Below are 144,179 nucleotides of genomic sequence, written 5' to 3' on the forward strand. Positions count from 1 at the left end.
AACTTAGAAGGACTTCAATCTTATATACATGCCTGGTAAGGATCTCACCATTGCCGATGCGGTGTCTCGCTCAGGTTCACCCAAGTGAACCACTAGTGATGATCCGACAAATTGAAGCCCAGGTACAAATGTACGCAGCCAACCTTCCTGCAACGGACGAAAAGATAATTCTCATCAGAGCAGAGACGGGCGCAGATTCATAGAACATAGAACATGGAACATGGAACATTACAGCGCAGTACAGGCCCTTCGGCCCTCGATGTTGCACCGACCTGTGAAACCACTCTAAAGCCCATCTACACTATTCCCTTATCGTCCATATGTCTATCCAATGACCATTTGAATGCCCTTAGTGTTGGCGAGTCCACTACTGATGCAGGCAGGGCATTCCACGCCCTTACTACTCTTTGAGTAAAGAACCTACCTCTGACATCTGTCTTATATCTATCTCCCCTCAATTTAAAGCTACGGCCCCTCATGCTAGACATCACCATCCGAGGAAAAAGGCTCTCACAGTCCACCCTATCCAATCCTCTGATCATCTTGTATGCCTCGATTAAGTCAACTCTTAACCTTCTTCTCTCTAACGAAAACAGCCTCAAGTCCCTCAGCCTTTCCTCATAAGATCTTTCCTCCATACCAGGCAACATTCTGGTAAATCTCCTCTGCACCCTTTCCAATGCTTCCACATCCTTCCTATAATGCGGCGACCAGAATTGCACGCAATACTCCAAATGCGGCCGCACCAGAGTTTTGTACAGCTGCAACATGACCTCATGGCTCCAAAACTCAATCCCTCTACCAATAAAAACTAACACACCGTACGCCTTCTGAACAACCCTCTCAACCTGGGTGGCAACTTTCAGGGATCTATGTACATAGACACCGAGATCTCTCTGCTCATCCACACTCCCAAGAATCTTCCCATTAACCAGTAGTCTGTCCTCCTGTTATTCCTTCCAAAATGAATCACCTCACACTTTTCTGCATTAAAAACTCCATTTGCCACCTCTCAGCCCAGCGCTGCAGCTTATCTATGTTCCTCTGTAACTTGTAACATCCTTCTGCACTGTCCACAACTCCACCGACTTTAGTGTCACCTGCAAATTTACTCACCCATCCTTCTACGCCCTGCTCCAGGTCATTTATAACAATGACAAACAGCAGTGGCCCCAAAACAGATCCTTGTGGTACACCACTAGTAACTGGACTCCAATCTGAACATTTCCCATCAACCACCACCCTTTGTCTTCTTCCAGCTAGCCAATTTCTGATCCAAACTGCTAAATCACCCTGAATCCCATGCCTCTGTATTTTCTGTAGTAGCCTACCGTGGGGAAACTTATCAAACGCTTTACTGAAATCCATATACACTACATCAACTGCTTTACCCTCATCCACCTGTTTGGTCACCTTCTCAATGAACTCAATAAGGTTTGTGAGGCACGCCCTACCCTTCAGAAAACCGTGTTGACTGTCTCTAATCAAATTATTCCTCTCCAGATGATTATACATCCTATCTCTTAGAAACCTTTCCAAGATTTTTCCCACAACAGAAGTAAGGCTCACTGGTCTATAGTTACCGGGGTTGTCTCTACTCCCCTTCTTGAACAAGGGGACAACATTTGCTATCCTCCAGTCTTCTGGCACTATTCCTGTAGACAAAGCTGACTTAAAGATCAAAGCCAAAGGCTCAGCAATCTCTTCCCTAGCTTCCCAGAGAATCCTAGGATAAATCCCATCCGGCCCAGGATTGAATTGGATTGGATTGGATTTGTTTATTGTCACGTGTACCGAGGTACAGTGAAAAGTATTTTTCTGTGAGCGGCTCAACAGATCATTAAGTACATGAGAAGAAAAGGGAATAAAAGAAAATACATAATAGGGCAACACAACATATACAATGTAACTACATAAGCACTGGCAACGGATGAAGCATACAGGGTGTAGTGTTAATGAAGTCAGTCCATAAGAGGGTCATTTAGGAGTCTGGTGACAGTGGGGAAGAAGCTGTTTTTGAGTCTGTTCGTGCGTGTTCTCAGACTTCTGTATCTCCTGCCCGATGGAAGAAGTTGGAAGACTGAGTAAGCCGGGTGGAAGGGATCTTTGATTATACTGCCCGCTTTCCCCAGGCAGCGGGAGGTGTAGATGGAGTCAATGGATGGGAGGCAGGTTCGTGTGATGGACTGGGCGGTGTTCACGACTCTCTGAAGTTTCTTGCGGTCCTGGGCCGAGCAGTTGCCATACCAGGCTGTGATGCAGCCTGATAGGATGCTTTCTATGGTGCATCTGTAAAAGTTGGTAAGAGTCAATGTGGACATGCCGAATTTCCTTAGTTTCCGAAGGAAGTATAGGCGCTGTTGTGCTTTCTTGGTGGTAGCGTCGACGTGGGTGGACCAGGACAGATTTGTGGAGATGTGCACCCCTAGGAATTTGAAACTGCTAACCATCTCCACCTCGGCCCCGTTGATGCTGACAGGGGTGTGTACAGTACTTTGCTTCCTGAAGTCAATTACCAGCTCTTTAATTTTGCTGGCATTGAGGGAGAGATTGTTGTCGCTACACCACTCCACTAGGTTCTCTATCTCGCTCCTGTAAGAAAGCTTTAGGGTTATCCTTGATCCTACCTGCCAAAGACTTCTCATGTCCCCTCCTGGCTCTTCTTAGCTCTCTCTTTAGGTCCATCCTAGCTAACTTGTAACTCTCGAGCGCCCTAACTGAACCTTCATGTCTCATCTTTACATAAGCCTCCTTCTTCCTCTTGACAAGTGTTTCGACTGCTTTAGTAAACCACAGTTCCCTCGTTCGACCACTTCCTCCCTGCCTGACAGGTACATACTTATCAAGGACACGCAGTCGCTGTTCCTTGAACAAGCTCCACATTTCCATTGTGCCCATCCCCTGCAGTTTTCCTCTCCATCCAATGCATCCTAAGTCTTGCCTCATCGCATCATAATTGCCTTTCCCCCAGATATAACTCTTGCCCTGCGGTATTTACCTATCCCTTTCCATCACTAAAGTAAACGTAATCGAATTGTGGTTACTATCATCCAAAGTGCTCACCTACCTCCAAATCTAACACCTGTCCTAGTTCATTACGCAGTACCAAATCCAATATGGCCTCGCCTCTCGTTGGCCTATCTACATACTGTGTCAGGAAACCCTCCTGCACACATTGGACAAAAACGGACCCATCTAAAGTACTCAAACTATAGCACAACAATTACCCTGTTGCTTTCGCTCCTATCCAGAATCATCTTTGCAATCCTTTCCTCTACATCTCTGGGACTTTTCGGAGGCCTATAGAAAACCCCTAACAGGGTGACCTCTACTTTCCTATTTCTAACCTCAGCCCATACTACCTCAGTAGACGAGTCCTCATCAAACGTCCTTTCTGCCACCGTAATACTGTCCTTGACTAACAATGCCACCCCTCCCCCTCTTTTACCACCTTCCCTGAGCTTACTGAAGTATCTAAACCCCGGAACCTGCAACAACCATTCCTGTCCCTGCTCTATCCATGTCTCCGAAATGGCCACAACATCGAAGTCCCAGGTACCAACCCATGCCGCAAGCTCACTCACCTTATTCCGGATGCTCCTGGCATTGAAGAAGACACACTTTAAACCACCATCCTGCCTGCCGGTACACTCCTGCAACTTTGAAACCTTACTCATGACCTCACTACTCTCAACCTCCTGTATACTGGAGCTACAATTCAGTTTCCCAAGCCCCTGCTGAACTAGTTTAAACCCTCCCGAAGAGCATTAGCAAATTTCCCCCCAGGATTTTGGTACCCCTCTGGTCCAGGTGTAGACCATCCCGTTTGTAGAGGTCCCACCAACCCCAGAATGAGTCCCAATTATCCAGAAATCTGAAACCCTCCCTCCTGCACCATCCCTGCAGCCATGTGTTCAACTCCTCTCTCCCCCTATTCCTCATCTCGCTATCACGTGGCACGGGTAACAACCCAGAGATAATAACTCTGTTTGTCCTAGATCTAAGTTTCCACCCTGGCTCCCTAAATTCCTGCCTTACATCCCCATCCCTTTTCCTACCTATGTCGTTGGTACCTATGTGGACCACGACTTGGGGCTGCTCCCCCTCCCCCTTAAGGATCCCGAAAACACGATCCGAGACATCACGCACCCCGGCACCTGGGAGGCAACACACCAACCGCGAGTCTCTCTCGTTCCCACAGAATCTCCTATCTATCCCCCTAAGTATGGAGTCTCCAATGACTAATGCTCTACTCCTCTCCCCCCTTCCCTTCTGAGAAACAGGGGCCAGAGACCTGTACCCCATGGCTTACCCCTGGTAAGTCACCCCCCCCCCCAACAGTATCCAAAGTGGTATACATGTTACTAAGGGGAACGACCACAGGGGGTCCCTGTACTGACTGCTTCCTCCCAGCCCCTCTCACCGTCACCCATCTATCTTTATTCTTCGGAGTAACTACATCCCTGTAGCTTCCATCTATGACCACCTCTGCCTCCCGAATGATCCGAAGTTCATCCAACTCCAGCTCCAGTTCCCTAACGCGGTTTCTGAGGAGCTGGAGATGGGTGCACTTCTCACAGATGAAATCAGCAGGGACACTGACGGCGTCCCTCACCTCAAACATTCTGCAGGAGGAACATAGCACTACCTTCCCTGCCATCCCCTCTAGATAAAAGAAAAGAATGAAAGAGCTTACCTGTTATTCACTACCCTTCTCAGCAAGCACTCACTCAGCAACCTCTGCGCCCCGCACGATAACACCTGAGGGAAAATAAAATAAAAACTACTTACCAGTCACCAGCCAATCCCTCACCTGCAGGCTGTGACGTCACGGTTCAACTTCTTTCTACTTCTACCTGCCCTCGAGCCTTCCTCTTGATCTTTACAGCGGTTGTTTTTTTGGGGGGTTAGAGGAGGGCGTAGGGAGGGAAACACTGAAGAAGTGTTTTGGGATTTGAAACCACCTTCAAGTTAGGGTGAGCACACGGACGTATGCAAATTTCCCCCGCAACAGCCAATCAGCAGCTCTGCACTACTGCCCTCTGCTGGATGCTTGTCTTCACTTGAACAGCTAGGGTCTCTTGTTCAGGTACACCTTCAAGTTAGGGTGAGCACACGTACGTATGCAAATTTCCCCCGCAACAGCCAATCAGCAGCTCTGCTCTACTGCCCTCTGCTGGATGCTTGTCTTCACTTGAACAGCTAGGGTCTCTTGCTCAGGTACACCTTCAAGTTAGGGTGAGCACACGGACGTATGCAAATTTTCCCCGCAACAGCCAATCAGCAAATTATCTCTACTGCCCTCTGCTGCAACGAATAATTCACAACCTAAACAATGGGTGGCCGAAAGGGCAATGCCCGCAATTCTACAACATCAAAGACGACCTGACAATGATCAACGGTATACTGCTGAGAATGGACCGAATAGTGATTCCGCTGTGTCTCAGGCCCATGGTACTTCGTTAGATCCACGAGGGCCACCTGAGCATCGGAAAATGCTGACGAAGGGCTCGACAAGCCATCTACTGGCCTGGCATCAATCAGGACATCACGGATATGGTCTTGAGCTGTGAGACTTGCCAGAAGTTCCAACCAGCGCAGTGTAAGGAGACTCTGCAACCTCACAACATGGAAACCTCTCCGCGGTCCAAGTAGGCATTGACCTCTTCCACTCCAATGGTCGTGACTACATACTACTTGTAAACTACTACTCGAACATCCCTGAAGTACTGAAGCTGTCTGACCTCACCTCACAAACCGTGACCAAAGCGTGCAAAGAGACCTTCTCTCGTCATGGCATCCCAAACACGGTCATGACTGACAATGAACCATGCTTTCACAGTCGAGAATGGACCGTGTTTGCAAAGCGCTACAATTTCAAGCACGTCACCTCTAGTCCTCACTACCTGCAGTCCAACGGCAAAGTGGAAAAGGGGGTGCACATAGTCAAACAGCTCATCAACAAAGCCTTGGATTCTGCATCCGACATTCATCTAGCACTACTCTCGTATTGTGCTGCTCCCTTAGCATCTGGCATGTCACCGCTCAACTGCTGGTGAACAGGGATCTGCAAACAACGCTTCCAGCCCTACAACTACCTAATCCAGATCTCCTACCGGTGATACACAAGATGCGATGGCTTTGTGATGGTCAGAAGCATCACTATGACAAACATGCAACTGATCTGGATGCGCAATCTCCATCAGACACCGTCAGAATCAGAATACCTGATAGTGGCTGGTCTGCTCCAGCTGTAGTTTAAAAAAAAACCATTTTATTAAAGGTTTTCATAAAATATCAATAACAAAATGAGAAAGAAAAAGGAACCAACAGGGTTAAGTACAAAACACAATCTAAAAAAGCAACCCCCCAAACCCCTCCCCCCCTGTACCTAAATAATGAATTAACATTAACACCCCGATTTAACACAACAGGTATATACACCCCCTCAGACCCTCCAGTGTAAATAACAGAAACAAAAATAAAGTTAAACCCCCCCCCCCACCCGCAATGCTGCCATTGACCAATGTCTATCGTTCTGCCAGAAAGTCTAAGAACGGTTGCCACCGCCTAAAGAACCCTTGTACCGACCCTCTCAAGGCGAATTTCACCCTCTCCAATTTAATGAACCCCGCCATATCGCCGATCCAGGATTCCACGCTTGGGGGCCTCGCATCTTTCCACTGAAGGAGAATCCTTCGCCGGGCTACCAGGGACGCAAAGGCCAGAATTCCGCCCTCTTTCGCCTCCTGCACTCCCGGCTCCTCTGCCACCCCAAATATTGCGAGCCCCTCGCGCCCACACAAACCCCATTATACTCCTGTTAACCCGCCTGAAAAAAGCCTTCGGGATAAACACGGGGAGGCACTGGAACAGGAACAAAAACTTTGGGTGCACCGTCATTTTGATTGACTGCACCCTACCCGCCAAGGACAGCGGCAACACGTCCCACCTCTTGAACTCCTCCTCCATTTGCTCCACCAGCCTTGTAAAGTTAAGCCTATGCAGGGCCCCCCAGCTCCTGGCCACCTGGACCCCCAAATATCTGAAGCTCCTCTCCGCCCTTTTTAGTGGGAGCTCGCCAATCCCCCTCTCCTGATCCCCTAGCTGAACTACGAACAGCTCGCTCTTCCCCATATTGAGCTTGTACCCCGAAAAGTCCCCGAATTCCCTAAGGATCCTCATTACCTCTGGCATTTCTCCCACCGGGTCCGCCACATACAGCAGCAGGTCGTCCACATAAAGTGACACCCTATGTTCCTCCCCACCCCGCACCAACCTCATCCAGTTCCTCGACTCTCTCAGTGCCATAGCCAGGGGTTCAATCGCCAGTGCGAAGAGCAGGGGGGACAGGGGACACGCCGTCTCGTCCCTTGGTGCAACCAAAAGTACTCGGACCTCCTCCTATTTGTGGCCACACTCGCCATCGGGACCTCATACAACAGCCTAACCCACCTGACAAACCCCTCGCCAAACCCGAACCTCTTCAGCACCTCCCACAGGTACCCCCACTCTACCCTATCGAAGGCTTTCTCAGCGTCCATCGCCACCACTATCTCCGCCTCCTCCTCCCTCGCCTGCATCATGATAACGTTCAGAAGCCTCCCCACATTCCCCTTCACAAACCCCGTCTGGTCTTCATGGATGATCTGCGGCACACAATCCTCGATCCTCGTGGCTAAGACCTTCGCCAGAACCTTGGCATCTACATTTAGCAAGGAAATCGGTCTGTAAGACCCACATTGCAGGGGATCCTTGTTCCGCTTCAGGATCAAGGAGATCAGTGCCCGGGACATCGTCGGGGGTAAAGCCCCCCCCCTCCCTTGCCTCATTAAAGGTCCTAACTAACAGCGGGCCCAACAGGTCCATATATTTTTTATAGAACTCGACCGGGAAACCGTCCGGCCCCGGTGCCTTCCCCACCTGCATGCTTCCTATCCCTTCGATCAGCTCCTCCAGCCCAATCGGGGCCCCCAATCCCGCCACCAGTCCCTCTTGCACGTTTGGAAACCTCAATTGGTCCAGGAAACGGCCCATCCCTCCCTCCTCCCGTGGGGGCTCGGATCGGTACAATTCCTCGTAGAAGTCCCTGAAGACCCCATTGATGCCAATCCCACTCCGCACCACGCTCCCTCCCCTGTCCTTAACTCCCCCGATCTCCCTAGCTGCGTCCCGCTTCCGAAGCTGATGCGCCAGCATCCGGCTTGCCTTTTCCCCATACTCGTAGACCACCCCCTGGGCCTTCCTCCACTGCACCTCCGCCTTCCTGGTGGTCACCAGGTCGAATTCGGCCTGGAGGCTGCGCCTCTTCCTCAACAATCGTTCCTCAGGCTCTTCCTCATACCTCCTGTCTACCCTCACCATCTCCCCCACCAGCCTCTCACTCTCCTCCCGCTCCCTCCGCTCCTTGTGGGCCCTAATGGAGATCAGCTCTCCCCTCACCGCCGCCTTCAGTGCCTCCCATACCATCCCCACTCAGACCTCCCCGTTGTCGTTGGTCTCCAAGTACCTCTCTATACTTCCTCGGACCCGCTCGCTCACCTCCTCGTCCGCCAACAACCCCACCTCCAAGCGCCACAGCGGGCGCTGGTCCCTCTCCTCCCCCATCTCCAAGTCCACCCAATGCGGGGCGTGGGCCGAAATGGCTATTGCCGAATACTTGGTATCCTCTACTCTCGCTATCAGCGCCCTACTCAAAATGAAAACGTCGTTTCGAGAATAAGCCTTGTGGACCTGTGACAAGAATGAAATTCCCTAGCCCCCGGCCTTGCAAATCTCCAAGGGTCCACCCCTCCCATTTGGTCCATAAATCCCCTCAACACTCTAGCCGCCGCCGGCTTCCTACCCGTCCTAGACCTGGAGCGATCCAGTGCCGGATCCAGCACCGTTAAAGTCTCCCCCCATTATCAGGCCCCCCACTTCCAAGTCTGGGATCCGACCCAACATACGCCGCATAAAACCCACATCGTCCCAGTTCGGAGCATACACATTGACCAGTACCACCCTCTCTCCCTGCAACTTACCACTTACCATTCTGTACCTACCGCCATTATCTGTCACAATGCTCGACGCCTCGAATGACACCTTCTTTCCCACCAAGATCGCCACCCCTCGATTTTTGGCATCTAGCCCCGAGTGAAACACCTGACCTACCCACCCTTTCCTCAGTCTTACCTGGTCTGCCACCTTCAGGTGTGTCTCCTGGAGCATAACCACATCCGCCTTGAGCCCCTTCAGGCGCGCGAACACGCGGGCCCGCTTAACCGGCCCATTCAGTCCCCTTACATTCCAGGTTATCAGCCGGATCAGGGGGCTACCCGCCCCCTCCCTCGCAGAATAGCCATGACCCCTCCTCGGCCAGCCACGCGCCCGCACCCCACACCCGGCCCGTTCCCCACAGCGGCATACCCCCGTCTCGACCCCCCCCCTCCCACTCGCTCCAGCTCCTCCTTGACCTTAGCAGCAGCAACTCGATTCCCCCCCCCCCAACCTCCTCCCACCCCCCCGGCTAGGACCCATCCTAGCTGGTTTACTCCCCCCATTGCACTTCCGCAAGTCAGCTGACTCCTGCTGACCCCGGCCACTCCCGCCTCCCCTTCGACTCCTCCCATTGTGTGGCACACCCTCCTCTCCCGCTCCCCATCCACAGGCTCTCCCCCTCCCCCCCTCCGTTCTAAGCGCAGGAAACAATCCTCGATTCGCCGTCCCATCCACCCTCCCCAACTCAAAAGAGAAAAACACAGAGAAAAATAAACTCAAAACAAAACAACACCCCGAACAAAAAATAAGCATAACATATCCACCGCAGTCCCCAATCGCCCATCCTGACCCTCAGTCTGTGTCCAGCTTCTCGGCCTGAACAAAGGCCCACGCCTCCTCCGGAGACTCAAAATAATGGTGCCGGTCCTTGCAGGTAACCCACAGTCGCGCCGGCTGCAACATGCCAAACTTCACCCCCTTCCTGTGCAGCACCGCCTTCACTCGATTGTACCCAGCCCTCCTCTTCACCACCTCCGCACTCCAGTCCTGGTATATTCGAACCTCTGCGTTCTCCCACCTGCTGCTCCTCTCCTTCTTGGCCCACCTGAGCACACACTCCCGATCGACGAACCGATGGAACCGCACCAGCACCGCCCGCGGAGGCTCGTTAGCCTTGGGCCTTCTTGCCAACACTCTATGGGCCCCTTCCAGCTCCAGGGGCCCCTGGAAGGACCCCGCTCCCATCAGCGAGTTCAACATGGTGACCACATAGGCCCCCATGTCCGGCCCCTCCAGCTCCTCCGGGAGGCCCAGAATCCGCAGATTCTTCCGCCTCGACCAATTCTCCATCTCCTCGAACCGCTCCTGCAATTTCTTGTGGAGCACCTCGTGCACCTCCACCTTTGCCGCCAGGCCTAAGATCTCGTCCTCATTGTCAGAGATCTTTTGTCGAGTCTCTCGGATCGCCACCCCCTGGGCCGTCTGTGTCTCCAGCAGCTTATCATTAGAAGCCTTCATCGGCTCTAGCAGGTCCGTTTTAATCTCTCTGAGGCAGCGCTGGATACCCTCCTGTTGCTCCTCCGCCCACTGCCTCCAAGCTGCCTGGTCTCCGCCCGCCGCCATTTTGTCCTTCCCTCCCTTCTTCGGGTCCACCACCACCTTCTTTGTCGCCCTGCTCCTAGTTAAAGCCATATACTGACGGGGAGCTGTTATTAACTCCTTCCCACACCGGTAAACGTCGTTGGGGGCCCTGTAAAGAGCCCAAAAGTCCGTTCCAAGCGGGAGCTGCCGAACATGCGACTTAGCTCTGCATAGTCGCACCCGGACGTCTGCTCCAGCTGTTGTTATTCGACAAGCTGCACCCAGATCCTACGTGATACAAACGGCTGATGGTACCATCGTCCATAGAAATCGAAGGGCACTTCAGAAAATACGGCTACCACTGATCGTTGCTGTTTGTTGAGGCAATCCATCAAGACATCCTGACCGAACATTTCCACTGGTCGTGAGACACACACAACGAACAAGCCAACGACATCTCCGCCGCCACCTCTCAGGAGGTCATCAAGGACGAAGCGGAAGCCTCAAAGACTGAACCTGTGAACATTTTCTCTTCCCTGTTTGCACTGTATATAAAAATTATATATCATTATATCTAGCTTTGTCACACAATTTCCCTAGTACCACACCTGTAATGTAAAAAAAAAGGGAGCGATGTAATGATATGTAGACTGACATGTAACTAAGGGGTTAATCAGAACACCTGGCTGTGGCATGACCACTAGAGGGCACTACACAACTCATTATAAAACCAGACACACACTGGACCCTCCCTCTCACTCCTGGCAGGGACTGTAGGATTAGCACCAGAATAGTTTAGATCTCAGGCTGGGTCACCACATGTGGCTTAGATCCCAGTTGTACAGTTAGTCATTTTCACTGAGTTACTAGAGGTAGATCAGCAGAGTGTCGAACTCATTTATCGAGTTCTTGTTACTGAATAAATCCTTTCAACTTACTTCAAAGACTGGTATGTCTTTCAACGTCGTCTATGGTCAGTAGAAACTTATGTTAATCAAACAGCATAACATAACAGGTGCCATGTGACTGCAGTGCTAACCACTGCACCCCTGTACTGCCCAAGTCAATAACAACTTAAGACAATAACAACTCATGTTTGATTGGTCCTCCAGGTGGACCCTGGCAGTTCCTCACCTCTATGGTGTCCGCCAGCCTCCACGTTGGTGATCGCACAGTCCTCGGCAGTCCACCAGTCACCTCCAGGGCCCGCTCCTCGAAGGAGGGGAGGATTCGTATGTCCGGAACCCCACAATCAGTCTGGGCCCTCTCCCAGCGAATGTGGGGGAGCGCTTACTGAGGAAATACAGAGAGGGCATTGTTAGCCACATGGGTGGTTCACAGTGGTGGTGAGGGGGAGGGGGTTGAAGGAAGGGTAGGTGGAGGGAGGATTGGGGGTCACATGAAGAGTTGGGGGTGAATGCTCACGTGAGGGTGGAAAGCCACAGTGTGGGGGGGTTGTTGATGTCTATTCACTCGTGCTGCCGGGTGTATGGCATTGACCTTTTTCCGGCACCCAATGGCCTCAGTCCTTCTGGTCACACTTCCGGCGTGACAGCTGCTGCCACCTCGTCCCAGGCAGCACTGGCTGCCCTGTGACTGACCCTCCGGGACGTTCGGGGGAACAGAACATCCCTCCTGGCCTCCACTGCATCTAGGAGCCTGGCCAGATCTGCATCCCTGAATCTTATGCTGGCCTCCTCAGCGCCATTGTTGCGAGCTGACTGTGGTTGGTTGAGCACGTGCTGCTTCAGTTAAGTGCTGCTCGACCTTGTTAGTGGGGGCTGGCGAACACGGTGCAGCTAATCGGCTGGCGAGCCTATATTTACGCCGAGCAGTCCATGGGGCCTTGTTAAGTGGAATTAACGTCGGGTAGTGCTGCCGGCCTTGCTGGACCGAGTGCCGGGAAGCTCACAGCAGTTCCCACTTAGAAATCTTTCTTGAGTGAATTGGGCATGCTAAATTTCTTTAAAAAAAAGAAATCTTTCTGGAGCATCCCACCCATAATTTTTTTCATCACTAGGGAGCTGAACTCAGAGATCGGGCCACCATTTTGAAAGGGTGCCCCGCTCTCTAAGTGAGCTTGTGGATTCCCCCCACCCCCCCTTCTATGGGCAATGTCAACCCCCACACACATGGGTATGACCCCACACCTCCCTCTCCCAAGTGAGGACACCCCGCTATGGGGTCCCTGAGGACAGCCCTCCCACAGCCCCTTACAGGCTCTCCTTCCAGGACCCTCACCCCTCATCCCCCCTCCTTCCACCCTCCTCTCATGGGCATGGCCCCCTCAGGCCCTGGCCCTTGGCAGTGCCACCCTGGCACCTGGGCACCCTTGCACTGCCACCCTGGCAGTGCCACCTAGGCACCTTGGTAGTGCCAGGGTGGCAATGCCAGGGTGGCAGTGCCAAGGTGCCCGTGTTCGAGGAGAGGGGCCGGGGGCCTCCCTTACACTATCCCTGGCCACCCAATGGCCTCAGTTGACCTGGGAGACCCCATGGGTTCAGTTCCGCCTGGTCCATGTTTGTGTGGATCAGTACTGAACAGCGCTGGGCTGCAGCCTTCCTGGGGAGGCTGGTAGATCCAGGGAGACCAGTAGATACCGGGTGAGTAGGCCTTAAGTAGGTTTAAGGCCTATTTACGTGAGCGTGTCTTGGTCCGCCCATTGTGGGTGGGTTCCAGGTCTGGATGCCTCATGGGACTTGGGTAGATTCTGCCAGGCATCGTGGCTCTCAGGAAACCCACGGGAGGCTTCACCCGGCATCTACCGGACATGTCACACTCCTATTGAGGCACGAAGTGTCCGGTAGATTGCGCCCATTGCTTCAGCCAGAGTGCGGTGGAAATCTGGGACTCACTGCCTGGGAGGGTGGTAGAGAGGATACCTCACAACTTTTAAAAAGTACGTGGATGATCACTTGAAATATCATAACGTTCAAGGCTATGGGCCAAGTGCTGGAAAGTGGGATTAGTGTAGATTTAGTGTAATTTTGTCGGTGCAGATTTGATAGGCCAAAGAACATAATAACATAAGAACTAGGAGCAGGAGTAGCCATCTGGCCCCTCGCGCCTGCTCCGCCATTTAATGAGATCATGGCTGATCTTTTGTGGACTCAGCTCCACTTTCCGGCCTGAACACCATAACCCTTAATCCCTTTATTCTTCAAAAAACTATCTATCTTTATCTTAAAAACATTTAAAGGACCTCTCCTGTACTGTATGATTCTACAACAGACTTAACAGCCAAATTGATGTCCATGGAATGAAAGGAACATTGACAGCATGGATGTGGAGTTGGCTGAGCGATAGGAAACAGAATAATGGTGAACAGTTTTTCAGACAGAGGAGATATGTAGTTCAGGTCCCCAAGGGTCAGCGTTAGGACTACTGCTTCTTGATCTATATTCAGCACATTATGTCTGTGCCAGGTCTTTGCAGCTGCAACCTGCCACTTCCCACTCCCCTTCTTTTCCACTGCAATTTTTTACTCTTCAGATAATTATCCAATTCTCTTTATTCAATTTAATTTGCCTTCACCAAACTCTGAGGTACTGCATTCCAAATCCCAACCACTCATTGTGTAAAAGATGTTTATGGTGAGTTCTCCCAGTGAGCCAGAGAAGACACAGCCAGAGTGAGACAACAAAGAGTGAGTTTGGGAATTTGAAGCGAGGTGGGGAAGAGGTGCTTTTTATCCCTGGTAAGTGACTGGTAAGTAGTTTTTCTTTTCATTGTCTAATTTATTTATTTATTTTTTCTTTCGTTTTTTGGAATTGTAGTTGTATAAGTTAACCTAAGGTTTAAGACAGGGCAGGAGATCCCAGACCCGTGTCATGCTCCTCGTGTGCGATGTGGGAGCTCAGGGACACGTCCACTGTCCCTGGCTCCTTCACGTGCAAGAAGTGCGTCCGGCTGCAGCTCCTGTTAGACTGCTCGACGGCTCTGGAGCTGCGGATGGACTCACTTTGGAGCATGCGCGATGCTGAGGATGTCGTGGATAGCACGTTTAGCGAGTTGGTCACACCGCAGGTGAAAGGTACTGAGGGAGATAGAAAATGAGTGACCAAAAGACAGAGCAAGAGTAGGAAGGCAGTGCAGGTGTCCCCTGCGGTCATCTCCCTGCAAAACAGATAAACCGCTTTGGATACTGTTGGGGGAGATGGCTTACCAGGGGAAGGCAGCAGCAGCCAGGTTCATGGCACCATGGCTGGCTCTGCTGCGCAGCAGGGCAGGAAGAAGAATGGCAGGACTATAGTGATATGGGACTCGATCGTAAGGGGAATAGACAGGCGGTTCTGCGGACGCAATCGAGACTCCAGGATGGTATGTTGCCTTCCTGGTGCAAGGGTCAAGGATGTCTCAGAGTGGCTGTAGGACATTCTGGGGGGGGGGGGGGGGGGGGGGGGTGAACAGCCAGCTGTCATGGTGCACATAGGCACCAACGATATAGGTAAAAAACGGGAAGAGGTCCTTCAAGCTGAATTCAGGGAGTTAGGAGTTAAACTAAAAAGTAGGACCTCAAAGGTAGTAATCTCAGGATTTCTACCAGTGCCACGAGCTAGTCAGAGTAGGAATGTCAGGATAGATAGGATGAATGTGTGGCTCGAGAGATCGTGCAAAAAGGAGGGATTCTAATTCCTGGGGCTTTGGAACCGGTTCTGGGGGAGGTGGAACCAGTACAAACCAGACGGTCTGCACCTCGGCAGGACTGGTACCGATGTCCTAGGAGGGGTGTTTGCTAGAGCTGTTGGGGAGGGTTTAAACTAATGTGGCAGGGAGATGCAGGAAGTCGGAAGGTAGTAAAACAGGGACAGAAACAAAAGGCAGTAAGGGGGAAAGTGTAAGGCAAAGAAGCCATAGTCAAAAATCAAAAAGGGCAACAGTACAAGGTACAGTGACTGAGGGGAGCTCAGTGAATAGGCCCAGTAATACTAAAAGGAATAAAACGGGAAGTAAAAACATAAATGATAAGCGACGCGGCAGGTTGTTACATGAAGATATGGGTTCAACAACAAGGAAAATTAGGAGAAAAGTTAAGAGGAAATATAACTTAGGAGAGGTTACTGATCGAGGTGTTAAGATTCAAAACAGAGGTATAAAAGCCAGCATAAGTGTACTTTACCTGAATGCTCGTAGTATTCGGAATAAGGTAAATGAGTTGATGGCGCAAATCATCGTGAATGACTATGATTTAGTGGCCATTACTGAAACATGGTTGAAGGATGGTCACGACTGGGAGTTAAATATCCAAGGGTATCAAACTATTCGGAAGGACAGTGTGGATGGTAAGGGAGGTGGTGTAGCTCTGTTATTTAAGGATGACATCCGGACAATAGTAAGGGATGACATCGGTGCTATGGAGGATAAGGTTGAATCCATTTGGGTGGAAATCAGGAATGGTAAGGCGAAAAAGTCACTGATAGGAGTAGTCTATAGGCCAGCAAATAGTAACATTATGGTGGGGCAGGCAATGAACAAAGAAATAACTGATGCATATAGAAATGGTACAGCAGTTATCATGGGGGATTTTAATCTACATTTCAATTGGTTTAACCAGGTCGGTCAAGGCAGCTTTGGCGAGGAGTTTATAGAATGTATCCGCGATAGTTTCCTAGAACAGTATGTAATGGAACCTACAAGGGAACAAGTGGTCCTAGATCTGGTCCTGTGTAATGAGACAGGATTGATTAATGATCTCATCGTTAGGGATCCTCTCGGAAGGAGCGATCACAATATGGTGGAATTTAAAATACAGATGGAGGGTGAGAAGGTAAAATCAAGCACTAGTGTTTTGTGTTTAAACAAAGGCGATTACAATGGAATGAGAGAAGAACTAGCTAACGTAGACTGGGAGCAAAGACTTTCGGGTGAAACAGTTGAGGAACAGTGGAGAACCTTCCAAACGATTTTTCACAGTGCTCAGCAAAGGTTTATACCAACAAAAAGGAAGGATGGTAGAAAGAGGGAAAATCGACCGTGGATATCTAAGGAAATAAGGGAGAGTATCAAATTGAAGGAAAAAGCATACAAAGTGGCAAAAATTAGTGAGAGACTAGAGGACTGGGAAATCTTTAGGGGGCAACAGAAAGCTACTAAAAAAGCTATAAAGAAGAGTAAGATAGATTATGAGAGTAAACTTGCTCAGAATATAAAAACAGATAGTAAAAGTTTCTACAAATATATAAAACAAAAAAGAGTGGCTAAGGTAAATATTGGTCCTTTAGAGGATGAGAAGGGAGATTTAATAATGGAAGATGAGGAAATGGCTGAGGAACTGAACAGGTTTTTTGGGTCGGTCTTCACAGTGGAAGACACAAATAACATGCCAGTGACTGATAGAAATGAGGCTATGATAGGTGAGGACCTTGAGATGATTGTTATCACTAAGGAGGTAGTGATGGGCAAGCTAATGGGGCTAAAGGTAGACAAGTCTCTTGGCCCTGATGGAATGCATCCCCGAGTGCTAAAAGAGATGGCTAGGGAAATTGAAAATGCACTAGTGATAATTTACCAAAATTCACTAGACTCTGGGGTGGTCCCGGCGGATTGGAAATTAGCAAAGTGACACCACTCTTTAAAAAAGGAGGTAGGCAGAAAGCGGGTAATTATAGGCCAGTGAGCTTAACTTTGGTAGTAGGGAAGATGCTGGAATCTATCATCAAGGAAGAAATAGTGAGGCATCTGGATGGAAATTGTCCCATTGGGCAGACGCAGCATGGGTTCATAAAGGGCAGGTCGTGCCTAACTAATTTAGTGGAATTTTTTGAGGGCATTACCAGTGCTGTAGATAACGGGGAGCCAATGGATGTGGTATATTTGGATTTCCAGAAAGCCTTTGACAAGGTGCCACACAAAAGGTTGCTGCATAAGATAAAGATGCATGGCATTAAGAGGAAAGTAGTAGCATGGACAGAGGATTGGTTAATTAATAGAAAGCAAAGAGTGGGGATTAATGGGTGTTTCTCTGGTTGGCAATCAATAGCTAGTGGTGTCCCTCAGGCACCAGTGTTGGACCCACAATTGTTCACAATTTACATCGATGATTTGGAGTTGGAGACCAAGGGCAATGTGTCCAAGTTTGCAGACGACACTAAGATAAGGTAAAGCAAACAGTGCAGAGGATACTGGAAGTCTGCAGAGGGATTTGGATAGGCTAAGTGAATGGGCTAGGGTCTGGCAAATGGAATACAATGTTGACAAATGTGAGGTTATCCATTCTGGTAGGAATAACAGCAAAAGGGATTATTATTTAAATGATAAAATATTAAAACATGCTGCTGTGCAGAGAGACCTGGGTGTGCTCGTGCATGAGTCGCAAAAAGTTGGTTTACAGGTGCAACAGGTGATAAAGAAGACAAATGGAGTTTTGTTCTTCGTTGCTAGAGGGATGGAGTTTAAGACTAGGGAGGTTATGCTGCAATTGTATAAGTTGTTAGTGAGGCCACACCTGGAGTATTGTGTTCAGTTTTGGTCTCCTTACCTGAGAAAGGACATACTGGCGCTGGAGGGTGTGCAGAGGAGATTCACTAGGTTAATCCCAGACCTGAAGGGGTTGGATTACGAGGAGAGGTTGCGTAGACTGGGACCGTACTCGTTGGAATTTAGAAGGATGAGGGGGGAATCTTATAGAAACATATAAAATTATGAAGGGAATAGATAGGATAGATGCGGGCAGGTTGTTTCCACTGGCAGGTGAAAGTAGATAGGGGGCATAGCCTCAAAATAAGGGGAAGTAGATTTAGGACTGAGTTTAGGAGGAACTTCTTCACCCAAAGGGTTGTGAATCTATGCAATTCCTTGCCCAGTGAAGCAGTTGAGGCTCTTTCATTAAATGTTTTTAAGATAAAGATAGATAGTTTTTTGAAGAATAAAGGGATTAAAGGTTATGGTGTTCGGGCCGGAAAGTAGAGCTGAGTCTACAAAAGATCAGCCATGGTCTCATTGAATGGCGGAGCAGGCTCGAGAGGCCAGATGGCCTACTCCTGCTCCTAGTTCTTATGTTCTTATGGTTCCTTTGCCAGTCAACTTAAATTGATGACCGTTATTTCTCAAACTCCCTATCGTCTTTGTCCAGACTGCTTATGATTTTGAACACTTCTATCACGGTGGGGCGGCATGATGGCACAGTGGTTAGCACTGCTGACTCACAGCTCCAGGCACCCAAGTTCAATTAAGGGTGACTGTCTGTGTGGAGTTTGCACTTTCTCCCTGTGTCTGCTTGGTTGTGCTCTGGTTTCTCCCTGAGTGCTCTGGTTTCCTCCCACAGTCCAAAGATGTGCAGGTTAGGTGGATTGGCCATGATAAATTGCCCCTTAGTTAGGTCAGGTTACTGGGGTAACGGGGACCTGGGCTTAAGTGGGGTGCTCTTTCCCAGGGCCGGTGCAGACTCGATGGGCCGAATGACCGCCTTCTGCATTATAATGGTTCTATGGTTCTATCACACCTCCTGTTGAATGTCTCCAATTCCAAGAACAGCCCAGCTTCTCCAATCTATTCACATAGCTGAATTCCTCAGCCGTCAAATCTTGTGAATTTCTTTTGCACCCACTACAACACTTTTACATCCTTCCGAAAGTCTGGTGCCCAGCACTGGACATAATTCTCCAGTTGAGACCGAACCAGTGCTTTACTCCATGCCTCTATTTATAAAGTCCAGAATCCCATAAATTTTTTATCAACCACTTTCTTAACCAACTCTGCCACCTTCAATGATTTGTACACATTTACCCCTAGATTCCTCTGCTCCTGAACCCTGTTTAAAATTTTGCTCTTTAGTTTATGCTGCCTCTGCTCATGCTACCAAAATAAACACTTCACACATTACATTCCTTCAGTCACCTGTCTGCCCATTCCATCTGCCTGTCCATGTCACTTTATCCTCCCCACATTTCAAAATACTTCTACATTCTGTGTCACACCCACACCGTTGGAAATTGTGCCCTGCAAACCCAAGTTGAGGTCATTAATATATTTATCAACAAAAGCAGCAGCCCTAACACTGACCCTTGAGGAACCCCACTTTATAGTTTTATCACAGAATCACAGAAAAATAGTGAAGAAAAGGCCCTTCGGCCCATTGAGTCTGCACTGCCACATGAAAGGCACCCGATCTGCCCATCCTAATCCCATTAGCCAGCACTTGGCCCATAGCCTCGAATGTTAAGACGTGCCAAGTGCTCATCCAGGTACTTTTTAAAGGATGTAAGGAAACCCGCCTCTACCACCCTCCCTGGCAGTGCGTTCCACATCGTCATCACCCTCTGGGTAAAAAGGCTTTTCTTCAAATCCCCCCGAACCTCCCGCTCCTCACCTTGAACCTGTGTCCCCTCGTAACCGACCCTTCAACTAAGGGGAACAGCTGTTCCCTATCCACCCTGTCCATGCCCCTCATAATCTTGTACACCTTGACAAGGTTGCCTCTCAGTCTTCTCTGCTCCAGCAAAAACAACCCAAGCCTTTCCAACCTCTCTTAACAACTAAATTGTTCCATCTCAGGCAACATCCTGGTGAAACACCTCTGCACCCGCTCTAGTGCATTCACATCCTTCCTATAATATGGCGACCAGAACTGCTCACAGTATCCCAGCTGTGGCCTCACCAATGTTCTATATAACTCCAACATAACTTCCTTGCTTTTGTAATCTATGCCATGATTGATACCTGATTGATACCTGATCACCTGAGGAAGGAGCAGCGCTCCAAAAGCTAGTGACATCGAAACAAACCTGTTGGACTTTAACCTGGTGTTGTAAGACTTCGTACTATGATTGATAAAGGCAAGTGTACCATATGCCTTTTTCACCACCCTATTAACCTGCTCTTCTGCCTTCAGTGATCTATTTACAAACATGTCAAGGTCTCTTTGTTCCTCAGGACTTCCCAGTGTGGTGCCATTCATTGAATATTTCCTCGTCAAATTGCGCCTTCCAAAGTGTAACACCTCATACTTTTCAGGATTAAATTCCATCTGCCACTTCTGCCCATTTGACCTTCCCGTCTATATCTTCCATCTGTCATGTGTGTTTATAAATGGGTGTGTATATAAATATCTGTAGTGAGAGTACCTTTAAGAAATGGGTGTTTACTACTGCAGTGATGTCAGAGAGTGGGTGGAGCTGGGCTGTCTGTCAGCCTTTTACTTTCGTTTTTGAGCAGACTGCAAGGTGTGTTTTAGTTTCATTTTCAGTGTTGGAGCTGCAGTCACAGCCAGAAGGAATCTCTCTCTGTAATCTAAAGACTGTAAATCGATCCTGGTGATTTAAAACTAATAACAGTAGTGACTTTAACCTGATATACTTCTGGTAAAAGGTGTTTTAAGTCGTATGGATGTTAAAAGGAAAGCTTAAAGGATTACTTTGTGTTGTATTCTTTGGGGGTTGTATTTGAATTGATGGTTGCTAAGATGTTCACTGTATGTTTTAAAAAGGTTAACTTGAGTTCATAGAATAAACATTGTTTTAATTTAAAAGTACTGTAAAGCTCTGTTTGCACCACACCTGGAGAGTGGGCCATGTGCTCCCCATACCACAATCTATTAAAAGTTGTGGGTCAGGTGAACTCTATGATACACTTTGGGGTTCTCTAATCCCTGGCCCATAACAAATAACCCAAAACTTTCAGCCTGAGTGTCAACCACTTGTCCAATCATCCCAATTCTACCCCCCACATAGTCATCTAAGTCATTTATATAAATGAAGAATAATAGGGGACCCAGCACAGATCCCAATGTCTTCTCCAGTTTGAAAAATAATCTTCGCCACTGTCAAACAGCCAATTGTGTATCCATGTCCCTATTGCCACTTTAATTCCAACATTTGGTTCAAACATGGACAAAAGAGTTGAATTCCAGAGATGAGGTGAGAGTGACTGCCCTTGACATCAGGGTCATGTTTGACTGAGTATGGCATCAAGGAACCCTATAGCAAAACGGGAGTCAATGGGAATCAGGGGGAAAACTGTCCACAGGTTGGAGTCATACCTAAAGCAAAGGAAGATGGTTGTCGTTGTTGCAGATCAATCATCTCAGCTCCAAAGCATCACTGCAGGAGTTCCTCAGGGTTGTGTCCTCAGCCCAACCATCTTCAGCTGCTACATCAATGGCCTTCCTTCCATCATAAATCATAGAATCATAGAATTTACAGTGCAGAAGGCCATTCGGCCCATCGAGTCTGCACCGGCCCTTGGAAAGAGCACCCTACCCAAGCCCACACCTCCACCCTATCCCCTTACCCAACATTTTTTTTTGGACACAAAGGGCAATTTAGCATGGTCAGAAGTGGGGATGTTTGCTGGTGATTGCACAATGCCCAGCACCATTTGCGACTCCTCAGATACTGAAGCAGCCCATATACAAATACAGCTAGACCCAGACAATATCCAGGCCCGGGCTGATAAATGGCAAGTAACATTCGCATCACACAAGTTGGAGCTGGCTATGGCACAAGAGAAAATATAACCATTGTCTCTTGACATTCATTGGCATTACCATTGCTGAATCGGCTACTATCACATCCTGCGGGTTACCATTATCCAGAAAATGAACTGGACTAGCCAATCAAATACTATGGTTACAAGAGCAGGTCAGAGGCTCAGAATCCTGCAGCGAATAACCCACCTTCTGACTCCAGAATGTCTGCCCACCATCTACAAGTCATCAACTTATCCAGATGAGTGCAGCTCCAACAAGACTCAAGAAGCTTGACACCATCCAGGACAAACCAGCCCGCTTGATTGGCAGCCCTTTCACAAATATTCACTCCTTCCACCACCAACAAACAGGAGCAGCAGTGTGTACCATCTACAAGATGTGCTACATGAAATCCCGAAGGCTCCTTACGGAGCACATTCCAAACACACAACTGCTACCATCTAGGAGGACACATGGGAACACCACCACCTGGAAGTTCCCCTCCAAGTCACTCACTATCATGACTTGGAAATATTAGCACTTCCTTCACGGTCGCTGGGTCAAAATCCTGGAGCTCCCTCCCGAACAGCACTGCGGGCATAACTATGCCACAGGGACTGCCGTGGTTTAATAAGGTAGGTCTCCACCATCTTGGACAGCATGGTAGCACAGTGGTTAGCGCAGTTGCTTCACAGCTCCAGGGTCCCAGGTTTGATTCCCGGTATGGGTCACTGTGTGTCCGGAGTCTACACCTTCCCGTGTCTGCGTGGGTTTCCTCCAGATGCTCTGGTTTCATCCCATAGTCCAAAGATGTGCAGATTAGGCAGATTGACCATGATAAATTGCTCTTATTGTCCAAAAAAGGTTAGATGGGGTTACGGGAACAGGGTGGAGATGTGGGCTTAGGTCGGGTGCTCTTTACAAGGGCCGGTGCAGACCCGATGGGCCGAATGGCCTCCTTCTGCACTGTAAATTCTATGACTCCTATGATTAATCTTCCCGAGCAATTTGGGATGGCCCAAGTGCTGGCCTAGCCAGTGATGCCCCACCTTCTGTAAAATAAATATTGTTTTAAAGTTCCAATATTCGGACTTCCGGGTGCGGCGATGACCAGCTAAGTCGCACGTTTCGGCAGCTCCCGGTGGAACGGACTTTTGGGCTCTTGACAGGAGCCCCAACGGCAATTTTAACGGCAAAAAACATCGTGCGGTAAACCAGAAGGGAATTCCCCCTGGACACGGATGGAAAAAGGAGAGGAAAGTGGCCGGATTGCAGCGGATCCTTTGGAACAGCGGCAAGGAAGGCAAGCTAAAACCAAGATGGCGTCGGAAGGTGGCAGTTTCATATGGGGCCCTGAACAACAAGAGTTCTTGAAATGCTGTGTGGAGGAGATAAAAAAGGAAATGAAGAAAGAACTGTTGGCCCCGATACTACAGGCGATCGAAGGGCTAAAGGAGGAACAAAAGACCCAGGAGCAGGAGCTTCGGGTCGTGAAGGCGAAGGCAGCCGAGAATGAGGACGATATACAGGGCCTGGTGGTGAAGACGGAGATACAGGAGGCACATCAGAAACGATGTGTGGAGAGGTTGGAGGCACTGGAAAACAACGCAAGGAGGAACAACCTGAGGATTCTTGGTCTTCCTGAAGGTGTGGAGGGGGCGGACGTCGGGGCATATGTGAGCACGATGAAGCACTCGTTAATGGGAGCGGAGGCCCCGACGGGTCCGTTGGAGGTGGAGGGAGCGTACCGGGTTATGGCGCGAGGATCGAGAGCAGGAGAAACTCCCAGAGCCATAGTGGTGAGATTCCTCCGTTTCAAGGATAGAGAAATGGTCCTTAGATGGGCGAAGAAAACTCGGTGCAGTGAATGGGAGAACGCGGTGATCCACGTTTATCAAGACTGGAGTGCGGAGGTGGCGAGAAGGAGGGCGAGCTTTAATCGGGCCAAGGCGGTGCTTCATAAAAGGAAGATAAAATTTGGAATGCTGCAACCGGCAAGACTGTGGGTCACATATCGAGAGAAGCACCACTACTTTGAGACGGTGGATGAAGCGTGGACTTTTATTGTAGAAGAAAAACTGGAATGAGTGGATTATTAAAAAGAACGTTTGGACAAAGTGGTGGGGCGAATGTGGGGGGCGAAGAGGGATTTTATGTTCTAATCCTGCGGTATGGTAACTTTTCTCTCTCCCACAGGTGGTGATGGGGGGAGGTGGGGAGGGAGGGGAGATGGGGCGTTGGCCATGGGGGGCGGGGCCAAGGGAGAAGCGCGGGCTTGGTTCCCGCGCTATGATAATTATGGCGGGAATAGAGAAGCAGGAAGGAGGGGGCGTCGCACGGTGCGAGCCGTGGTCACGGGGGGAAGCCGAGGTCAGCCAGAGTTTGCTGACTTCTGGGAGCAACATGGGGGGAGTAATTACGCTAGCGGGGGGTCTAGCGGGGGGGGGGTGGGAGGGGGGAATAACTGCGTTGCTGCTGCTGGGGAAAGGGGGGAGTGGGTACGGGAGAGGATGGGCGGGGGGGCACCGCCTGGGGGAGATACAGCTGCGTGGGAACTGGGTGAGAAGCTGGAAAAAGACGATGGCTAATCGGCAAGGGGGGGCGGTGGGAAGCCCCCCAACTCGGCTGATCACGTGGAACGTGAGAGGGCTCAACGGGCCGATAAAGAGGGCACGGGTACTCGCACACCTTAAGAAACTTAAAGCAGATGTGGTTATGTTACAGGAAACGCACCTGAAACTGATAGACCAGGTTAGGCTGCGCAAAGGATGGGTGGGGCAGGTGTTCCATTCGGGGCTGGATGCGAAAAACAGGGGGGTGGCTATATTAGTGGGGAAGCGGGTAATGTTCGAGGCAAAGACTATAGTGGCGGATAACGGGGGCAGATACGTGATGGTGAGTGGCAAACTACAGGGAGAGATGGTGGTTTTGGTAAACGTGTATGCCCCGAACTGGGATGATGCCAATTTTATGAGGCGAATGCTAGGACGCATTCCGGACCGAGAGACGGGAAAGCTGATAATGGGGGGAGACTTTAACACGGTGTTGGAACCAGGGCTGGATAGGTCGAAGTCTAGGACTGGTAGGAGGCCGGCAGCAGCCAAGGTGCTTAAAGATTTTATGGAGCAGATGGGAGGGGTGGACCCGTGGAGATTCAGTAGACCTAGGAGTAAGGAGTTCTCGTTTTTCTCCTATGTCCATAAAGTCTATTCGCGCATAGACTTTTTTGTGCTGGGTAGGGCATTGATCCCGAAGGTGAGGGGAACGGAATATACGGCTATAGTCATTTCGGATCATGCCCCACACTGGGTGGACTTGGAGATAGGGGAGGAAGCAGGAGGGCGCCCACCCTGGAGAATGGACATGGGACTAATGGCGGATGAGGGGGTGTGTCTAAGGGTGAGGGGATGTATTGAAAAGTATTTGGAACTCAATGACAATGGGGAGGTCCAGGTGGGAGTGGTCTGGGAGGCGTTGAAGGCGGTGGTTAGGGGGGAGCTGATATCAATAAGGGCACATAAAGGGAAGCAGGAGAGTAAGGAACGGGAGCGGTTGCTGCAAGAACTTTTGAGGGTGGACAGACAATATGCGGAAGCACCGGAGGAGGGATTGTACAGGGAAAGGCAAAGGCTGCATGTGGAATTTGACTTGCTGACTACAGGCACTGCAGAGGCACAATGGAGGAAGGCGCAGGGTGTACAGTATGAATATGGGGAGAAGGCGAGCAGATTGCTGGCACACCAATTGAGGAAAAGGGGAGCAGCGAGGGAAATAGGGGGAGTGAGGGACGAGGAAGGAGAGATGGAGCGGGGAGCGGAGAGAGTGAATGAAGTGTTCAAGAAATTTTATAAAAAATTATATGAAGCTCAACCCCCGGATGGGAGGGAGAGAATGATGGACTTTTTGGATCGGCTGGAAATTCCCAAGGTAAAAGAGCAGGAAAGGGTGGGACTGGGAGCACAGATCGAGGTAGAAGAAGTGGTGAAAGGAATTAGGAATATGCAGACGGGAAAGGCCCCGGGACCGGACGGATTCCCAGTTGAATTCCACAGAAAATATTTGGACTTGCTCGCCCCGGTACTGACGAGGACCTTTAACGAGGCAAAGGAAAGGGGACAACTGCCCCCGACTATGTCTGAAGCAACGATATCGCTTCTCTTAAAGAAGGAAAAGGACCCGCTACAATGCGGGTCCTACAGACCAATTTCCCTCCTAAATGTGGATGCCAAGGTCCTGGCCAAGGTAATGGCAATGAGAATAGAGGAATGTGTCCCGGGGGTGGTTCACGAGGACCAAACTGGGTTTGTGAAGGGGAGACAGCTGAACACGAATATACGGAGGCTGTTAGGGGTAATGATGATGGCCCCACCAGAGGGTGAAACGGAGATAGTAGTGGCGATGGATGCCGAGAAAGCATTCGATAGAGTGGAATGGGATTATTTGTGGGAGGTGTTGAGGAGATTTGGTTTTGGAGAGGGGTATGTAAGATGGGTGCAGCTATTGTATAGGGCCCCAGTGGCGAGTGTGGTCACGAATGGACGGGGATCGGCATATTTTCGGCTCCATAGAGGGACAAGGCAGGGATGTCCCCTGTCCCCATTACTGTTTGCACTGGCGATTGAGCCCCTGGCGATAGCGCTGAGGGGTTCCAAGAGATGGAGGGGAGTACTCAGGGGAGGAGAGGAACACCGGGTATCTTTGTATGCGGATGATTTGCTACTATATGTGGCGGATCCGGCGGAGGGGATGCCAGAAATAATGCGGATACTTGGGGAGTTTGGGGATTTCTCAGGGTATAAATTGAACATGGGGAAGAGTGAGCTGTTTGTGGTGCATCCAGGGGAGCAGAGTAGAGAAATAGAGGACCTACCGTTGAGGAAGGTAACAAGAGACTTTCGTTACCTGGGGATCCAGATAGCTAAGAATTGGGGCACATTGCACAGGCTAAATTTAACGCGGTTGGTGGAACAGATGGAGGATGATTTCAAGAGATGGGATATGGTAGCCCTGTCAATGGCAGGGAGGGTGCAGGCGGTTAAGATGGTGGTCCTCCCGAGATTCCTCTTTGTGTTTCAGTGCCTCCCGGTGGTGATCACGAAGGCTTTTTTTAAAAGGATAGAAAAGAGCATCATGGGTTTTGTTTGGGCCGGGAAGACTCCGAGACTGAGGAAGGGATTCTTACAGCGCAGTAGGGATAGGGGGGGGCTGGCACTACCGAGCCTAAGTGAGTACTATTGGGCCGCTAATATTTCAATGGTGAGTAAGTGGATGGGAGAGGAGGAGGGAGCGGCGTGGAAGAGATTAGAGAGGGCGTCCTGTAGGGGGACTAGCCTGCAGGCTATGGTGACAGCCCCATTGCCGTTCTCACCGAGGAACTACACCACAAGCCCGGTGGTGGTAGCTACACTGAAGATTTGGGGACAGTGGAGACGACATAGGGGAAAGACTGGAGCATTGGGGGGGTCCCCGATAAGAAACAACCATAGGTTTGCCCCGGGGGGAATGGATGGGGGATATGGAATGTGGCAAAGAGCAGGAATAACGCAACTGAAAGATCTATTTGTGGATGGGAAGTTCGCGAGTCTGGGAGCGCTGACCGAGAAATACGGGTTGCCCCAAGGGAATGCATTCAGGTATATGCAATTGAGGGCTTTTGCGAGGCAACAGGTGAGGGAATTTCCGCAGCTCCCGACACAAGAGGTGCAGGACAGAGTGATCTCAAAGAAATGGGTGGGGGATGGTAAGGTGTCAGATATATATAGGGAAATGGGGGACGAAGGGGAGACTATGGTGGATGAACTAAAAGGGAAATGGGAAGAAGAGCTAGGGGAGGAGATCGAGGAGGGGCTGTGGGCAGATGCCCTAAGCAGGGTAAACTCGTCGTCCTCGTGTGCCAGGCTAAGCCTAATTCAGTTTAAGGTATTACACAGGGCACATATGACTGGAACACGGATCAGTAAATTTTTTGGGGTGGAGGATAGGTGTGCGAGGTGCTCGAGAAGCCCAGCGAATCATACCCATATGTTTTGGTCATGCCCGGCACTACAGGGGTTTTGGATGGGGGTGACAAAGGCGCTTTCAAAAGTAGTAGGAGTCCGGGTCGAACCAAGCTGGGGGTTGGCTATATTTGGGGTTGCACAAGAGCCAGGAGTGCAGGAGGCGAGAGAGGCCGATGTTTTGGCCTTTGCGTCCCTAGTAGCCCGGCGCAGGATATTGTTAATGTGGAAAGAAGCCAAGCCCCCGGGGGTGGAGACCTGGATAAATGACATGGCGGGGTTCATAAAGCTAGAGCGGATTAAGTTCGTCCTAAGGGGGTCGGCTCAAGGGTTTACCAGGCGGTGGCAACCGTTCGTCGAATATCTTGCGGATAGATAGATGGGGGGAAAAAAAGAAGGCAGCAGCAGCGGCCCAGGATTTGGGGGGGGGGGGGGGGGGGGGAGGGGGTGGGTGGGCGGGGGGGGTGTAGCTCGTGACAAGGCAGTTGCCAATTAGGGCTAGTTTTCATTTTTGTTATTTAATATTTATTTTTTGTTTTTTGTTTATATAAAATAGGTCATTGTTATAATGTTGTGTAAAGGATGCACAATGTACTGTGTTGGTTGACCAAAAATTTTCAATAAAATATTTATTAAAAAAAAAGTTCCAATATTCCTCAGATCCTGTTATGAGGCACATTATCAAATGCCTTTTGACAGTCCGTATGCAGCACATCAACGGCGTTATGCTCATCCACTCTGTTTCCTCATTCAAAAATTCAAGCAAATTAATTAAATACAATTTGCCCTCAACAAATCCATGCTGACTTCCTTCAATTAATCTGCATTTGCCCAGCTGACTGTTAATTTTGGCCCAAATGATCATTTCTAAGATTGAGGAAATTAGCAGAAAAGAAGAGGAAGATAAAGTCAAGTCTAGTCATTAATTTTAATTGAATTGTGAACATCAATTTTGAAGCGAGTGAACAGAAAGGAGGAACTTCAGTGCTGTTTGTTTGTGGCATAGTACTTGCTTCCATCTGTTGAAATGAGCACAGTCTGCATATCCAAAAGAAAGATTAAGAATGATAAGAACAGAAGTAGGTTATTCAGCCCCACAAACCATTCTGCCATTCAAATGGGCTACGGCTGATCTGTACCTCAACTCTATTTACACATGTCTCATACAAATCCCTTCATACCTTAAAGAACAAAAATCTGTCCTTGGTGTCGTGTTAAGTACACTGGTCTAACACTGGCTGCAACTGGATGCAGCTTAGATAAGAAAGATACTCCAGACCTTGAAGTTAGTTCAATCAGGTTTATTGAACCTGTCACACAGTTAGCACAGTTCTCTGTGAGTTCGACTCTCTGCTAACTTAAGTGTGGTTACTCTGTCTGACTGAACCAGACTAGCTCTTAGCCACGTGGTGGAGGTGTGAGATTGTAACACCCTTGACTGACTCTCTAGATGTTCATCAGTGGAAAGAGGCGGAGTGTGAGTGCCCCCTGTCTTTTATAGTCAGATCCCACCCCTGAGTGTCCTGCCTGCTTATTGGTCATGTCCTGTTCTCTGTGTCCATTAGCTGCTTGTCTGTATATCATTATGTGTGTGTCTGCATATCATCCCATCTCCCCTTTTTTATGTTTGGATGACATATGTGAATGTATTTACAAGAATAGGCCAATTTTAACATATATACATGCAGTGGATGTGAACATATGTACATGTGAAAACAGCTGTCTAATGCGAGAACACAGAACATAGCAAACAGAACAAATGTTCATAAGTCCAGTCTCTGTGGCTTGCGTCTGATCCTGGTCGACCGCCGGAGAGGTGGTGGTGGGGACGACAGCGCCTTGATGGGCGGGATTGAAGCCTGACTGGTGGCCTCGTGAGTCGAGGTATCAGGAGGTGGCAAAACAACAGAAGGAAACGGAGAAGAATGTGGTTGCGGGCAGGCAACTTTGCGCAGTGCCCGTTTGTTTTGTCGCACAACAGAACCATCAGCCAGACGCACAACATACAAGCGGGGGTCGAACAACGATAGCTGGAGCTGACCAGCCTCCATCAGGGATCTTCACCCGAACAGTGTCTGACGGGGATAACACGGGAAAATCGGTTGCATGAGCATCATAGCCCTGTTTTTGCCGGTCTTGGAGTTGCTGCATCTTCTGCAGCACTGGGAGGTGATCCAGGTTGGGCACGTGTATGGCTGAAAGTGTCGTTCGCAGGTCCCTGTTCATCAGGAGTTGAGCTGGCGACATGCCAGTGGACAGTGGGGTCGCCCTGTACGCAAGCAGCGCAAGGTGAATGTCAGACGCAGAATCCGCGGCATTGCAGATGAACTGCTTCATTATGTGCACCCCTTACTCAACTTTTCCGTTTGACTGCGGATAGTGTGGGCTGGAAGTGACGTGTTTGAACTGATACGACTGGGCAAACAGAGACCATTCATGGCTGCTGAAGCACGGGCCATTGTCACTCATGACAGTGAGTGGGATACCATGCCTGGAGAACGTCTCCTTACAGGCCTTGACGACGGTCCGAGATGTGAGGTCTGAGAGCTTCACAACTTCAGGGTAATTGGAAAAGTAATCAATGAGTAACACGTAATCACGACCATTTGCATGAAAGAGGTCGATGCCAACCTTGGACCACGGAGGTTTTGATTTCATGCTGCTGAAGTGTCTCCTTACTCTGCGCTGGCTGGAAGCGTTGACAGGTCGCACAGTTAAGGACCATGTTCGCGATGTCCTGGCTAATACCGGGCCAGTAGACAGCCTGCCTGGCTCTGCGTCTGCACTTCTCGAAGCCCAGGTGTCCCTCATGGATTTGACGGAGCACCAAGATCTGGAGACTGTGTGGAATTACAATCCGGTCCAGTTTGAGGAGGATACCATCAATCACCGTCAGGTCGTCCTTTACATTGAAAAATTGAGGGCACTGCCCTTTTTGCCAGCCATTGGCTAGGTGTTGCATAACACGCTGCAAGAGGGAGTCTTTGGCTGTCTCCTCACGGATACAAATCAACTTCTCATCAGATGCCGGGAGGGTGCTAGCACACAGCTGCACCTGTGACTCAACCTGTGACTCAAATTGCCGGATGACGTTCAGTGGTTCACTCGGCACGGTGATGGAGCGGGACAGTGTATCGGCAACGATGAGCTCCTTGCCAGGCGTGTAGACCAGGTCAAAGTCATACCTTCTGAGTTTGAGGAGGATGCGCTTTAACCGAGGCGCCATGTCATTAAGGTCCTTGTGGATAATGTGGACCAGAGGCCTGTGATCCGACTCGACTTTGAATGTCGGCAGGCCGTAGACATAGTCGTGAAACTTGAGAGTACCAGTGAAAAGACCCAGGCATTCCTTCTCGATTTGTGCATACCTTTGTTTGGTGTGCGTCATTGCCCTTGATGCGTAGGGAACCGGTGCCCAGGATGAAGTGTCATCGCATTGCAGCAGGACCGCACCGATGCCATCCTGGCTCGCATCTGTCGAGATTTTTGTTTCCCTGTCTGGGTCGAAAAATGCCAATACGGGTACAGTGGTGAGCTTGGCTGTCAGCTCCAACCACTCTGCCTGATGGGCCACCTTCCACTCGAAGGCAGTGGACTTCTTCACTAGGTTTCGTAGGGCCGTGGTGTGTGAGGCCAAGTTTGGGATGAACTTGCCCAGAAAATTGACCATGCCCAGGAAGCGCAACACCGCCTTCTTGTCTTCCGGGACCTTCATGGCTGCGATGGCCTTGACGTTGTCTCTGTCGGGGCACACGCCCTGCTGAGAGATCTGGTCTCCTAGGAACTTGAGTGTCGACATGCCAAAGCAACATTTGGCCCTGTTCAGCTTCAGGCCATTGGCGTGGACACGGTGGAATACCTGGAGACGGGAAACATGCTCCTCAGGGGTCGTGGACCATATGATGACGTCGTCCACGTACACACAAACCCCTTCGATGCCCTCCATCATCTGCTCCATGATGCCGAGACGATGTTGAACGGCATACGGTTATAGCAGTACCTGCCAAACGGTGTGTTCTGCTGGACTCATCCAGCTGGATTTGCCAGAATCCGTGACGCATCTAACTTTGTGAAAAAACGTGCGTGTGCCATCTCACTGGTGAGTTCCTCCCGCTTCGGGATGGGGTAGTGTTCACGCATTATATTCTGGTTGAGATCCTTGGGATCAATGCAGATGGCACACCATGACGGACGGCAGGACACAGTCTCCCTCCAGGACCTGGCACCCGCTGGTTCCCCATCCACCATCACCACCACCCCCGACCTGGTAACGTCCCCTGCCCCTCCGGTTACCACCCCCGCCCCTGCACCGTTCACCCCCCCACCAGCGACTATCACCACAACCCCCACCCCGGCAGTCCCCGTCCCCCCACAGGATCCACGACTGGGTGAAGGAGAGGACAACACACTCCCGGAGTCGCAGGTTCCCACATTGGCGCCCACACCACAACCGGGACTGAGGCGATCGCGGCGGAGGGTCAAAGTCCCTGACAGACTAGACCTGTAACGTCGCTTCACCCCCGCTGGACTCTTTTTTTCAACAGGGGGTGAATGTGGTAAACACCACTGATCATATACTGCGTGTATTACGGTACTGCCATGTACTCCAATCATTACAGTAAATCCCGTATAATCTGTATAAAAGTGTATGCTCTCCTGCGCTGCCCCCATTCTGGTTCCAGCTGCAGAAGGCTTAACATCTAGCACAATAAAGCCTCAATTGTTCACCATTCATCTCGAAGTCATTGATGGTACATCACTGTGAGAGGAGGTTAGCAGAAGCACCTGTGTCCAGCTTCAACTGGATGAGCAGCGGTTGACCTGCATCACCGCACGCCATTCGTCCTCCGAATCCACAGCGAGGATGGACTGAATGAGAGATGAGTTAGGTGTGGCATGTTCACTTGGAACTATGATGTTGCCATTACAGAGACCTGGTTGAGGGAAGGGCAGGATTGGCAGCTAAACGTCCCAGGATTTAGATGTTTCAGGAGGGATAGAGGGGGATGTAAAAGGGGTGGCGGAGTTGCGCTACTGGTTAGGGAGAATATCACAGCTGTACTGCGGGAGGACACCTCAGAGGGCAGTGAGGCTATATGGGTAGAGATCAGGAATAAGAAGGGTGCAGTCACAATGTTGGGGGTTTACTACAGGCCTCCCAACAGCCAGCGGGAGATAGAGGAGCAGATAGGTAGACAGATTTTGGAAAAGAGTAAAAACAACAGGGTTGTGGTGATGGGAGACTTCAACTTCCCCAATATTGACTGGGACTCACTTAGTGCCAGGGGCTGAGACGGGGCGGAGTTTGTAAGGAGCATCCAGGAGGGCTTCTTAAAACAATATGTGGACAGTCCAACTAGGGAAGGGGCGGTACTGGACCTGGTATTGGGGAATGAGCCCGGCCAGGTGGTAGATGGTTCAGTAGGGGAGCATTTCGGCAACAGTGACCACAATTCAGTAAGTTTTAAAGTGCTGGTGGACAAGGATAAGAGTGGTCCTAGGATGAATGTGCTAAATTGGGGGAAGGCTAATTATAACAATATTAGGCGGGAACTGAAGAACCTAGATTGGGGGCGGATGTTTGAGGGCAAATCAACATCTGACATGTGGGAGGCTTTCAAGTGTCAGTTGAAAGGAATTCAGGACAGGCATGTTCCTGTGAGGAAGGATAAATACGGCAATTTTCGGAAACCTTGGATAACGAGAGATATTGTAGGCCTCGTCAAAAAGAAAAAGGAGGCATTTGTCAGGGCTAAAAGGCTGGGAACAGACGAAGCCTGTGTGGAATATAAGGAAACTAGGAAGGAATTTAAGCAAGGAGACAGGAGGGCTAGAAGGGGTCACGAAAAGTCATTGGCAAATAGGGTTAAGGAAAATCCCAAGGCTTTTTACACGTACATAAAAAGCACGAGGGTAGCCAGGGAAAGGGTTGGCCCACTGAAGGATAGGCAAGGGAATCTATGTGTGGAGCCAGAGGAAATGGGCGAGGTACTAAATGAATACTTTGCATCAGTATTCACCAAAGAGAAGAAATTGGTAAATGTTGAGTCTGGAGAAGGGTGTGTAGATAGCCTGGGTCACATTGAGATCCAAAAAGACGAGGTGTTGGGTGTCTTAAAAAATATTAAGGTAGATAAGTCCCCAGGGCCTGATGGGATCTACCCCAGAATACTGAAGGAGGCTGGAGAGGAAGTTGCTGAGGCCTTGACAGAAATCTTTGGATCCTCACTGTCTTCAGGGGATGTCCCGGAGGACTGGAGAATAGCCAATGTTGTTCCTCTGTTTAAGAAGGGTAGCAAGGATAATCCAGGGAACTACAGGCCGGTGAGCCTTACTTCAGTGGTAGGGAAATTACTGGAGAGAATTCTTCGAGACAGGATCTACTCCCATTTGGAAAAAAATGGACGTATTAGTGAGAGGCAGCATGGTTTTGTGAAGGGGAGGTCGTGTCTCACTAACTTGATAGAGTTTTTCGAGGCGGTAACGAAAATGATTGATGCAGGTAGGGCAGTGGATGTTGTCTATATGGACTTCAGTAAGGCCTTTGACAAGGTCCCTCATGGTAGACTAGTACAAAAGGTGAAGTCACACGGGATCAGGGGTGAGCTGGCAAGGTGGATACAGAACTGGCTAGGTCATAGAAGGCAGAGAGTAGCAATGGAAGGATGCTTTTCTAATTGGAGGGCTGTGACCAGTGATGTTGCACAGGGATCAGTGCTGGGACCGTTGCTGTTTGTAGTATATATAAATGATTTGGAGGAAAATGTAACTGGTCTGATTAGTAAGTTTGCAGACGACACAAAGGTTGGTGGAATTGCGGATAGCGATGAGGACTGTCAGAGGATACAGCAGGATTTAGATTGTTTGGAGACTTGGGCGGAGAGATGGCAAATGGAGTTTAATCCGGACAAATGTGAGGTAATGCATTTTGGAAGGTCTAATGCAGGTAGGGAACATACAGTAGAACCCTCAAGAGTATTGAAAGTCAAAGAGATCTAGGAGTACAGGTCCACAGGTCACTGAAAGGGGCAACACAGGTGGAGAAGGTAGTCAAGAATGCATACGGCATGCTTGCCTTCATTGGCCGGGGCATTGAGTATAAGAATTGGCAAGTCATGTTGCAGCTGTATAGAACCTTAGTTAGGCCACACTTGGAGTATAGTGTTCAATTCTGCTCGCCACACTACCAGAAGGATGTGGAGGCTTTAGAGAGGGTGCAGAAGAGATTTACCAGAATATTGCCTGGTATGGAGGGCATTAGCTATGAGGAGCAGTTGAATAAACTCGGTTTGTTCTCACTGGAACGAAGGAGATTGAGGGGCGACCTGATAGAGGTCCACAAAATTATGAGGGGCATAGACAGAGTGGATAGTCAGAGGCGTTTCCCCGGGGTAGAGGGGTCAATTACTAGGGGGCATAGGTTTAAGGTGAGAGGGGTAAGGTTTAGAGTAGATGTACGAGGCAAGTTTTTTACGCAGAGGGTAGTGGGTGCCTGGAACTCGCTACCGGAGGAGGTGGTGGAAGCAGGGACGATAGTGACATTTAAGGGGCATCTTGACAAATGCATGAATAGGATGGGAATAGAGGGATACGGACCCAGCAAGTGTAGAAGATTTTAGTTTAGTCGGGCAGCATGGTCGGCAAGGGCTTGGAGGGCCGAAGGGCCTGTTCCTGTGCTGTACATTTCTTTGTTCTTTGTGTGGTAATGATGCCCACTCGGTAGGCGGACTCAAGGCACTGGTCCTCTGGATCCGTTGTACTGCCAGGATCAGAATCCTGTCATCGTCGTTGCACATTCTGGACGCGCCGTCGGCGGAATTGGGAGCGCTGGCCTCTGACTGGTGGTGCAGACCTGTACAAGGCTGCATAGTGTCCAGGCTTCCCGCAGTTTAAACATCACCTGCGTCTTGCTGGGCAGTGTACCTTTAAGCGGGCGTTGCCACGGTTCAGGCACGTCATGACGTCGATGTCGTGACACGGTGTACGTCGTCGCACATGCGCAGTGCGGTCAGCAGACGTCTGCACCTGCGCAGTGTGCGTGTCAGGCACTTCGTTATCCCGTTCGCATCGCGCATGCATGGGGCTCCGGGAAAAGCGCGCAAGATGGCCGCTTTCTTCAATGCTGAGGCGCTGCATCCGAAGATTGCCTGCACACTCACTGCCTCGTGGGAGGCAAGTTTCTCATTTTCAGCCTATTTGTATTGGGAATACTGATTTTTTGCGTGCTCATGCATTGTACATGTTTTAATCGTGGCTGACAGGGTCATATGCTTGATTTTTAAGAGCTGCTCTCTCAGAGGATCAGAGTGAACTCCAAAAACGATTTGGTCTCTGATCATGGAGTCAGCAATATCACCAAAGTTGCAGGACAGCGCTAGCAGGCGGAGGCTAGTTAAGAAGGCATTGAAAGATTCATCTTTACCTTGAAGACGTTGTTTGAATATGTAGCACTCGAAGATTTCATTGGTGTACACTTCACAGTGACTATCGAACGTGTCCAGGATGGTCTGAAACTTTGTCTTGTCCTGGCCTTCGGTAAAGTTAAACGAGTATGATGGCTTGATAACCCACTGTTGAGAGGAGAAACGCGATCTTTCTTGCATTTGACGCACCCTCGAGGCCTGAGGCTGCGGTGTACAGCAGAAACTTTTGCTTGAATTTCCGCCAGTTGGCACTGAGATTGCCGGAGGTCCTGAGCTGGTGAGGAGCCTGAATCTTCTCCATGGTGCCGGGATATATTTGCTGGTCATCACGGAACGGACTGAGGTAAGCCACCTTCATAGATTATCATAGAATTTACAGTGCAGAAGGAGGCCATTCGGGCCATCGAGTCTGCACCGGCTCTTGGAAAGAGCACCCTACCCAAGGTCAACACCTTCACCCTATCCCCATAACCCAGTAACCCCACCCAACACTAAGGGCAATTTTGGACACTACAGGCAATTTATCATGGCCAATTCACCTAACCTGCACATCTTTGGACTGTGGGAGGAAACCGGAGCACCCGGAGGAAACCCACGCACACACGGGGAGGATGTGCAGACTCCGCACAGTGACTAAAGCCGGAATCGAACCTGGGACCCTGCAGCTGTCAAGCAATTGTGCTATCCACAGTGCTGCCGTGCTGCCCCTGATCGAACCTTAAATTAGTAGTCTCCTGGTATCATGTCGTGTTAGGTACACTGGTCTAACACTGGCTGCAACTGGATGCAGCTTAGATCAGAAAGATACTCCAGACCTTGAAGTTAGTTCAATCAGGTTTATTGAAGTAATAGCAGTTAGCACAGTTCTTTGTGAGTTCAACTCTCTGCTAACTTAAGTGTGGTTACTCTGTCTGACTGAACCAGACTAGCTCTTAGCCACGTGGTGGAAGTGTGAGATTGTAACAACATCCTTGACTGACTCTCTAGATGTTCATCAGTGGAAAGAGGCGGCGTGTGAGTGCCTCATGTCTTTTATAGTCAGATCCCACCCCTGAGTGTCCTGCCTGCGTATTGGTCATGTCCTGTTCTCTGTGTCCATTAGCTGCTTGTCTGTATATCATTATGTGTGTGTCTGCATATCGTGACACTTGGCAGCCTTGAAGTTTTAATTGTCCCAGCAATACAGCGTTTGGGGCCAGAATTACAGCTTTCCACACCCCTTTCGGCAGCAATGTGGGATTGAGGTTACAATCAGATCAGCCATGATCTCAGTGAATGGTGGATCAGGCTTGAGTGGCTGAGTGGCCTACTCCGTTCCTGTTCCTAATGCGTATGAAAACGTGCACCTAGTTTCATTCCCAAGTGGCCCAATTTTCTTGCACACCTTGCACTGAATCATAGAATCCCTGCCATGCAGGCCATTCGGCCCATCAAGTCTGCACCGACCCTCTGAAAGAGCACCCTACATAAACCCACTCCCCTGCCCCATCTCCGTAACCTCATCTAACCGTTGGGACACTAAGGGACAATTTAACATGGCCAGTCCACCTAACCTACACATCTTTGGACTGTGGGAGGAAACCGGAGCACCCGGAGGAAACCCACGCAGACACGGGTAGAAAGTACAAATTCCACAGTTACCCGAGTTCAGAATCAAACCCGGCTCCCTGGCGCCATGGGTCAGCAGAATCGGGAAGAAAAACGTGGGGATTGGAATGGGGTCACTGAGGAACAGGATGACTAGAGGTTGCCAAAATATTAAAGAATGACTTTGCTGTTGCTACCGGTGTGTCTCACCACATCTAGCAAATCCTCCAACCCTTGTGCACTCAATCCAGTGTCCCATTCACTATAAGCATATACTTGGCTCAAAATTGGACTGGTTTGTAACGTGCACAGCAGACCACTGGTTTAAAGAAAACCTCATTTCCGCCTCTCAGTACAGCCAATTTCAGGTGGCGCGCGATTTCTTGTTGAGGAAATAGACATTTCTCCCGCCCTCAGTTCTGATTGGTTACAGTATCAAATTCCTGAATGTTTCCGGCCCGGGGGATCTCTCTCTCTCTATCTGCTGGCTGATGGATGGAGTTTCTGCCAGCCCGGCTCAGCTCAGCACAGTCACCCCCAGCAGCATGAGGACTCTACAGGAGATTCATGCAACTTTGCAGGTCGCCAAACTGGACCCAGCCGAGTTGCAACCGGTGGCTCAGTGCCTGTCGTTCAGTGAGAGTTTCAGCTCGGAGGATTACTGCCTCTTGGAAGTAGATGACACTCTTTGTAAATACATCGAATCAGGGCAGAGGTAAGGTTCCTGCTGTCACACAGTCCCAGCTTGTAGTACAAAATTGCTCTCTTGCCTTCCTCACCAGGAGGCTGAAGCAGGCAAGTCCCAAGTTATTATTTTTTGTCACCAAGGGATAAATGCGTGTAATGCCACCTCTCCGGACCTGGTATGTAAAGTTAATATACATATCTCCCAACTCCGGAAAAGAACGAGGATTGTTAAGAAAGGGGAGGGGCATTGACGGTTGAGTTTTATTTCATCCAACACGTGAAATAACATTTCAACTTACCGTCCCGGAAAAGATATTCTGCTGAAGGTCAAGAACAAATTAAACGCAAAGAGACGTTACGGACCAATAATGGGATAAGGGAAAATTGAGAGTAAAGAAAGGTGTGTACATGCAGTACATCTCTTCCCTTGGGTAGTCCCACAGGGTCGAGGATGATTTGCTTCCACACCAACAATGAGTACTCAGGTGACTGAGTGCAATGCATGACCTTCATCAGTGTTTTTCAAAAAAAAATTCTGGCGACCTATTTTTGCTGACCTCTCAGCCAGCCAACCTTCGCCACCCACGCTGGCTGACCTGGCGTTCCCCGACGGCCGCCAAGACACGGTCTCCCTTCCCTCTCTCAATTTGGAGACCTACAGATACCCCCAGCGGCATGATCCTACCCATTTTGTTTCTCAATTCTAATCAAATGGATTTTGTCTTTGCCTCTCTTTCTAACATTATAATGTCCTCCCTAATCAGTACTGCTCTCCAATTTCTTTTTATTCCCCTTCCCCATCTTTTCTGAACACTTTATATCCTTGAATATTAACTGCTCAGTCCTCAGCATTTTGGAGCCATGTTTCTGTTATTGCAACTACATTGTATACCCACACGATTATTTGTTTTTAAATTAAATTTAGAGTACCCAATTCTTTTGTTTTCCAATTAAGGGGCAATTTAGCATGGTCAATTCACCTACCCTGAACATCTTTTTAGGTTGTGCGGGTGAGACCCACGCAGACACTGGGAGAATGTGCAAACTCCACACGGACAGTGACCCAGAGCCAGGATCAAATCCGGGTCCTCGGCACGGTGAGGCAGCAGTGCTAACGCCACACGATTATTTGTGCTGGCAGCTCACCAACCTTATTCACCATATTGCATATGCATACATGCATTCTAAACCTGTCTTTATATTGCTTGTAGTTCTGCTTCGTCCACTCCTATCTAATATGGTACTACTCTCTCTTCTATTACTTTCTGACACTCTTACTTTATGCACCCTATTCCTCTTTTCTGCTCCAGTATGCTGATGTCCATCCCCCTGCTAATTTAGTTTAAACCCTCCCCAATCACACAAGTAACCTTCCCACGAGGACACTGGTCCCAGTCCTGTTGGGCCGCACCATGTAGGACTTATGATGACATGTTCCCCATATACACGTGAAGTTCTGAAATTCCCACATGTTGAAGGAATTGCAAGTTTCAGCTGCCCATGATCTAAAAAAAATCTCTATTCCTCCTTTTCCAATTTAATTAGTACCTTGTTTAAAGTATTAATCTTAATTAACGCCTCTGGACCTGTTCAATAATTCACTTACTGTTATCCTTCCCTTAATTGATGTTTTTAATAATGTCGCTCCTAATTTGAACCAAAACCCTTGTTCAGAGGGAGAGAAAAAGAAATACTCACCAGTCAATCATGTAGCTGCTTTCCTGTGACTGCACCTTTTGATTTCGGCTCTGGATCCAGAAGCTCTTGTATTGTTCTGCTGGTCTCATTATGTTCCTGCTGTCGGTGGTGTTGTCACTGCTCTTTATACCCCGCCCCCCCCCCCCCCCCCCCCCCCAGTCCTCCTCATGGTGGCTAACACCGCTACCTCAGAGCACCAGAGACCCGGGTTTGATTCCAACCTCGGCCGACTGTATGGAGTTTGCACATTCTTCCCGTGTCTGCGTGGGTTTCCTCCGGTTCCTCCCACAATCTAAACATGTGCAAATTGGGTGGATTGGATATGCTAAAATTGTCCCTAGGTGGGGTTACAGGGATAGGGTGAAGGATTGGACCTGGGTTGAGGTGCTCTTTCAGTGGGACGTGCATACTCGATGGGCCGAATGGCCTCATTCTGCACTGCAGGGATTCTATGATTCTCAATGTCGCTGTGTTCTCACTCTGTGCTACTGCCACCCCTCTGTTATGCGCCCACTTGTCCCATTGCGCTCTCAGTGCTGCTACTACTGCTCTTTTATCTTTCCCCCAGCCTTGCTGTGCCCTTGCTAATGCAGTAGGTTAGGAGTTCCGAAGCCCCTATTGCTTTGGAGAGTTGAATGGTATGCACTATTTTGATGTTTTGGCATTTCCAAAACCAGGGACTATCTTATTTTATTCTTGCTTGAAATGCATTCAGTGTTTAGATTTTTTTTTGCTTTCAGCCTGACTATCCGAGGAGACCTCGATGAACATGCTGTATTGTGTAGTGAAGATAAAACTTTCGATCTGAAGATGGCTGATACATCAAACATGTTGCTCATCGTACCTGATTGCAGAACCCCAAATCAGCTTGCATCTGATTCCAGCACAGACCAATTGATACACTGTCAGGTGAAGTCTTTATGTAAACAAGGATTTCTTGAAGGAGTAATTTTTTTTGTGGAAATATTTTATTGAGGCATTTATGATTTTAACAATTTTAAACAAGAAATTTCAACAAAAATAGAAACTGAACAATATAACCAACAACCCCCCCCCCCCCCCCCCCGAGAACAAATCCCAGCCAACATGGCTTACACAAACAGTGCCACCTTCCCCAGCCCACCCTCTGTTGGTTCCCCTGCCCTTACTCATCTCTCCATGCCTCCCTTTCCCCCCAACCCCCTGACAGCTTAATTTTTCACGAAGAAGTCGATGAACGGCTGCCACTGACAAAATACAAATTTCTTTACCCGTCAGTCTGGCCTCAATAAAAGTCAAGATGGATTTGCAGGTACAGCATTAGTTATTTTATTTGGCTTGCAAGCCTGATTCATTTCACAGAGGCATAAGACACATCCCGTCTCCTACACCCCGGAAAGCGAATGAACAAAGAGACAAAGGGATTTCTGTAAATCAATTCAAATGGTATCAAGTTTCACATACACGATTCCCATAGGTCATCCTATACCCCTCCTGACCTGGTCATACATTCTGATTGGCTCACTTCCAATCCCTTCCTCTGGCCCCTATTACCCAGCATCCTTTTCTCCTCCTTTGGTGGACACACCTCCTCCTTGCTTTGCCATGCGGTCTGAAATCCTTTGTCTGTGAACTCACCAGAATGAGACTGGCCTATCTCTACATTACAGTAACTAATATCTCTAAAGTAACTATTTTATATCACATTTGTCACCACCTCTGAGCATACCCCTGCAACGAACCCCTCAAGGTGAATTTAATTTTTTTGAGCCTGAGAAACCCTGTTATGTCACTAACCCACTGGACTTCGGGGGCTGCGAGTCTCTCCATCCTAGTAGGATCCGTCTCCAGGCTACCAGGGAGGCAAAAACCAGAACATCAGTCTCTCTCACTTCCTGAGCTCCCGGGTCTTCCAACACACCAAAGATCATCACCTCTGGACCACACCGATGCCCCCTCCAACCCCATGTGCTTCCTCCACTGTCCCCCACACCCTCAGGGCTGCCACTAATACTGGGCTTGTGGAGTACCTGGCCCGTGAGGACGGCAGACCCTCACTTTTAAGGCCTCTGACGTGACGTCAGCAAACACTTGCCAGAAACCCCTCTGCCTCCGACATGGCCAAAACATATCGACATGGTTCACAGGATCCCCGCACAGCTCCCACACCTATCCTCCACCCCTCAAAGAACTTGCTCATCCGGGCCACAAGTCATGTGTGCCCTGTGGGCCACCTTAAGCTGTATCAGGCTGAGCCTGCCGCATGATGAGGATGCATTGACTCGCCTCAGGGCCTCTTCCCATAATCCAGTCTCCAACTCCCCACCCAGCTCTTCTGCCCACTTTCTCTTCACCTCCCCTATCGGGGCTCTCTCCCACTCCATCAGTTCCTTGTAGATCTCTGAGATCTTCTCCTCTCCTACTCCAGTTCTCGACAACACCTTCTCCTGCAATCGCTGGTGAGGGAGGTGCGGGAAGGTCGAAACCTGCCTCCGCACAAAATCCCTCGCCTGCAGATACGGGTACCCATTCCCCCCCGGCAACTCAAACTCCTCCAAGATCAGGAAACCCTCCTCAATAAACAGATCTCCAATTCTCTCAATCCCCGCCCGCTGCCACCTCGGGGAAACCCCCATCCAGTCCCCCCTGGTGAACTGGTGATTATCACATATTGGCGCCCACACCAACTCCCCCCTCCAGTCTCATGTGCTGCTTCCACTGTCCCCACACCCTTAGGGCTGCCACTACTACCGGGCTTGTGGAGTATCTGGCCGGCGAGAATGGCAGAGGTGCCATTATCAGTGCCCCTAAACACGTGTCCTTGCATGAGGCTGCCTCTATCCATCCCAAACCGAACCCTCCCCACTGCTCATTTCCTGACCATCGCAATATTCGCCGCCCAGTAGTAATTAAGAAAGTTCAGAAGAGCCCCCCCCCCGCTCCAGCAGCACCCCGCTGAAACATTAGTTTAAACAAACAAAAACAACCCCACCCCAAACTCAAACAAAGAGACCAACCCCACCATCTTTCAACAGAGAACAAAAAGCAAATCTGAAGCCGAAAAAGAATTGCCCCCAAATGCAAATTAACAGCAGCACATCAAAGTATCTCCACCAAAGTTCACCTCCTGCCAGTCCATTGTCTCTGACAAATTCTCCCGCCTCCACCGCCAACCCAAAGTACAGCTCCTGGCCTTTGTAGGTCACCCACAGACATGCCGGGTACAGTAGTTCAAACTTTACCCCATTCCGGAGGGCCACCTTGACCTTGTTGAAACTCGCTCTCCTGCCCAGCTCTGCACCCAGGTCCTGGTGCACTCGGATTTCACTACCCTCCCAGGTACAGTGCCTGTCTGCCTGGCCCACCTCATAATTTGCTCCTTGTCCAGGATACGGTGCAACCGCACCACAATTGCCCTGTGCGCTCGATTCACCTCCAAAGAACGTGCAAATGCACCCTTTCCTAGCAGCTTCTCCAGCATTCTCCCCACTTGCGTGCCAGCATCGGCCCCTTCACTCCCCTCTGGCAGGCCCATGATCCTTGTGTTCTGCCTGCGTGACTGGTTCTCCAGGTCTTCAACTTTCTCTTGGACTGGCCTCTGCTGGTCCCGCATCAGCCCTATCTTCGCTGCCATCGAGGCAAGCTGCTCCTCTTGTTCCCACATCACCTCCATCTTCTGGATCGCCTGACCCTAGGACACCAGCTTCGCCTCGACGCGATCGACCACCGCCCTGATCGAATCCACCGCCCGGGCCAGGCCCTCTAGACTCTCCTTACGTTGTTGTGTGAATTTCTCGTTCAGGATGCTCACAGCTGAGCCGTCGACCACTGAGCCGGCAGGGCTGCCCGGCCCCTCCACCATCTCCACGTGCATCACAGGTGCTGCACCAACTCTAACCAACTGATTCCCTCTTTTGTGATCGCTTCTGGCCCTCAGCTCCATACACCAGTGGGTCAATCTCTTCCATTCACTCTCTTGCACCTATTTGCCTCCCCACATCCACCTAGTTGATGTGGTGTATATGGACTTCAGTAAAGCAGAGGCAGAAAATACAGAAGCATGGGATTCAGGGTGATTTAGCAGTTTGGATCAGAAATTGGCTAGCTGGAAGAAGGCAAAGGGTGGTGGTTGATGGGAAATGTTCAGACTGGAGTCCAGTTGCTAGTGGTGTACCACAAGGATCTGTTTTGGGGCCTCTGCTGTTTGCCATTTTTATAAATGACCTGGAGGAGGGTGTAGAAGGATGGGTGAGTAAATTTGCAGATGACACTAAAGTCGGTGGAGTTGTGGACAGTGCAGAAGGATGTTACAAATTACAGAGGGACATAGATAAGCTGCAGCGCTGGGCTGAGAGGTGGAAAATGGAGTTTAATGCAGAAAAGTGTGAGGTGATTCATTTTGGAAGGAATAGCAGGAAGACAGAGTACTGGGCTAATGTTAAGATTCTTGGCAGTGTGGATGAGCAGAGAGATCTTGGTGTCCGTGTACATAGATCCCTGAAAGTTGCCACCCAGGTTGAGAGGGTTGTTAAGAAGGCGTACGGTGTGTTAGCTTTTATTGGTAGAGGGATTGAGTTTCGGAGCCATGAGGTCATGTTGCAGCTGTACAAAACTCTGGTGCGGCCGCATTTGGAGTATTGCGTGCAATTCTGGTCGCCGCATTATAGGAAGGATGTGGAAGCATTGGAAAGGGTGCAGAGGAGATTTACCAGAATGTTGCCTGGTATGGAGGGAAGATCTTATGAGGAAAGACTGAGGGACTTGAGGCTCTTTTCGTTAGAGAGAAGAAGGTTAAGACGTGACTTAATTGAAGCATACAAGATGATCAGAGGATTGGATAGGGTGGACAGTGAGAGCCTTTTTCCTCGGATGGTGATGTCTAGCACGAGGGGACATAGCTTTGAATTGAGGGGAGATAGATGTAGGACAGATGTCAGTGGTAGGTTCTTTACTCAGAGAGTCGTTAGGGTGTGGAATGCCCTGTCTGCAACAGTAGTGGACTCGCCAACACTAAGGGCATTCAAATGGTCATTGGATAGTCATGGATGATAAGGAAATAGTGTAGATGGGCTTTAGAGTGGTTTCACAGGTCGGCACAACATCGAGGGCCGAAGGGCCTGTACTGCGCTGTAATGTTCTATGTTCTATTAACCGGGGAAAAGGTCCGAAGAAACCGCGGGAGCCACCAGGTGTGCGACCACTCACTCCATGTCGCCACCAAAAGTCTCTTTTTGAAGGAATAATTAACTGTGCACATGCATGTGTGCATTGAGATACAAATGGGTTTGAAAAAAAGCCATTCTCCAATTGTTAACTTTGCCTACATGGCCGTAATTTATTCCCTATTCCTAGTTGTCATGGGAAAGTGGTGGTGGACCATCTTCTTGAAGTAATTCGGCAGAATTGGGATGGCCTCCAGGGCCTAGCTGAGGGCAGCTAAGAGCCAACCATGTTGATAAGGGACTGGAGTCTCACATAAGTCAGGCCTGGTTAAGACAGCACCTTTCTTTCCCTGAAGCGTTTCAGCGTAACGTTTGAGGTTTATGTGGTGTTGGGTGCTCTGAGGTACAGATGAACCAACGCGGTTGCGATTGGTACAACGCAGTTTTATTCCAACTAGTAATTTACAGATCTGTCTTGGTACTCAGCACGTGGTGACTGTGTGAGTGTCTTGCTAATGAGGTCCTGGCCTTGTCCTGTCTCCAGATGGACTGGCCAGCAGGTGTTACTGTGTCTGCCCTTGTCTGTGATTGGCTGTCGTGTTATGTGGCTGGTCTGTCTATCATGATGTGTGTGTTGTGATGTGTGTTTGAATATCATGACATCCCCCCTTTTTTTACAAGATTATGTGCCTATGTGGTTATAAATATGAATGTGTCCTGAGTGCAGCTAAAGGTGTGTGTGCGTGATATTTACAGCATGTACATGTGGCGTAACTATATACAAGGGGCGATGTCAGGTGTGCCATGCTAACGAGGTTGTACCATAACAAAAGAAGAAGAACTTTGAAATTTGGTCCGATCAAACGAGACCTGGAACGCTAAAACCGTGACATGTTACAATACAGTGGTTGCTAAAACTTGACGTGTGAACAGTCTCATAAGTCCAGTCTAGTAGGTGGGCGACGAATTCGGGTTGACCGCCTCAAGTGTGGGTCGAGAACCACCGGGTGAGGTGCGGGCCTGGCCACGGGCGGCGACAGAAGGGGCATGGTATATGGCACCTCCACGAAGTCGCTATCAGGAACCAGTGGAGGACACGGCGTCTGTGTATGGTTACGTTGCGAGTGTGGAAGTAGGCGAAGGGCACGCCGATTGCGCCTACGGATGGATTCATCCGGCATGCGTACCAGGAACGAGCGGGGAGCCACGCGTTGGAGAACTTCGGCAGGTGCTGACCAGCCACCATCTGGTAGATGAATGCGGACGTTGTCTCCAGGGGCCAGGGAGGGAAGATCAGTGGCCCTTGTGTCGTACGATCTCTTCTGGCGATCGCGCTGCAGTTGCATCCTGTGCAGTACCGGAGCATGGTCTATTGTTGGTGCCAGGATGGAAGGCACAGTGGTTCTGAGGGCGTGACCCATCAGCAGCTGTGCTGGCGAGAGACCCGTGGCTAGTGGGGCCGAGCGATAGGCCAGCAGGGCGAGGTGAAAGTCCGATCCGGCAGCAGCAGCCTTGCAGAGGAGCCGCTTGGCAATGTGAACGCCCTTCTCCGCCTTTCCATTGGACCGGGGATGCAGAGGGCTGGACGTCACGTGTGTGAAGCCATACGAGGCTGCAAAGGACGACCATTCATGGCTGGCAAAACAGGGCCCATTGTCCGACATGACAGTCATCGGAATGCCGTGGCGAGCAAAGGTGTCTTTGCAGGCCTTGATGACCGCAGACGACGTCAGATCGTGTAGGGGTATGACTTCTGGGTAATTGGAGAAGTAGTCCATGATGATAACATAGTCCATGCCAAGCGCGTGAAATAGGTCGACACCTACCTTCGCCCAGGGGGACGTCACCAGCTCATGGGGCAGAAGAGTCTCAGGAGGTTGCGCCGGCTGAAACCTTTGGCAGGTTGTACAGTTGATCACCATGTTGGCAATATCGTCACTGATGTCCGGCCAGTATACCGCCTCTCGGGCCCTCCGTCTGCACTTCTCGACCCCCAAGTGACCTTCGTGTAGTTGGTCGAGAACCAGCTGGCGCATACTGTACGGAATCACAATCCGGTCCAGCTTCAGAAGGATCCCATCAATGATGGCTAGGTCGTCTCGTACATTATAGAACTGCGGGCACTGCCCTTTTAGCCATCCTCCCGTCATCAGGCGCATCACTCGCTGTAAAAGGGGGTCGGCCGCTGTCTCTCGGCGTATGCAGACCATACTGGAGTTGTCAGCCGGCAGATTTGCCGCTGTCCAGGCCACCTGTGCCTCGACCTGACATACGAACCCCTCCGCATCTGGCGGCGTGCTCACTGCTCTGGATAGGGCATCTGCCACAATGAGGTCCTTCCCTGGAGTGTAGACCAGTTGGAAGTCGTACCTCCTGAGTTTAAGTAGGATGCGCTGGAGGCGAGGGGTCATCTCGTTCAGGTCCTTGTTTATTATGCTGACCAGGGGGCGGTGGTCAGTTTCGACCGTGAACCGTGGAAGGCCATAGACATAATCGTGGAACTTGTCTAAACCGGTTAGCAAGCCCAGGCATTCTTTTTCGATTTGCGCGTAGCGCTGCTCTGTGGGGGTCATAACCTGCGATGCATAGGCAACCGGGGCCCATGACGACGTGTCATCCCTCTGCAGGAGCACTGCTCCAATGCCGGATTGGCTGGCATCAGTTGAGATTTTGGTGGGACGAGACGTGTCGAAGAACGCCAACACTGGTGCCGTGGTGAGTTTGCGTTTGAGCTCCTCCCATTCCAGCTGGTGTGTGTGTGTTGCCACTGGAACTCTGTAGATTTGTCGCAGAGTCGTTGTGTGGGAGGCAAGGTTGGGAATGAATTTCCCTAGGAAGTTGACCATGCCAAGGAATCGTAGGACAGCCTTCTTGTCGGCCGGCTGCGGCATGGCTGTGATGGCGCTCACCTTGTCTGCATCCGGACGGACCCCTGACCGGGAGATGTGGTCCTCCAGGAACTTCAATTCGGTCTGGCCAAAGGCGCACTTGGCTCGGTTGAGGCGCAGGCCGTTTTCCCGTATGCGGGCAAAGACGCGTTGGAGACTATGTATGTGCTCCTGCGGTGTGGTGGACCAGATGGTGACATCGTCCACATATACGCCTTTGATGCCTTCCATCATCTGCTCCAGGATTCGGTGGAAGACCTTGGATGCCGAGATGATGCCAAATGCCATCCGGTTGTAGCAGAATCTGCCGAAAGGGGTGTTGAAGGTACATAGCTTTCGGCTGGACGGGTCCAGTTGGATTTGCCAAAATCCTTTAGAAGCATCCAGTTTCGTGAATATCTTCGCTTGGGCCATTTCACTGGTGATCTCCTCCCGTTTGGGTATGGGATAATGTTCCCGCATAATATTGTTATTGAGGTCTTTGGGGTCTATACAGATGCGGAGCTCGCCAGAGGGCTTCTTGACACACACCATGGAGCTGACCCATGGCGTGGGCTCCGTGACCCTGGATAGGACCCCTTGGTCCTGGAGATCCTGCAGCTGCAGCTTGAGGCGGTCTTTAAGTGGCGCAGGAACCCTGCGAGGTGCGTGAACGACCGGGATGGCGTCCGGTTTGAGGCGAATTCAGTATGTGTATGGCAGTGTTCCCATGCCTTCGAATGCCTCCTGGTTGTGGGCGAGGAGCGATTGGAGCTGTGCGTTGAACTCAGCATCCGGGAAGTCAGATGTGTCGTCTGGAGAGAGAGACTGAATTTGTTGTACAAGGTGGAGAGCCTTACATGCCTGTGCGCCCAGCAAGGAGTCCTTCGATGAGCCAACTATTTCGAACGAGAGTGTGGCCGTGTGTGTTCTGTGTGTCACCTGGAGCTGGCAGGATCCCATGGCCGGGATAACGTTCCCGTTGTAGTCGACCATCTTGCACCGGGATGGCTGGATTGGTGGTCTGACCTTCATGGCATAGAATGCTGACCATGCTATGAGGTTGGCGGATGCGCCAGTGTCCAGGCGGAAAGTGATCGGCGATCGGTTGACCGTCAGGGTGGCACTCCATTCATCGGCCGGATTGATGGTGTTGACCCGGTTCACATCAATGACCGCAACCCGGAAGGCGTCTTGGTCATCTGTGTCGTCGGTTTGGATGTCCTGATGTGGAGGCTGGATGGTCCGCACGTGTCTGCGAGGTTGTCTGAGATGTGGAAGATCCACAGGTTGAGCCGCTCGACAGTAGGCAGCGTAGTGGCCCATCTTGCCACAGCGTAGGCATTGTCGGGTTTTTACAGGACATTGCCCTTTTAAATGTGCAGCTCCACAGTTGCCGCACGTCATGACGTCATGGCGTTCGTTACGCCACTGTGTATGCGCAGTTCGGTCTTGCATCGGGCGCGCCTGCGCAGTGCGTCCCTCAATGTTGCCGTTGGTTTTGGCGCGCACAAGCGTGGGAGGCCTCAAAAAGCGCGCAAAACGGCCGCCCTCATGCGGGCCGGGAGAAACTCGATTGCCTGGATGCGTTCGGCCTCGTGGGCGGCCTGGCTTGCCGACTCGATCGCTGGGGACCCCCACAGTGCCGATTCGGTCGCCTGAAATTGGGCATAGCGGCTGGTCGCATTTTCATGCAGGACACAGGCTTCCACTGCAGATGCTAAGGTCAGGCCTTTTATTTTTAGAAGGTGCTGGCGTAGGCCACTGGAGGCAACGCCAAAATCGATCTGGTCCCGGATCATGGACTCTGAGGTGGTGCCGTAACCGCAGGACTGCGCGAGTATGTGGAGGTGCGTCAGGAAGGACTGAAAGAGCTCATCCTTGCCTTGTAGGCGCTGCTGGAAGATATACCTCGCAAAGCTTTCATTGACCTCCACGTTGAAGTGTTGGTCGAGCTTGAGGAGGACCGTGTCATATTTAGATTTGTTCTCGTCTTCCGCGAACACCAAGGAGTTGTATACATCGATGGCGTGCTGACCTGCGGTAGTGAGGAGCATGGCAATCTTCCTTTCGTCTGAGGCGCCCTGTTTTTCGTTGGCTCGCATGAACAGTTCGAATCGCTGCTTGAAGAGCTTCCAGTTGGTGCCCAGGTTCCCAGCGACTTGCAACGGCTGCGGTTTGTTGTGGGTGTCCATGGCTCAGGATGGCAGATTTGCCGGTAAGTATCGATCCACTCACTGGTATCATGTGGTGTTGGGTGCTCTGGTACAGATGAACCAACACGGTTGCGATTGGTACAACGCAGTTTTATTCCAACTAGTTATTTACACATCTGTCTTGGTACTCAGCACCTGGTGACTGTGTGAGTGTCTTGCTAATGAGGTCCTGGCCTTGTCCTGTCTCCAGATGGACTGGCCAGCAGGTGTCGTGTTTCTTGTCTTATACTGTGTTTGCCTTGTCTGTGATTGGCTGTCGTGTTTATGTGTCTGTCTATCATGATGTGTGTGTTGTGATGTGTGTTTGAATATCATGACAGTTTAATGACCATCTGTTATCATTGTCTCCTTCTCCCATCATTGGCTGAGTGGGTTGCATGTCTAAGCCATATGGGTTAACTCCGTGATCTATGCCAAGATAGCAAGGGGAACACTTTGGATAGGAAATTTCAGGATTGGTATCCTAACAGCTATCCATCTTTGAGATCTTCCCCAGAATCTATTTCTTTGGACAAATCTTTAGCCACTTAATATCCCTTTCAGTGTTGTCTTACTATATTGTGTAAATCATGTGGCTATTTGTTTCTGCATTAAGTTGTTTTATAAATACAAGCTGTGTGCTGAGATGATCCATAATATTGTTACTCGTCCTCAGTAGTAGAGGATGAAGGGCTTGGAGATCGTGGTGCAGTAAACCCCATGGGTTTTGCAAATACATCCCGCAAATTGCATTTTTAAAAACTGTGGCATCACTGTGCCAGTGGTTTACATGGGAGTTCAGTGGTGCAGAGGGATTACATGGGAGTTCAGTGGTGCAGAGGGATTACATGGGAGTTCAGTGGTGCAGAGGGATTACATGGGAGTTCAGTGGTGCAGGGGGTTTACATGGGAGTTCAGTGGTGCAGGGGGATTGACATAGAATTTACAGTGCAGAAGGAGGCCATTCGGCCCATCGGGTCTGCACCGGTTCTTGGAAAGAGCACCCTACCCAAGGTCAACACCTCCACCCTATCCCCACAACCCAGCAACCCCACCCAACACTAAGGGCAATTTTGGACACTAAGGGCAATTTATCACGGCCAATCCACCTAACCTGCACATCTTTGGACTGTGGGAGGAAACCGGAGCACCCAGAGGAAACCCACGCACACACTGGGAGGATGTGCAGACTCCGCACAGACAGTGACCCAAGCCGGAATTGAACCTGGGACCCTGGAGCTGTGAAGCAATTGTGCTATCCACAAGGCTACCGTGCTGCCTTGATTACATGGGAGTTCAGTGGTGCAGAGGGATTACATGGGAGTTCAGTGGTGCAGAGGGTTTACATGGGAGTTCAGTGGTGCAGGGGGTTTACATGGGAGCTCAGTGGTGCAGAGGGATTACATGGGAGTTCAGTGGTGCAGAGGGATTACATGGGAGTTCAGTGGTGCAGAGGGATTACATGGGAGTTCAGTGGTGCAGGGGGTTTACATGGAAGCTCAGTGGTGCAGAGGGATTACATGGGAGTTCAGTGGTGCAGAGGGATTACATGGGAGTTCAGTGGTGCAGAGGGATTACATGGGAGTTCAGTGGTGCAGAGGGATTACATGGGAGTTCAGTGGTGCAGGGGGTTTACATGGAAGCTCAGTGGTGCAGAGGGATTACATGGGAGTTCAGTGGTGCAGAGGGATTACATGGGAGTTCAGTGGTGCAGAGGGATTACATGGGAGTTCAGTGGTGCAGAGGGATTACATGGGAGTTCAGTGGTGCAGAGGGATTACATGGGAGTTCAGTGATGCAGGGGGATTACATGGGAGTTCAGTGGTGCAGAGGGTTTACATGGGAGTTCAGTGGTGCAGAGGGTTTACATGGGAGTTCAGTGATGCAGGGGGATTACATGGGAGTTCAGTGGTGCAGGGGGTTTACATGGGAGTTCAGTGGTGCAGGGGGTTTACATGGGAGTTCAGTGGTGCAGGGGGTTTACATGGGAGTTCAGTGGAGCAGAGGGATTACATGGGAGTTCAGTGGTGCAGGAGGTTTACATGGGAGTTCAGTGGTGCAGGGGGTTTACATGGGAGTTCAGTGATGCAGAGGGTTTACATGGGAGTTCAGTGATGCAGGGGGTTTACATGGGAGTTCAGTGGTGCAGGGGGTTTACATGGGAGTTCAGTGGTGCAGGGGGTTTACATGGGAGTTCAGTGGTGCAGAGGGATTACATGGGAGTTCAGTGGTGCAGGGGGTTTACATGGGAGTTCAGTGGTGCAGGGGGTTTACATGGGAGTTCAGTGGTGCAGAGGGTTTACATGGGAGTTCAGTGGTGCAGAGGGTTTACATGGGAGTTCAGTGGCTGGATCGCTTATGTCTTGGATGTTTTTTTGAGTTTTGCGACAACCTTTCCAAGTGAGTAGTGCACACTTGAGCTTCATTGATGATGGAATGCCTTCCAGGTATTCCAGGTATAATTGAAAACAGCACCTCAAATGGCAACGCCATAAAGAAAATTAATGGGATACACTGCAAAAAGTATAGAATAAATAATTCCCGATGTATGGGAAATCTATAAGTCCTTACTAAGACCAAGCTTGGAGTTCCGTGTGCATTTCTAGGCTCCATGTTGTAGGAAGGATGAGGGGGTAGTTAAGACGGTACTGCTTAGATTCACTTGGTTAGTGCTTGGAATGTTGAAATACCAATACAATGACCGACTTGAGCAATTGAGATCTTCGGGTGATTTAAAAGAGATGTTTAAAATTGTAAAGGGACAGGACAGATTAAGTGGGAAAAAAACAATACTGCAGATGCTGGAAACCTGAAGTAAAAACAAAGAATGTCAAAATACTCAACGAGTCAAGTAGTACCTATGGAGAGAGAAGCAGTTCGCATTTAGGTCACATGCATTTCGCGGGACTGGAAAATATTACATACAAACAGGTTTTAAACCGGTAAAGGGACAGGGAAGAAACAAAAGTTTGTGATATGGCAGAGGTGATGAAGTAACAAAAGTGATTGCAGTGCAAGATTTAAATGAGGGAAGTATAGAAACAAAGGATTGGTCCAGCAGAATACAGGAGGGTGAAAGAAGCGTGGCAAATCTGACAGGGGAGAAGGTTTTTGGGACCCAGGAATATGCCAGAAGAATGTTAGACCCCCAGAGGTCCAGCCCACCCTGCCAAAATACTTGGTTGTGGAGGCATTTTTTGAGTAAATAAAACAGTAAAAAGCAGACCGGATGCATACAAAATAAAATCGAAATTGTTTGAGATTTTATTCCAAGTGTCAGTGGTTCCTTGTTATTGAATTCAAACAAGTTGCAGAAATGTTACAAATTGCCTTCAACCCCAGACTGGGATTGCCTATCTTCATATTCATCTTCAACCAGCCATTATTTTATATTTCCATTGCCGTAGTGGTGTTTGTGTTACTTAAATATCCTTTGACTTTTGCAGATTTATGGCTTTGCAAAAAGCTACTGGGAGTTGAAAATATCTCGGCCCAAACTGAAGAAGTTAAAGAAACTTCTCATGGAAAACCAATATGAGGGGCCTTCTAGTGCGAAAGAAAGAAATTCAACTTATCCAAAGGTATTTTTCATGTCTGGTTATTACTTATTGGACCCCGATATTAACTGAATAGAATATATTTTAACTCTGGATTTTAAACTATAATTTCTTGTTGATTTTGTGCATCTCTCAAACCAGCGATGCTGAGAGCAACAGCTAACTCAATACAGACCGTGCTTTAATTGTGAGATTCTCCTGTTCTTCTGGTCCAGCTACACCGAGGGTTTCCTCCCACAGTCCAAAGATGTGCAGGTTAGATGGATTGGGCATGCTAAATTGCCCTTAGTGTCCAAAAGGATTAGGAGGGGTTGTTGGGTTCAGGGGATAGGGTTGAAGTGAGGGCTTAAGTGGGTCGGTGCAGACTCGATGGGCCGAATGGCCTCCTTCTGCATTGTATGTTCCATGTTCCCGCTGGCTGGAGGGGTGAACACCACTTGCAATCCGAGAATGCTCATCAAAACTGCTGCCTGCTGGCGGGCCTTCCAATCTTGCACGCATCAGCGTGAAGTTACATTGGTCTAAATCCCAATCAATAATGAGTAGGGTGCACAAGGTGATCTTCAATTCGCAAAAGACTTCAAGGTGAGTGCAACAAAGTCTTTCTACCATTGTGCTTTTCTTGATGCGCTGCATACTGTCAGGAAAACAAAGATAGTTTTATGGGATATATATTTGTATTGATACAAATGACCTGGACCGTCAAAATAGTGTCCGCATCAGCTGCTCGCCGGCCCCGGACCGCCTGCGCACGTAGCCCCCAGTCCCGAATGAGGCCCCCCCCCTGCCCTTTGATCGACCCTCCCCCGACTGTGGCTGCCATGGACTGAGTCCGCAGCCGCTTCGCGAGGTTCCCAAATGGCAGGACCATGTTAGAACCACGCCGTCGGAATTCGGCCGGTCAGGGACGGAAAATCGTGGTACGGGCCTCCGAGGCGGTGGATACGAGTACGCCGATTTTTGGGGGGGCGGAGAATAGGGAAACCGGCGCCGGTCCCGATTTTGTGTGTGAAACGGATTCTCTGCCCTGTCGCCGAACGCGATTTTGGTGTTGGAGGCGGAGAATCCAGCCCATGGTCTTTCGAGTCAGCGTTCCATTCTGGGATCTTCCCGTCCATTTATAATATCAACTGGGATTGTAACAATACCATCTCCATGTTGAGCTGGTCTTCATGGACAGGCATCGTGCTGGGCAGCACTGTTCTGCGGGCACATGCAGCCACTGCAACAAAGGTCTGAAGTTCGACTGGGGGTGGAGTGTACGGTCTGATGAAGACATGGGGGAAAATGTGCAAGGAGGGAGTGCAAGGATGGGGACTCACAATGGCAGGCGGAGAGGAAAAGATGTGCATGAAGAAGATGAACGATGGAAGGCAAAGGGAAGACCAAGGGGAGGAAAGCTGGACACTGCCAAGGCTGCATGAAAAGCTCACAAACAAGGGGGCCAGAGGGATTCCACGTAGTTTACTTGATGGGAATACATGAAGACTCAAGATACGGTGGGTAGAGGTCCAAGTAGGGCATGGGCGCTTCACAGGTGTTTTGGGGGTGGGGGGGCGGAGGGGGGATAGTGGTTGAATTGCCCTCTGGGCTGCTGACATCCTGCATGGTCTGGTGAAAACCAATGTGCTGGATAGAGTGATGTGAGTGTACTGGACAGGTGCTTTGCCGCTGGGACGTTTGAACCCTTCAGCTGGTGATGGTTGGACGCATCAGCTGCCCGCCTATCAGGCGATTTGGAGGGCAACTCGCCTGTGGATAATTGATTAAGTTCCAAGCACACAATGTTGTGCAGTATCCCGCCATTCTGGCCAGTGGGGAAGGTGCCGCCGGAGTCTCAAAATGGGAGAATTGCATCCCTTGAGTACAAACATTTTGCCTGCCAGTCCCTATGCAGCACTGAGGGAGTACTATACTGCCAGAGGTGCTGTCTTTTGCACAAAACATTAAACTGAGGCACTGGCTCTTCCCCTGTGAATTATTCCATGGTCTTATTTAAAAGGTTTGGTGCCCTGGTAGCCTGGCCAATATTCATCCCTCAATCAACTTAACTAAAGCAGATGATCTGGCCATTATCACATTGCTGTTTGAGACCTTGCTGGATGCAAATTAACTGCCACAGTTCCTACATTACAACAACTATTGGACATCTAAAAGATTGAGTTGGTTGGGCTTTGACATCTCCTGAGAGGCATTTTCTAAATGCATTGGCTTTCTTTCAATCCCGTGTGCAAAGCTCCATTATTTGAAGAACTCCAGGAAGACAAAAGATATCTGCAACATGGAAAATAATAATTGCGTTAATAGGTTTTTACAATAAAGTTACTATGAAAGCGGGCCCTTGTGAGAGGAGAATCTTATTGGCGGTGTCAATCTTCATTCCAAACATCTTCCCCCCCCCCCCCCCACCCCCCAAACAATATGCATCGGACGATCACCATTGATTTCCTGGGTGGGCAGGTAATTCTTAAGATTTGTTAATGATACTTGAGGTGGCAACTGAGTGGACAGTGAAAGTAAACTGGGATAATTCTGTCTTTGATTGTTAAGCCACACTCGGTGCCACTTCACAGCATCATTCCAACCACTGAGGTAATTAAAACTACATCCTCCCATCCTGTGGAACCATGCATTGTGATTTGATCATGCCCTCCCCTCAATATTTTGTTTCACCATGATTTAGTACATTTATTATCTGCTACATTTGTCTTTTGATTGGTATTGCTTTTTTTCCTTTTCACTTCAGTATACAAAGGAGGATTTAATGGAAACCATTCAAGCCAGTGAACAGGAAATAATGCAGCAGTTACAGCTGATACATGCATGCAGGATTGAAGGTAAATTGGTGCATAATGCATTTGGGGTGAATTTCCACAAAGGTCTCTGGTTCATCTGACATAACTTCACAACATCAAAAACATCGAAATGCCGTTTTTGCTGTTCTTTTTCCTGCTTTAACACATTTTGTATCAAGATTATGTAGGATGAGTGGAAGAAATATCTAGAAATTCAATCTTTGTATCTCTAACTCACCACTTTAAAGACAGTATACCACACCCCCTTCACAGCTAATGGATTAACAAGGTATATAACTCCGATTTGAATACCAGAAGGTCGCAGATTCCCACAGTCATAGCTTCAATTTATTTCAGTCTAAGAAACATTAAGCAGTGGCTGAGTCGGCTGGACACAGCAAAGGCTGTGGGCCTTGAGTGATGAATATAGAAATTGTTTTTCATATTTTAAATTCTGTTGCTGTAATGTTATTAAAATCCTGGTTTAAAATACATACAAGTAGTGTGTCTTCTAAAGCTGTAATTAAAGAGTCATAAAAGGTGAGGTAATCATTCATTCCAACCATTTACTTGGTTACAGATAAAGGGTGTTTTGATTGCTGGAGATTCCCTAATTTATGAGGGATTTATTTAGTTCTAGCAGAGCAGGGCATGGAACTTAGTGGGATACTGATGATGTAATTAATGGGAGAAGCCAGGTCTGTCTGTAGTTTTGCAGTCTGTTATAGGTTTTTAAGCTGAACAGCAGTTTTGCCAAATGTTGTTAGATTGAGCAGAAGTGTACTGGATTTGCTCTTGAAAGGATCTCTCTCCAAGGGGCTACACAGCTAAGCAAGTAACCTGTTTTGTTAACATTATTTCGAAGTGGCATTTGAACTTTATTGGCTTGCTTAATTGGAATTAGTGGCAGGTGTAGGTCGTACGTTCAAGTTCACTTTATTTAAGAACTGTTTAACTGATAATTGCAAAACTATTTCTTTGGTGTTAGTTCTGAGTTCAAATTAAAGTTTGATTTAGCATAAAATATACCTACTTATCGGTCAGAGTCATTACTCCTGGGGTGAACTATCCTTTCCTCGCAGTTTTGCAAATTGAAAAATTATTTGTGGTTCTTGTCCGGTGTCCTAATGAAAGTTGGGATCTGGTCCGGTATCCTAACACTTGACACCATACTTCTTCTGCTCACCGTCCGTTGATTGCTGCTAGAAAATGCATTGTTTGGATGAAAACCAGAATGTTATTGACTGTTGTCCATATTCTTCAGAGTAGAATAACCAGATCATGTTCGCTAGAAAATGCCCAAATGGGTGAGTGGCTGGAAAGTTGTTCTTTTTATTTATGGATCTGTGCCCAAGTATGAGTTGTTAACTTTTCGATGGGACTGATTGAGGTGACAAAACTGGGAAACAAATAGCTCAATGGAATGCGTCTCGAAGATCAAATTGTGTTGTTAAACTGAGCTTTGTAATCGTGGTTTGAGGTCAGTTGACTCTCCATGTGTATTCAGTGATGATGCCTAAATCCTGCCTAACAGAAGCATTAACCTTAAGTTGTTTGGACACAGTATGTGACATTAATTAATAATTTAACACAGAATAATGTGTGAACAACTCCTGGTTACGTGCTTCTGTCAGTCAAGTAACAATACTGATCATATTGGCAAAGATTGTTATAATGTTCCTGCATACCAAGGACCCAGAAGCTACTTGTTGGCTACAATACGTTGTGTAAGGTGATGACTGATTTCTTCTTTAAATGAATATATTTGATGTGAGATTCTTTGCATAATTTTAAGGGACCGTAATCAGAAAAATTAGGTAAGTTTTATTAACTGCTTGAACTTTGCTCTTTTTGTTTATGACACCTGAGCTATTAGGTTTATGGACAAATGTTCATCACTATTGGAGTAGTTCCAGGGATTGGTGACTTATTTTTTCCTGAAAAGCTGTACGCCTGCTGATGTGCCTCATATCCTCCAAAAGAGGTAGCTTGCACTGACTGGAATGGTGTCTGCTACTGCTAGCAAGCCAAAATATTAACCACAGCGGTTTAATTAAAATAGGGGGGGAGGTCTTGTGGCACAGTGGGTAGCTCCCCTTACCTCTGGACCAGAAGCCTTTGAGTCCACACCAGGACTTGTTGGTCACAGAAGAAGCATTAAATATGGTTGAATGGGCTGATAATCAGCTCGGGAATCCGAGAAAATTAAAACAGCAAGCTGTACATTTTTGCCTTCAGTGAGGAATCATCTGTTTTTACAATACCCCTCCATTTCTTCCATTAACTAGGCTACTGGAGAATTCTGGAATTTGATTATGAAATGAAGCTCCTAAACCATGTGACCCAGTTGGCTGACTCCGAGTCTTGGTCTTTCAGTAAAATTCCTCTAACTATTTGTCTACAAGAACTGGAGCTTCTTGAACCAAGGTGAGTGAGACGGTGCAAATATCCCATTGGTAATGGCTGACACCATCGAGTGGGGGAAGACAAATTTTCCAAAGCTGAGAGGTGAGCTGGCGAGAGTAGCCTGGAAACAACCATTAGAAGGAAAAACTGTTAAATCAGCGGGAGGCATACAAAGGTGAGACATGTCCCTACAAAGAGGAAAGGGTGGTACCACCAAATCTAGAGTCCCCTCTTTACCCAGAAGCATAGAGGCCAAGATAAAGCAGAAAAAGAAAGCTTATGACAGTCACAAAAGACTGAATACTGTGGAAAGCCTGGAGGAGTACAGAAAGTACAGGGGCAATGTAAAAATGGAAGTTAGGAAAGCCAAGAGAGAAAACGAAAAAATATTGTAGCTGAAATTAAAAAAAAAAAAAAAAAATTTTTTTAAAATCCTACCAATAAATTAAGAGCAAGAGAATAAGAATAACTAAGAACGGTAGAGCCTATCAGAAATTTATATGGTAACTGTTGTGTTCTATGGCTCCCCTGATCATGAAGAAGAGTGTATGGTTGTAACAAGTATTTATTCTTAACACATCGGGAGGTAACCAACAAACCCATGTACAGACACTTGTGGGTTGGTGCAGAAAGGTGGGGGCAGGGTTCTCAATGAGTACTTGTCCCGATCTTCACTAAGTAGAGAGCAGATGCAGACATTCTAGTTAAAGAGGAGGAGTGTGAAATATTAGGTACAATAAGCATATTGAGAGAGGAAGTACTGGAGAGGACTGACATCCTTGAAGTTGGATAAATCACCAGGGCCGAATGGATTGTATCCCAGGATGTTAAAGGAAGCCAGGGAGGAAATAGCAGATGCTCTGAGGATCAGTTTCCAATCCTGTTATAACCTGCCTGCTTACCATTGGCTGGGGACTAATGACAATCCCACAATCCTGTGTGAGTATGAGCTTCCCCAATGAGGGGGGCGGAGAAACCATTAGTAAACTCCAAGTATAAATAAAGCTGGCCAGTTTGGAACCAGCAGGAAGGAGTGTGCAGCAAGGGAAGTTGTTGGATACAGGTTGGAAGTTGTTTTCTATTATACCATGCCTCTGTATGGACGTTTGGATGTTTTTGATGCTGCGCTGGAAAGCTGGAACCAGTATGCACAACGGATGCGTTACTATTTCCGGGCAAACCATATCACCGAAAACTAGCGCCAGGTGGTCATATTGCTCACCGCCTGCGGCCCGCATACGCCCTTAGTGTTGGGTGGAGGTGTTGACTTTGGGTAGGGTGCTCTTTCCAAGAGCCGGTGCAGACTCAATGGGCCAAATGGCCTCCTTCTGCACTGTAAATGCAATGATAATCTATGATTAATCTAGGACAAATGTTCGGCACAACATCGTGGGCCGAAGGGCCTGTTCTGTGCTGTATTTTTCTATCTTCTATGTTCTATGCATTTACCTAAACACTTCTCCCTGCTCTAGCCCATATTTCGCTTCCAGCTCCCTCAATCCTGCAAACCAACCCCGAAGAAACAAATCTTTTAGCGTCTTAATCCCCTTCTCGTCCCATTTCCGAAAACTTCCATCCCACCTCCCTGTCTCAAATCTGTGGTTCCCCCGAATCGGCATTTCCCTTGACCCTAAACCCAACCCGAAGCGTTGGCGAAACTGCCTCCAGATTTTCAATGAAGCTGTTATTACCGGACTCTCTGAATATTTCCCCGGAGCTATCGGGAGCGGCGCTGTTGCTAGTGCCTTCAGCCCCGACCCCCTGCACAAACTCTCCTCCATTCTGACCCACTGAGAATCAACCCCTCTGACCCAGCTCCGCACTTTCTCCACATTCGCCGCCCAGTAGTAGTACAACAGGTTCGGGAGACCCAAACCCCCTGCCTGCCTTCTCCTCTGTAGCAGCACCTTTCTCACTCTGGCCACCTTCCCTCCCCATATGGATGAGGTAATCCTTCCCTCAATCTCTCTGAAAAAAGACTTTGGCAGGAAAATCGTTAGGCATTGAAAAATAAACCGGAATCGCGGCAACACATTCATTTTAACAGCCTGTACCCGACCCGCCAGTGACAGAGGAAGGCCATCCCACCTTGCCAGATCGGCTTTCACTCTCCCCACCAAACTAGTGATGTTGTACCTGCGAAGCCTCCCCCACCCCCGGGCAACCTGCACCCCCAGATATCTAAAATGAGTCCCAGCTCTACGGAATGGCAGCCCCCCTACCCCTGCCCCCACCCCCGGCCGAGACACCACAAAGTACTCCCTCTTGTCCAGGTTCAACTTGTACCCCGAGAAAGACCCAAATACCCGCAGTAGCTCCAATATTCCTCCTATCGACGCACTCGGCTCCGACAAATACAGCAGCAAGTCATCGGTGTATAAGGACACCCTATGCTCTATCCCGCCCCCCGCACTATTCCTTTCCATGCTCCCGAACTTCTCAATGCGATGGCCAACGGCTCAATCGCGAGTGCAAACAGCAGGGGGGACATAGGACATCCCTGTCTCGTCCCACGGTGGAGAGAAAAGTATCTCGAACTGATATTATTTGTGCGGACACTCGCCTTCGGTTCCTTATATAATAGCTTTACCCAGTTCACAGATCTTGGTCCAATCAGGTACCCCCATTCTACCCGATCAAACGCCTTCTCGGCGTCCAATGCCACAACTACCTCTGTTTCCTTTCTTTCCGCCGGTGCCATAACAACGTTCAAAACTCTCCTAATGTTCGAAAACAGCTGCCTCCCTTTCACGAACCCCGTTTGATCCTCCCCTATCACCTTCGGAAGGCACTCCTCCAGCCTACCCGCCAGTACCTTCGCCAACACTTTTACGTCCACATTCAGAAGTGATATGGGCCGATACGACCCACACTCCGTCGGATCCTTATCTTTTTTTAGTAACGGGGAAATCGATGCCTGCCCCAAGGTTTGCGGCAACACGCCCTTCCCTATCGCCTCCTCAAACATCCCCACCATCAGGGGTGCCAACCTATCCTTAAATTTTTTATAATATTCCACCGGAAACCCATCCGGCCCTGCCACCTTCCCCGACTGCATCCTCCCAATCGCATCCTTTATCTCCTGCTCCACTATTGCTCCTTTTAATGTAGCCCTGTCCCCCTCCCCTAGCCTCGGGTACTCCAACCCATCTAGAAATTCCTGCATCTCACGGTCTCCCCCAAGTGGCTCTGACTTGTACAACCTCTCATAAAATTCCTCAAAAACCTTATTAATCAGCACGGGGACCACCACCAACTTCCCTGCCCTATCCTTCACCTGAAGAATTTCCCTTGCCGCTGCCTCCCTCCGGAGCTGACCTGCTAACATATCTCCATGTTCATAAACTGCACCCCTTGCTCGTCTCAGTTGCGCACCGCCTTCCTGGTGGACAGTCGGTCGAAGCTCGCCTGTAGTTCGTTCCTATTTTCCAGCTTCGCCGGGTCCCCATCCTCTGCATACCTCCTATCTACCACCAACATCTCATCTATTACCCTCTGCCGCTCCAACCTCTCTTTATCCACCCTGGCCTTAAACGAAATTACCTCACCTCTTACCACCGCCTTTATAGCCTCCCAGACGACTGCCTTCAACACCTCACCCGTACAATTGAAACCTACATATTCCTTAATTACCTTTTCAATTTTCTCACCGAATACCTGGTTCCCCAAAAGCCCCACATCCAGTTTCCACCCGTCTCTGCGCTGCCCCCTTCTCTAGCACCATATCCACCCAATGTGGAGCATGATCTGACACTGCAATTGCAGAGTATTCCAACCCTTGACTCCAGCCAGCAAAGCCTTCCCCACCACAAAAAGGTCGATCCGCGAGTATACCTTATGGACCGCTGAGAAAAACGAATACTCCCGTTCCCTTGGGTGCAGGAACCTCCAAGGGTCCACCCCTCCCATTTCCACCATTAGCCCAGCCAGCGCCTTCGCCCCCCCTGATGGGACCAACGGGTGCGGCCGTGATCTGTCCAACCTTGGCTCCTGCACCAAGTTCCAGTGCCCCCCCACAATCAGCTCATGCGTGTCCAAGTCGGGAATAGCCCCAAACACCTTCCTTGCGAATCCCACATCGTCCCAATTGGGACCGTATACCCTATACACTTAACAGCGCCACTAATCTCCCCTCCAGTGCCCCTGTCACAATCACATATCTGCCCCCCGATCTGTCACCACCTTCTCCATCTGGAAGCGTACCCTTTTGCTGACCAGCACCGCTACCCCTCGAGCCCTTCCATCAAATCCGGAGTGAAACACTTGGCTAGCCCAGCCCTTTTTAAGTCTCACCTGGTCCTTCACCCTCAAGTGAGTCTCCTGCAGCATTGCTACATTGGCTTTCAAACTTTTAAGATGTGCAGGACTCTGACCGGACCTCCTAGCCCTCTCACATTCCACGTGATTATCCTTACTGGGGGTCTCTCACCACCACCACCACCACCCCCCCACCACCACCTTTCTTATTCACCATACCACCGGGCCCTGCCCCATAAGCCTGACCCGCCCCTGTTCATTGTTAACATCGAACCCCTTCCCGCCCCCCCCCCTCCCAAGAACCCCCCCCCCCTACAAAAACATCCCCCAACATCCATCCCTCCACCCCCTCTTGCTCGCCTCGTAGGCCCATTGAAGCCTGCTATCCAGGCTCCAACATCCGCAGTCCTCCTCTCACCTCACCCCCGTTCACTAATTGACTTTAGTTAGCTAGCGCGGGTGGCTCCCCCCCGCCAAGACCTCTCGCCCCCTTCCGCCCAGTCCCAGAGAAAGAAACACCAAAACAAACCCAACAATCCAACCCCTACAATTCACTAACATAACATTTAACCGTCGCAACACAGAACGCCATTAACTTGAACTCTGTAACAATGCAAAGAGAAGTAAATTTCAATACAAATCAGTAAAAAGAAAGTTGTAACATTTGTACATTTTCCAGCCGCTCAAACAGTCCACAGTCTCTCTTCCAGTTCCGCTTTTCACGTCTGTCCCAAGCCTTCTGCCCACACGAACGCCTCAGCTGCCTCCCCGTCTCAAAATAAAAGTCTTTGGCGTTATATGTTACTCTCAACTTCGCCGGGTACACCACACCAAATCGCACCCCCTTCTTGTACAAAGCCGCCTGCACTCGCCCAAACGCCGCTCGTCTTTTTGCCAACTCCACCGTCCAGTCCTGGTAGATCCGAACCGCAGTACCATCCCACAGCACCTCACGCTCCTGCTTTGCCCAGCTTAATACTTTCTCCTTCATGCAAAACTTATGGAAGCAGATAATTACTGCCCTTGGCGGCTCGTTCACTTTGGGCTTCGGCCTTAATGACCAATGAGCTCGGTCTAGCTCGTACAGGGTGGGGCTCTCGCCCTCCCCCATCAGCTCCGCCAACTTCTTAGCGAAGTATTGCGTTGGCCTTGGGCCCTCTGTCCCTTCAGGCAAAGGCAAGCCCACAATTCTCAAATTGTGCCGCCTTGAGCGGTTTTCCAAGTCTTCCAGCTTTGCTCGGAGTCGTCTGTTAACCTCCACCACCCTCCGCAGCTCGTCCCCCATCGAGGTGACCTGGTCGCTGTGTCGTGTCCACCTCCTCCTCCTCCTCCTTCATCTTCTCGCCCTGCTCTCTCACCTCGGCCAATGCCTTTGCCACCTCCACCCTGCCGATTGCCTCCTCCAACAATGACCTCAACACGACCGCCATCTCTTTCCTCAGGACCTCCATGTGCCTCACCCAACGTTTTTCCAGCTCCACCACCATCACCTCGGTCATCTTCTCCACCGTAAGTAGTGCGGCCCCGCCTTGCAGTTCGGCTTCCGCCATCCTGTCAACACTTTTGCTTTTGCTCGTCTTCTCCTTCGGCGGCGAACCCGCGTTTCCTCCTTTCTTCGCTGCTTTTCACATCCTTTAGCGGCTTATTGTTTTTTATCTTCTTTTCTTTTTCCTCTCTCCTTCAGCCTCCTGCCCTTCATCAATCTGACATTCTTTTTTTTTTAAAAAAAAACTTTCACCAAACTTCCTTAAATCTTCTTTCTTTCTCCTCTACATTCACCTGGGAACAGGCTTCAACCTTCTTTCTTCTTCCTAGGTGGGAGCCATCTGACATGGAGCACCCTCCCTACATGGTGCCCTGGCCTCGGGCCTGCCGCCTCGGCCTCCTCGTAGCTCCGCCCCCGCTGCTCTGACCTGCCGGGCCCGGCGCCTCAGCCCCCGCCGCCCGACACCCGCGCGGGGTTCTTCACCGGTTTTTAAACCGGCCCCGCTGGCTGCTTGTGGCGGCCCCAAAGGCCGACGATAGTCGGGGAGTGCGTGAGGACTCGGGGATTTCCCCGAAATCGCCGCGAATCGCGGCTACCGGCGGGAGCTTTGTTATTGCAGCCGCCCTGCTCGCCCACGCCACCGGACGACCTGACTTGGAGATAGCTTTAACATGTTTATTAAACTATTAACAATTCTCCTACTTGGATTCGACGCTACTGTTCATCTTTCTATAGCTACTCAGACTGACAAACCAGTCTGCTACAATCCATGTGGTGGGAGTAATGTTCAATCAACTCTGTGTCTGTACTCACTGAGAGTCTCCACTGGATTGAGACTGAGCATGTGTGATGTGTCCTTTTATATGGGTTGGTGCAATGCCCCCCTGTGGTAGTGTCACCTCTGTGTATCGTGAATGCCCATTGGTCGTCTCCGATCTTACTGACCTATTGGTTGACGGTCTGTGTGTCATGTCTCTGGTGCTCCCTCTAGTGTCGAGCTAGGTGTAGTGTATGTACATTAACCCTTTGTGTACTTAGTGATTTAAAAAAAAATATATATATATATTTATTAAAGTTTTTTAACACAATTTTTCTCCCCACCCCCGTAACAAAAAAAAGAGAAATCGCGCAGAGCAAGATATATACATGGCAAAATGATATATTTACACAGCTTTGTACACTGGCCCTCACCCGTACGTGCCAGTTTCCCCAACCCTTCATGTTATCTCTTGCTCATCCACCCTCCCAGGCAGTCCCCCCTTTTCCCCCCCCCCTCCCAGGATGTCCCCTCCACCCCCTCCTGAAGGTTGCTGCTGCTGCTGACCGACCTTCCTCTAACGCTCCGCGAGATAGTCTAGGAACGGTTGCCACCGCCTGTAGAACCCCTGCGCAGACCCTCTCAAGGCGAACTTAATCCTCTCCAACTTTATGAACCCAGCCATATCATTTATCCAGGCCTCCAGGCTGGGGGGCTTCGCCTCCTTCCACATTAGCAAGATCCTTCGCCGGGCTACTAGGGACGCAAAGGCCAGAATGCCGGCCTCTTTCGCCTCCTGCACTCCCGGCTCGTCCACTACTCCAAATATTGCTAGCCCCCAGCTTGGCTTGACCTGGACTTTCACCACCTGAGATATTGCTCCCGCCACTCCTCTCCAGAACCCCTCCAGTGCCAGGCATGACCAAAACATATGGACATGGTTCGCCGGGATCCCTGAGCACCTTCCACATCTGTCCTCTACCCCAAAGAACCTACTCAACCTCGCCCCCGTCAAGTGCGCTCTGTGGACCACCTTAAGTTGTATCAGGCTGAGCCTGGCACACGAGGAGGAGGAATTAACCCTACCTAGGGCATCAGCACACAGACCTTCCTCGATCTCCTCCCCCAGCTCCTCCCATTTACCCTTCACCTCTTCTACCAGCGATTTCCCCCTCTTCTTTCAACTCCTGGTGTATTTCCGACACCTTGCCCTCCCCGACCCATACACCCGAGATCACCCTATATCGAACTTCTTGTGCCGGTGTACTTACAGTGATGTATATCACCACGGCAATGACTTTAAGTTTAGATTTGTCACATGTACCGAGGTACAGTGAAAAGTATTGTTCTGTGTACAGTGCAAGCAGATTGTTCCGTACATGAAAAACATAGGACATACATAAATACAGAATGCAAATACATAGACATCGGGTGAAGCATATGGAGTACAGTGCTACAACAGTAGAGAAGATGCATAGAGAGCTCAGTCTATAAGAGGGGCAATCAGGAGTCTAGTAACAGCAGGGAAGAAGCTGTTTTTGAACTTGTTGGTGCGTGTTCTCAGACTGATGTATGGAAGAGGGAATAACCTGGGTGGGAGGGGTCATTAATTATGTTGCCCGCTTTCCCAAGACAGTGGGAGGTGTAGACAGAATCACTGGATGGGAGGCAGTTTTGTGTGATGGCTGTGGTCATGATTCTGTAGTTTCTTACGGCCTTGGGCCGAGCAGTTGCCATATCCAGCTGTGATGCAGCCAGATAGGATGCTTTTTAAGGTGCATCTGTAAAAATTGGTGCATCTGCAAAAATTGGTAAGAGTCTATGTGGAAATGCCGAATATCCTTTGTTTCCTGAGCAAGTATAGACGCTGTTGTGCTTTTTGGTCATAGTGCATGGGTGGACCAGCACAGATTGTTGATGATGTGCTCACCTAGGAATTTGAAGCTGTCGACCATCTCCACCTCGGCGCCGTTGATACGGACAAAGTTGATCCTTGAACAAGCCCCACTTATCCAGTGTGCCCAACACTTGCAGCCTACTTCTCCACCTTATCCCCCCCAAGTCACGTCTAATGGCATCATAATTGCCCTTCCCCCAGCTATAACTCTTGCCCTGCGGTGTATACTTATCCCTTTCCATCATTAACGTAAACGTCACCGAATTGTGGTCACTGTCCCCAAAGTGCTCTCCTACCTCCAAATCCAACAACTGGCCTGGTTCATTACCCAAAACCAAATCCAACGTGGCCTCGCCTCTTGTTGGCCTGTCAACATATTGTTTCAGGAAACCCTCCTGCACACACTGTACAAAAAACGACCCATCTATTGTACTCGAACTATATCTTTTCCAGTCAATATTTGGAAAGTTAAAGTCTCCCATAATAACTACCCTGTTACTTTCGCTCATATCCAGAATCATCTTCGCCATCCTTTCCTCTACATCCCTAGAACTATTAGGAGGCCTATAAAAAAACTCCCAACAGGGTGACCTCTCCTTTCCTGTTTCTAACTTCAGCCCATACTACCTCGGAAGAAGAGTCTAGCATCCTCTCCGCCACCGTAATACTGCTCTTGACTAGCAGCGCCACACCTCCCCCTCTTTTGCCTCCTTCTCTGAGCTTACTAAAACACCTAAACCCCAGAACCTGCAACATCCATTCCTGTCCCTGCTCTATCCATGTCTCCGAAATGGCCACAACTTCGAAGTCTCAGGTACCAACCCATGCTGCCAGTTCCCCTACCTTGTTTCGTATACTCCTGGCATTGAAGTAGACACACTTCAAACCACCTACCTGAACACTGGCCCCCTCCTGCGACGTCAAATCTGTGCTCCTGACCTCTATACTCTCATTCTCCCTTACCCTAAAACTACAATCCAGGTTCCCATGCCCCTGCTGCATTAGTTTAAACCCCCCCAAAGAGCAGTAACAAATCTCCCCCCCAGGATATTTGTGCCCCTCAGGTTCAGATGTAGACCATCCTGTCTGTAGAGGTCCCACCTTCCCCAGAAAGAGCCCCAGTTATCCAGAAATCTGAATCCCTCCCGCCTGCACCATCCCTGTAGCCACGTGTTTAAATGCTCTCTCTCCCTATTCCTCATCTCACTATCACGTGGCACGGGCAACAACCCAGAGATAACAACTCTGTTTGTTCTAGTTCTGAGCTTCCATCCTAGCTCCCTGAAAGCCTGCCTGACATCCTTGGCCCCTTTCCTACCTATGTCGTTAGTGCCAATGTGGACCACGACTTGGGGCTGCTCCCCCTCCCCCCTAAGGACCCGAAAACACGATCCGAGACATCACGTACCCTTGCACCTGGGAGGCAACATACCAAACGTGAGTCTCTCACGCTCCCACAAAATCTCCTATCTGTGCCCCTGACTATAGAGTCCCCAATTACTAATGCTCTGCTCCTCTCCCCCCTTCCCTTCTGAGCAACAGGGACAGACTCCGTGCCAGAGGCCCGTACCCCATGGCTTACCCCTGGTAAGTCCCCCCCCCCCCCCCCCGTCCCCCCCACAAGTATCCAAAGCGGTATACTTGTTTCTCAGGGGAACGACCGCAGGGGATCCCTGCACTGACTGCTTTTTCCCAGTCCCTCTTACAGTTACCCACCTATCTCCAATCTTTGGTGTAACTAATTCCCTGAAGCTGCTATCTATGACCCCTTCTGCCTCCCGAATGATCCAAAGTTCTTCCAGCTCCAGCTCCAGTTCCCTAACTCGGTCTTGGAGGAGCTGGAGATGGCCGCACTTCCTGCAGGTAAAATCAGCAGGGACACTAACTGCATCCCTCACCTCAAACATCCTGCAGGAGGAACATTGCACACCCTTCCCTGCCATTCCTCTAACTTTCTACCAAGATCTGGCTAATAACTAAATTAAATTTTTATAAAAAATAATAATAATATAATAAAATATGGTACTTACCTCAGACCAATGGGTTTTATTATTAGGTTAGAGGAGGAGGGCGGGTGGGAGACACTACACGTGTAGTGTCTCGGGTTTCCTCTCCACCAGAATTTATTGGTGAGGGTCTTCCCAGACGTCCGCGGGTCGACTTCCTGTTCCCGCCTAAAAAACTAATTTAAAAAAAAAAAGAAAAATTCTCAGCTCCTGCTGAAATTGACTAACCAGCCAGCTCCACTCCCGCCGAAATCGACTGGCCTGCCCCTGCAAAGACAAGTGCTTTTAAAGGACAGACTTACCTCCCAGCAGCCACTTCCGCAATGCTCCCGCTGAAACTGACTCACCAGCTGTTCTCACGCCGAAATCGACTGGCCTGCCCCTGCAAAGAGAAGTGCTTTTAAAGGTTGACTTACCTCCCAGCAGCCACTTCCGCAATGCTCCCGCTGAAACTGACTCACCAGCTGTTCTCACGCCGAAATCGACTCTGTAGTGAAAGTAGTGGGAAGTCAGAAGATTGGGAAGGCTACAAAAACAAACAGAGGATAGCAAAGAGACAAATAAGGAAAGAGAGGATCAACTATGAAGGTAGGCTAGCCAGTAACATTAGGAATGATAGTAAAAGTTTCTTTAAATGCATTAAAACAAATCGGAGGCAAAAGTAGACATTGGGCCGCTCCAAAATGACGCTGGTAATCTAGTGATGGGAGACAAGGAAATAGCTGAGGAACTAAATAAGCACTTTGCGTCAGTCTTCACAGTAGATGACATGAGTAATATCCCAACAATTCAGGAGAGTCAGGGGGCAGAGTTGAATATGGTAGCCATCACAAAGGAGAAAGTGCTAGAGAAACTAAGAGGTCTAAAAATTGATAAATCTCCGGGCCCAGATGGGCTACATCCTAGAGTTCTAAAGGAGATAGCTGAAGAAATAGTGGAGGCGTTAGTTATGATCTTTCAAAAGTCCCTGGAGTCAGGGAAAGTCCCAGAGGATTGGAAAATCGATGTTGTAACCCCCCTGTTCAAGAAGGGAACAAGGAAAAAGATGGAAAATTATAGGCCAATTAGCCTAACCTCGGTTGTTGGCAAGATTCTCGAATCCATTGTTTAGGATGAGATTTCTAAATTCTTGGAAGTGCAGGGTCGGATTAGGACAAGTCAGCATGGATTTAGTAAGGGGAGGTCGTGCCTGACAAACCTGTTAGAGTTCTTTTGAAGAGATAACAAATAGGTTAGACCAAGGAGAGCCAATGGATGTTATCTATCTTGACTTCCAAAAGGCCTTTGACAAGGTGCCTCACGGGAGACTGGTACTAACATGGATTGACGATTGGCTGTCAGGCAGAAGGCAGAGAGTTGGGATAAAAGGTTCTTTTTCGGAATGGCAACCGGTGACGAGTGGTGTCCCGCAGGGTTCAGTGTTGGGGCCACAGCTGTTCTCTTTATATATTAACGATCTAGATGACGGGACTGGGGGCATTCTGGCTAAATTTGCCGATGATACAAAGATAGGTGGAGGGGCAGGTAGTATGGAGGAGGTGGGGAGGCTGCAGAAAGATTTAGACAGTTTAGTAGAGTGGTCCAAGAAATGGCTGATGAAATTCAACGTGGGCAAGTGCGAGGTCTTGCACTTTGGAAAAAAGAATAGAGGCATGGACTATTTTCTAAACGGTGACAAAATTCATAATGCTGAAGTGCAAAGGGACTTGGGAGTCCTAGTCCAGGATTCTCTAAAGGTAAACTTGCAGATTGAGTCCGTAATTAAGAAAGCAAATGCAATGTTGTCATTTATCTCAAGAGGCTTGGAATGTAAAAGCAGGGATGTACTTCTGAAGCTTTATAAAGCATTAGTTAGGCCCCATTTAGAATACTTAGAGTAATTTTTGGCCCCACACCTCAGGAAGGACATACTGGCACTGGAGCGGGTCCAGCGGAGATTCACATGGATGATCCCAGGAATGGTAGGCCTAACATACGATGAGCGTCTGAGGATCCTGGGATTATATTCATTGGAGTTTAGGAGGTTGAGGGGAGATCTAATATAAACTTACAAGATAATGAATGGTTTAGATAGGGTGGATGGAGGGAAGTTGTTTCCATTAGCAGCGGAGGCTAGGACCCGGGGGCACAGCCTTAGAATAAAAGGGAGTCACTTTAGAACAAAAATGAGGAGAAATTTCTTCAGCCAGAGAGTGGTGGGTCTGTGGAATTCATTGCCACCGAGGGCGGTGGAGGCCGGGACGTTGAGTGTCTTTAAGACAGAAGTTGATAATTCTTGATTTCTCGAGGAATTAAGGGCTATGGAGAGAGAGCGGGTAAATGGAGTTGAAATCAGCCATGATTGAATGGTGGAGTGGACTCGATGGGCCGAATGGCCTTACTTCCGCTCCTATGTCTTATGGTCTTTATAAAATATTTTTGTGCAATACAAACATGTCTATCGTATTGGACTCCGGGGGCTGGATTCTCCTGAAATGAGACTCTGTCCCCACGCCGGCATAAAAACTGGGGTTTTACTCCCTAAATTCCGTGAAAAAAGTTAGACAAATTCACAGCCCTGCAGGGGGCCAGCAGGGACCCGGAGTGGACCTTGCAGCTTTTGCAGCAGATACGGGCCCTCACACGTCCGGGTCCGAGGCCGCGCATGCGCACGACGGCGACCTCCAGCGGCCGGGCCGTGCTCCGTGGTGGATGCGGACCGCGCAGCCACACCGAAGAAAGAGACCTCGGATCGGCCGCGTGCCCAAGCCTCAAACTTATAAGGACCCCTCTGGTGTCCGATCCGCCCGCCTCAGACCAGGGCGGCTGCGGACTGCAGCCCGACCGGCAATAGAACATAGAACATAGAACATAGAAAATACAGCACAGAACAGGCCCTTCGGCCCACGATGTTGTGCCGAACCTTTGTCCTAGATTAATCATAGATCATCATTGAATTTACAGTGCAGAAGGAGGCCATTCAGCCCTTTGAGTCTGCACCGGCTCTTGGAAAGAGCACCATACCCAAACTCAACAACTGCACCCAACACCAAGGGCAATTTGGACATTAAGGGCAATTTATCATTGGCCAATTCACCTAACCCGCACATCTTTGGACTGTGGGAGGAAACCGGAGCACCCGGAGGAAACCCACGCAGACACTGGGAGGACGTGCAGACTCCGCACAGACAATGACCCAATCCGGAATCGAACCTGGGACCATGGAGCTGTGAAGCAATTGCGCTATCCACAATGCTACCGTGCTGCCCTTAAGAACAAATAAATCTACACTATATCATTTTACCGTCATCCATGTACCCATCCAATAGCTGCTTGAAGGTCCCTAATGTTTCCGACTCAACTACTTCCACAGGCAGTGCATTCCATGCCCCCACTACTCTCTGTGTAAAGAACCTACCACTGATATCCCTCCTATATCTTCCACCTTTCACCTTAAATTTATGTCCCCTTGTAATGGTGTGTTCCACCCGGGGAAAAAGTCTCTGACTGTCTACTCTATCTATTCCCCTGATCATCTTATAAACTTCTATCAAGTCGCCCCTCATCCTTCTCCGCTCTAATGAGAAAAGGCCTAGCACCCTCAACCTTTCCTCGTAAGACCTACTCTCCATTCCAGGCAACATCCTGGTAAATCTCCTTTGCACCTTTTCCCAAGCTTCCACATCCTTCCTAAAATGAGGCGACCAGAACTGCACACAGTACTCCAAATGTGGCCTTAACAAGGTTTTGTACAGCTGCATCATCACCTCACGGCTCTTAAATTCAATCCCTCTGTTAATGAACGCGAGCTCACCATAGGCCTTCTTCACAGCTCTATCCACTTGAGTGGCAACTTTCAAAGATGTATGAACATAGACCCCAAGATCTCTCTGCTCCTCCACATTGCCAAGAACTCTACCGTTAACCCTATATTCCGCATTCATATTTGTCCTTCCAAAATGGACAACCTCACACTTTTCAGGGTTAAACTCCATCTGCCACTTCTCAGCCCAGCTCTGCATCCTATCTATGTCTCTTTGCAGCCGACAACAGCCCTCCTTACTATCCACAACTCCACCAATCTTCGTATCGTCTGCAAATTTACTGACCCACCCTTCAACTCCCTCATCCAAGTCATTAATGAAAATCACAAACAGCAGAGGACCCAGAACTGCTCCCTGCGGTACGCCACTGGTAACTGGGATCCAGGCTGAATATTTGCCATCCACCACCACTCTCTGACTTCTATCGCTTAGCCAGTTCGTTATCCAACTGGCCAAATTTCCCACTATCCCATGCCTCCTTACTTTCTGCATAAGCCTACCATGGGGAACTTTATCAAATGCCTTACTAAAATCCATGTACACTACATCCACTGCTTTACCTTCATCCACATGCTTGGTCACCTCCTCAAAGAATTCAATAAGATTTGTAAGGCAAGACCTACCCCTCACAAATCCGTGCTGACTATCCTTAATCAAGCAGTGTCTTTCCAGATGCTCAGAAATCCTATCCTTCAGTACCCTTTCCGTTACTTTGCCTACCACCGAAGTAAGACTAACTGGCCTGTAATTCCCAGGGTTATCCCTAGTTCCTTTTTTGAACAGGGGCTAGGTGGTTAGTTCCATGCCATCGGGAACTAGGCTGATCAGGAGCGGAGGTTTGCTGAGCGGGCCTCTGGCAATGGCCCCCAGTAGCGCGGTGTACTCCATGGTGACACCGATTTCCGTTGCCCGGAGAATCGCCGGACCCGATTACGCCATAAACTGGATTCTCCGCCCCGGCGCCGGCCACGATTACGCGTCGGGCTGTGGAGAATCCAGCCCCATATCTATTCCAATGGTTTTGTTGATATCTAGTAAGTTAATTAAATTGATACATTCTCCCCATGTCTGTGGGTTTCACCCCCACAACCCAAAGATGTGCAGGTTAGGTGGATTGGACACGCTAAATTGCCCCTTAATTATAATATAATAATTGGGTACTCTAAATGTATATTAAAAAACATTTTTTGAATGGTATTTTACAAATTCCATCAGATCATGCGTTATTTTGTTCATGGTAAGGTAAGTCAGGTACACTGTGGCCATGCCAATATAAATGGTCCCTGGGTAGGACATCTGGGAAGGATAAGTTAGCAAAACTAAAAACTGGATAGAAGAGTAAAATTTTAAAAAGAGACTTTTAGTTTGATGAGACATTCGATGAGACATTCACAGAATTAATGTTACATATTTATATATTATCAACTTATGGGCAGCACGGTGGCGCAGTTGTTAGCGCTGCTGCCTCAAGGCGCTGAGGTCCCAGGTTCGATCCTGGGGTGGGGGGGATAATTTTGTCCAGTCCTCATACTATTTGTGTAGTTGAATAATTTTAACATCTTGTTGGAATAAAAATGCTCAACCATGAGCAGCAATTGCTGCAAGTTACTGGGAGATATGGCCGATTTTGCTTGATCCAAGTTATAGACAGAACTCACTGAAACTCTCTTAACTGTTTCAATGGGGACAGTAGCACAGTGTTAGTGTTACAGGATTAGTAATCCAGAGGCCTGGACTCAATCTTCAGGGACAAGAGTTCAAATCCTCCCATGGCAGCTCAAGAGAATTTTCATTCAGTAATTTTGCAATAAAATACAAGTCTCATAAATAAGGATCATCAACATACTAGATTGTCATTTAAAAACTCATCTGGTGCACTCAAGTCCTTGAGGAGAGGAAATAATTCGACCCACAACAAAGTGATTGACGCTGAACTATCTGAAATGGCCTGACAAGCCACTCCGTTGTAGTATCGATGGGCAATAAATGCCCATCACTCCCTTACCAGTGATGTTCACATCACAAGGGATGATTAAAATGTTTATCTGCTTTCTCCTTCCAGAAGCTGGAATTATTTTTCAGCCTGAGGCAGGCCTGTCTGGGATGACTGTTCTCTTGTGAATTTTGTTCACCATCTGAGAGATTGATTGGTTCCTGCGGACCCTCCTTCAGACAGCATGACTGAAATCTACAGGTTTCGGGTGCTACAGGCACAAAGCAATGGCCTAATCATTTGAAACTCACTTCAGTAGCAAAGATTCATTCATTTTATGCATTGTTATTTTTGCCATACACCCTTTATCTTCTACCTGATTAAATGGCTTTTAGTACATCTCTCAACTTCCCTTCGGACCCTCCGATAGAGATCATATTCGAGTAATTTATTTACCTTTAAGTTGAAGGAGCTATTTTACCACCGTTCTTCTGTGAATAATAACCTCCGTTCACAGCACAAAAATAATTTCAGTCCCTTTCTTCCTCAACTTGATTTACACTTATTTATTTTCCAGTTGCTGATGTCAGTTTTATTGCCAATCTGTTTAGTACATTAAACTGTGCACTTGTGCCTTTTCCCTTTAGGGAAATGATTGAACATTGTCTTAATTGTTATGGCAAACAATACACAAATGAAGGTAAGCTAGATACAGGACTCACTTAACACTATTTCGACTATTAAAATTGAACTTTACTGTTGTGTATAAGTTAAGTCAGATCAACCAGAATTTATTATTTTAGCCTTTTCTCTTACATAAGATGAATTAATATCTTTTAAAAATTTCTGTCTGGTAACTTGCCTCTTCTAAATGACATTGACTTAAAAGTCAATGATTCATTGGACAGCTACTTTGGGCCAAGACTGTGTATGCCCAATAGCCTATTAAACCATAGAGGATGTGATGCTTGACTATAACTCTGCAGTGACCCACCAGCCGCATCTGTCAGTTCAAGTTTTGGATGGTCAGTTTCCTGAAACTGCTGATGGAAATGTTTATTAATAATAATAATAATAATAATAATAATAATAATTGCTTATAGTCACAAGTAGGCTTTAATTAAGTTACTGTGAAAAGCCCCTAGTCGCCACATTCCGGCGCCTGTTCAGGGAGACCGGTACGGGAATTGAACCCGCGCTGCTGGCATTGTTCTGTATTACAAGCCAGCTGTTTAGCCCATTGTGCTAAACAGCCCCTTATCGCCACTAAACCTACAGCACAGGAACAGGCCCGTTGGCCCTCCCAGCCTGCGCCGATCCAGATCCTTTATCTAGTTACCTGTTGCCTATTTTCCAAGGATCTACCTCCCTCTGTTCCCCGCCCGTTCATATATCTATCTAGATGCATCTTGAATGATGCTATCGTGCCCACCTCTACCACCTCCGCTGGCAAAGCGTTCCAGGCACCCACAACCCTCTGCGTAAAAAACTTTCCACGCACATCTCCCTTAAACTTTCCCCCTCTCACCTTGAAATCGTGACCCCTTGTAACTGACAAGTTTAGTGCCCTCTGCTGTCCTGGTTGAAATGTGATAACCCAAGAAGACCAAGAATCAAACATAGCACTTCCCTGAATTGTATGCCTCGTTACCAAACCTTTTAATGTCACTGTTGCTGGCATGTTTGGACTGAAATTTATATTTGCGTTCTTTGAGAGTAGGTTCATGGCTCCATCAATACTACTATGCAACAGGGCAACACAGTGGTTAGCACTGCTGCTTCACGGCGACGAGGAGGACCCAGGTTCGATCACGGCCCCGGGTCACTGTCCATGTGGAGTTTGCACATTCTCCCTGTGTCTGCGTGGGTTTCGCCCCCACACCCTAAAGATGTGCAGGTTAGGTGGATTGACCACGCTAAATCGATCCCTTAATTAGAAAAAAAAGAATTGGGTACTTTCAATTTATAAAAAAAAAAATACTACTGCGCAACTGTCCACGCGGAAGTCTTCTCCTGTTTCCTTCTCTGGCTTTCCTCCTTTGGAACAAACTATGTTCAACACCATTCGTAACTGACTATGACAGAATTGTGGAGCGTTAATCTGATGTATTGGCTACGGGATCAGTTATCTCTGTCCATAGCATGTTGCTTTCACTGTTCAGCACATATGTACAGTAAGAAGTCTTCCAACACCAGGTTAAAGTCCAACAGGTTTGTTTCAGATCACAATCTTTCGGAGCGCAGCTCCTTCCTCTGCCTAAGAGGGGTGGAGCATTAAGTGCCCAACCCGCTCATGAAATTTAAGTCCATGTAAATGATGGTTTTGCATGATCCCACCAGTGCGGGCCACAAACTTCGATAATGTCGCCAGCAGAGGACTGTGTGGTGTTGGAATCGGCGCTGGGAACAAAACAAATCGCTATTTTTCCATTGTGCACTATTCTCTGCCCAATCGCAATTCTTACTGCTGGTGGCGGGAAGTGGAGAATTCCGCCCCCTATGGATAGCCAGGATTGTGAGCCTGTCTGTTCTGTATCTGTTTGTGGACTCTTTCGGAATACATGTTCGTAACTTGCCAAAGTGCTGTCCTCTGTTTTCAGCAGGGAAAGTTTTTTATGCGCTGAATGAGGATGAAGTCTGTAAATCCAATGCGTTAATGCTGCTAAGGAATGCTGTAAAATTCAATCTATCCGAGTTTGAGGAGGTGTGGCAGCAGAGTGTACCCGAGGGCATGTCAACAAGGCTGGATCAACTTGAGGTATTATTTCATTGAATAGTTGGCATTCTAGTTCATGCTTTATGTTCTGGCAGTTTATCTTCGTTGCCCTGTACCAATACTGGGCAAGTCAACCTCTTCTCTTATTATCCTTTTTAAGATATTTTTCTCCCTCGGCACTCTACCTCTTAATAGTATTCACCTACACCCTGGTAGGGAATGAGAAAATGATCTACTCCAATGGTAGCGAGTGCGATTCAGTAATTATGCAAGGAGAATCAGGGAGTGAATTCCTCATCTGTGGTTATTCCTTTCTCTGAGGCTGTGGTTATTCCTTTCTCTGAGGCTATGATAAATCCCTGCTCTGTGCTTCCTCCGATCACCAGGCGCTCATCAATATCAGACAGCAGCTAATATTTTAAAACAAAACTCTGCCTTTTCTAAATAGCCTCATGTTGGTCTGTAACTTGTGGATGGGTGGCATGGTGGCACAGTGGTTAGCACTGCTGAATCACAGCTCGAGGGGCCCAGGTTCAATTCCAGCCTACACCCCGGTAAGGAATGAGAAAACAATCTACCCCAATGGTATTGCAAGTACGATTCGGTGATTATGCGAGGAGAATCAGGGGATCCCAGAGGATGAGAGAATAGCCAATGTTGTTCCTTTGTTTAAGAAGGGTAGCAAGGATTATCCAGTTAATTAGAGGCCAGTGAGCCTTGCGTCAGTGGTAGGGAAATTATTGGAGAGGATTCTTCGAGACAGGAATTACTCCCACTTGGAAATAAATGGACGTATTAGCAAAAGGCAACATGGTTTTGTGATTGAGTTATTCGAGGAAGTGATAAAGCTGATTGATGAGGGTAGGGCAGTGGATGTTGTCTGCATGGACTTCAGTAAGGCCTTTGACAAGGTCCCTCATTGCAGACTGATCGCACGGGATCAGAGATGAGCTGGCAAGATGGATACAGAACTGGCTCAGTCATAGACAGAAGGTAGCAGTGGAAGGGTGCGTTTCTGAATGGAGGGCTGTGATTAGTGGCGTACCTCAGGATCTTTATTGTTTGCAATATATATAAATGATTTGGAGGAAAATGTAACTGGTTTGATTAGTAAGTTTGTGGACGACACAAAGGTTGGTGGAATTGCGGAGAGCGACGAGGACCGTCAGGGGATACAGCAGGATTTAGATCAGTTGGAGACTTGGGTGGAGAGATGGCAGATGGAGTTTAATCCGGACAAATGTGAGGAAATGCATTTTGGAAGATCTAATACAGATGGGAAATATACAGTAAATGCAGAACCCTTAAGAGTATTGATGGGCAGAGGGATCTGGGTGTACATGTACACAGGTCACTGAAAATAGCAATGCAGGTGGAGAAGGTAGTCCAGAAGGCATACGGCAAGCTTGTCGGGGTGTTGAGTTTAAAAATTGGCAAGTCATGTTGCAACTTTCTAGAACCTTAGTTCAACCACACTTGGAGTATAGTGTTCAATTCTGGTCGCCACACTACCAGAACGATGTGGAGGCTTTGGAGAGGATGCAGAAGAGATTTACCAGCATGTTGCCTGGTACGGAGGGCATTAGCTATGAGGAGAGGTTGGAGAAACTTGGTTTGTTCTCACTGGAACAATGGAGTTTGAGGGGGAACCTGATAGAAGTTTACAAGATTATGAGGGGCATGGATAGAGGGGATAGTCAGAGGCTTTTTCCTCGGGTGGAAAAGTCAATTACTAGGGGCATAGGTTTAAGATGTCAGGGGCAAGGTTTAAATGAGACTTTATTTTAAACACAGAGGGTGGTGGGAGCTTGGAACTCGCTGCCGGGGGAGGTGGTGGAAGCAGGGACGATGGTGACTTTTAAGGGACTTCTTGACAAATACATGAATAGGATGGGAATAGAGGGATATGGTCCCCAGAAGAGTAGGTGTTTTAGTTCAAACAGGTAGTATGGTCGGCACAGGCTTATAGGGCCAAAGAGCCTGTTCCTGTGCTGTAATTTTCTTTGTTCTAAGGGCTGGTGCAGATTCGATGGGCGAAATGGCCAACTGTGAATCTATGAATCACCCTGAATATTCTGTGTTTCCTCGGCCAGAAGGGAATGGATTTAGTTAACAAAAATCACAATCAAATCCCAGAAAGACAAAAAACATCACCAACGTTTTGGCAACATGTCTGCACCACTCCTCTACCCTATACTTTAACCCTAACCTAAGCTGCTATTATTGTCTTCTGCGGTCTTTTTGATTCCCACCTTCCTCCATAGCTAATACAAGCCACCACAGCACTGCATATGTCTAGTTTCAGTCATCTGTGCCCTGTTCCTCCTCTCAGAAGCCAGCCTTTCTTTGACTGCACCATCCGCTTTTCCATCTTCTTCCTAGACCTATGTTTCTCTGAGTTTCTACACTAATCAAGACACGGCTACAAAGTGTGGTTGGTACAGGGAATATTTCCAGAAATTGATGAGAATTTACTCATCTTTTCTGTCAACGCCAGTTGCATCGGGCCTGGTAATTACATAATTCATCTCTCATCATGCTGTGCGGTACATCAGCCAGTAAATCTTTGGAGTTTGTACTGAACTGCACCACAGTGACTTAAAAACACTAAAGATCCACCCTGAATAAAATTGTGTATTTTTAAAAATTCAAACCGCTGCCTATGGTGATTCTGAAAATAACAGATACTATTATCTCTTGATGTTCCTTGATATTTTGGCATTAACCTTTTAAGTGTCACTTTTGAAAGATATATTGATTCAGTTATAACTTGCCTCGTGCACCACCCCAACCTTCTTTAACCCAGCTCTTCCTTTCCCTCAGCATTTGCAAGCTGTCACCTCATACAGGGCAGGTTTGTTTATGACACATTCATCAGTCAGTGAACTGTTAAATAATCCCTTCTGTGTCCCAAGGCATTTGCTTAAAGAATGGAGCCATGGATATGTGTAGCTTCCAGTCAGAGTAAAAAGGAATTACACAAAGCGAGAATGTGTTTATTGTTTGAACTATTAGCAAGTTATTCACCAGTTTGTCACCCAGATATCTTAGAAATTACCATGGCAACAGCAAAACCTGCATACTGCTTTGCAGTATGTTCTAGATTGAATCCTCTCAATAAAATCTCTTGGTTGGCAATAGCTACATGTACTCCCTAAAGCTAGGAATTTTTCTAATTCATGTATTTGTGACTGGTAAATAGAAAGGATGTGCAGGGGACTTCCGGGTGCGGCGATGACCAGCTGAGTCGCACGTTTCGGCAGCTCCCGGTGAAACGGACTTTTGGGCTCTTGATAGGAGCCCCAACGGCAATTTTGACGGCTAAAAACACTGTGCGGTAAACCAGAAGGGAATCCCCCCTGGATACGGATGGACAAAAAAGGGGGAGAAAGTGGCCAGATTGCAGTGGATCCTTTAGAACAGCGGCAAGGAAGGCAAGCAAAAACCAAGATGGCGTTGGAAGGTGGCAGTTTAACATGGGGCCCTGAACAACAAGAGTTCTTGAAATGCTGTGTGGAAGAGATCAAAAAGGAAATGAAGAAATAGCTGTTGGCCCCGATACTACAGGCGATCGAAGGGCTAAAGGAGGAACAAAAGACCCAGGAGCGGGAGCTTCGGGTCATGAAGGCAAAGGCAGCCGGGAATGAGGACGACATACAGGGCCTGGTGGTTAAGACGGAGACGCAGGGACTTCCGGGTGCGGCGATGACCAGCTGAGTCGCACATTTCGGCAGCTCCCGGTGGAACGGACTTTTGGGCTCTTGATAGGAGCCCCAACGGCAATTTTAACGGCTAAAAACACCGTGCGGTAAACCAGAAGGGTGTTCCCCCTGGACACGGATGGAAAAAGGAGAGGAAAGTGGCCGGATTGCAGCGGATCCTTTGGAACAACGGCAAGGAAGGCAAGCAGAAACCAAGATGGCGTCGGAAGGTGGCAGTTTCATATGGGGCCCTGAACAACAAGAGTTCTTGAAACGCTGCGTGGAGGAGATAAAAAAGGAAATGAAGAAAGAGTTGTTGGCCCCGATATTACAGGCGATTGAAGGGCTGAAAGAGGAACAAAAGACCCAGGAGCAGGAGCTTCGGGTCGTGAAGGCGAAAGCAGCAGAGAATGAGAACGATATACAGGGCCTGGTGGTGAAGTCGGAGATAAGGAGACACACCAGAAACGATCTGTGGAGAGGTTGGAGGCACTGGAAAACAACGCAAGGAGGAACAACTTGAGGATTCTTGGCCTTCCTGAAGGTGTGGAGGGGGCGGACGTCGGGGCATATGTGAGCACGATGCTGCACTCGTTAATGGGAGCGGAGGCCCCGACGGGTCCGTTGGAGGTGGAGGGAGCATACCGAGTTATGGTGCGAGGATCGAGAGCAGGAGAAACTCCCAGAGCCATAGTGGTGAGATTCCTCCGTTTTAAGGATAGAGAAATGGTCCTTAGATGGGCGAAGAAAACTCGGTGTAGTAAATGGGAGAACGCGGTGATCCGCGTTTATCAAGATTGGAGTGCGGAGGTGGCGAGAAGGAGGGCGAGCTTTAATCGGGCCAAAGCGGTACTTCACAAAAAGAAGATAAAATTTGGAATGCTGCAACCGGCAAGACTGTGGGTCACATATCAAGGGAGGCACCACTACTTTGAAACGGCGGATGAAGCGTGGACCTTTATTGTAGAAGAAAAATTGAATGATTGGATTATGAAAATGAACGTTTGGACAAAGTGGTGGGGCGAATGGGGGGGGGCGAAGAGGGGTTTTATGTTTTAATCCTGCGGTATGGTAACTTTTCTTTCTCCCACAGGTGGTGATGGGGGGAGGTGGGGAGGGAGAGGAGATGGGGCGTTGGCCATGGGAGGCGGGGCCGAGGGAGAGGCGCGGGCTTGGTTCCCGCGCTATGATAATTATGGCGGGAATAGAGAAGCAGGAAGGAGGGGGCGTCGCACGGTGCGAGCCGTGATCACGGGGGGAAGCCGAGGTCAGCCAGAGTTTGCTGACTTCTGGGAGCAACATGGGGGGAGTAATTACGCTAGCGGGGGGTCTAGCAGGGGGGGGGGAGGGGGGAATTACTGGGTTGCTGCTGCTGGGGAAAGGGGGGAGTGGGTACGGGAAAGGATGGGCGGGGGGGGCACCGCCTGGGAGAGATACAGCTGCGTGGGAACTGGGTGAGAAGCTGGAAAAAGATGATGGCTAACCGGCAAGGGGGGGGGGGGGGGTGGGAAGCCCCCCAACTCGGCTGATCACGTGGAATGTGAGGGGGCTTAATGGGCCGATAAAGAGGGCACGAGTACTCGCACACCTTAAGAAACTTAAAGCAGATGTGGTTATGCTACAGGAAACTCACCTGAAACTGATAGACCAGGTTAGGTTGCGCAAAGGATGGGTGGGGCAGGTGTTCCATTCGGGGCTGGATGCGAAAAACAGGGGGGTGGCTATATTAGTGGGGAAGCGGGTAATGTTCGAGGCGAAGACTATAGTGGCGGATAACGGGGGCAGATACGTGATGGTGAGTGGCAAATTACAGGGAGAGATGGTGGTTTTGGTAAACGTGTATGCCCCGAACTGGGACGATGCCAACTTTATGAGGCGAATGCTAGGACGCGTCCCAGACCTAGAGACCGGAAAGCTGATAATGGGGGGAGACTTTAACACGGTGTTGGAACCAATGCTGGATAGGTCGAAGTCCAGGACTGGTAGGAGGCCGGCAGCAGCCAAGGTGCTTAAGGATTTTATGGAGCAGATGGGAGGGGAGGACCCGTGGAGATTCAGTAGACCTAGGAGGAAGGAGTTCTCGTTTTTCTCCTATGTCCATAAAGTCTATTCACGCATAGACTTTTTTGTGTTGGGTAGGGCATTGATCCCGAGGGTGAGGGGAACGGAATATACGGCTATAGCCATTTCGGATCATGCCCCACACTGGGTAGACTTGGAGATAGGGGAGGAAACAAGAGGGCGCCCACCCTGGAGAATGGACATGGGACTAATGGCGGATGAGGGGGTGTGCCTAAGGGTGAGGGGATGCATTGAAAAGTACTTGGAACTCAATGACAATGGGGAGGTTCAGGTGGGAGTGGTCTGGGAGGCGTTGAAGGCGGTGGTTAGGGGGGAGCTGATATCAATAAGGACACATAAAGGGAAGCAGGAGAGTAAGGAACGGGAGCGGTTGCTGCAAGAACTTTTGAGGGTGGATAGACAATATGCGGAAGCACCGGAGGAGGGACTGTACAGGGAAAGGCAAAGGCTGCATGTGGAATTTGACTTGCTGACTACAGGCACTGCAGAGGCACAATGGAGGAAGGCGCAGGGTGTACAGTATGAATATGGAGAGAAGGCGAGCAGATTGCTGGCACACCAATTGAGGAAAAGGGGAGCAGCGAGGGAAATAGGGGGGGTGAGGGACGAGGAAGGAGAGACGGAGCGGGGAGCGGAGAGAGTGAACAAAGTGTTCAAGACATTTTATAAAAAATTGTATGAAGCTCAACCCCCGGATGGGAGGGAGAGAATGATGGATTTTTTGGATCGGCTGGAAATTCCCAAGGTGGAAGAGCAGGAAAGGGTGGGACTGGGAGCACAGATCACGGTAGAAGAAGTGGTGAAAGGAATTAGGAACATGCAGACGGGAAAGGCCCCGGGACCGGACGGATTCCCAGTTGAATTTTACAGAAAATATTTGGACTTGCTCGCCCCTCTACTGACTAGGACCTTTAACGAGGCAAAGGAAAGGGGACAACTGCCCCCGACTATGTCAGAAGCAACGATATCGCTTCTCTTAAAGAAGGAAAAGGATCCGCTACAATGCGGGTCCTACAGACCAATTTCCCTCCTCAATGTGGATGCCAAGGTCCTGGCCAAGGTAATGGCAATGAGAATAGAGGAATGTGTCCCGGGGGTGGTTCATGAGGACCAAACTGGGTTTGTGAAGGGGAGACAGCTGAACACGAATATACGGAGGCTGTTAGGGGTAATGATGATGGCCCCACCAGAGGGTGAAACGGAGATAGTAGTGGCGATGGATGCCGAGAAAGCATTTGATAGAGTGGAATGGTATTATCTGTGGGAGGTGTTGAGGAGATTTGGGTTTGGAGAGGGGTATGTTAGATGGGTGCAGCTGTTGTATAGGGCCCCAGTGGCGAGTGTGGCCACGAATGGACGGGGATCGGCATATTTTCGGCTCCATAGAGGGACAAGGCAGGGATGTCCTCTGTCCCCATTACTGTTTGCACTGGCGATTGAGCCCCTGGCGATAGCGCTGAGAGGTTCCAAGAGATGGAGGGGAGTACTTAGGGGAGGAGAAGAACACCGGGTATCTTTATATGCGGACGATTTGCTACTATACGTGGCGGACCCGGCGGAGGGGATGCCAGAAATAATGCGGATACTTGGGGAGTTTGGGGATTTTTCAGGGTATAAATTGAACATGGGGAAGAGTGAGCTGTTTGTGGTGCATCCAGGGGAGCAGAGTAGAGAAATAGAGGACCTACCGTTGAGGAAGGTAACAAGGGACTTCCGTTACCTGGGGATCCAGATAGCTAAGAATTGGGGCACATTGCATAGGTTAAATTTAACGCGGTTGGTGGAACAGATGGAGGAGGATTTCAAGAGATGGGATATGGTATCCCTGTCACTGGCAGGGAGGGTGCAGGCGGTTAAGATGGTGGTCCTCCCGAGATTCCTCTTTGTGTTTCAGTGCCTCCCGGTGGTGATCACGAAGGCTTTTTAAAAAAGGATTGAAAAGAGCATCATGGGTTTTGTGTGGGCCGGGAAGACCCCGAGAGTGAGGAAAGGATTCTTACAGCGTAGCAGGGATAGGGGGGGGGGCTGGCACTACCGAGCCTAAGTGAGTATTATTGGGCCGCTAATATTTCAATGGTGAGTAAGTGGATGGGAGAGGAGGAGGGAGCGGCGTGGAAGAGATTAGAGAGGGCGTCCTGTAGGGGGACTAGCCTACAGGCTATGGTGACAGCCCCATTGCCGTTCTCACCGATGAACTACACCACAAGCCCGGTGGTGGTGGCTACACTGAAGATTTGGGGACAGTGGAGACGGCATAGGGGAAAGACTGGAGCCTTGGGGGGGGTCCCCGATAAGAAACAATCATAGGTTTGCCCCGGGGGGGAATGGATGGGGGATATGGAATGTGGCAAAGAGCAGGAATAACGCAACTGAAAGATCTGTTTGTGGATGGGAAGTTCGCGAGTCTGGGAGCGCTGACCAAGAAATATGGGTTGCCCCAAGGGAATGCATTCAGGTATATGCAACTGAGGGCTTTTGCGAGGCAACAGGTGAGGGAATTCCCGCAGCTCCCGACACAAGAGGTGCAGGACAGAGTGATCTCAAAGACATGGGTGGGGGATGGTAAGGTGTCAGATATATATAGGGAAATGAGGGACGAAGGGGAGACTATGGTGGATGAACTAAAAGGGAAATGGGAAGAAGAGCTGGGGGAGGAGATCGAGGAGGGGCTGTGGGCAGATGCCCTAAGCAGGGTAAACCCGTCGTCCTCGTGTGCCAGGCTAAGCCTGATTCAGTTTAAGGTATTACACAGGGCACATATGACTGGAGCACGGCTCAGTAAATTTTTTGGGGTGGAGGATAGGTGTGCGAGGTGCTCGAGAAGCCCAGCGAATCATACCCATATGTTTTGGTCATGCCCGGCACTACAGGGGTTTTGGATGGGGGTGACAAAGGTGCTTTCAAAAGTAGTAGGAGTCCGGGTCGAACCAAGCTGGGGGTTGGCTATATTTGGGGTTGCACAAGAGCTGGGAGTGCAGGAGGCGAGAGAGGCCGATGTTTTGGCCTTTGCGTCCCTAGTAGCCCGGCGCAGGATATTGCTAATGTGGAAAGAGGCCTAGCCCCCGGGGGTGGAGACCTGGACAAATGACATGTCGGGGTTTATAAAGCTAGAGCGGATTAAGTTCGTCCTAAGGGGGTCGGCTCAAGGGTTCACCAGGCGGTGGCAACCGTTCGTCGAATACCTCGCAGAAAGATAGACGGAATGGGAAAAAGAAGGCAGCAGCAGCAGCCCAGGATCGGGGGGGGGAGGCGGGGGGGGGGGGGGGGGGGAACCAGAAGGACTCTCAGGGTTGTTAATATATACTGTATAGTATGTATAGGTCATTGCTACAGATAATTATATATTGGACTGTTAAATTATATTTTTTGAGAGTGTTACTTGTGACAAGGCAGTTGCCAATTAGGGCTAGTTTTCATTTTTGTTATTTATTATTTATTCATTTTTTGTTTATAAAATAGGTCATTGTTATTTGTGTTGTTATAATATTGTGTAAAGGATGCACAATGTACTGTGTTGGTTGACCAAAAATTTTCAATAAAATATTTAATTTAAAAAAAAAGAAAGGATGTGCAGATAAATGCAGGGGTTATGTGGATAGGGTGGGAGATGAGGTAGAGTGCTCTTTCAGAGGATCAGTGCAGACTCAATGGGCGAAATGGCCTCCTGCATTGTAGATTCTATGGACAGCAGGCCATGCATTATATTGAGACTTGAAGCTCTGCTTATTTCACAACAGCGTATAAAAAGTTCAATGCACAGCAAAATGTTGGCAAAAGTCAGGAGCTTGGGCACTCATGAAACAACTTGTGAGCCAAAAAAAAAAGAACAAACTAATAAAAGCAGAGGTTTGTTTTTTTTAACCCCTTTTTCATGTTCGTTTTCTCCCCCTCCTCTTCTACTGAAGTCATTAACTCCATTCTGAAATGCAGTGCTGTGGGACAATAAACTCTGTAGAAATTCACTTATCATTCTTCATATCCTAGACGTGAACATTAGGATATTCAAGCTGGGGTCGTATTGCAATTGAGGTCATCCACTTCCAGAAAGGTAGTGATCAGGAGTGGGAACCTTGGCGTATTTCATCCCACTTCTATGACCCAGTGTGGATTTTCAGTCTAAATCTGGTTTCATTCCAAACTGGAAGCCCAAGCTGAAGTTATAAGTGTCCTGTCACTGCACGTTTACCATTCGTTGGATAATGAAACTTGATCTTTTAATTTCCTTTTTTTTTTTTTTGTTTTAAGATGTTTTTCTATATTTTTCTACTATACAGGGTGTAGCTCTCGTGGATAGAAATTCAAGACCACAAGTGATATTTCAACTAAATGTCGAGGATTTGTCCGAGAGCACACAGGAACGTTTCAACAGCCTCTTTCACATCAGAGCGAAGTGGACTGAGGAAGATATTGCTCCATATATCCGGTGGGTCCTTTTAGTTTGTGTTGTCTGTTGCTGTTTGCTGTGATTTCCTCAATTCTGCATATTCAAAACATAAAATGAGGTTAAAGTACTTCCGACTCAATAAACCTTATTGTCACAATCGCTGCAACAGATATGATGAATGGTGACTTCCATGAGCCAGTACATACAGGAATTTCGGATTTCTTCTCTTCCTGTAATTGGAATCGATCCACATCTTTCCTCATTTTCACTGCTTGTTTCTGGGGTTGCAGGTATTTCCTTGGAAATCTCAGCCTGCCAATTTCAAGTCACTTTTGCAATCTGGCTCTTGAAAGTGTTTTAAAATGAAAAAAGTGAATAAAATCCTTTGCTTCAACCGTCTGATGTTGGGTGCAATGGAACAGGAACTTGGCCCATCTGTTGTTTGTTTCCCAACACTTCCGTCCAAGACTGCCTTCTCATTTTATCTCTCCATCCCAGCAGTGACTTCAGACTCTCTCACCCTGCTCGCTAGGATTTCAGACCAGGAGCAGCACCAATCCTACCTGCACGTGAGGTGCCAACCTGGTAAAGCATGCGTGCCAAACTGTGAAATTGGTTCCTCCTGACAGCTAAACAATTCCAAAACCAGCGGATCAGGTCAAAGCTCCGCAGTCCTGCTACAGCCAGCCATAAATGGTGATGAACAATTAAATTGATTCAGTCTGCAGGATATCAAGAAACTGCTGACTACACTAGCTGCAGCAAAGGATATGGATCCTAATAACATCCTGCCATGGTGCTGAAGACTTGTGCTCCAGAATGAGTTGTACCTCTATAATAATAATAATCTTTACTGTCACAAGTAGGCTTACATTAACACTGCAATGAAGTTACTGTGAAACATGCAGTACAACACTGACATGTAACTGACAAAGTGGAAAATTGCCCAGCTGTGTATTGTTCTGGAAAAGCAGCACAAATCCAATCTGGTAATTATGGCTCCTTTAGCCTGCACTCAATAATCAGCAAAGGTATTGTCGACAGTGCTGCCAAGTGAGACTTACTCATCAATAACCTACTGACCAATGCTCAGTTTTAGTTCTTCCAGGACCACTAGGCTCCAGACCTCATTACAAACTTGGCCTCGGCACGGACAAAATAGCTGAATTCCAGCAGTGATGTCAGATTGACATCAAAGCTGCATTTGACTTAATATGGCACCAAGGAGTCCAAGAAAAATTTAAGTCATGGGATAGGGGAAAATCTTTCTCATACCTGGAGTCATTCCGAGCACAAAGGAAGACTATTATGGACTTCCGGGTGCGGCGATGACCAGCTGAGTCGCACGTTTCGGCAGCTCCCTGTGAAACGGACTTTTGGGCTCTTGATAGGAGCCCCAACGGCAATTTTGACGGCTAAAAACACTGTGCGGTAAACCAGAAGGGAATCCCCCCTGGATACGAATGGAAAAAGGAGGAGAGAGTGGCCAGATTGCAGTGGATCCTTTAGAACAGCGGCAAGGAAGGCAAGCAAAAACCAAGATGGCGTCGGAAGGTGGCAGTTTAACATGGGGCCCTGAACAACAAGAGTTCTTGAAATGCTGTGTGGAAGAGATCAAAAAGGAAATGAAGAAAGAGCTGTTGGCCCCGATACTACAGGCGATCGAAGGGCTAAAGGAGGAACAAAAGACCCAGGAGCGGGAGCTTCGGGTCGTGAAGGCAAAGGCAGCCGAGAATGAGGACGATATACAGGGCCTGGTGGTGAAGACGGAGACGCAGGAGGCACATCAGAAACGATGTGTGGAAAGGTTGGAGGCACTGGAAAACAACGCAAGGAGGAACAACCTGAGGATTCTTGGTCTTCCTGAAGGTGTGGAGGGAGCGGACGTCGGGGCATATGTGAGCACGATGCTGCACTCATTAATGGGAGCGGAGGCCCCGGCGGGTCCGTTGGAGGTGGAGGGAGCATACCGAGTGATGGCGCGAGGACCGAGAGCAGGAGAAATTCCCAGAGCCATAGTGGTGAGATTCCTCCGTTTTAAGGATAGAGAAATGGTCCTTAGATGGGCGAAGAAAACTCGGAGCAGTAAATGGGAGAACGCGGTGATCCGCGTTTATCAAGACTGGAGTGCGGAGGTGGCGAGAAGGAGGGCAAGCTTTAATCGGGCCAAGGCGGTGCTTCATAAAAAGAAGATAAAATTTGGAATGCTGCAACCGGCAAGACTGTGGGTCACATATCGAGGGAGGCACCACTACTTTGAGACGGCGGATGAAGCGTGGACTTTTATTGTGGAAGAAAAACTGGAATGAGCGGGTTATTAAAAAGAACGTTCGAACAAAGTGGTGGGGCGAATGTGGGGGGCAAAGAGGGGTTTTATGTACTAATCCTGCGATGTGGTAACTTTTCTCTCCCACAGGTGGTGATGGGGGGAGGTGGAGGAGATGGGGCGTTGGCCATTGGGGGCGGGGCCAAGGGAGAAGCGCGGGCTTGGTTCCCGCGCTATGATAATCATGGCGGGAATAGAGAAGCAGGAAGGAGGGGGCGTCGCACGGTGCGAGCCGAGGTCACGGGGGGGAAGCCGAGGTCAGCCAGAGTTTGCTGACTTCTGGGAGCAACATGGGGGGAGTAATTACGCTAGCGGGGGATCTAGCGGGGGGGGTGGGAGGGGGGAATTACTGGGTTGCTGCTGCTGGGGAGAGGGGGGGAGCCGGTATGGGAGAGGATGGGCGGGGGGGGCACCGCCTGGGGGAGATACAGCTGCGTGGGAACCGGGTGAGGAGCTGGAAAAAGGTGATGGCTAATCGACAAGGGGGGGGGGTAGGAAGCCCCCCAACTCGGCTGATCACGTGGAACGTGAGAGGGCTGAACGGGCCGATAAAGAGGGCACGGGTACCCGCACACCTTAAGAAACTTAAAGCAGATGTGGTTATGTTACAGGAAACTCACCTGAAACTGATAGACCAGGTTAGGCTACGCAAAGGATGGGTGGGGCAGGTGTTCCATTCGGGGCTAGATGCGAAAAACATGGGGGTGGCTATATTAGTGGGGAAGCGGGTAATGTTCGAGGCAAAGACTATAGTGGCGGATAACGGGGGCAGATACGTGATGGTGAGTGGCAAACTACAGGGGGAGACGGTGGTTTTGGTAAACGTATATGCCCCGAACTGGGATGATGCCAATTTTATGAGGCGGATGCTAGGACGCATTCCGGACCTAGAGATGGGAAAGTTGATAATGGGGGGAGATTTTAATACGGTGTTGGAACCAGGGCTGGATAGGTCGAAGTCCAGGACTGGAAGGAGGCCGGCAGCAGCCAAGGTACTTAAAGATTTTATGGAGCAGATGGGAGGTGTAGACCCGTGGAGATTTAGCAGACCTAGGAGTAAGGAGTTCTCGTTTTTCTCCTATGTCCATAAAGTCTACTCGCGAATAGACTTTTTTGTGCTGGGTAGGGCATTGATCCCGAAGCTGAGGGGAACGGAGTATACGGCTATAGCCATTTCGGATCACGCTCCACTCTGGGTGGACTTGGAGATAGGGGAGGAAACAGGAGGGCGCCCACCCTGGAGAATGGACATGGGACTAATGGCAGATGAGGGTGTGTGTCTAAGGGTGAGGGGGTGCATTGAAAAGTACTTGGAACTCAATGATAATGGGGAGGTCCAGGTGGGAGTGGTCTGGGAGGCGTTGAAGGCGGTGGTTAGAGGGGAGCTGATATCAATAAGGGCACATAAAGGGAAGCAGGAGAGTAAGGAACGGGAGCGGTTGCTGCAAGAACTTTTGAGGGTGGACAGACAATATGCGGAAGTACCGGAGGAGGGACTGTACAGGGAAAGGCAAAGGCTACATGTAGAATTTGACTTGCTGACTACAGGCACTGCAGAGGCACAATGGAGGAAGGCACAGGGTGTACAGTACGAATATGGGGAGAAGGCGAGCAGGTTGCTGGCACACCAATTGAGGAAAAGGGGAGCAGCGAGGGAAATAGGGGGAGTGAGGGATGAGGAAGGAGAGATGGAGCGGGGAGCGGAGAGAGTGAATGGAGTGTTCAAGACATTTTATAAAAAATTATATGAAGCTCAACCCCCGGATGGGAGGGAGAGAATGATGGGCTTCTTGGATCGGCTGGAATTTCCCAAGGTGGAAGAGCAGGAAAGGGTGGGACTGGGAGCACAGATCGAGGTAGAAGAAGTGGTGAAAGGAATTAAGAGCATGCAGGCGGGAGAGGCCCCGGGACCGGATGGATTCCCAGTCGAATTCTATAGAAAATATGTGGACTTGCTCGCCCCGGTACTGACGAGGACCTTTAATGAGGCAAAGGAAAGGGGACAACTGCCCCCGACTATGTCTGAAGCAACGATATCGCTTCTCTTAAAGAAGGAAAAGGACCCGCTACAATGCGGGTCCTCTAGACCTATTTCCCTCCTAAATGTAGATGCCAAGGTCCTGGCCAAGGTAATGGCAATGAGAATAGAGGAATGTGTCCCGGGGGTGGTCCACGAGGACCAAACTGGGTTTGTGAAGGGGAGACAGCTGAACACGAATATACGGAGGTTGTTAGGGGTAATGATGATGGCCCCACCAGAGGGAGAAACGGAGATAGTAGTGGCGATGGATGCCGAGAAAGCATTTGATAGAGTGGAGTGGGATTATTTGTGGGAGGTGTTGAGGAGATTTGGTTTTGGAGAGGGGTATGTTAGATTGGTGCAGCTGTTGTATAGGGCCCCAGTGGCGAGCGTGGTCACGAATGGACGGGGATCTGCATATTTTCGGCTCCATAGAGGGACAAGGCAGGGATGCCCTCTGTCCCCATTATTGTTTGCACTGGCGATTGAGCCCCTGGCGATAGCGTTGAGGGGTTCCAAGAAGTGGAGGGGAGTACTTAGGGGAGGAGAAGAACACCGGGTATCTTTGTATGCGGACGATTTGCTACTATACGTGGCGGACCCGGCGGAGGGGATGCCAGAAATAATGCGGATACTTGGGGAGTTTGGGGATTTTTCAGGGTATAAATTGAACATGGGGAAAAGTGAGTTGTTTGTGGTGCATTCAGGGGAGCAGAGTAGAGAAATAGAGGACCTACCGTTGAGGAAGGTAACAAGGGACTTTCGTTACCTGGGGATCCAGATAGCTAAGAATTGGGGCACATTGCATAGGTTAAATTTAACGCGGTTGGTGGAACAGATGGAGGAGGGTTTCAAGAGATGGGATATGGCATCCCTGTCAATGGCAGGGAGGGTGCAGGCGGTTAAGATGGTGGTCCTCCCGAGATTCCTCTTTGTGTTTCAGTGCCTCCCGGTGGTGATCACGAAGGCTTTTTTTAAAAGGATTTAAAAGAGCATCATGGGTTTTGTGTGGGCCGGGAAGACCCCGAGAGTGAGGAAGGGATTCTTACAGCGTAGCAGGGGTAGGGGGGGGCTGGCACTACCGAGCCTAAGTGAGTATTATTGGGCCGCTAATATTTCAATGGTGAGTAAGTGGGTGGGAGAGGAGGAGGGAGCGGCGTGGAAGAGATTAGAGAGGGCGTCCTGTAGGGGGACTAGCCTACAGGCTATGGTGACAGCCCCATTGCCGTTCTCACCGAGGAACTGCACCACAAGCCCGGTGGTGGTGGCTACACTGAAGATTTGGGGACAGTGGAGACGGCATAGGGGAAAGACTGGAGCCTTGGGGGGGTCCCCGATAAGAAACAACCATAGGTTTGCCCCGGGGGGAATGGATGGGGGATATGGAATGTGGCAAAGAGCAGGAATAACGCAACTGAAAGATCTGTTTGTGGATGGGAAGTTCGCGAGTCTGGGAGCGCTGACCGAGAAATATGGGTTGCCCCAAGGGAATGCATTCAGGTATATGCAACTGAGGGCTTTTGCGAGGCAACAGGTGAGGGAATTCCCGCAGCTCCCGACACAAGAGGTGCAGGACAGAGTGATCTCAAAGACATGGGTGGGGGATGGTAAGGTGTCAGATATATATAGGTAAATGAGGGACGAAGGGGAGACTATGGTAGATGAACTAAAAGGGAAATGGGAAGAAGAGCTGGGGGAGGAGATCGAGGAGGGGCTGTGGGCAGATGCTCTAAGCAGGGTAAACTCATCGTCCTCGTGTGCCAGGCTAAGCCTGATTCAGTTTAAGGTATTACACAGGGCACATATGACTGGAGCACGGCTCAGTAAATTTTTGGGGGTGGAGGATAGGTGTGCGAGGTGCTTGAGAAGCCCAGCGAATCATACCCATATGTTTTGGTCATGCCCGGCACTACAGGGATTTGGATGGGGGTGACAAAGGTGCTTTCAAAAGTAGTAGGAGTCCGGGTCGAACCAAGCTGGGGGTTGGCTATATTTGGGGTTGCACAAGAGCCGGGAGTGCAGGAGGCGAGAGAGGCCGATGTTTTGGCTTTTGCGTCCCTAATAGCCCGGCACAGGATATTGCTAATGTGGAAAGAAGCCAAGCCCCCTGGGGTGGAGACCTGGATAAATGACATGGCGGGGTTTATAAAGCTAGAGCGGATTAAGTTCGTCCTAAGGGGGTCGGCTCAAGGGTTCACCAGGCGGTGGCAACCGTTCGTCGAATACCTCGCAGAAAGATAGACGGAATGGGAAAAAGAAGGCAGCAGCCCAGGATCGGTGGGGGGGGGGGGGGGGGGGGGAGGAGGAACCAGAAGGACTCTCAGGGTTGTTAATATATACTGTATAGTATGTATAGGTCGTTGCTACAGATAATTATATATTGGACTGTTAAATTATATTTTTTGAGAGTGTTACTTGTGACAAGGCAGTTGCCAATTAGGGCTAGTTTTCATTTTTGTTATTTATTATTTATTCATTTTTTGTTTATAAAATAGGTCATTGTTATTTGTGTTGTTATAATATTGTGTAAAGGATGCACAATGTACTGTGTTGGTTGACCAAAAATTTTCAATAAAATATTTAATAAAAAAAAAAAGGAAGACTATTATGTTTGGAGGTCATTCATCTCAACCCCAAGCCATTGCTGCAAGAGTTCCTCAGGGTTGTATTCTGGACCCAACCATTTTTCATCAAAGACCTTCCCTCCAACATAAGGTCAGAAATGGGGCTGCTCATTGTGCAATCATCAATGCTCAACATCATTTCATTTGCACAGATAATGAAGCTGTCTATGCCCATCTGACCATAAGAATTAGCAGGAGTAGGCACCTTGAACCTGCTCTGCCATTCAATGAAATCATGGCTGATCTGAATGTGGCCTTAACTTCATTTTCCTGCATCAAGACCTGGACAACATTCAGGTTTTGAGTTGGTATGTGGAAAGCAAATTTTGTGCCACACAAGTGCCAGGTCATTATTGCCAGGAAATGACAAGCGAGAGTCTATTCATCTCCCCATGACATTCAATGAAATATTAAAAATATGTTTTAGTGAAGCATTTATATAAACAACAAACACACAAATAAGAGCAAGAGCAAACTTGTACAACATAATAAATAACCAACACCCACACCCCCTCTGCCCTTCCCCTCCTGCCTTCCCCATTTTAAACCTCTCATTCCCGCCACTCTCCGCCCCCTCTGCTGTCACCTCAATCCTCCTTAAAGAAGTCGATGAACGGCTTCCACACCTGGGTGAATTCAACAACCGACCCTCTCAAGACAAACTTAATCTTTTCCAACCTCAGGAATTCCTGCAGGTCCCTCCACCCAAGCAAAATCCGTCTCCGGGCTATCAGGGAGGCAAAGGCCAAGACACCGGCCTCTCTTGCCCCCGGACTCTCGGGTCTTCCAACACCCCAAATTTTGCTACCTCGGGACCACCACCTTTACCCCCAGCACCTCGGAAATTACATCCACAAATCCCTTCCAAAACCCCTTCAGTTTCGAACATGCCCAGAACATGTGGACATGGTTCGCAGGCCTCCCCACGCACCGTCCACACCTATCCACTACTCCCTCAAAGAGCCTACTCATCTTAGCCACCGTTGTATGCGCCTGTGAACTACTTTTAACGGAATAAGACAGGCCTGTACACGACGAGGAAGGTGTACTGAAGTGATGGGAATTGAACCAACTTGAGATTTGAATGGGCGTTGAGCACAAACAACACTAGAAAGCAAACTCTGCATACAAAGAACAATGCAGCACAGGAACAGGCCCTTCGGCCCTCCAAGCCTATGCCAATCACATATCCTATCTAGACCAACCCCCTGTAGCCTTCTATACCCCGTCTGTTCATGTGCCTATCCAGATAAGACTTTAAAGTCGCTAACGTATCTACGTCAACCACCTCACTTGGCAGTGCATTCCAGGCCACCACCACCCTCTGTGTAAAAAATCTTCCCCTGCACATCTCCACTGAACCTTTTCCCCCCCCCCCCCCTCACCTTGAACCTTTGCCCCATAGTAATTGTCATTTCCGCCCTGGGAAATGCCTCCAACTGTTCACCATATCTATACTCCTAATAATTTTACAAACTTCTATCAGATCACCCCTCAGCCTCGGTCTCTCTTGGGAGAACAATCCCAGTTCATTCAATCTCTCCTCATAGCTAATACCCTCCATATCAGGCAACATCCTGGTACACCTTTTCTCCAAAACCTCCACGTCCTTCTGGTAGTGCAGTGACCAGAATTGGACAAAGAATTCCAGATGTGGCCTAACCAACGTTCTATATAAGTGTAACATAACTTTTGAGCTTTTATACTCGATACCCCGTCGTATGAAGGCAAGCATGCCATATGCTTTCTTTACCACCATTTCCACCTGCATGGCCAGATCTCTCCGTGTCTCTATGCTCCTGATGGTTCTCCATTTATTTTGCAGCTCCCACCTGAATTGGACCTACCAAAATGCATCACCTCGCATTTGTCCAGGTTAAATTCCATCTGCCATTTCTCTGCCCAATTTTGCAGCCTATCTATATCCTATTGTATTCTCTGACAATCAACATCCCTAACCGCAACTCCTGAATCTTGGTATCATCCGCAAACTTGCTATCAGACCCGCTACGTTTTCAACACTTCTTAAATACCCCTTCTTAAATAATTGGCTATCCGCCAATCATCTAGGACCTCCCCTGTAGCCAGCAAGGACACAAAGATTTCTGTCAAGAGGCCCAGCGATTTCATCTCTTGCCTCCCTCAGTGATCTGGGATAGATGCCATATGGCCCTGGGGATTTGTCTGCCTTAATGTTTTTTAACACACCTAACACTTCCTCCTTCGTAATAATAACCTATTCTAAAGTGTTTATACATCCCTCTGAGACACCACCAATCAACATGTTCCTCTCTTTTGTGAATACCGTGTAAAATACTCATTAAGGACCTCACCTACTTTCTCTAGTTCTATGCATAATTTCCCTCCTTTGTCCTTGAGTGGGCCAACTCTTTCTCTAGCTACCCTCTTGTTCCTAATATACGTATAAAATGCCTGGGGATTCTCCTTAATCCTGTCTGCCAAGGACATTTTGTGTCCCCTTTTTGCCCTCCTAAGTCCCTGCTTGTGCTCTTTTCTACTTTCTTTGTATTCCTCAAGTGCTTTATCTGTTTTGAGTTGCCTGCACCTCACATTTGCATCTTTTTTCTTTTTGGCAATATTCTCAATTTCCCTGGTCATCCAAGGTTCCCGAATCTTGCCTATCCTGTCCTTCCTTTTTACCGGCACATCACCTGTCCCTTAAAAGACTCCCACATGCCAACTGTGGATTTACCCTCTGACAGCCTCTCTCAAACACCAGCCTCCAAATCCTGCCTAATCTGGTTGTAGTTAGCCTTCCCCCAATTAAGCACCTTAACCCTCGGACAACACCCGTCCTTTTCCATGAGTATCCGAAAGCTTACAGAATTATGGTCACTGTTCGCCACATGTTCTCCCACTACAACGTTGATGACCTGGCCGGGCTCGTTCCCTAGTACTAGGTCCAATATAGTCCCCTCTGTCGTTGGACTATCCACATATTGTTCCAAAAAATCTTCTTGGACACACTTAACAAATTCCTCACCATCCAGACCCCTAGCCCCAAGGGATTTCCAGTCAACATGAGGAAAATTGAAGTCTCCCACTACAACAACCCTATTATTTCTACATCTATCTGGAATCTGCTTACATATCTGTTCCTCAACTTCCCGTGGGCTGTTGTGAGGCCTGTGGTACACCCCCATCATAGTGACTGTCCCTTCCTGTTTCTGAGCTCTACCCACAGTACCTCGTTACTTGATACATGAAGCTTGAGGGGAAATTGAGTAGGCCTAAGCAAGTGAGCAGCAATCCATGAGATCTGAGAACGTTCTTGTTGCTGATGGTTTTGTTCTTGTTACAAATACAATGGATACTGCCCTCCTCAGCCAAGAGTTCAAAGCATTTCACTGAAATGTTACTTTTAGAATAAAGTAGTAATTCTAGGTGGAATTGAACTTCTGTTTTGTATGTTCAAGCACTTGTTTTCCTCCGGGGAGTAGTGGGGGAGTGTTGGAAGGATTAGCGGACTGATTATCAACCTGTTGAACCACGGTTTGTTGCTTCTCCCACAGCCAACAGACTCTGGAGTGGGACTCGAACACGGAGCTTCTGTTTCAGAGGCAGGGGTGCAACCCACTGCGCCACAAGACCTCCTAGAATTGAACACTTTAGCTGCAGAAAGGGGCACCTTTTTCTTGATAAGTTCATACACACTGACAAAACAAATTAATTGAATACAAGCCATTGCTGAACTTTATCAACAACTTGCATTTGTGTATTGTCTCTAACATCGAAGAACAACCTCGGTGCTTCAGTGAGGAGAAAAGAATGAATAGCAAGTCTTTGTGGGAGATTTGAGGTGACTGAAGGCTTGGTCTGAGAGATGTTAAAGACAGAGATTTCAATGGGAAAATTGGAAGAAGGATCAGGGTGATTGGAGAAAACTCTGCCAACAGACGTCAGTAAGGACCAAGGTGCTCCAACAGGAGGAATCTTCCACAAGGCAACCAAGATTAGATGCAGAGAAAACTAGGATTAAAAAATAAGAAAGGGAGAGTATGTGAGGCTGAGGGAGCTTGCAGAATCATGGTGAAATGAGGCCAGTAAGGAATGTAAAAAATGTTTGGATGAGGAGAATATTAATTGACATTGTGGTTTTGATCTCTGGTTTATTTTTAAATGTTTGTTAGTGCTTTCCCATATTTCACATCCTGTCAGCTATTTCACGAAACCGTTAGATATGCATCAGTATTCACCAAAGAGAAGGAATTGGTAGATGTTGAGTCTGGAGAAGGGGGTGTAGATAGCCTGGGTCACATTGTGATCCAAAAAGACGAGGTGTTGGGTGTCTTAAAAAATATTAAGGTAGATAAGTCCCCAGGGCCTGATGGGATCTACCCCAGAATACTGAAGGAGGCTGGAGAGGAAATTGCTGAGGCCTTGACAGAAATCTTTGGATCCTCGCTGTCTTCAGGGGATGTCCCGGAGGACTGGAGAATAGCCAATGTTGTTCCTCTGTTTAAGAAGGGTAGCAAGGATAATCCCGGAAACTACAGGCCGGTGAGCCTTACTTCAGTGGTAGGGAAATTACTGGAGAGAATTCTTCGAGACAGGATCTACTCCCATTTGGAAGCAAATGGACGTATCAGTGAGAGGCAGCACGGTTTTGTGAAGGGGAGGTCGTGTCTCACTAACTTGATAGAGTTTTTCGAGGAGGTCACTAAGATGATTGATGCAGGTAGGGCAGTAGATGTTGTCTATATGGACTTCAGTAAGGCCTTTGACAAGGTCCCTCATGGTAGACTAGTACAAAAGGTGAAGTCACACGGGATCAGGGGTGAACTGGCAAGGTGGATACAGAACTGGCTAGGCCATAGAAGGCAGAGGGTAGCAATGGAGGGATGCTTTTCTAATTGGAGGGCTGTGACCAGTGGTGTTCCACAGGGATCAGTGCTGGGACCTTTGCTCTTTGTAGTATATATAAATGATTTGGAGGAAAATGTAACTGGTCTGATTAGTAAGTTTGCAGACGACACAAAGGTTGGTGGAATTGCGGATAGCGATGAGGACTGTCTGAGGATACAGCAGGATTTAGATTGTCTGGCGACTTGGGCGGAGAGATGGCAGATGGAGTTTAATCCGGACAAATGTGAGGTAATGCATTTTGGAAGGGCTAATGCAGGTAGGGAATATACAGTGAATGGTAGAACCCTCAAGAGTATTGAAAGTCAAAGAGATCTAGGAGTACAGGTCCACAGGTCATTGAAAGGGGCAACACAGGTGGAGAAGGTAGTCAAGAAGGCATACGGCATGCTTGCCTTCATTGGCCGGGGCATTGAGTATAAGAATTGGCAAGTCATGTTGCAGCTGTATAGAACCTTAGTTAGGCCACACTTGGAGTATAGTGTTCAATTCTGCTCGCCACACTACCAGAAGGATGTGGAGGCTTTAGAGAGGGTGCAGAAGAGATTTACCAGAATGTTGCCTGGTATGGAGGGCATAAGCTATGAGGAGCGATTGAATAAACTCGGTTTGTTCTCACTGGAACGAAGGAGGTTGAGGGGCGACCTGATAGAGGTATACAAAATTATGAGGGGCATAGACAGAGTGGATAGTCAGAGGCTTTTCCCCAGGGTAGAGGGGTCAATTACTAGGGGGCATAGGTTTAAGGTGAGAGGGGCAAGGTTTAGAGTAGATGTACGAGGCATGTTTTTTACGCAGAGGGTAGTGAGTGCCTGGAACTCACTACCGGAGGAGGTAGTGGAAGCAGGGACGATAGGGACATTCAAGGGGCATCTTGACAAATATATGAATAGGATGGGAATAGAAGGATACGGACCCAGGAAGTGTAGAAGATTGTAGTTTAGTCGGGCAGTATGGTCGGCACGGGCTTGGAGGGCCCGTGATTTCTTTGTTCTTTGTTCTTATGCCACTATGACTCTTGCTCTGTTTTCCTATGTTGCGCAACTTCATGCGATGCAATCCTTTAAAAGCTTCCAAAGAGGTTTTTACAGTGCCTGGTGATCAATGCCAGAAGAATGGACAGCACTGCCGGCTGTCTTACGCTCAGTTTTTTTTTCTCAAATCCTATGTGGAAGTGTGATGACTGCTTTTAGCCAGAAAATCGTTTTTGTTGAGCTGGATATTTAGGATGGAAGCATTTCAACAGGCTGCAGTGCACAGGCTTGGAGAGCCCAAATCAACCTCTCCTCCCACTACTGATCACTATTCTACAACTTCTGGAAGGTTACGATTTGGAGGTGAGGTCAACGTGGTAGTGTCTATCTGTCCGGCAGCAGTGGGTAGTCAATTTATGGTCAAGTAAATGTAAATACAGCAGCATACAGAGGGTGCCATGAGAACGTGTGCATGTGCTCCCTGCTGTGTCAGCCTCCTGGCAGGTGAGAGGCGGCCTGACAGTGGATAACATCATTGTCATGTGAATTGTGCCTGAAGGCAGGCCCTTGGCTGATTATCTGCTGATGCTTCATCTGAGTCATTTTCTTAGCACTTTTGCCAATACTGGTTTGCAAGTATCTTCCCCTCTAGTGGCAGAATGAGGAGGCTGGCTCCAAGTCTATCTCAGTTAGAGCAGGCAGTGTACCTGGCTAGTGGCATTCTTCTGTACTGTAGGCTATTCAGATAGCCAACTGAGCTAATCAGCCCCCAATAGAGTGGGAGGTTGGAGCATTGTTAATGTTCAGACTGTGGAGGAGCTCTCCAGCAGCAAATTGCAAAGCTGTTGGCTGTACCTATTGCAATCTTGCCATCGAAGAGAGAAATCATGGAGATAGATGTTTCTGTCGACCATATGTGATAGAACCATGCATCCGCTCCACAGGCACTAATGGTGGCTACAGTTCTCTCTGCCGCTCTGGTCCTCAGCAGCGCTTCCACTGGCCTCACAGTAGGCGGCTGCCAGCCTCTGGACTGTGATTTCCCACTCCCACCTCAAAAATAATTGGATGGTAAAGATGGAGGCAGCTTTTTAATTGGTTGCCTTGTGGAAGATTCCTCCTGTTGGAGCACCTTGGTCCTTACTGACGTCTGCAACTATTTCAAGAGCAAAAAATCCCACCCAACCGATGACCCGTCAGAACTGGATAAAGTTAAGAGTGAAAGTATGTGGTAATGGAACAAATAAAGAAAGAAAAGTGGGTCTAGAGGAGGAAACAATGATAATACAGCCACAGTTTCGGGTAAGGCTGGGGGACCCGGTTGAAGAAAAAGGCAGACATGTCAGAAATGCTGTTTCCAAAGGCGGCAACACCTTTGTTGCATCTTAATTATTGGAGAGAGGTCATTTAAGTTCTGAAAACCAGTTCTAGCTTACCCTCTTTGACTTGCAAAATTCCAAGCGGTCTTTTTACACTGATTAACAAATCACTATAGATATAACTCCTAAGTCTGCTTGGACAGACTGAAATCTTCTTTTTGCGAAAGCGTCCTGGAGGGAAGCTATCACTTAATGACTGCAATAGTTAACTATTTCCTATGCTACGTTTCTGTATACTTTCAATCATTTTATTTTTATTTTTTTACACAGTAAATATATGGAACGCGCTACCTGGGGAGGTGGTGGGAGCAGGTACGATAGCGGCATTTAAGGGACATCTAGACAAATATATGAATAGGGTGGGAATGGAAGGATATGGACTCCGTAAGTGCAGATGGTTTTAGTTTAGCAGGTACCATGGTCGGCACAGGCTTGGAGGGCCAAAGGGCCTGTCCCTGTGCTGTATTGTTCTTTGTTCTTTATCAGTAGCAGCTTTGGAAGGATGTTGATATTTGATGTGGGCACCAGTTCAGCATGAAATGTAACAAATTAAGCGTGAATGATCCTCTTTGTTTCAGTTTGGTAAGAAGGTAATAAAAGATGCATGGATCGCCGATCATTATACACTAGTCAAATATAAAAAATATAACTGGTCCATTATGTCAAAATTTGGTTATGTCTGAAACTAAGTCGTTCTCGGGCTCATGACCCAATCCTGAACTCTGATGGGTTGATTTAACAATGAGAACCACTGGCTACTGCTGCACAGAAGTCCCACTAATGCTCCATCACTGAAACGCACTGTTGAGAAAAGATCCAAATTGCAAATTCCACAGAGCACAGAAAACCCGGGGAACACTTAGCAATTTCTCTCCGATGGTAGATTTGTAACTATTCCTTGTTCAGAGTATAAATGTTGAGCTGAATTTCTCACATAATTTACCTTCCTACATTTTTATTATTTGTTGCCCCCCCCCACCCCCTTGGAAGGATTACTAGAGTTCTTATGATTTTGATATTGAAATTCCTGTTCATGTGATTTGACATAACTGGACTTGTATTTCAAACAGCTCACAAACTCTATGATTCATCTCTCATTTGAACAGGGGTTTATGTGGAGAGAAGCAGACTATCGGAACTCTACTGACAAAATATGCTCGTTCATCTATGCAGAATGGTGTGAAAGTGTTCAACTCTAGGAGGCCAGTCTCATGATGAATTTGAATACTTGAAATTCATCAGAAGAACGTTTGTCGGCACAGAAGTTCAATAGAAATGTTTGTGTTCCTCTCGGTCCATCCCCTAGTTTTGTAAACTTCAAGATGATCTCACAAAAGTTTGTTTCAGAATGCAGATATGTTTTCAGTTTGTTTATAAAAATGAAACTATATTTTCTGGGGAATATCAGTTGAACCTGAAGTTTCACCACTGATAATTCTGCCACGGTGGAAGCTGATACTTTGAACTTGTTCTCGAATGTTGCACTACATCTGTTCCCTTTGCAAAGCTACTTTCATTTTAAAGATTCAATGCATTGTGTAGTTGTATTATTTGTGATGAAAATCTCAGTCTTTGTGGTCGTGCACAATTATGTCTTTTTACTCTATGTATATTTCACATCGGCTATTAAGTGAGTACTATCTTTGACACTGGCTGACTACAAGTTCCAACTGATTGCATTGCAATGAATGGCAATTGAGAATGTGCCACGGTAATTACACCTGGCCTTGTGCTTATGTAATAAAGGTAACTTGGGTAAGAGCTGTGAGTAGTGTGGTTCTTCTGTCCTCTTTTTGCAGGTGCTCTTATATCGAGGAGGCACAGTCTGGCTTTTAGCCAAAGGCCAAATCTTTGCTTTTGTGTTGGGGCATGGAATATTTTTGAAGTTTTGGAGCTTGTCAGCATCAACAAAGCCAGCCTATGGATAATGCACAGTGTCGCCCTAATATGGCAGATGATAAATAATGGAAATATTTCCTGGAGTTCCACCTGCGGTTATATTGCATGTAGTGAGAAGCTGAAGCAGTGGTAATGGATTACACAAATTGTCCAGTTGAACAGCTCTGACTGAACTCACCAACAACCCTCGATGCAAGACTGCCCCAGTTGTGTGGTTTATCATTGCAAGGAAATGATAGTGTTGGATTAAAAAAAGCCATCCTATCTCTTGATTCGCCATTGATAGGAAGCTTAATTGGATCAACCATATCAACTCTAGCTGCAAGAACAGAACAAAGGCCGAGTGAACTGCAATGAAGGTGTCACCAATGTCCTTCCCTAGAAAGCTCAGTGTCAACACTCCGGAAACTAACAGCATATGAGATAGGCACCACTGCCATTGAAATCAATATTCACCCATAGAATCATAGAATTTACAGTGCAGAAGGAGGCCATTCGGCCCATCGAGTCTGCACCGGCTCTTGGAAAGAGCACCCTACCCAAGGTCAACACCGCCACCCTATCCCCATAACCCAGTAACCCCATAACCCAGTAACCCCACCCAACACTAAGGGCAATTTTGGACACTAAGGGCAATTTATCATGGCCAATCCACCTAACCTGCACATCTTTGGACTGTGGGAGGAAACCGGAGCACCCGGAGGAAACCCACGCACACACGGGGAGGATGTGCAGACTCCGCACAGACAGTGACCCAAGCTGGAATCGAACCTGGGACCCTGGAGCTGTGAAGCAATTGTGCTATCCACAAGGCTACCGTGCTGCCCCGTGCTGCTAACCACTAGCATGGTTATATCAGTTTGTACAATCTAGCACAGACTATTCCTTTACCACTGGAGACTGTCCCCATGCCGGCATGAAAACAGTGGCCTTTTACGCCAGGGAAACTGGCGCAAAATGGCCACCAATACCCCGTTTTGCTGGGGGCTAGCAGGGAGGCAGCATAGAGCACACGGCTCTAGCTGCTGATATGGCCTGTAGAAATAGTTCTCCCCCCCCCCCCCTCTTTGGCCGGCCCACGCGCCCCGCACCGCCCACCACAGTGCCCCCAGTCCCGAATATGACCACCCCTGCCCGTGGATCGGCCCTCCCCCGACTGGCGGCGCTGGACTGAGTCTGCAGCTGCCACGCTAAGTTCCCGACGGGTGAGACCACATGTGACCCACGCCGTCGGGAACCCGGCCGGTACGATGTATGGAGGCCGTGAATTTGGCGTGCAGCGTACCTTTGCCGTCATCGGGGATTCTCCGCCCTGTCACTGAACACAATTTTGGCGCGGGGATCGGAGAATCCAGTCCCTTATCTAACACCACTGTGGGAGGATCTTCACAACAGGAACAGAAAGCCTACTATCGTGTCAAACCAACAAGGTGCATGTAATTATTGGGCGTGCAATTATTTTTGACAAGTTGCTCGGCCAATTACATGGTTAATTTAAACTAAAGATCTTTCTATTCAGTTTAACATTATGCTGCTTCATTCCTTATCTCAGAAGATCACTCCTAGGGCATCAATATGAAATCTTTCTATCTCCTACACTAGCCGTTCTGCATCCTTAGAGAGTTTTCCAAATTAAAGAGTTTTCTCGCACAGAACCCAGTTTAGGAGGATTTGTTTTTTCGAGAAACTGTTAGTTTCCTTAAGGTCGAAGACCGAGGACACCTACGGCGCTGAGGTCCCGGGTTCGAATCCCAGCCCTGGGTCACTGTCCGTGTGGAGTTTGCACATTCTCCCCATGTCTGCATGGGTTTCACCTGGACGACCCAAAGATGTGCTGGTTAGATGGATAGGCCATGCTAAATTGCCCCTTAATTGGAAAAAAAGTAACTTAATTTATTTTTTAAAAAAGAACGAGGAGACCTGAATTCCATCCGTTTGGATTTTAAGCCCCGGGATGAAAGATGAATGCAGAAATCACTGTGACCTCCCCATTTCTTCAAGTGATCTAGGTGGCACGGTGGTTAGCACTGTTGCTTCACCGCCAGGATCCTAGGTTCGATTGACGGCTTGGGTCACACTGTGTGCGGAGTCTGCACGTTCTCCCTGTGTCTGCGCGGGTTTCCTCCGGGTGCTGTTAGGTAATTTGGACGTTCTGAATTCTCCATCAGTGTACCCAAGCAGGTGCCAGAGTGTGGCGACTAGGGGCTTTTCACAGTAACTTCATTGCAGAGTTAATGTAAGCCTATTTGTGACAATAATGAAGATTATTCTTGGTCTTTCCCTTCTTCCTTCCTCAGGGTGGGGGGAGGGGCGCAGGACGCAGACACTGCCCGGCAGCTCGTTACGCCCAGGAGGCTGCGCGACGGCACCGCCGGGGACAGCGGGCACGCGATGCGTTGGTGGCCGCACGGTTCATGCACTATGGGGGTGGGATTCGCTGAACACTGCCACTTGCACCGTCACTCCTGCACACGGGCATCACACAGCACCCACCACCTCCCCCCCCCCCCCCCCGCACCCCCGCACCGCGTTCACGGCAACAATTCCACATCACATTACCACTGCGGCATTACGGGATTGCACAACATTGATGATTGGGTAAGCGGGAGTGAACAGTGCCATGTTGAATGATGACAGCCCGCTCTGCAATGAGCTGTGTGCTCAGATTCGCCAGCCGAGGTCTGACTTATGGCTATAGCTGACCAATGTACTCCGGTGGTCACAGCCTTCGTGACGGATATTTCACGACATGCCCGTGGTATGGCTGGCGTCGGTGTACCGAGGACAACGGTGTCCGATTATGGGGGGGCGGGGAGGGGGGGAAAGGGTCACCACATCCGGAACAGACCTTGAATGGCTCGTATACCACAACGCCAATCGGGCACCCTCCCGAGCCCCCTAGCACCGGACATAGCACACAGTCTTACAAGTCAAAATTAACAGTGCGTTTATTCATGTGGTGAACATAGGTGCCCTACCCCCTACAACTAAACTGTGCCCTGCACTCGTGACAACTTCTTACGTGCCTAACGACTTTGCGTACGGGCCCTACCACTACGTCTAGGTGTGTTCCCAGATGGCACAGCAGGAGTGGAGGTGGACTGCTGAGAATCACGCCCTTCGACATGGCTCCCCTTCGGTACGTGTTTCCTGGGGCGGCCCAGCTTTGATGGGCCAGGCTGCTCTGCGTGCATGCTGGATGGCGTGGTGCCACCCTGACCTGCCCGCTCCCCACCAGATGCGCCAAGGACGGAACAGGGGGAGGCCGAGTGTACCGGGACGTCCCTTGGTGGAGCTACCGGGACGGGCCCCAGAACCTCCTCCTCCCTCGGGGAGCCCGGTGGCCCCCGGGCCTCACTGTGGGACGGAGATGCGCTCAGAGGCATGCCCCGTCACACCCCCGACACCTGGCGCTGCCAGTCCTGGAGGCCTGCAGCGGTATCGACCACGGTCCGAATGTTTGCCGAGACGGAGCCCAGGGAGTGCCACATTCCTGCCAAGGTCTGTGCGATCTCAACCTGTGAGTGCGCGACGCCATCCATCACGTGCGCCAGGCGGTCTATGCTCTCTGTGACTGACATAGAACATAGAACAATACAGCGCAGTACAGGCCCTTCGGCCCACGATGTTGCACCGAAACAAAAGTCATCTAACCTACACTATACCATTATCATCCATATGTTTATCCAATAAACTTTTAAATGCCCTCAATGTTGGCGAGTTCACTACTGTAGCAGGTAGGGCATTCCACGGCCTCACTACTCTTTGCGTAAAGAACCTACCTCTGACCTCTGTCCTATATCTATTACCCCTCAGTTTAAAGCTGTGTCCCCTCGTGCCAGCCATTTCCATCCACGGGAGAAGGCTCTCACTGTCCACCCTATCCAACCCCCTGATCATTTTGTATGCCTCTATTAAGTCTCCTCTTAACCTTCTTCTCTCCAACGAAAACAACCTCAAGTCCATCAGCCTTTCCTCATAAGATTTTCCCTCCATACCAGGCAACATCCTGGTAAATCTCCTCTGCACCAGCTCCAAAGCCTCCACGTCCTTCCTATAATGCGGTGACCAGAACTGTACGCAATACTCCAAATGCGGCCGTACCAGAGTTCTGTACAGCTGCAACATGACCTCCCGACTCAATCCCTCTACCAATAAAGGCCAACACTCCATAGGCCTTCTTCACAACCCCATCAACCTGGGTGGCAACTTTCAGGGATCTATGTACATGGACACCTAGATCCCTCTGCTCATCCACACTTTCAAGAACTTTACCATTAGCCAAATATTCCACATTCCTGTTATTCCTTCCAAAGTGAATCACCTCACACTTCTCTACATTAAACTCCATTTGCCACCTCTCAGCCCAGCTCTGCAGCTTATCTATATCCCTCTGTAACCTGCTACATCCTTCCACACTATCGACAACACCACCGACTTTAGTATCGTCTGCAAATTTACCCACCCACCCTTCTGCGCCTTCCATTGAGGTCATTGATAAAAATGACAAACAGCAACGGCCCCAGAACAGATCCTTGTGGTACTCCACTTGTGACTGAACTCCATTCTGAACATTTCCCATCAACCACCACCCTCTGTCTTCTTTCAGCTAGCCAATTTCTGATCCACATCTCTAAATCACCCTCAATCCCCAGCCTCCGTATTTTCTGCAATAGCCTACCGTGGGGAACCTTATCAAACGCTTTGCTGAAATCCATATACACCACATCAACTGCTCTACCCTTGTCTACCTGTTCAGTCACCTTTTCAAAGAACTCAATAAGGTTTGTGAGGCATGACCTACCCTTCACAAAGCCATGCTGACTATCCCTGATCATATTATTCCTATCTAGATGATTATGAATCTTGTCTCTTATAATCCCCTCCAAGACTTTACCCACTACAGACGTGAGGCTCACCGGTCTATAGTTGCCGGGGTTGTCTCTGCTCCCCTTTTTGAACAAAGGGACCACATTTGCTATCCTCCAGTCCTCTGGCACTATTCCTGTAGCCATTGATGACATAAAAATCAAAGCCAATGGTCCAGCAATCTCTTCCCTGGCCTCCCAGAGAATCCTAGGATAAATCCCATCAGGTCCCGGGGACTTATCTATTTTCAGCCTGTCCAGAATTGCCAACACCTCTTCCCTACGTACCTCAATGCCATCTAATCTATTTACCTGGAGCTCAGCATTCTCCTCCACAACATTATCTTTTTCCTGAGTGAATACTGACGAAAAATATTCATTTAGTATCTCGCCTATCTCTTCAGACTCTACACACAATTTCCCATCCCTGTCCTTGACTGGTCCTACTCTTTCCCTAGTCATTCGCTTATTCCTGACATACCTATAGAAAGCTTTTGGGTTTTCCTTGATCCTTCCTGCCAAATACTTCTCATGTCCCCTCCTTGCTCGTCTTAGCTCTCTCTTTAGATCCTTCCTCGCTACCTTGTAACTATCCATCGCCCCAACTGAAACTTCACACCTCATCTTCACATAGGCCTCCTTCTTCCTCTTAACAAGAGATTCCACTTCTTTGGTAAACCACGGTTCCCTCGCTCGACGCCTTCCTCTCTGCCTGACCGGTACATACTTATCAAGAACACGCAGTAGCTGATCCTTGAACAAGCTCCACTTATCCAGTGTGCCCAACACTTGCAGCCTACTTCTCCACCTTATTCCCCCCCAAGTCACGTCTAATGGCATCATAATTTCCCTTCCCCCAGCTATAACTCTTGCCCTGCGGTGTATACTTATCCCTTTCTATCCTTAACGTAAACGTCACCGAATTGTGGTCACTGTCCCCAAAGTGCTCACCTACCTCCAAATCCAACACCTGGCCTGGTTCATTACCCAAAACCAAATCCAATGTGGCCTCGCCTCTTGTTGGCCTGTCAACAAACTGTGTCAGGAAACCCTCCTGCACACACTGTACAAAAAACGACCCATCTAATGTACTCGAACTATATCTTTTCCAGTCAATATTTGGAAAGTTAAAGTCTCCCATAATAACTACCCTGTTACTTTCGCTCTTATCCAGGATCATCCTCGCCATCCTTTCCTCTACATCCCTAGAACTATTTGGAGGCCTATAGAAGACTCCCAACAGTGTGACCTCTCCTTTCATGTTTCTAACCTCAGCCCATACTACCTCGGAAGAGGAGTCCCCATCTAGCATCCTCTCCGCCACCGTAATACTGCTCTTGACTAGCAGCGCTACACCTCCCCCTCTTTTGCCTCCTTCTCTGAGCTTACTAAAACACCTAAACCCCGGAACCTGCAACATCCATTCCTGTCCCTGCTCTATCCATGTCTCCGAAATGGCCACAACATCGAAGTCCCAGGTACCAACCCATGCTGCCAGTTCCCCTACCTTGTTTCGTATACTCCTGGCATTGAAGTAGACACACTTCAAACCACCTACCTGAACACTGGCCCCCTCCTGCGACGTCAAATCTGAGCTCCTGACCTCTATACTCTCATTCTCCCTTACCCTAAAACTACAATCCAGGTTCCCATGCCCCTGCTGCATTAGTTTAAACCCCCCCAAAGAGCACTAACAAATCTCCCCCCCAGGATATTTGTGCCCCTCAGGTTCAGATGTAGACCATCCTGTTTGTAGAGGTCCCACCTTCCCCAGAAAGAGCCCCAGTTATCCAGAAATCTGAATCCCTCCCGCCTGCACCATCCCTGTAGCCTCGTGTTTAATTGCTCTCTCTCCCTATTCCTCATCTCACTATCACGTGGCACGGGCAACAACCCAGAGATAACAACTCTGTTTGTTCTAGTTCTGAGCTTCCATCCTAGCTCCCTGAAAGCCTGCCTGACATCCTTATCCCCTTTCCTACCTATGTCGTTAGTGCCAATGTGGACCACGACTTGGGGCTGCTCCCCCTCCCCCTTAAGGACCCGGAAAACACGATCCGAGACATCACGTACCCTTGCACCTGGGAGGCAACATACCAAACGTGAGTCTCTCACGCTCCCACAAAATCTCCTATCTGTGCCCCTGACTATCGAGTCCCCAATTACTAATGCTCTGCTCCTCTCCCCCCTTCCCTTCTGAGCAACAGGGACAGACTCCGTGCCAGAGGCCCGTACCCCATGGCTTACCCCTGGTAAGTCGTCCCCCCACAAGTATCCAAAGCGGTATACTTGTTTCTCAGGGGAACGACCGCAGGGGATCCCTGCACTGACTGCTTTTTCCCAGTCCCTCTTACAGTTACCCATCTATCTCCAATCTTTGGTGTAACTAATTCCCTGAAGCTGCTATCTATGACCCCCTCTGCCTCCCGAATGATCCGAAGTTCTTCCAACTCCAGCTCCAGTTCCCTAACTCGGTCTTGGAGGAGCTGGAGATGGCAGCACTTCCTGCAGGTAAAATCAGCAGGGACATTAACGGCATCCCTCACCTCAAACATCCTGCAGGAGGAACATTGCACTCCCTTCCCTGCCATTCCTCTAACTTTCTACCAAGATCTGGCTAACAACTAAATTAAATTTTTTATAAAAAAAAATAAAAAAATTATTAATAACAATAATAAAATATGGTACTTACCGCACACCAATGGGTTTTATTATTATCAGGTTAGAGGAGGAGGGCGGGTGGGAGACACTACACGTGTAGTGTCTCGGGTTTCCTCTCCACCAGAATTTATTGGTGGGGGTCTTCCCAGAAGTCCTCGGGTCGACTTCCTGTTCCCACCTTAAACACTAAAATTTAAAAAAAAACAATTTAAAGGAGAGACTTACCTCCCAGAAATCACTTCCGCACTGCCCCCGCTGAAATGGACTAGCCTGCTCCGCTCCTGCTGAAATCGACTGGGCCTGCAAGGTAAGTAAGTTGTTAATCAGTACTTACCTCACCCAGGCAGCGACCTTTTAAACGGTCCCCTCTGCCTCGCAGCTCCCGCGCTTTTTCAAATTCCCGCGCTGTTTCTAAGGTCCCGGCTCTCTCTCACTCCCGAACTAAACAGCTGACCTGCAAGGTAAGTAAGTTGTTAATCAGTCCTGGTGGATGAGGTGACTGCTGGGACTGAGCCATCGCTTGCTGGGACCGGGCCATGGCATGGTGAGACTCAGCCAGGGCCCGGAGAGCGGCGGCAATGTCCTGTTGGCTCTGGCACATGGCTACCTGTGAGAGGGCAGCCCTCTCCTGGGCCATGGATGACGCGTGCACATGAAGCCCAATGCCTTGCAGAACCTGACCCATGGCCAAAACCCCTTCACCCATTGCCTCCACCGCGGACACCACCCGTGCGGTGTCGGCCTGGGTGGCTGCGATGAGCGGCACCACTCCCTGCTCCTGGACGCGGATAGACTCCTCCAGCTGCGTGTGCAGGTCCTGGAAGATGGCCCTCATCCCGTTACTCAGTCCCTGGGTGTCCATACGCATCGGTTGTCCGGGTGGGTCAATTACATCCAGGAACCCGGGAACCGTCTGGGTGGCAGCTGGTTGCTGGGCCTGGGCTGCGCTCCGACCGTCCAGCCCCTCGGCTGCTCCAAACTCCACCTGCTGTACCGGCTCGGCTGTGTGGTGCGCACCAGACTGTGACCCAGGAGCCTCATCACTTATCTGCCCAACCGAGGTTAGTGTCTCTGCGATGGTGAACGGTGTGGGAGACAGCAGTGCCGCAAGCTCGAGGTCATCATCTGTCAAGAAGTCTGGTGTGGACTGGTCCCCCTCATGGCCCGGCGCAAGCTCCATGCGGGCCATGTCGTCTTGACCGCCAGTTCGATCCAGCGGGTGGCCGTGATGTGGGCTTCGGCATGACTGCCCACCCTGTGCCCCTGACTAATGTCTGTCCCGGAGGTCTCAGCGTCCCGGTCCTGTGTCCCAGACTGTGAGGTCTGCCCTCCTGTGCGAACAACTGCCAACCTCTGGCGTGCGTCCCTGGGTGCAGTTGCGGTGGGCGGCGTTGCGCTGCTTCCTGGGCGAGACGTCACTGAAGGTTTGGCGGATGGCCCTGGGGAACATAAAAGATTTGGGGTTCGTTAGACACGGTGGCCCGGGTGTATGGTGGTGGTGGGTGCACAGTGTGAGGGGGGATGGGATCTGGGGTGCAGTGGCCAGAGTGTGAGGGGGGATGGGATCTGGGGTGCAGTGGCCAGAGTGTGAGGGGGGGGTGGGATCTGGGGTGCAGTGGCCAGAGTGTGAGGGGGGATGGGATCTGGGGTGCAGTGGCCAGAGTGTGAGGGGGGATGGGATCTGGGGTGCAGTGGCCAGAGTGTGAGGGGGGATGGGATCTGGGGTGCAGTGGCCAGAGTGTGAGGGGGGCAATGACGGGTTGGGGGTGGAGAGGACATGCAGGGTTCTCTCACTTGCTTCTGTGCCTCCGACCTGGCATGGCGCGACCTCCCGGGTGGCGGATCCCCCAGCGAGGTCCAGGGCCCTCTGCTCGTGAACAGTTAGGGGGTGCAGGACCGGAGAACCCCCTCCGGTTCTCATGCGCTCCCGCTGGTTATGCGCTGTCTTGTCCTGGGGAGGGGGGGGGGGGTCGGATAAAGCATCATCATTAGGCGGGTATCATCAGAGCATGCAGATATTGACAACATTGTTGCTGGTTCAGGAGACAGCACGCCATGGGTTTGCTCCAGGGGGGTCCCGGGGCTCATGTGGGTCGAGTAGATAGTTGGGCACCGTGACCCCCCCCCAAACCCCCTGACGCCCCAAACATCGCGACTGATGCCCCAGTCCCCCCTAACACTCCCAACACCTCCCACCCAACCCCCCGTGACCCCCCAAACCCCCTGACCCCCCAACATCACCCCTGATGCCACAGTCCCCCCCAACACCCCCCCCAACCCCCCATGACCCCCCCAAACCCCCTGACCCCCCCCAACATCACCCCTGGTGCCCCAGACCCCCCAACACTCCTAACGCTCCCCCCAACCCCCCGTGACCCCCCCAAACCACCTGACCCCCCCCAACATCGCCCCTGATGCCCCAGTCCCCCCCAACGCCCCCCCAAACCCCTGTGACCCCCCAAACCCCCTGAACCCCCAACATCGCCCCTGATGCCACAGTCCCCCCAACACTCCCAACGCCCCCCCCAACACCCCCATGACCCCCCCAAACCCCCTGACCCCCCCAACATCGCCCCTGATGCCCCAGACCCCCAACACTCCTAACGCCCCCCCAACCCCCCGTGACCCCCCCAAACCCCCTGACCCCCCCCAACATCACCCCTGATGCCCCAGTCCCCCCCAACACCCCCTCAACCCCTTGTGACCCCCCAAACCCCCTGACCCCCACAACATCGCCCCTGATGCCCCAGTCCCCCCCATCGCCCCCCCCAACCCCCTGTGACCCCCCCAAACCCCCTGACACCCCCAACATCGCCCCTGATGCCCCAGTCCCCCCCAACACTCCCAACGACTCCCCCAAACCCCTGTGACCCCCCCAAACCCCCTGACCCCCCCAACATCGCCCCTGATGCCCCAGTCCCCCCCAACACTCCAAATGCCCCCCCCAACCCCACTTCCCCCCCGTGCCGGGGAGGGGGGGAGGGGGGAGCCTGGGGGCACGCTCATGGCACTTACCCTGGCAGCCCGGGTGAGGTCGTGCAGCTTCTTGCGGCACTGCTCCCCCGTCCGGGGGGTCTGCCCCACAGCACTGACTGCAGTGCCCACCTCCCGCCAGCCGCGCCTCACCGCGCTGGATGGCTGGCGATGCCCACGTCTTTGGCCGAGGGTGCCCCTTCTCCGCTCCACCTCATCCACCAGGGTGTCCAGGTCCGTATCCCGGAACCTCGGTGCGGCTCTTCGGGGCTCAGCCATCTCCTCAGTTCTCCTCCGGGTCCTCTGTGCGCGGTTCGCGCAATTTATGACGCAGTAGTGCGTCATTCGGGCGTCGCACGGTGACGACGCAGCCTTTGCGGAACGCCCCCCCGAGGTTCTCGCGGCCCCGATCCTAGCCCTTTATCGGGCCCTGAATCGGTCGGGATCGGGGTCGTTCCGCGCCGTCGTGAATCTCGACGGCGTTCACGACGGCGCGGCCACTTCGGCGTGGGAGTGGAGAATCGCGCCCACTGTTCCTGGGTACCTTGCACAATTGGTTTGTGTTCACCTGTGAGATTTTATGGTGCAGGCAGGTTATTTGAATGTAGAGGAAGAGTCACAGCAGAACTTGTTGGCGGTCATTGGATAGAGAGCAGGAGTGGGAATCCCTGCAATTCCCTCTCCTCTCTGAACTAAAAATACTGAAGCCTAGTGTAGTGCCATGAGAACTGCCCTAGCTGAGATCAGCTAACTAGGCACAGCCCAGGAATGGTACCAGGGAAGCACCTGCTCAACTATTCACTGCCGAATGCTTTCCAACTCTGTTTTTCCACAAAAAAACAAATGTATCACCAGTTTAGGAAGGATCAAAGCTTTTGTTTAATAGATTACATTTTATCATTTTAAAAATAAATTTGGAGTACCCAATTCTATTTTTCCAATTAAGGGGCAATTTAGTGTGACCAATTCTTCTGCCCTGCACATCTTTTTCGGTTGTGGGGGTGAGACCCATGCAGACACGGGAAGAATGTGGAAACTCCACACGGACAATGTCCCGGGGCCGAGAACGAACGTGGGTCCTCAGCGCCATGAGGTAGCAATGCTAACCACTGCGTCACCGTGCCTCCCAAGGTTCCATTTTATCAGTCATATATTCTAGTTATTACATAACAAACTTAAGCCCTAGTATTATTGATAGCAATTTCTCAGGCTGGAGGTTAATCTTTTTGTATCTCCCCTGCTTTCTATAATTTGTAAATTGTTTTCCATACATAGACAGAAACACAGCTTATGGATGCCAGACATCTTCCCTAAAAAAAAAAGCTGACTAACTGCAAGCAGAATGCAGATGGCCAAAAATAGAACGGTAACTTTTAGATTGGTGAAGCATCAAATAACTGATATGATTTCCTTTCCCTCTGACTGAATCAGAAACTGTTTGACCTCCAACTAAAATAAGGCATATTTCCTGCAGAATGAAATAGGATGTAAACTGTTTCTTCATATTACTGCTGTCATTTACCAAACCTAAACCTGTGATTTATATGAAACTTCGTGTATCATGTGCTTGACTGCAGCATTAGTTATAAAGAGACACTGAACCCTGAGTAATTTAATGATGCCTGATATGCACTCTTGCCTTTTGATAGATTAGTTGAATTGCATTAATATTTGTAATGGTATTTTCTTCTTATTAATGATCAGTCATTAAACTTAATTGGTTTTCCCCAATGTTGTTTTGGTCAAAATTTATGTGATATCAGAAATATAAAAGTAATGCTCCCACTATCAATAAAAACAGTATTTGGAAAGAAAAGCACTAAATTCAGGACAGTTAAAGAGAAAACAAGGGTCTATACAAACAGAGACGCGTTAGGACAGAAAGGGAAGCGTGAGGGCTTGGACAAATTGAAAGAAGGACAAGGGTCTATATGGGCAGATGGAAAATTAGGGATCAATACCAACAGACAGAGAAGCACGAGATAAAAGTCAAAATAAAAAGCTAATTTTTCCCATAGAAGCTAGTCGTATTAATATTCTAATGGCTTGTGCAGAACATTCAACAGTACTATGAACATACTTAAAGTCTTGACGGTCGGGTTTTGAATATCACCAGACTCAGGCAGCAGGTGATTGATCATTCATGCCACCCATCCAAAGTCCTTTGCAAAAGGCCGCAGCCATTTTAATGGTTGTGCTCCACTTACCTCTGATTGGCAAGTTAGGATTCTGATGGCTCCTTCATGTAACTGAGCTAGCTGTTATCACTTGATGGAGGAGACTGGATCACAAATAGAGACAGCAAAGAGCACATTATAGTGACCATTTCAAAAGCAACCTGCAGTGGTTCCTGAAGCGCCATGGATGTGGTTCCTCTTGCGTCTTTTCCCAATGGATGGAGTTGGTGTGGTACATTGAATCATAGAATAAAATCTGAGAATCCCTACAGTGCAGAAGGAGGCCATTAGGCCCATCGTGTCTGCACCGGCCCTTAGAAAGAGCACCCTACTAAGCCCACGCCCCTACCCTATTCCCTTAACCTTTAAGGAACAATTTTAGCAAGGCCAATAAACCATTTTTATAAATATAGAGTACCCAATTCATTTTTTACAATTAAGGGGCAATTTTACCGTGTTCAATCCACCTACTGTTGTGTTCTGTAATTTGGAATAACACAAGCTGCCACTTGATGCAGTTTTGAGTAAAAGATGCTCCAGACTTTGAAGTGAGTTCAATGTGTTTTATTGAACTATTAGCACAGTTCTCAATGAGTTCAACTCTCATCTAAATGTAGTAACTCAGTCTAACTGAACCAGCCTTGCTCGAAGCCACGTGCTGGGGTGTGTTGCTGAGGATACACCCTGTCGGACTTCCGGTGACGGCGGGCGGGAGGCAGCCGCACATTGGAAGGCTCCCGTTCGGGAACGGCATTTTTGGGGAGTAACGCCCGGTCTTAGGGCCAGCGACGGCAGTAAAAGTCGGGAGACAGCGCAAGGAGAAGAAGGATGTCGAAAAACACCAAAGAAACGGCCGGGAAAAAAGCGGCTGAAAGTCCGTTGGAGAGTGGAAAGATCACTGCGGGGTCAACAAAGAAAATGGAGGCAGGGGAGGCTGCAGTGCTTACGGCTGAAGAAATAACTAAGGTGATGGCTGCGGAATTCAAAAGCAGTTGGCGCAGATTGAGAAAGGCATGGAGACGGTGAGGAAGGAGATGAGGGAGGTTTTGAATGTGCTGGTGGAGGAGGCGGTTTCCCCGGTGAAGACGACGTTGGCGAGCACAGTGGCGGAGGTGCGAGAGCAAGGGGAGGCGCTAAGGAAGTGGAGGAGACGGTATTGCAGCACGGTGATCAACTTGCCTCGATGGGGAAGGAGATGCGGAAGTTGATGGACATTAACAAGGATCTGCGAGGAAAAATGGAAGATCTGGAAAACAGATCCAGGCGACAGAATTTGAGGGTCGTGGGGCTGCCCGAAGGAGTTGAAGGACCGAAGCCGACTAAGTATTTTGCCGCAATGCTGGTAAAACTATTGGGGGCGGGGGAGGACCCCTCCTGATATGAACTGGATCGGGCTCATCGGTCATGGAAGCCTGTACCAAAGGCGAGTGAGCCGCCAAGGGCAGTGACTCTGTGCTTCCGTAGGTACAGTGTGAAGGAGAAGGTCCTGAGCTGGGCCAAGCAGAAGCGGGTGGTTGCAGTGGGCTGGAGCTGGTATACGTGTATACCAGGACTTTACGGTGGAGCTGGCGAGGAGGCGGGCTGCCTTCAACCGGGTGAAGAGGGCACTGTACATTGGTAAGGTGCAGTGCGGCATTGTATATCCAGCGAAGCTGAGGGTGACTTATAAGCTCAGGGACTTTTATTGTGGAACGGCGGAAGCAGCGGAGGAGTTTGCGAAGGCGGGGGGAGGGGCTGCGGCCATCGGAGCCTGGCAGAACAGGGTCCGAGTGGTCTAGCTGGGGTGGAAAGTTGGGGGGAGGGAACCGAGGTTGGGGGAGTGAACCGAGGTTGGGAGGCGGAGTTTTACAAGAGGCAGTGGATGGGAGGAGCTGGAGACTTGGGGGGGGGGGGGGGGGGGGTACAACTTTGGGGTATCATGTATGGTACTCTCTTAGAGGCTGGATGGCGTTGGTTGGGGGGGTGGGTGGGGGGGTGAGGAGCTGTGTAGATTAAGGGTGACTACGGGTAATCCCTGATTCCTTTTTGTCATTTGTTTATGTAAACATGCGGATTGAGGTTTGTGGGTTGGTAGGATGGGATCGTTGTTATTATGGGGATTGACATATCTTGTTGATTATTGTTTATTGTTGATGGGTGTAAATGTGGGAGAAAATGTGAAAAAGGAGAATTTTGAAAAACATTTTTTTTTAAAGAGAATACACCCTGTCTCACGCTGGAGATGTTGGTCTGTGGAAAGAGGTGGGGTGTGAGTGGCTCATCCCTTTTATAGTGAGGTACCACCCCTGAGTGTCCTGACTGCTCATTGGCTGTGTCCTATTCTAGGTGTTCATTAGCTGCATGTTTGCATATCATGACACCTACCTTGCACATCTTTGGGTTGTGGGGGCGAAACCCACGCAAACACGGGGAGAATATGCAAACTCCACACGCCACTCGAACGTGGGACCTCGGCGCCGTGAGACTGCAGTGCTTCCACTGCGCCACCAAGCAAGGCCAATAAACCTAACCTGCACTTTGGACTATGGGAGGAAACGTGAGCACCCGGAGGAAACCCACACAGACATGGGGAGAAAATGCAAACTCCACACAGTCACCCGAGGCCAGAACTGAACCTGGGCCCTGGAGCTATGAGGCAGCGGTGCTAACCACTGTGTCACCGTGCCACCCCACATGAAAATTGCACTGGGAACCTATATAGGTTATATGATCCCAGTTTGCATGTCTTAATGAAGTACCCTCCTGTTTCAGTTGGATGGGCTGGAAATCCATTTCCAGAACCAGTTGCAAATAGTGGCAGCTGGATTGGAAGTTTAGCAGAAAGCTCCAGCATTGTTTTGTCACCAAATCTCTGCTTGTGACCTCTGATTTTACTCTCATGCAACACAGTAGCAGAGTGGTTCTGTTACTGGACTACTAATGCAAAAACCTAGGCACTGCAATTGACAAAGGCACACCTAACATAGATACGTAGAATATAGGAGCAGGAGGAGGCCTTTTGGCCCTTCGAGCCTGCTCTGCCATTCATCACGATCATGGCTGATCATCCAACTCAATAGCCCAGTGTTCTTCAAACTTTTTTTCCGGGGACCCATTCTTACCAACCGGCCGACCTTCGCGACCCACACCGGCCGACTTGCGCTACCCACCATTTTCTCTTACCTTGTTTTAAATAACTGGAGCTCCTCACAGATCGCATGGTTCGGTTGGAGCAGCAATTGGATGCACTTAGGAGCATGCAGGTGGCGGAAAGCGTCATAGATCGCAGTTATGTAAATGTGGTCAAACCCAAGGTGCAGGCAGAGAAATGGGTGACCACCAGAAAGGGCAGGCAGTCAGTGAAGGAATCCCCTGTGGTTGTCCCCCTCTCGAACAGGTATACCCCTTTGGATACTGTCGGGGGGGATAGCCTATCAGGGGAAAACAGCAGCAGCCAGAGCAGTGGCACCACGGCTGGCTCTGATGTTCAGAAGGGAGGGTCAAAGCGCAGAAGAGCAATAGTAATAGGGGACTCTATAGTCAGGGGCACAGATAGGCGCTTCTGTGGACGTGAAAGAGACTCCAGGATGGTATGTTGCCTCCCTGGTGCCAGGGTCCAGGATGTCTCCGAACGGGTAGAGGGCATCCTGAAGGGGGAGGGCAAACAGGCAGAGGTCGTTGTACATATTGATACTAACGACATAGGCAGGAAGGGGCATGAGGTCCTGCAGCAGGAGTTCAGGGAGCTAGGCAGAAAGTTAAAAGACAGGACCTCTAGGGTTGTAATCTCGGGATTACTCCCTGTGCCACGTGCCAGTGAGGCTAGAAATAGGAAGATAGAGCAGCTAAACACGTGGCTAAACAGCTGGTGTAGGAGGGAGGGTTTCCGTTATCTGGACTACTGGGAGCTCTTCCGGGGCAGGTGTGACCTATATAAGGACGGGTTGCATCAAAACCGGAGAGGCATAAATATCCTGGCCGCGAGGTTTGCTAGTGTCACACGGGAGGGTTTAAACTAGTATGGCAGAGGGGTGGGCACGGGCGCAATAGGTCAGAAGGTGAGAGCATTGAGGGAGAACTAGGGAATAGGGACAGTGGGGCTCTGAGGCAGAGCAGACAGGGAGAAGTTGCTGAACACAGCGGGTCTGGTGGCCTGAAGTGCATATGTTTTAATGCAAGAAGTATTACGGGTAAGGCAGATGAACTTAGAGCTTGGATTAGTACTTGGAACTATGATGTTGTTGCCATTACAGAGACCTGGTTGAGGGAAGGGCAGGATTGGCAGCTAAACGTTCCAGGATTTAGATGTTTCAGGCGGGATAGAGGGGGATGTAAAAGGGGAGGCGGAGTTGCGCTACTGGTTCGGGAGAATATCACAGCTGTACTGCGGGAGGACACCTCAGAGGGCAGTGAGGCTATATGGGTGGAGATCAGGAATAAGAAGGGTGCAGTCACAATGTTGGGGGTTTACTACAGGCCTCCCAACAGCCAGCGGGAGATAGAGGAGCAGATAGGTAGACAGATTTTGGAAAAGGGTAAAAACAACAGGGTTGTGGTGATGGGAGACTTCAACTTCCCCAATATTGACTGGGACTCACTTAGTGCCAGGGGCTTAGACGGGGCGGAGTATGTAAGGAGCATCCAGGAGGGCTTCTTAAAACAATATGTAGACAGTCCAACTAGGGAAGGGGCGGTACTGGACCTGGTATTGGGGAATGAGCCCGGCCAGGTGGTAGATGTTTCAGTAGGGGAGCATTTCGGTAACAGTGACCACAATTCAGTAAGTTTCAAAGTACTGGTGGACAAGGATAAGAGTGGTCCTTGGATGAATGTGCTAAATTGGGGGAAGGCTAATTATAACAATATTAGGCGGGAACTGAAGAACATAGATTGGGGGCGGATGTTTGAGGGCAAATCAACATCTGACATGTGGGAGGCTTTCAAGTGTCAGTTGAAAGGAATTCAGGACCGGCATGTTCCTGTGAGGAAGAAGGATAAATACGGCAATTTTCAGGAACCTTGGATAACGGGAGATATTGTAGGCCTCGTCAAAAAGAAAAAGGAGGCATTTGTCAGGGCTAAAAGGCTGGGAACAGACGAAGCCTGCGTGGAATATATGGAAAGTAGGAAGGAACTTAAGCAAGGAGTCAGGAGGGCTAGAAGGGGTCACGAAAAGTCATTGGCAAATAGGGTTAAGGAAGATGAGGTGTTGGGTGTCTTAAAAAATATTAAGGTAGATAAGTCCCCAGGGCCTGATGGGATCTACCCCAGAATACTGAAGGAGGCTGGAGAGGAAATTGCTGAGGCCTTGACAGAAATCTTTGGATCCTCACTGTCTTCAGGGGATGTCCCGGAGGACTGGAGAATAGCCAATGTTGTTCCTCTGTTTAAGAAGGGTAGCAAGGATAATCCAGGAAACTACAGGCCGGTGAGCCTTACTTCAGTGGTAGGGAAATTACTGGAGAGAATTCTTCGAGACAGGATCTACTCCCATTTGGAAGCAAATGGACGTATTAGTGAGAGGCAGCATGGTTTTGTGAAGGGGAGGTCGTGTCTCACTAACTTGATAGAGTTTTTCGAGGAGGTCACTACGATGATTGATGCAGATTGGGCAGTGGATGTTGTCTATATGGACTTCAGTAAGGCCTTTGACAAGGTCCCTCATGGTAGACTAGTACAAAAGGTGAAGTCACACGGGATCAGGGGTGAGCTGGCAAGGTGGATACAGAACTGGCTAGGTCATAGAAGGCAGAGAGTAGCAATGGAAGGATGCTTTTCTAATTGGAGGGCTGTGACCAGTGGTGTTCCACAGGGATCAGTGCTGGGACCTTTGCTCTTTGTAGTATATATAAATGATTTGGAGGAAAATGTAACTGGTCTGATTAGTAAGTTTGCAGACGACACAAAGGTTGGTGGAATTGCGGATAGCGATGAGGACTGTCTGAGGATACAGCAGGATTTAGATTGTTTGGAGACTTGGGCGGAGAGATGGCAGATGGAGTTTAATCTGGACAAATGTGAGGTAATGCATTTTGGAAGGTCTAATGCAGGTAGGGAATATACAGTGAATGGTAGAACCCTCAAGAGTATTGAAAGTCAAAGAGATCTAGGAGTACAGGTCCACAGGTCATTGAAAGGGGCAACACAGGTAGAGAAGGTAGTCAAGAAGGCATACGGCATGCTTGCCTTCATTGGCCGGGGCATTGAGTATAAGAATTGGCAAGTCATGTTGCAGCTGTATGGAACCTTAGTTAGGCCACACTTGGAGTATAGTGTTCAATTCTGGTCGCCACACTACCAGAAGGATGTGGAGGCTTTAGAGAGGGTGCAGAAGAGATTTACCAGAATGTTGCCTGGTATGGAGGGCATTAGCTACGAGGAGCGGTTGAATAAACTCCGTTTGTTCTCACTGGAACGAAGGAGGTTGAGGGGAGACCTGATAAAGGTCTACAAAATTATGAGGGGCATAGACAGAGTGGATAGTCAGAGGCTTTTCCCCAGGGTAGAGGGGTCAATTACTAGGGGGCATAGGTTTAAGGTGAGAGGGGCAAGGTTTAGAGTAGATGTACGAGGCAAGTTTTTTACGCAGAGGGTAGTGGGTGCCTGGAACTCGCTACCGGAGGAGGTGGTGGAAGCAGGGACGATAGTGACATTTAAGGGGCATCTTGACAAATACATGAATAGGATGGGAATAGAGGGATACGGACCCAGGAAGTGTAGAAGATTGTAGTTTAGTCGGGCAGCATGGTCGGCACGGGCTTGGAGGGCCGAAGGGCCTGTTCCCGGGCTGTACATTTCTTTGTTCTTTGTTCTTGTTCTTTGTTTTTCGTGAGTGTGCTCTAATTGGTGATTGGCTGCGGTGTTGTGTGTGTTGATTGGTCTTGCTGTGTGTCCATCAGTGTGTGTTGCTGCACCATGATATACTGGTGTATATCCCGTCGCCTGAAAGACACACTTTGTGCGACGTAAACGGACTCCAGCCTCCGAAAAGCATCTAAGGACAGCCTCAAGATTTTCCAAATGTTCCTACTCCGACGTCCCTGTGATCAAAACGTCATCTAAGTAGACGGCGGCACGCGGTAAACCTCTCAAAATGCCCTCCATAACACGTTGAGAAATAGCGCAGGCAGAGGATACTCCAAAGGGCAAACATGTATATTCATACAGGCCCCAGTGTGCATTAATCGTTACATATGGTCGGGAGGCAGGGTCCAGCTCCAAATGTAGGTAGGCATGACTCATATCTAATTTTGTGAATGAGAGTCCGCCTGCAAGCTTTGCGTAGAGATCCTCTATGCGAGGCATTGGATATCGGTCGGGTCGGGAAGCCGTATTCACTGTAAGTTTATAGTTGCTGCACAAGCGAACTGTGGCATCTGGCTTCATTACAGGTACAATTGGTGCTGCCCAGTCAGCGAAACGGACGGGCCTGATAATACCCAAAGTCTCCAAACGAGTGAGCTCCCCTTCTACCTTCCCGAACAAGGCGTAAGGCATGGGCGCGCCCAGAAATAGCGCGGCGTGGCTCCTGGTTCGACTTGGATACGGGCTACCACCCCTTTAATTTTCCCCAAACCGGGCTGGAATACATCTGCGTATCGTCCTAGCACCTCAGTCAACCCTCCAGAAACTGTTTGGAGGATGTGCTGCCACTGTAACCGCAAATGGCGCAACCAGTCCCAACCCAACAGGCTGGGCCCATGGCCGCGCACCACGATAAGTGGGAAACGCCCCTTCTGCCGTCCATAAACAACAGGGGTCATCGTAGTTCCTGCAATGTCCAATGGTTCCCCCATGTAGGTGGCCAACCTGGCCTGTGTGTCGGTTAATGTAAGGGTCTGTATACCCTGCTTCATGCGGTCGAATGTCCTCTGGGCGATCACGGAGACCGCTGCGCCAGTGTCCAACTCCATCTCAAGCGGGTGGCCATTGACCCGTACTGTCACCTTAATGGGGGCCACACGGGGAGCTGCCACACAATGCAGCTGCAGGCAGTCGTCCTCCATCTCCACATCCTCAGGCGTAGTCGGCGCAGATTCATCCTCATGGAAGGTACGGCCCCTGGGCTGGTCCCAGTTACGGCTCCTGGGCTGGACCCAGTTTCGGTCGGAACAACGGCGCCTCTGGCGCCCCCAGGACCATCGTCCGCAACGGGGACGGCCCCTACAAGTCTGACACAGACATGGCTCCTCATCCATTGGTTCTGGAGAAGGCGCCCTTCGGGGAGGAATGTCCGACGGCCACTGGCGTCGATCCAGACGTCGACTCACCCAAGGTACCGCAGGAGTGCGGGGGGACGTTTTCGGACGGAAGGGGTTGCGCCCCAAGGCATGCACTTCCATTCCCTGTATCTCCTACACTCCTCATTCTGCGCTCTCTCGGGACAATACAATTTGAATGGCCTGTTGAAAAGTCAATGTTGGCTCAGCTGACAACTTTCTCTGGGTGGCCGCTTTATTAATACCGCAAACCAAACGGTCGCGTAACATTTCTGACGAGGTCTCACAATAGTCACAGTGCTCCGCAATCCTGCATAGCCTGGATAGAAAGTCGGCAAGGGATTCTCCTGGGGTCCTCTCAGCAGTATTAAACTGGTACCGTTGGACTATCGTGGACGGGGTTGGGTTAAAAAGTCCCCAGTCAATGGTAAACAGGCAGGTTATAACACTACCTAATCCCCGTATCCCAGTAACCCCACTGTTATAACCTGCCTGCTTCCCATTGGCTGGAGACTAATGACAATCCCACAATCCTGTGGGAGTATGAGCTTCGCCAATGAGGGGGGGCGGAGAAATCATTAGTAGACTCCCTGTATAAATAAAGCTGGCCAGTTTGGAACCAGCCAGGAAGGAGTGAGCAGCAGGCGAAGTTGCTGCTGCTGTTGTATATATATGTTATTGTAAATAACTGTTATTTTTTTGTATCCTTAAAACTCGTCCTGGATTCATTGTGGCCCTCACAAAACTGGCGACGAGGGTTAAAGTGAATAGCTGTCTACACTGCTGAAGCCACCTCCCTGGATTTTTGTTGGATACAGGGTGGAAGTTGTTTTCTATTACACCATGCCTCTGTACAGACATTTGGATGTTTTTGATGCTGCGCTGGAAAGCTGGAACCAGTACGCACAACAGATGCGTTACTACTTCCGGGCAAACAACATCACCGAAAACGAGCGCCAGGTGGTCATATTGCTCACCGCCTGCGGCCCGCATACGTTTGGGGTGATTAGGAGCCTTACGTACCCAGCTGCGCCGGACACCAAAACGTTTGATGAACTTGTGAACTTAGTGGGGCAACATTTTAACCCAACCCCGCCCACGATAGTCCAACGTTACTGGTTTAATACCGCTGAGAGGACCCCAGGAGAATTCCTTGCCAACTTTCTATCCAGGCTACGCAGGATTGCGGAGTACTGTGACTATTGTGAGACCTTGTCAGAAATGTTACGCGACCGTTTGGTTTGCGGTATTAACAATGTGGCCACCCAGAGAAAGTTGTTAGCTGAGCCAACATTGACTTTTCAACAGGCCATTCAAATAGTATTGTCCCGAGAGAGCACAGAACGAGGAGTGCAGGAGCTACAGGGAATGGAGGTGTGTGCCTGGGGCGCAACCCCTTCCGTCCGAAAATGTCCCCCCGCACTCCTGCGGTACCTTGGGTGAGGCGCCGTCCGGATTGATGCCAGTGAAGGGAGCCTTCTCCAGAACCTATGGATGAGGAACCATGTCCGTGTCAGACTTGTAGGCGTTGACCCCGTGGCGGACGCTGGTCCTGGGGGTGCCAGAGGCGCCATCGTTCCGTCCGAAACTGGGACCAGCCCATGTACCTTCCATGTGGATGAACCTGCGGTGACTACTCCTGAGGATGTGGAGATGGAGGACGACTGCCTGCAGCTGCATTGTGTGGCAGCTCCCCGTGTGGCCCCCATTAAGGTGACAGTACGGGTCAATGGTCACCCACTTGAGATGGAGTTGGACACTGGCGCAGCGGTCTCCGTGATCGCCCAGAGGACATTCAACTGCATCAAGCAGGGTATACAGACCCTTACATTAACCGACACACAGGCCAGGTTGGCCACCTACACGGGGGAACCATTGGACATTGAGGAACTACAATGACCCCTGTTGTTTATGGCCGCCAGGAGATGCGTTTCCCACTTATCGTGGTGCGCGGCCATGGGCCCAGCCTGTTGGGTCGGGACTGGTTGCGCCATTTGCGGTTGCAGTGGCAGCACATCCTCCAAACAATTTCTGGAGGGTTGACTGAGGTGCTAGGATGATACGCAGATGTATTCCAGCCCGGTTTGGGGAAAATAAAAGGGGCGGAAGCCCATATCCAAGTCGAACCAGGAGCCACGCCGCGCTATTTCCGGGCGCGCCCGGTGCCTTACACCTTGCTCGAGAAGGTAGAAGGGGAGCTCACTCGTTTGGAGATTTTGGGTATTATCAGGCCCGTCCATTTCGCTGACTGGGCAGCACCAATTGTACCTGCAATGAAGCCAGATGCCACAGTTCGCTTGTGCGGCAACTATAAACTTCCAGTGAATACAGCTTCCCGACTCGACCGATATCCAATGCCTCGCATAGAGGATCTTTACTCTCGTTCACAAAATTAGATATGAGTCACGCCTACCTACAGTTGGAGCTGGACCCTGCCTCCCGACCATATGTAACGATTAATTCACACCGGGGCCTGTATGAATATACACGTTTGCCGTTTGGAGTATCCTCTGCCTGCGCTATTTTTTAACGCGTTATGGAGGGCACTCTGAGAGGTTTACCGCGTTCCGCTGACTACTTAGATGACGTTTTGATCACAGGGACGTCGGAGCAGGAACATTTGGAAAATTATGAGGCTGTCCTTAGACGCTTTTCGGAGGCTGGAGTCCGTTTACGTCGCACAAAGTGTGTCTTTCAGGCGAAGGAAGTAGTCTACCTGGGTTATCGGGTGGACCGCAAAGGTTTGCACCCTGTCGCAGAGAAGGTGCGTGCAATTCAACAGGCCCCCGCCCCGACTGACACTTCGCATCTTCGTTCTTTTCTCGGCCTCGTAAACTATTACGGACAGTTCCTCCCCAATCTGGCAACTATGCTGGCCCCGTTGCACCTTCTGCGAAAGAAAATTCACACCTGGGTTTGGGGTCAACCGCAAGAAACCGCTTTCCAGCGGGTAAAACAACAAATGTCATCGTCTGGGTTACTAACCCACTATGATCCTGGAAAGCCTTTGCTCGTCACATGTGAAGCAGCCCCGTATGATATTGGGGCCGTCGTGTCCCACAAGATGGAGAACGGGGCCGAGCGGACGATAGCTTTCGCCTCCCGCACTTTCACTGCAGCGGGAAAAAAGTACGCGCAGATCGAGAAGGAGGGCCTGGCAGTGGTCTTTGCGGTTTCCACCAGTACGTGTATGGCCGCCACTTCACTCTCGTGACTGATCATAAGCCTCTGCTGGGACTTTTCAGAGAGGATAAGCCAATACCGCCCATTGCGTCCGCACGGATCCAGCACTGGGCTTTGTTGCTCGCTGCATACGAGTATTCCCTGGAGCACAAACAAGGAACGCAGATAGCGAATGCCGACGCACTGAGCCAATTGCCTTTATCGACCGGCCCCATGTCGACCCCCACGACCGGTGAGGTGGTTGCAACCCTAAATTGTATGGACACCTTGCCTGTCACGGCATCACAGGTCTGTGAGTGGACCCAGACGGAGCCAGTCCTGTCAAAGGTTCTGCACATCGTCCTGTATGGTGGGCAGCATAGACAGCTCCCAGGCGAGTTGCGGGCATTTTCCTACAGCTGTCAGAATTCAGCGTGGAAGACGGCATCCTCTTGTGGGGGACGCGTCTGATTGTCCCGGAAATAGGACAGGAGCTGATACTAAGAGACTTGCACAACAGGCATCCAGGTGTGACCAAAATGAAAATGTTGATCCGGAGTTATATCTGGTGGCCAGGCCTCGACACCGACATTGAGAAGGTGGCCCAAAACAGCTCCATTTGCCAGGAGCATCAGAAGCTTCCGCTGGCCGCGCCCCTATATCACTGGGAATGGCCAGGGTGGCCTTTGGCGCACTTGCATGCGGATTTCGCCGGCCCTTTTCAAGGATCCATGTTCCTTCTATTAATCGACGCCCAGTCTACATGGCTAGAAGTGCATAAGATGCAGGGGACAACGTCCTGCGCAACAATTGAAAAGATGCGTTTGTCTTTCAGTACGCATGACCTCGCCGAGGTGCTGGTCATGGATAATGGCACTCCATTCACCAGTGAGGAGTTTGTGAGGTTCATGAAGATGAACGGCAGACGCCATATCCACACTGCCCCTTACCACCCGGCTTCAAATGGGATGGCGGAGCGCGTAGTGCAGACATTCAAATGAGGCCTAAAGAAGCAGTCTTCCGGGTGAATGGACACGAGACTGGCTCGCTTTTTGTTTTCGTATAGGACCACCCCCCATGAGGTGACTGGGGTAGCTCCCGCAGAACTCCTAATGGGCCGGAGACATCGCACCCACCTTAGCATGGTTTTCCTGGACATTCGCGCAAAAGTACGCTGCACACAAGAACGGCAGGGACATGGTTTTTCTTGGCATCGGCCGATTTGGCAGTTTGCGCCCGGTGACCCAGTGTTCGTTCGGAATTTTGCTGGTGGTGCCTAGTGGGTCCCTGGCGTAATCTTTCGCCAAACTGGCCCTATCTCTTACCAGGTGCAAGCCCAGGGTCGTCTCCAGCGCAAACATGTAGACCACGTTCGGTCCAGAAGACTATCCCTTCCAAAGATTCCCCGCCCCCGGAGCTCATTTCTACAGCCACAGAGACCAGAGACAATTGAAAGTAGTCCTCACAATCTTCCTCTGGTGCCTCACTCAAAGCCTGCGCAGGTCGTTACAGAACCTGGAGTGGAGATGGAGACGCCGAGATGACGGAGGCAGTAGATTCTGACTCCGAGATGGAGACACAGGATGCATCAGCGGGGGAATCCTCGGGCCCACGGGCCGTGGTTGTACAACCGTTACGCCGTTCATCACAGAAGCGCCGGTCTCTGTCTCGTTACACGCCGCCCGATCCAGCGAGTCCGACGCCCTCCTTCGCCAGGGTCTTCGGTGGATTCCTTGGACTTTGGGGGGGAGGGATGTTATACCATTATGAGGGATGCTTACCATTGGCTGGGGACTAATGACAATCCCACAATCCTGTGGGAGTATAAGCTTCCCCAATGAGGGGGGCGGAGAAATCATTAGCAGACTCCCTGTATAAATAAAGCTGGCCAGTTTGGAACCAGCCAGGAAGGAGTGTTGCGAAGTTGCTGCTGCTGTTGTATATATATGTTATTGTAAATAAATGTTATTTCTTTGTATCCTTAAAACTCGTGCTGGATTCTTCGTGGCCCTCACAAAACCCACCTAATCTTTGGGGCTTTAAGGGATGATTTTACCATGCCAATCCACCTAACCTGCACATTTTTGGACTGTGGGAGGAAACCCACGCAGCCAGGGAGAAAGTGCAACCTCCACCCAAGGCCAGAATCGAACCCAGGTCCATGGCGCTATGAGGCAGCAGTGCTAACTACAGTGCCACCGTACTGGTATGATTTCAACCAGAGAAGAGATTTTACCGGATACCCATAGACTTTACGTTTGATGAGGGTTGTTTGATGGGGCACTCAAACCTCACCTCCAGAATTCAGTTGCTGTCCATGTTTGGACCTAAGGAATGATGGAGTTTGGAGTAGGGTGGTCCTGGCCCACCCAACGTTAAGCACTGGTGAGTAGGTTATTATTGAGGAAATACTACTGATAGCACTGCTGATAACTCCTTCTATCACTTTTGTTCTGGACAGGGCGAGAGAACCACTGAAATCCCTGTTCCCTTCCCTATTGTCTGTAATCAGTAACTTTTGACAGCAAGATGTGTCTGTTTTTTAACCTAAGAGTACGTGGACAATTTGAATAACCAAAAGCAAGCTTTCTGTGGGCTTAAATAAAGTGCATTAATAAAGTTTATTTATGCACTTACCCTCAAATCTAATGCCAAAGCACTCACTCACCCAGTCTCATAAACCACTCAAGGAAGGATACAGTTGTAAAGAATAGTGCATCTTTCCAGGTTACAAGCAATAATTCACGAGATTGGCTTCTTCTGGAAAACACCCATTGCCGTCCTTATGAAGAAGACGTCTTCATTCCTGAAGGGTAGTTCAGTGAGATCAAGACCTGGAGTCATGTGCCAAAATGTTTTTCAAAATCCCCTCGAAGAGATTAACTTTCTGCAGGTCATGAAGTTAGTTGCTTGTAGTCTTGGGACCAGAAGGTCAGCATGTTGTATTGGTGGACCTGAAAAGGAACAGGCTTGGAGACCTTACAGTCTCTGGTTCTTAAGGCATATATGCTAATGTCCTTTCTACTGTTGCTGTCTTTGTGCAGACGACACTTTAAGGTTAAAGAGGAGACAAATATGGTCCCTTTACCAGAGCACCAGGAGCCCGGGTTCGATTCCCGGCTTGGGTCACTCTCTGTGTGGAGTCTGTACGTTCTCCCCGTGTCTGCGTGGGTTTCCTCCGGGTGCTCCGGTTTCCTCCCACAAGTACCGAATGACGTGCAGATTAGGTAATTTGGACATTCTGAATTCTTCCTCAGTGTACCCGAACAGGTGCCGGAAGGTGGTGATTTTCACAGTAACTTCATTGCAGTGTTAATGTAAGCCCACTTGTGACAATAATAAATATTATGATTATTCTCAGTTTCCTTTTTCAAATACGGCGGTTGTTAAAGGTGGATTAGCCACAACCTAGTTTATTTTAAGACATTCATCCTGAGGGTGATTAATACCGTCTTTCTTTCAGAGAAACATATTCAATTCAGGAATGTATTTTTCTTTTGGGTGGTCTCAGGATATGGCACTTAGTCTGAATTGTATCCCTTTGAATTGTATGCCACAGTGTGGCAGCTTTTGAATTAATAGATCAGTTAAGATGGCTTTCAGTGGCCATCTTTTGCAGCACATATTGTCCCTTTTAAAAGAAAAGTCAGTTCTAAAATATTTCATACTTCATATTTTAAAAGTTATGAATATGGCATGCCTTTACTGGCCATGATGCTTTGCTGATGTTTGAATGTAGGTGTATTGGCAGTAATTAACTCGGTTGGATTGTTCTGTTATTAATGGGCATGGCATACATGGGCAATGTCAGTTAGATGCCAGTGTTGTAGCTGTTCAGGAATAGCTTGACTCGAGGGACAGTTAAATCTGGGGCACCAATCTTCATCACTGCAACCAAAAGATCCAGGTTCACAGCTTTTGCTCTGCCCAGTTCACTCAATTATCAATGTAGAGTGGATCACATTGGCTGAAACCTGGCATCTGGGATGGCGGACGTCAGGAAGAAACACGGAGAATCATCCACTTGACACTTTTGGTTGAAGATGCTTTGCAAATGCTTTAATCTTGCCTTTTGCACTCGCTGGCCGGGCCCTGTCATTTGGGGAATGAGGATGTTTAATGTTCCTCCTCTATAGTAGTGTAATTATCCATCATCATCAATGAGACGGGATTGCAGAGCATTTTTCATTCGTTAAAATTGCTTAACTGGGCCATTTAGCTCTGTCTAAGCATGCAGCCTCTGTTTCTCATCATGTATGTATTCCTGTGTGGCAGCTTCAGAAGGCTCGCGCCTCATTTTTAGATCAGCTTGGTGCTGCACCTGGCATGCTCACTGAACCAGGGTTAGGTATCTGGCAAGATGGTCATGGAGGAGAGGGAGATATGCCAGGCCATGAAGTTATAGATTATGGTGGAATACAATTCTGCTGTTGTCATTGTTCAATTCCCAGCTGTTCGTGAGAAGGATTTGGCTGAGTTGACTCGACACAATGTACCTTTGCCGTATCTGAATTTAATGCCATGGTCGCAGCAAAGTGGTCTTTCTGAGTTTGTTGTTCTTAGTAATAGTTTGATACAACTAAGTGGCTTGCTGGGCTTCTTCTGAGGACAGCTAAGAGCCAACCACATTGGTGTGTCTTATATATGGGCTCGACTGGGCCTGGACGGCAGGTTCCTTCCCAAAACAGTATTACTAAATCAATTAATTTTTTCATGGAATTCACTTTTAACAAAACCGGTTCTTTATTCCAAATCCGGATAAATTTGTTGAAGCAGAACTAAAATGTATTTTTCAAAGTGATATGTCTTTTCAAAGATTAATTGAGAATTTAATAATCAGATTTCAAGGACGTCAAAATCCTGGCTGGAGGAAAGTTCCGGAAGTCCGGTGCAGGATTTAATGTACACTGTGGAACAATTCCTCCCTCTGCTGGAGGGTATTGAGTGCTGTCTGTGATAATGCAATTTAACAGAGTAATTAAAAAAAAAATGCTGAGTTGTACTTAGTAATGACCACCAATTGGCATTATTGGTTGGCCAATTGGAGTATGACCTCCCTCAATGATAGCTCTTGTATATAGTTATTGCAAATAAATACTGATGTAGTGACGGTACCCCTGCCTCCTGTGGATTATTACAGTGGCGACGAGGTAAACAAAGAACCTTGCGGAGACCAGCTGCCGCACTCGGAGGGTAAGCCTTGCTATTTCAAAAATGCAGTTTTTTGGGAAGTTAGATGCATTCGACCCGACTATTGAGGACTGGTCCCAGTATGTGGAGAGAATGTGTTACTTCTTCCAGGCCAATGAGATAATACAGGACAAAAGGAAATGGGTTATCCTGCTGTCGGCGTGCGGACCCTCAGCCTTCGCCATTATACGTAGTCTAACTTATCCCGATACGCCGGACACGATACCTTTCCAAGAATTAACAAAATTGGTGGAAGAGCACTATGACCCAAAACCACCCCTCATTTTGAGTAGTTACAGATTCTACACAACGAAGCGGGAAGACAGAGAGTCAATCACAAATTTCTTGACCCACCTGAGAAGGCTGGCGGAGAAATGTGAGTTCGGCCCAACGCTAAATGAAATGCTTCGGGACCGGTTAGTGCGTGGCATAAACGATCTCACAATGCAGAAGCGCCTGTTGGCGGAAACGCAGCTAGACTGCAGGCGGGCATTACAGCTCGCACTGTCCCTAGAAAAGGCAGCAAGTGGGGCACAGGAAATACAGGGCACGCCAATGGAGGTAGATACCTGTGAGAGGGACTACCACAACGGGTCCAACTACCAGATAGCCGCCCTCAGGAAAAGCCTGAGGAATAGAGGGCCAAAGGAAAACTCCAGAACTGCCCCCAAGTCTGCTAGGATAACTGGAGACAGAGGGAATTACCGGCTGAGGCCCCCCCAACAGAGAAGGACCGTTTCTGGCACCAGACAGAGTGGGGTAACAGCGACAGAAACCCTAGAAGGAAGTGGCAAAAGAGGACTAGCAGGTGGGGATGCAGGGAAGTACACAACCTAGACGCCCCATCCTCCTCCGAAGGGGAACAGTTATATAATATTACGACGAAGAAAGCAGAACCTATTAAGATTACCCCACAGGTGAACGGTCGACCGACATTAATGGAAATAGACACGGGTGCGGCCGTATCAGTAATGGGTGTGGCAGCATTTTAAAAAATCAAAGATGGACTCCAGCACTAACCCTAACAAAAACATCGACGAAACTTAAAATCTACACGGGGGAACAATTGCTCAGATTACCGTTGATGATAGTAGAGGGCTCCGGACTGAACTTAATAGGACGGAACTGGCTGAAAGACCTAAAAGTAGATTGGATGAACATTTTCCAGAGTGGAAGCGGGCAGTTGAGTGGAGTACTCCAAAAATACCCGGAGGTCTTCCAAGAAGGTTTGGGGGAAATTATAGGCGCCAAAGCAACTTTGCACCTGGACCCAGAAGCCCTTCCTAAACTTTTTAAGGCCAGGCCGGTACCTTTTGCATTAAGGAAGAAAGTAGATGTCGAAATAGAAAGGTGACGGTGCAACGGCATTATCAGGCCAGTACAGTTCTCAGAATGGGCAGCGCCAGTGGTACCAATTTTGAAGCCAGACGGCTTGATACGTCTCTGTGGAGATTTCAAACAGACGGTAAACAAACACGCACTGCTGAACAAATACCCGATCCCGAAAATAGATGACCTATATGCCAAATTGGCAGGTGGGCTTTTGTTCACGAAACTGGACATGAGCCACGCCTACCTGCAGTTAAAACTGGACAAGGACTCCCAGAAGTTCGCTACGATCAACACCCTGAAGGGACTTATTCGTTATACTTGGCTACCCTTCGGAGTGTCATCAGCCTGCGCTATATTCCAGCGTACGATGGAAAATATTCTGCAGGGACTACCGCAGGTGGCGATTTATTTGGACGTGTCTTAATCACGGGTAGGACAAACAGGGAACAATTAAGGAACCTGGAGGAAGTGCTCAGGCGTTTTGCAAAGGCAGGCGTACGGCTAAAAAGAGAAAAATGTGTTTTTCTGGCCCCACAAGTGACGTACCTGGGATATAAAGTAGATGAGTCGGGCTTACACCCATTGAAAGACAGAGTAAGGGCAATAAAAGAAGACCCAGCTCCCACCACGGTCCAGGAGCTACGATCATTTCTAGGGTTGGTAACCTATTATGGCAAATTTATTGAAAATAGGACGTCCATCCTAGAACCCCTCCACCAGCTACTACAAAAGGGACAAGAATGGAAATGGTCCGCCCGCCAAAACCGAGCATTTAGGGACATTATGGAACAGCTGTCATCCGAAAATGTCCTAGAGCATTATGTAATCCAAGGAAGGAGTTGGTGGTCACGTGTGACACATCACCTTACGGGGTAGGAGCCGTCTTAGCCCATAGAGGAAGGAATGGGGAAGAACGGCCAATAGCCTATGCTTCGAGGACCTTGGCGATGGCTGAGAGAAAGTACGCCCAAATCGAGAAGGAAGGACTAGCGGTGATATTTGCAGTAAAAAAAATTTCACCAGTATCTGTACGGGCGGAAATTCACCATAGTGACGAACCATAAGCCGTTATTAGGGTTATTAAAAGAAGACAAGTCAATACCCCCGATTGCATCAGCTAGAATCCAACGCTGGGCGTTGCTACTGGCGGCGTATAGATACGTTCTGGAGCACAGACCGGGAACGCGAGTAGCAAATGCAGATGCTCTGAGCAGACTTCCCCTCCCAGACACCCCGCTGCTAATACCGAAAGTAGAGGAGACAGTAATGACTCTAAATTTTTTGGACACCATACCAGTGGACGCACAACATATTCGGTTGTGAATGCAAAAAGACCCAGTTTTAGCCAAGATGAAGCATTTACTGCTAACAGGGGAACTGGAGAGACCAGTGGAGCCCCAGATGCACCCATACTGGAGCAGAAGGGACCAAATAACCGTAGAAGACGGTATCCTATTATGGGGAGCCCGGGTAATAGTCCCAGCTCAGGGCCATCGGGCAATCTTAACCGAGTTACATCACGGACACCCAGGGGTGTCTAAAATGAAGATGCTAGCTCGAAGCTACGTTTGGTGGCCAGGATTGGACACAGACATAGCAGCCTTGGTACGTTGGTGCCAGGAATGCCAACAGGGGCAAAGAGTGCCAACAGCTGCGCCATTGCACCCGTGGGAATGGCCAGGCAGACCGTGGACCCGCCTGCATGGGCTCAATGTTTTTGGTGATAGTGGACGCCCACTCCAAATGGTTGGACGTCCACCGGGTAAATGCGGCAAGCACAGCATCAACAATTGAAAAGCTCAGGGCCTTGTTTGCAACACATGGACTTCCGGAGGTATTGGTGTCGGACAACGGAACGGCATTCACAAGTGGGGAATTTGGAAAATTCCTAAAGGGAAACGGAGTCCGCCACATCAAAACGGGCTCTTACCATCCAGCGTCCAATGGCCTGGCAGAGAGAGCGGTCCAGACACTAAAAGCGGGACTTAAGAAGCAGCCGGCAGCGTCAATGGACACAAAAGCTCTCCCGCTGGCTATTTAATTACAGGACCACCCACATTCCACAACGGGCATACCGCCAGCTGAACTCTTAATGGGAAGGCGGCTGCGAACGAGGCTGAGTCTCCTTTTCCCAAATTTAACGGGGAAAGTGGAGAAACAACAGGAGGTCCAACGCAGGGCGCATGATAATAATCGGCAGCAGAGACATTTCCAGGTGGGGGCACCGGTTTGGGTCAAGAATTATGGGAATAGACCAACGTGGGTCAAAGGCACGGTAGAGTCCCAAACAGGGCCCATATCCTATGAAGTTTCGATAGGAGGTAAGGTGCTGAAGAAACACCTAGACCAAATAAGGGCAGCGGAACCAAAGCTGGAGGCAGGCGAAGCAGGACCGCCTCAAGCTGGGATAGTCCAGACGGAAAAAATACCCACACCCCAGCCCCGAGCAATTTCTCCAGACCCCATCATCCAGTCGTCAGAGTCGGAGATGGACACGTTCGATGAGGCCGCCGCGACACCTCTCCCCGAGGAGGAGGAAGAACAACTTCCAAGGAGGTCGTCAAGGAAAACACGGGCACCTATAAGGTACACCCCACCCACGTCGGAGAACGACCCGGCGGACGGCACAGAGGTGACAGACCCGGACATGAGGAGCAGGAAGAAGCTCAGAGGAATGCCAGCTGGCAGGAATTCCTCGGACCTTGGGGGAGGGAGGGGTGTAATGACCTCCAATTGGCATTATTGGTTGGCCAATTGGAGTATGAGCTCCCTCAATGATAGCTCATTGAGGGGGCCCATATAAGCACCTGTGTAGGCTTTGTGAGGCAGTCTTAAGTTGACTGGAATGCTAGCAGCACTGTTTGGAGCGGTTCGTGTATATAGTTATTGCAAATACATACTGATGTAGTGACGGTACCACTGCCTCCTGTGGATTATTGCATCCTTCAAGCACTGTAATCCGACTAGTGCTGTTAGATTGGTATTGTGACCGTATCAGGTAATGACAAAACACAAGGCTGCCTTGACAGCTTAGTTCAATTATGGTTATGTACACTGGCCTGTGCACTACTGAGTGGTGCAGACCAATCAGATTGCAGGTCTGTGGTATTAGTGTCTTTCTGCTAGGGTAAAGTTACAACAATTGGTCTCATCACCATTGAGTTTGAGAAATGCTGCCAAAATTCTCTGGAATTTCCTGACCCTCTCAGCCTTTTAAGTTCCTTGTCCTTTTTCAAAATCTTCCTTAAAATTCACATCTTGAATGAAACTTTTACGCATTCCTCCAAAAAACTATTTTCTTTAAATCAAATTCCATTTTCCATGACTGTGAGGAACTACACAAATATAACTTGTTAAAGGGGAAGGTGGGTGACAACATACTGGTATTGTCACTGGGTTAGCATTCAAATGACCCAGGCTGATGATGAAATTTGAATTCAATACAAATCTGGAATGAAATGTCTAATGATGGCCATGAAACCATTGTCGATTGTTGTAAAAATGCACCTGGTTCATTAATGCCCTTTAGGAAAGGAAGTCCTTACCTGGTCTGGCCTACATGTGATTCTAGAGCCACAGCATTGTGGTTGACTCTTAAAAACCTCTGAAACGGCCGAGCAAGCCACTCATAGAATCATAGAATTTACAGTGTAGAAGGAGGCTATTCGGCCCATCGAGTCTGCACCGGCCCTTGGAAAGAGCACCCTACTTAAACCCACACCTCCACCTTATCCCCGTAACCCAGTGACCCCACCTCTGTTGTATTAAACTGCTACAATGTCCTAAAAGGAATGAAATCGAATGGATCTCAGCATTGGAAATGACAATGGCAAACTCAGCCCTGTGGACCTTCCAAATTCCTTCATACTAACCTCTGGGGAGAGCTGTCTCATAGACTGGTCAAGAACAACCTGACATAGTCATCCTCATGGAAAAATACCATCACAGAGGTGGCACGGTACAATGATATACAGTTGGGAAGGAGTCATCTTGAGAATCCTCAACATTGACTCCGGTCCGCACGAAGTCTCATGGCATCAGATCAAACATGCACAAGTGAACCTCCTGCTGATTACCAAGTAGTAACCCCCTACAGGTGGTACATAGGAACATAAGAATTAGGAGCAGAGTTAGACAATTCAGCCCTTCGAGCCTGCTCCGCCATTTAATCAGATCATGGCTGATCTCTTCCTGGTCTCAAATCAACCTCCCTACCTGTGCCCCTTATTCCATTTTTAAAATCAGAAATATATCCATCTGCTTGAAACCATTTAGTCACTCAGATTTCACCGCACTATGGGGCAGTGAGTTCCACAAATTCAACACCCTCTGCACGAAGTAGTTCCTCCTCATCTCAGTCCAAATCTACTGCCTCTCAACCTATATCCATGACCTCTCATTCTAGATTGCCCCACAAGGGGGAACATTTGGTCTACGTTTATTTATCAAATCCCTTTTAGTATTTTATATACCTCGATCAGATTCCCCTCTCATCCTTCTAAGCTCCAACAAGTATACGCCCAAACTGTTTAATTTCTCCTCATATGTCAATCCTTTCATCCCCGGAATCAATCTGGTGAACCTCCTCTGAACTGCCTCCAATGCCGCCACATCCTTCCTCAAATATACAGTCCAAAACTGGACACAAAACTCCAGATGTGATGCATCGGTACTCCTCGATGTTGAACACAACTTGAGGGTCTCAGGGCATAGAATGTACTCTGGGTGGGGGACGTAATTGTCCATCACCAAAAATGACTTGGTAGCACCACTACAGACTGAGTTGGCTGAGTCCTAAAGGAAATATCTGTTGGAATGGGTCTGAAATAAGTGGTGAAGGAATAACAAAAGGCCTCAGCCTCACTGCTCTCCCGTCACCTCGTTAAGAACTGACAGTGACTGTGAGTGGCTGCCATATCAAGTAGAACCCCTCAACCAAACGCTGACGGTGACTTTCTCCAGGTACAAGAATTCCATTATGTCACCCAACCATACTGTGACACTGGGTGGAATAGTAGAGCTCCACCCCAGCTGAACCCGCCTCCGGGCAATCAATCAGGCGAAGCCAAGGATGTCTGCCTTCGCCCCCGTTTGCAGTGCCCCGTGAGTCTGATACCCTGAAAATGGCCACCAAATGTCAAGGCTCCAGATCAATTTTCAGAATCGCTGGCATGGTACTAAAGAAGGAGACCCAAAAACCCACCAGCTTGGGACAAGACCAGACATTCTTCCCTTTGCTTCCCTTCCCTTCTTGATTGCCTGGAGGTGGGTTCAGCTGGGGTGGAGGTCTACTACTCCGCCCAGTGTCTCAGTATGGTTGGGTGACATAATGGAATTCTTGTACCTGGAGAAAGTCAACTACTGTGTGTAGTTGGCCACCCCCCAGTGCACAGCTCGCACCTGTCCTCTACCCCCAGAAAGAAGCCGCTCATCTTAGCCTTGGTCAGGTGAGCCTTATACATTATCTTCAGCTGGATCAGGCCAAGTTGCGCACATGAAAACGTAGAGTTCTACAAAAGCCTCACTCCACACTTCATCATCCACTATAGGTCCCAACTACCAGAACCGATTCCTTCAACAGGACCCACCCATAGATGCCAGAAGTGCTACCCTCCTCCGACCTCACTAGAGAAAGGACCCTCTCCACCAGAGACGGGAGCAGTCTCGGAGGGAGGAGCTTCGGAGCAGTAAGTATATCAATTAACTTACCTCGAGGATTCGTGGCTTAGTCTCCAGGGAGCAGCCTAGGAGGGCAGAGCAAGTGGAAAAGCTCCTTGGTAGGGTAATTTACAGGCACCCGAGCAATACTTCCAAAGTGGGTCATAGTATAAACCAAGAAATAATGATGGCTTGTGAGAAGGGTAATTATGGGTAATTCTAACATGCATATTGACTGGATTAATCAAATTGGCAAGGGCAGTCTCAAGGGAGATTTCATAGAATGTATGAGGGATTGCTTCTTAGAGCAGTATGTTATGGAGCCAACCAGGGAGCAGGCCATTTTGGATTTAGTATTATGTAATGAAGAAGGGCTGATAAATAGTCTTGTATTTAAGGATCCTCTTGGAAAGAGTGACCACAGCATGTTACAATTTCAAATTCAGATTGAGCGAGAGTAGACAGAGTGCCATACTAGAGTATTAGTGTTGAGCAGAGGTCATTATAAAGGCCTGAGGAAAGTGCTGGCGCAAGTAGACTGAGCACAAATAATTGAGGATAGATCAGTTGAGGAACAATGGCAGATGTTCAGGGAGATATGGATTTGGAAGGTCCTGCCCAAGGAGCCTTGATGAGTTGCTTCAGTGTATCTTGTGGATGGTACACATTGCTGCTACTATGCATCGGTGGTGGAGGGAGTGAATGTTTGTGGAAGGAGTGCAAATCAAGTGGTGTAGCCATCTGGGACGGCCATTTCCCGATTACAAAATGGACACTTTGCAAAGATTGCAGGGAAAATGGACAATACTGAGAAAACAAGCAGGTTCACAGTTTGTCTGCATATTGGAGCCGCAGCTCCCAGACAAGACCAAAACTGTAGGCCCATTAGCATACTAATGGCTCATCTCCGGGAACAAAAGAGTAACATTTGAGTAACCAATACTAAGGCAGATACCCTGGCGCCAGAGGAGACCGAAACAAAGCAGGCCAACGGCCACCTAGGACATGCCCAGCCATCAGGGCACCCAACCCTTTATTGGACGTGATCAATATGAATGATCAAGAAACGGCCCAATTGATTGGGGCCAAGTTCAAGGCCCGCCCAAAAGAGCGAAGCCCCTTTGGATATAAGAAGGAGCCCCAAGAGAGAATCGTTCTCCTGGACCTGGCTCTCACCAAGGAGAGACCTGTTCACCAGCTGCACCAGAAGCAAGTAATCCAAGGTCAACGCTCGCTACCAGACAGACGACCTTAGCTGTTCCCCTTTACCAGTTCGACCCCAGCAGCCTCAGAACCGAACAACGGCCATTGTTCCTCTAACTGAGTGGGCGCCCAAAGCTAAGTATAGGCTTTAGCAGTAGTGTTAGTTTAGTCTGTAGAGTTTTGTGCATGAGTATATTTAACTGTGTGTGTAAATAAATAAGCATTAACTTTGAACTAACTAACTGGTGTATTGAGTCTTTGATCAGTATTCGGGTTTGAACCTTGTGGTGGTATCGAAACATACCTGATGACTCTAGAGCAAACGTAATTAGAATTAAGGAAGGCGACCATATTGACCGCCATATTCAGAGCCAACCAAAGAGAGCAACATTTACTGGCGACCTGTGATGGGACCCGACCTAGAAGTGGCCTAGTCACTCCGAGAGAACCCAAATTTGAATTGGAATCCAATTGGAAACAGAAAAACTACAAGTGTAAGAACGATACTGATCAAACCTCCAAGATTCGGAAGTGTGTTAATGCATGCATACTACCAGGGAAATAAGGTAAACCTGAGAGATTTTGTTGCGTAAAACTGTCGGGAGTTTTGTAGGCCGGAAAATACCGTAAGCCGCAACCGTGTTTACATCACTACTTTATCACCCCCTGTTCCAAATTCAGTAGAGAACCCAGAGATAGAGAGAAAATGGCAACGAAGGCAATGGAATGCCTTATAAACCCCCAAGAATTCGAGATCGCAGCGACCAGTAGAGTAGGACAGTGTCCTGCATGGGAAGAAGAGACCAGAAAATATCTCAAAGGGAAAGGGTGGCCCCTTTGGAGTGAATTCTGCGCCAATGATGAAACAGGTCCCGGGAGTATAGGGCATACTTGGTGGGAGAACCTGTCAGAGATTCATAAGAAGAGCTTAGGGAAAGCTCACAAGCCGATGGCAATCATGTCCTGCTTGGCACAATTGCGAGGCACAGAGGAGGTCGTTAGGATGCTCCGTAGAGAGATTGAGGAGAGAGACAGAAATAGTGAGGGAGATGTGAGCGAATTTGAGAAGGAGAGTAAGGAGTTAAGAGAACAGTTACTAGCAAGGGACAGAGAGGTGGATGATGCCAAGGGGGCACACCAGTCTTGTCTCGCCCATTTGAGTAGTTTTCAGACCCAGTACGATAAGGCCTACCAGAACACGTAACGCGCGGTCTTGGTAAGACAAGAAACCGAGCAACAGGTAGAGCAATTGCAGAAACAGTGCAATTATTTAAAAGCAGCCCTACGAGCCCTCCATACTTCCACAAAGGCAGAGCTCCGTAGATCATGCAAAGTGCCGGAAGCAAATTGCAGAATTGCAATCTCTGCTTTCTGTCCAGAATGGATTTCAAAGTACGTTTGGACCCCAGTTAGACCAGGAAAACGGCCCCGATTGGCAGGAGTTAAATGAAACTGCCCACCGATACGTACATGGGACATGTATGCAAGGAACACCCCAGAAAGGGAAAGCACCCCAACCCCCAACTGATCAGGCAGAATACCCCCCATGAACTCTGTAACCACACAGCGCAGGGCCGCAGCAGAAGGAGACCCAGATTTCCTGTATATGAGCCCGTTAACCGTGACCCAATTAAGGGACGCGTGTGATAGAATTATACCGTTCCTACCCACATCGGACCCCCACTAGTTCTTTGCTAGAGTAAAACAGCAGGCGACCATGTACGGCCTGGATGAAAAGGAACAAGTGAAGCTCACAGTTTTAAGCCTCGACCCTTCAGTCGTGGCAGCCATTCCCGACTCACAGAATGTAGGTGGAGGCACTCTCCAAGAAATGCACACAGCGAGCTTGGATGCGATCGGCTGTAACAGAGGAACATAGAACATAGAACATAGAACAATACAGCGCAGTACAGGCCCTTCGGCCCACGATGTTGCACCGAAACAAAAGCCATCCAACCTACACTATGCCATTATCATCCATATGTTTATCCAATAAACTTTTAAATGCCCTCAATGTTGGCGAGTTCACCACTGTAGCAGGTAGGGCATTCCACGGCCTCACTACTCTTTGCGTAAAGAACCTACCTCTGACCTCTGTCCTATATCTATTACCCCTCAGTTTAAGGCTATGTCCCCTCGTGCCAGCCATATCCATCCGCGGGAGAAGGCTCTCACTGTCCACCCTATCCAACCCCCTGATCATTTTGTATGCCTCTATTAAGTCTCCTCTTAACCTTCTTCTCTCCAACGAAAACAACCTCAAGTCCATCAGCCTTTCCTCATAAGATTTTCCCTCCATACCAGGCAACATCC

At 49.1% G+C, this 144,179-nt stretch overlaps 1 protein-coding gene across 1 annotated transcript; it reads left to right on the forward strand.

The window, feature by feature from the left end:
* The first annotated feature begins 38,421 nt into the window (after window positions 1–38,421).
* Window positions 38,422–104,306, forward strand: dscc1 (DNA replication and sister chromatid cohesion 1). The gene is made up of 9 exons (XM_072467395.1): window positions 38,422–38,685; window positions 41,096–41,264; window positions 54,005–54,139; window positions 56,862–56,952; window positions 59,199–59,337; window positions 76,103–76,155; window positions 78,056–78,213; window positions 88,229–88,377; window positions 103,652–104,306. The coding sequence occupies exons 1-9, from the start codon at window positions 38,462–38,464 to the stop codon at window positions 103,758–103,760; spliced, it is 1,227 nt and encodes a 408-aa protein (XP_072323496.1). The 5' UTR covers window positions 38,422–38,461; the 3' UTR covers window positions 103,761–104,306.
* The last annotated feature ends 39,873 nt before the right edge of the window (window positions 104,307–144,179 follow it).

Source organism: Scyliorhinus torazame, chromosome 11 (genome assembly GCF_047496885.1).
Source record: "Scyliorhinus torazame isolate Kashiwa2021f chromosome 11, sScyTor2.1, whole genome shotgun sequence".
In the NCBI taxonomy this organism is placed as follows: domain Eukaryota; kingdom Metazoa; phylum Chordata; class Chondrichthyes; order Carcharhiniformes; family Scyliorhinidae; genus Scyliorhinus; species Scyliorhinus torazame.

Excerpts from the sequence above, each read along its gene's own strand:
- dscc1 (XM_072467395.1), top strand. The coding sequence starts at position 38,462 with ATGGATGGAGTTTCTGCCAGCCCGGCTCAGCTCAGCACAGTCACCCCC. Across the intron at positions 38,686-41,095 it reads TACATCGAATCAGGGCAGAG|CCTGACTATCCGAGGAGACC; the intron begins GTAAGGTTCCTG and ends TTTTGCTTTCAG. Across the intron at positions 76,156-78,055 it reads CAAACAATACACAAATGAAG|CAGGGAAAGTTTTTTATGCG; the intron begins GTAAGCTAGATA and ends CTCTGTTTTCAG.